This window comes from Oncorhynchus tshawytscha, linkage group LG30 (genome assembly GCF_018296145.1).
Source record: "Oncorhynchus tshawytscha isolate Ot180627B linkage group LG30, Otsh_v2.0, whole genome shotgun sequence".
Classification (NCBI taxonomy): Eukaryota; Metazoa; Chordata; class Actinopteri; order Salmoniformes; family Salmonidae; genus Oncorhynchus; species Oncorhynchus tshawytscha.
In genome coordinates, this window is record NC_056458.1 from 918484 (window position 1) to 1062662 (window position 144179).

Sequence of the window (144179 nt, forward strand, 5' to 3'; positions counted from 1 at the left end):
TACACCATTATCTTCAGATTATATAAAAGTTAACAATCATGTACTGTTTCAATAAAAATAAATACACATAAGAAAGTCTGTTTTAACCTTTATAGCTAAATAAAAAATAAACCAAATCAGCCATCTCAATACTCAGCAAGCCTACGGTAGCACTAAGCTAATAGCAACCCTATAGAATTGACAGGCTAGTGTTAGCGCAGTTAGCTTAGCGTTAGTGTATACCGCTTTAAAAAATAATAATAATACAACTCTAATATATAACACTTGAAATCTGGAGATGTCAGGGCATAGAAAATATAAACGGAGTAGAAAAGAAACCACAATGTTACCTCAGAGAAGGTATGAATCAATAAATTCAAACCAGAATATTAGCTGGCACCTTTTCTTCATGTTATTCTATGGGCTAGGCTAGCTTGGTCGCAAACCATCTCATCTCTATGTCAAGATCACTTAAAAGTTTTCACTCGATCAATTGACACATTTAAACATTACAAGTTCAACATAAAAGGTAAATATCACTCAAAACACCATTTAGTCTCCAACATTTTCTATAAATAAATTGCTTGTGTACAGTAGCGGTGCGTGGGTAAAATCACTGGGGAAGCTAAACCAGAAAAAAAAGCCATATTACAATCTAGTGTATGTGTTGTGATAATTGTGTTGTTTGCTCGGTAACCTGTTAGTTCATATGCCTTGACACCGTGAAAAATAGGCTTAAGGCCGAGACGATAAGAAGACAGTGGCAGAATAAATTCAACCACACCTTTGTTTCATCACAAAACTGAAATCAGAAGAGCAACCTATATCCGGTGAAGTCCACAAAGCACATTGCATGTAACAGGGAAGGGAGACTCTCATACCGCACCCCCAGCTGTTGGCAATATGCATAAACGATTCCCAATGGAAATTCTGGGAGGACTCAGTCCAAAATAATAGGTCATTAGTATAATAATAATAAAATAATTAGTAATTAGTTAGAACCATAATATCTAAACCATGTTTTATAAATCCAATGTGATGCCATAACCTTATGGGCAGCCACAACTAGTGTATGACAAACAGGTTTCTGTGCATTTTCAAAACTTACATAAATTATAAACCTACAATAGTTGTCTACCCCATCTCAATCTATTCTCAAAATGATGGCAAGTATCATCTACAGTAGCTACAAGAAACAAAGTAGTAATAATGTTGCCTAACACCAAATGCAATGACTAAATAATTAATCCCTACATGTGAGATTTATGTATAGTTTTTAAATATGCGATGTAAAAAAAACTTTGAAGGAAAACATTTCAGAGAAATAAATCCATTGAACAAAAAAATAATCCATGTACATTTTGCATGAGGAAAATAATATAATATATTTTAAATTGTCTGTCACGTTCTTTGATATTTATGGCATACATTACTTTTCCCTATCCTGTTCCGCTCAAATTAAGCACTGGATTTACTGTTATATGACAGCTAAGAAGACAATTTACAGTCACTCACCACGTTTCCATCCAGTTATGAAAGTAAAGTTATCGTATTTTGAAAAAAATCACGACAGCTGTGATAGAAACAGGTAGTTTCAGTACAATTTTTATAAATGCCGACAGATAATTTGTTTGACATGGGATCTTTTTGCGTCGGGAAAATGAATTGACAGAAATTGTGGTGGAAACGCCCTTATGCGCAAATATTATATAATAACCATCAGATCGAAGTAAACTTGGAGTCAACGCGATGATATGGTGTGTGGTCCTCCCAATACGACTCAGGACAGACACCATGCAGTTTATTAGGCTACAGATGAAGTTATGAACTTCACAGGGTGGTGTAAGTGCACGATTATCTTGATGCTCCTTTCCCAAATATATCGAGGGTCTCATTCTGGTGACATGATTGATGCTTGCCTGCCGTTTGACAAATAAAACTATTCTCGCTCTTATCCATAAACAAGCCTACCCGGACTGTATCTGCGTGCCGTTGGCTAGAGTTAAAATGCCAGGGCCAGAGTATCTGTATTTGCTATTTAATGCATAACTCGGTAAAATTTAAAATGCGACGGAAACACATTGAACTTTTATTATTCGGTACATGAACATTTAAGGGAAAAAAAAAAATACATTTCTGCACTGTCATCACGCACCGATTTTTATCCGCAACAAATCCGTTTGGAGCGAAAATGCGGATATTTTCTTGGTGATTTTTTAGAATATTCGCATGAAAATCTGTCGCCAGTTGGATGAAACCTCGTTTATGTGCCACATTGGCTTACACAGTTTTCAGGTTGGGTCCCTGTCCTGCTTTTATCACATTACATATTCCAAGAGATCGTCATCAACTACATGTCAAATAAAAATGCATGAAAAAAGTTTAAAAGACAGTGGTTTCTTTATTTGTAAATTAAAAATCACAAAAATATTAGCTACAAACAATAAAAAACATTAACAACAATTGGTTGATTGTACAGTCCAGATGATTATCATTTCCTTATAGTTAATGATCACTACTCAATGTCCAACATTATCATACAGAGTGAAATTCACTGGGACTCCTGCTGAGTGAGTGGGGTAAAGAAGGAACTGCCCAGACATGGGAACTCGCTCGGCCCATCTCCTGACCGTAGTTTCTAGGCTCAAACAACACAACACCCTCCCTGATACTCTGAACCAGAACACTTGTACTTTATATTGCATTGTAAAACAGCTCAAAAGCAAAAGGAAATTACAAAACAAAGGATTTGTGACTATATTACAGTTCCTTGAACAAATTGAAATGAGAGCAGCATTTGTGCATGCGTGGTGTGTCACCACACAAGGTGCATGATTTGGTACTTTAAATACAATTAATCTAGAATGGACCCATAAGACCACACTTCTTTACAAGGGCCCAAGTAATACAAAATGCTAAATGGACCCTCGTATTCTGGAGCACTGCAAAATCCCTCACACAAACAAGGACGGTTCTCTTTAACAGGAAAGTTGTCCCAAAACCTTCTTCTTACACCTTGTTGAGAAATAAATACTGTGCTTCTAGGAGAGCATGGATTCAGAGTAGATCATGTATTTGTACATACCGGATTGTAATACAACAAAGAAACATTAACCTCCCAGATTATGTTCATATTATTCGCATATGCATCCATAGCAACTGACAGGAGACAAAATGAAGTGAGTTTACATTCCTATAACCTTGACTAATAAACTGAGAAAAGAAAAGGCTCTCAATGTCTCCTGTATAGAACACCCCAGCTCCTCCAGAGGGTGGGTTTAACAGTCTTGAATTTGCAGCTTCAAATCCAATTTCACCTCTTAATTTTCCCAAAGTCTTTGCAGAACACACCTGATTGGACACTATGAAAGTGGGCTAGGACTATACGCTGCGTTGATGAACAACGTCCGAGGATGACGTGGGACAGTGTGAACCTTTAAGAGCCATCCAACAAGGATAAGGACCACTTCTTACAGGCCGCCATTTACACGACCAACTGATCCAGTGGGCTTGGGTTCAAAGGGCATACTACATCAACCGCTGCAGAGCTAGAGATATGTTGCTGTGACCTACGCTCCCCGGGTGTGTTGGTTTGACCACAACATGTGGCAAAGCCATTCCAAGTGGAGGGGAAGACCGTGTTGTCTGCATCTGGAAACTAGGAGACAAGGGCTAGGGGTACCAGTATCCTTCCCCCATTGGAGCCGATCAAAAGATATCCTTCTATTCTGCACTCACCTATTGTACAGGCACAAAAGGAGTAACAAATCAAATGACAGAATGAATAGGGAAGTGATTGAGCTCGAGTCAGTTGAGTTGGGAAAGACCATGGAATCAACATCCTGCTCTATTAGCGGAAAATCAAAAGACGTGCTTGGTACAGTAACAAGTTGGATGGCGACGAGGATAACCGTCTCCTTGGAGTGAAATTGCAAAATCCACTTTAAGGCCTTTAAAACATGCAGCTACATTTTTCATGTCACATTTACGTTCAGTTTGTAGTGTACTCTACAGACATGGTAGGGTCCAGCTGTATTTAGGAATGGGTTTTCAATATTTAATTATTAAGGCAGTTCCGACCAAGGACAACGTTCCACTGACCAAAACAAAGCAAGCTGGTCTCATTTGGAAATATTACAGTTTTCACTTTTTTAATCCCACTGTACTGTGGATTCATTCAATTGAAGGTCTTAGAGACCCAGAGGTGATTTGACTTGATAAAGGTCAAGTATCAGTGTGGTCTGTGGGAGCAATTCGTGGACTCCAGTTATGTTTTCAGATGAACACAGATTAAAAACATGGGACAGTTGAAAGGAACATACAATGCTCGAAAGATGCATTGTGCAACCATAACAGCTCGGAAAGAAATACAGACATCCAGCAGTATATGAGTGTTAATGATTCAAATAGAAATTCAGAAATACTTTCAAATTAACAATCCACTCCGGCACTTGAAGATCCATTATTGGCTAGTGTATTTTTACTTTACTGGCACAGAGAAACAAAGTCTTTCTCCGCCCTCTGCAGAGCACACAGAGAGTGAGTGTGTCTGCCTGTCTGTGTGAGACCGAATAATAACATTGGTTCTCCTTGAGGAAATGATACATCTCTTTGATCCCTCCCTCCTCTCGCTTTGCCCCAGCGTTGCTGTGTGCATGTGCCCATGGTCAAGACGGGCACTTTGTCATTCTTTCGGAGAAAGAAATAGAGCAATCCTAAACACAGTTCATGTCTCTCCTTCACCCCTGCCTCTTTCCCTTCTGGAGGCCCACACCCCAAACTGGGGTCGTTGGGGGCCACTGGGTTGAGTGGGCATGGAGGGCCTGCTGTGTCTCTCCCGCTTCCTCAGCTCCTGGTCACCCTGCGTGGCGCTGGCTGGCTGGAGCGGAGGGGAGAGTGCACCCCCTATGTGTGAGCAGGCTGGGGTGGCGTCTCTGTCCTTGTGTCCCTGGCCATGCTGAGGCTACCTGGTGTGGATCAGCTCCTCCCTGAGCCAGCTGGGCAGAGGCTGGCCCATCTTATAGAGCAGCTTGGACAGCTCTATGTTGTGGTCCCTGTAATGCTCCCTAAGGAAGGCGCGAGACTGCCACAGGACGAGAGAGAGAGTCAGTCAAATATAGGGTCATATAGTTACAAGAAAAAATTTGAATAGACCAATACATCATTTATAGTTCCCACCCTGGATACAGTAATTGCCCATTTAGGTGGTGTTCAAATTATATAAAAATATTAAAATGTTATCATGAAAATCTAACTTTTATGCACAGGGAACAATACCACATTACATTGTCTATGATCTGTAGTTAACTTAGTGTGCAGAGATTTTTTGCCCAGATACTGAGCAACTCAGGCAGCGGGCACTGCAGCTCTGTGAGTCTCATGAGCCCTGCCATTCTGACTGCAGCAGAGAGAGAAAAATCACCCGCCATTACCCAGCTAATTACCTCCGAGGTGTCTGTGCCAAAACAGTCAAGGTAACTTCAAGGACCTGAGCTGTGCCCACTGCCCACCCTGCCCCCCCTCACAACTCCACTCTATGTCTGCTCATTAGACACTCTGCCCGATCTGGTGGCTTTCCAAACCCAGCCTGAAAGGAGTCTGTCACAGACATGCAATGATAAAGCAGCACTGACTGTAGGAAATACATCTTTTTTTCTTCTATAACATCTAAAAATACTTGCTTTTCAAGGTGACAAAAGTGAAATAAGTGTGGAATAATTTAATCCACTTATCTTGAGGGAAAGGTTCATAACTTACATCTGTGTCCATCTCGGGGTATCGCCGTCCTTTACTCTTGCCCAAGCATTTGGTCTTCCCCCCATCTAACAACTGGCACCAGAACCCTTTTTTGGGATCAAACCTAGAACAGAGGAACACAGAACCATAAAACAGAGGAGGGCCAGTCAAAAATGATGAAAATAAATTCCCAACCTAATCAAAAAGGGAACAATCCTGAACAGATGGTTTGCGGCTCTTCGTGTTTAGAGAAGAGATGCGGGACAAAGCATATCCATTGTCTACAGAGGATGTGGCTGACAGATGTGGCTGTTTACAAGGATGGCTGAGTGATTATGTGGTCAAGCATCAGAGGCAGAAACAGAGATGGGGGGGGGCTGGAGACCAGGGGGAGGCAGAAGAAAGGGAATAGGTTGGCAGAGACATGTCAAAGCGATGGTAATCCCTCCAGAAGGGAACATTCTGAAAAATCACATCAAAGCTGTTTACAAAGCAAGCACCTCTGCTCTAAACAGGAAAGATAGGCTCCTGCACAACCACACGGGTGTTGGCCAGCTCAATGCATTAATAAGCATAATGTTATATTCCACAACGGTTAGGGAAACAAAAGCCTTCATTTGCCATGTGTTGGCTCCAGCAAGTGGGTCTACAGTGGTTTCGAAGCCCAAATAAGACACTCACGCTAGGATCTTGTGGTAGTTCAGTGTGTTCGTCAGCCCAAGGAACTTCTGGATCTTGTCCATCAAAGCAAAAGGCTCCGTTCTCAGCACCTGACCGTCCAGAACCAGAATCTGAAGAACCAGTCACAACAGCACAGTAGGTCAGATAGACTAGGTGAGCGGTCAACACCGACAACAGCCTATACACACACGCACAAACGCACGCACACTGTACTAACCATGTTCACGTAGTATATACAGACTGAATAAACGTTGGTTTCCATTTAAGCACATGCTTATGCACAATCACTGTAAAACACACATGAGTATAAGCATGCACACCTGGGACCCAGATGACCAAACATACCTGGCTGAGGTGGTAGTGGTTGAGCCAGCGGCCCAGATGGGTGGCGTACCAGCCCGGTACCAGACAGCGGTTCTGGAGCACCCGCAGCTTGATGGGGGCATTGCGGCCAGCAGTGATGACGTCATGGAAAGTATACTTCAGGGCGACTGAGTCACCATGGGCACGTTGGTGCTGGGACAGAACAGACAGATATGACGTCACAGTCAGCCCACCTTGCCAGATTCCTCCAGAGTGCTGTGTCCTTGCAGAGGGCATTCCAACTCATTTCACACTCCTACAAACCGGTACATCACCTATTTCTATACCAGGATATTAGATACTTTATTTGCAAGCTCAAGGGAAATCAGCAATGCGGCTGACCTGGAAAAGGAGTAAAGCTACCCTCAAGCCACCCACAGCATTTCACCCAATTGCTATCCCTATAATAGAGTTTGGTGTTGGAAATGGAACGATGGGAAGTGTTTTTTTCTCTGGGAGGGAGGCTCACCTGGTACCATGAGTAGGCCCTGTCTGCAGGGTTGATGAGGATGGTGATGATTTTGGCCTTGGGCAGGAGGGCGGCAGCCCGGCGTGCAGCCACCTCTGAGTCAAAGTAGTTGGCGCTCTTCTCAAAGTAGTAGTCTGAGCTGGTGTTGGAGGGTAGGGGAAAGTACTCCATGTACCTGTTCCAGCGAGGACAAACAGACAGAGCAGTTTGAACCGGATTAGATGAATCTGTCACCAAAAGACAATTCATTATCACCATTTAAAGTACAACAACAACAATTGCTTGACAAAAAGGATCAGAATGATTAAAGATAAACAACGTCATTCTTGTCCATATAACAAATAGCAACATCCTAGTTTTATTTGTCATCAATAACTATGAAAATTATTAAATGTTCTGGATAAAACATATGACTGAACCGGCAAAAACCAGTCGTAGAAAGAGACCAATTTTCCACAACCGAGCCCACCACACATTAATACAATGGTCTGCTTTCTGTTAATCAATGATTGAGCTCAGAGGGGGATGAACCAAAGCCTCTCCCTTCGAAGGATGAAACATTCCTCTAAAGCCAAAAATACTAACTGGAACATGTCTCAAAACAGTTGGTTTAATACAGTATGAAAAGCATGGCGGGTTAACATTAGCCATTTCTCTTTCCATTCTAACATGCTGCCCCCAAAACACAACCAGGAATGTTGGAAATGTCTTGGAGAAGAGGAATTAGTGGCGTAGTGGCGGCAATGAAAATGATGAAGTAGAACAAGGGAAGTCACGTACCAGTCGATGCCTCTGTGGTAGTTGTGGCCGTTGAAGAATTGGATTTCCTCAAAGGTCTCCTTGCTGGGGTAGTTACTGGTCAAATCAGGATGCATCCCTAGGAACAGATACAGGGCTGTGGTGCCTGCACAAAGACCAGCAGTTTTCATGAGTATTGCTGATACAAATATCCAATATAGATACTATTAGGCAATGTAAATATATGTTAGATATTAGACATAGTGCCTTCAGAAAGTATTCGCACCACTTCAGTTTTTCCAAATGTTGTTGTGTTACAATGTGGGATAAAATATATTTAATTATCATTTTTTGGTCAGCGATCTACACAAAATACTCTATAATGTCAAAGTGGAAGAACAATTCTTACATGTATTAAGCATGAAAAATAGAACACTAATATACAGTGCCTTGCGAAAGTATTCGGCCCCCTTGAACTTTGCGACCTTTTGCCACATTTCAGGCTTCAAACATAAAGATATAAAACTGTATTTTTTGTGAAGAATCAACAACAAGTGGGACACAATCATGAAGTGGAACGACATTTATTGGATATTTCAAACTTTTTTAACAAATCAAAAACTGAAAAATTGGGCGTGCAAAATTATTCAGCCCCCTTAAGTTAATACTTTGTAGCGCGACCTTTTGCTTTTGTTGGAATATTTTATTCTGTACAGGCTTCCCTCTTTTTACTCTTGTCAGTTAACTTAGTATTGTGGAGTAATTACAATGTTGTTGATCCATCCTCCGTTTTCTCCCATCACAGCCATTAAACTCTGTAATTGACTGGAAACCCTGAGTGGTTTCCTTCCTCTTTGGCAATAGACTTAGTAGTAGTGACTGGGTGTATTGATACACCATCCAAAGCCTAATTAATAACCATGCTCAAAGGGATATTGTCTATTTTTTTTTACCCATCTACCAATTGGTGCATTTCTTTACGAGGCATTAAAAAACCTCCTTTGTCTTTGTGGTTGAAATTCACTACTCAATTGAGGGACCTTACAGATAATTGTATATGTGGGGTAGAGATTAGCTAGTCATTTAAAAAGCAGGTTAACCACAATTATTGAACACAGGGTCAATACAACTTGTGATTTGTTGAGCACATTTTTACTCCTGAACTTATGAAGGGGTTGAATACTTACCGACTCAAGAGATTTTAGATGATTTCTTTTTGATTGATTTCCAAAAAGTTCTACAAACATTATTCCACTTTGACATTATGGGGTATTGTGATGACATTATGGGGTATTGTGATGACATTATGGGGTATTGTGATGACATTATGGGGTATTGTGATGTCATTATGGGGTATTGTGATGTCATTATGGGGTATTGTGATGTCATTATGGGGTATTGTGCCTAGATCAGTGACACAACATCTCCATTTAATACATGTTCAATTTAGGCTGTAACTCAAGAAAATGTGGGGGAAAAATCAAGGGGGTGAATATTTCTGAAGGAATTGTAAATGCCAGGGGTGTAAAGTATTTAAGTAAAACTACGTTAAAGGACTACTTAAGACATTTGAGGGTATCTGTAATTTACTTTTTATATTTGACAACTTTTACTTCACTACATTCCTAAAGACAATAATGTACTTTTTACTCCATACATTTGCCCTGACACCCAAAAGTACTCGTTACATTTTGACAGGAAAATGGTCCAATTTATGAGAACATCCCTGGTCATCCCTACTGCCTCTGATCTGACGGACTCACTAAAAACAAATGCTTAGTTTGTAAATTATGTCTGAGTGTTGGAGTGTGCCCCTGGCTGTCTGTCAATTTAATTATTTTTTAAAAATTTTATTCTGTCTGTTTTGCTTAATAAGGAATTTGAAATGGTTTATACTTTTGATACTTAAGTACATCTGAGCAATTCCATTCACTTTTGATACTTAAGTATATTTAAAACCAAATCATTTTAGTCTTACTCAAGTAATATTTTACTGGGTGACTTTCACTTTTTACTTGAGTCATTTTCTATTAAAGGTATCTTTACTTTGACTTAAGTGTGATAATTCTGCACTTTTTCCACCACTGGTAAATGCTAAAAAATTGGATATATTTCTGGTTCTTACAAGGGGCTATTTACTACCCATCTGAAATGTGCTATAGCTTTAAATAGCAACAGGTCTACCTAGAGGCTGAGAGCCCAAAACACTCAACTAAGTAAGAGATAAAGTGCCAGGTAAAGAGGAGTGGTGGATGTAAAGTTGACAGACAAGATGGCTGATGAGACTATAGTGAATGCTGGTGCAGTTTGGTAATTACAATGGTGAAATGTGTAAATTTACTCTCAGACCCAGCCCCCTAATCCGTTTTTATTGAAAAGATTAACATTGTCATTTTACAGCAGTCTCAGGAGGGCTATCGCTCCCTTAGGACATCTTTAAGAAGTTTAATTAGGCTACGCACTAAACCTGAAATTCCCATTTAGTGGGAAGCAGTCAAGGTTACAATAAAACCCAATGACTGACTGCTTGACTGCCTCTGTGGTGATCCTATAAATTAAATAAAGTGTGTGACACTCCGTAAATGACTGCCCAGATGCCAATTATCCATCCCTTCTCTCCTTGCTGTCAATAAACAGAGGTTCAAGGCTGTTCCATGCCAGGCAGAGAAGCGCTTGTCCTCCTGGTGCAGTGGATCTAGTACAGTTAGCCATACCCTAGTGGTGTGTAGAGTAGACTATCTGAGACACAGTACATTATCTATAACCCCCAGCTGCACCTGGAACGAGCTCAGGTCATGTCTCTGGATGTACAGGTAACTGCCAAAATAAAGGAAACACTTGAGTAAATGGGGGATACAAAGTATATTGAAAGCAGGTGATTCCACACAGGTGTGGTTCCTGAGTTAATTGAGAAACTAACATCCAATCATGCTTAAGGTCATGTATAAAAATGCCCAGTTGCCCATTATTTTGGCTACCATGGCTAGAATAGAAGATCTCAGTGACTTTGAAAGAGGGGTCTCAAAGGAGTATAGGGGGTTTAAATGGTGTTTGTTTCTCAGTCACCAGATCTTAACCTAATTGAACAATTATGGAAGATTCTGGAGCAGTGCCTGAGACAGTGTTTTCCCCCACCATCAACTAAACACCAAGTGATGGAATTTCTCACGGAAGAATGGTGTCGCATCCCTCCAATAGAGTTTGACACTTGTAGATTCTATGCCAAGATGCATTGAAGTTGTTCAGGCGGCTCGTGGTGGCCCAACGCCCTATTAAGACACTATGTTGGTGTTCAATTTATTTTGAAAGTTACCTGAATGTTAAAAGACTACCCCAGAGGAAATTGCTGCCACTATTTCAATGTAATTTCCTGTCATAGAACCTAAATGTGCATTTCCGCTCTACCTCTGGGGGATGACGAAGGCTTCTTATACACATATATACACACACACACACACACACACACACACACACACACACACACACACACACACAGTTGAAGTCAGAAGTTTACATACACCTTAGCCAAATACAATTAAACTCAGTTTTTCACAATTCCTGACATTTAATCCTAGTAAAAATTCCCTGACTTAGGTCAGTTAGGATCATCACTTTATTTTAAGAATGTGAAATCAGAATAATAGTAGAGGAAATGATTCATTTCAGCTTTTATTTCTTTCATCACATTCCTAGTGGGTCAGATGTTTACATACACTAAATTAGTATTTGGTAACATTGCCTTTAAATTGTTTAACTTGGGTCAAACGTTACGGGCAGCCTTCCACAAGCTTCCCACAATAAGTTGAGTGAATTTTGGCCCATTCCTCCTGACAGAGCTGGTGTAACTGAGTCAGGTATGTAAGCCTCCTTGCTCGAGCACGCTTTTTCAGTTCTGCCAACAAATTTAAGCCATTTTGCCACAACTTTGGAAGTATGATTGGGTTCATTGTACATTTGGACAATTTGGAAGAACCATTTACGACCAAGCTTTAAAACCTCTTGGTGTTAGGGGGCGCTATTTTAATTTTTGGATGAAAAATGTTCCCGTTTTAATTAAACAAGATATTTTGTCACGAAAAGATGCTCGACTATGTATATAATTGACAGCTTTGGAAAGAAAACACTGACGTTTCCAAAACTGCAAAGATATTGTCTGTGAGTGCCACAGAACTGATGTTACAGGCGAAACCCAGATAAAAATCCAACCAGGAAGTGCCGCATTTTTTGAAACCGCCTCATGCCAATGACTCCTTATATGGCTGTGAATGAGCTACGAATGAGCTTACGTTTTCCACATATTCCCCAAGGTGTCTACAGCATTGTTGACGTCTTTTTACGCATTTCCATTGAAGAATAGCCATAAGGGACCATATAAAGCAAGGGTCACATGGTGTCTCCCGCAGAAAATCTTGCGTAAATACTGGAGGTAGCCATTTTCCCAATTGCTTCTTATGAGAAACCAATTGCCTCGACGGATATATTATCGAATAGATATGTTAAAAACACCTTGAGGATGGATCCTAAACAACGTTTGCCGCGTTTCTGTCGATAATATGGAGTTAATTTTGAAGTGGTAGCATTTTCCGGTCGATTTCTCAGCCAAGCATGATGAACAAACGGGAGCTATTTCGCCTACAAAAATAATATTTTTGGAAAAAAGGAACATTTGCTATCTAACTGAGAGTCTCCTGAGTGAAAGCATCTGAAGTTCTTCAAAGGTAAATTATTTAATTTGGTTGCTTTTCTTATTTTCGTGAAAATGTTGCCTGCTGCCAGCAGAGCTAGCATAGCATTATGCCATGATAAATTACACAAATGTTTGTCTAGCATTGGCTGTAACGCATATTTTGAAAATCTGAGATGACAGTGTTGTTAACAAAAGGCTAAGCATGTGTTTCAATATATTTATTTCATTTAATTTGTGATTTTCATGAATAGGAAAAGTTTCTAGGGGTATTTATGTCCGCTGCGTTATGCTAATGCATTTGAGGCTATGATTACGATCCCGGATCCGGGATTGCTCCGTCGCAAGAGGTTAACTTCCTGACTGATGTTTTGAGATGTTGCTTCAATATATCCACGGTTGGGATGGTGTTCTTAGGTTGCAAGCCCCCCCTTTTTCCTTCCTCCAAACACAGAAGTCTTATAAAGCCATGACATAATTTTCTGGAATTTTCCGGTTTTAGCTGTTTAAAGGCATTCAACTTAGTGTATGTGAACCAGAAACTGATTTCTTTTAATTTTAACCCACTGGAATTGTGACTCAAATGACAGTGAATTATAAAGTGAAATAATCTGTCTGTAAACAATTGTTGGAATTATAAGTGAAAAATGACTTGTGTCATGCACAAAGTAGATGTCCTAACCGACTTGCCAAAACTATAGTTTGTTAACAAGAAATTTGTGGAGTTGTTGAAAAACTCGTTTTAATGACTCCAACCTAAGTGCATGTAAACTTCCACCTTCAAATCATATGTCCATGACCCGCCAGACTGTGCTTCTTAACACCCGCCAGCTTAACCTGGAAGCCAGCCGCACCAACGTGTCTGAGGAAACGCAGTTCAACTGACAATCGAAGTCAGCCTGCAGGCGCCCGGCCCGCCACAAAGAGACGCAAGAGCACGAAGAGCCAAGTAAAGCCCCCCCCCAGACAAACCATCCTATAACCTGGACGACAGTGGGTCAATTTTGCGCCACTCTATGGGACTCGCCGGTCGCGGCCGGTTGTAAACACAACCCGGGATCAAACCTGTAGTGTCCGTAGTGACGCCTCAGGCACAGCGATGCAGTGCCTCATGAGATATCATATTGTACAAAAACAATATCTGTTGTTTACTGCTCACCTGTCTTCTGTGGTCCAATGATGAGCAACTTCGGGAATCGGTCGCACGTCTTCTCTTTGGACCAAATGTCTTTGTGCCTTTTGTCCTCACAGGGGTCCTGTAGTGACAGAGTTAGTTCACCTGGAAGTTCAGTTCAGTAAACGGTAAGGTGCCTCAGGATAAATTGCCATGGATGTGACACACACACACACACACACACACACACACACACACACACACACACACACACACACACACACACTCTCTCTTCACATCATACTAGCGGCAGTCTGTTTGTAATTAAAGTCCACCACTGACCTAGCCAGGTGATTAAAGCCAACCAAGAAAGCAGTGAGGGGGTGTACAAACATGCGGCACAATGGTTACAGGCAACCGTATCCACCCTGTGGAACCAACGATGCCTATCGGAGGACATGTAGCTTTTAATTCCTCTCAAATGAACCCAACCAGTCTAGTCCAACAGAGGTTTGAGGGAGCGGACTCAAACCTTTGGTTACTGATTCACCCCTTGATCAATTACGCTTGTACAAGAAGGACTTGGGAGAGAACCCGTAGTCAGTATCAGGCAGGCTGCCTTTTCATTGGTCTTCCTGAGCGGTAAGTAGCCTTCAGTGGATCTGTGTGGAAAATAGTTCAGAGCCGCCCTGCGAGGCGAGCATCTTCATGTGCCTCGGGGTCAATCTGCATGTCAAGCGGACGCCAACTGCCTTCAATCTACCTGCCTCCTTCCCTTCAGTCCCCACTGACATCTGCCTGATGGGTAATGAGGTGACCAGGATATCACATTAATCCCAGGACACTTAACACGGTGCTGTGATGAAGAAGCCTATGGACCCAGGCAGGCACAAGTTTGCTCCAAACTTCAAAGGGAGCCGGCCGGCACACATTAACCTCTCCACTTTGTGAGAACTCAATATTGACAGTCAGTGTGAGCAACTGCCAAGATGGCACTTGGACCTCTTCGGGAAGGAAACCTGTCTTCTCTCTGCATTGATGGGAAACGGTGTCAGAGAGTGATACTGTGGAAGCAGGAGCACCACAAGACCACAGTTCAAAGAGCCAGCCTCTCCTAAGCTGTACCTACCAAAATAAGATTTGCACTGTATGACGCAATGGAGTCAGAAGGCAACATCTCTTCTATCTAGCCTTCTCTTAAATGACAGCCTGGTTTATGATAGTCCCGAGTTCCAAACACCCAGTGACCCCACAGCTCTCATGGCCTCTCACACAAACACACACACACACCTGCCAGATGGGGTCCCTCTCCTCGGGGAAGATCTGGAAGTAGCGCTGGGCCAGCTGCACAGGCGCCAGGGTCTGCAGCCGCAGGTTGGTCCATGTCTGGAGGAACTTCACCAGGTTCCTAAAGGTGTACAGACCCAGACGGTCGTTCCCGTAGTTGGACAGGTGGGTCATAAAGATGCTGATCTGTGAGGATGGAATGAAAAAAAAACAGAACGACATTCAGAGGGAAAAAAAGACCACGCAACGCACTGTCGTCTCCAACTACCCTGGCACAAAATGCATTTCAAAAAAAGGGGGGAACAAAATAAATAAAACGTTTCTCAAAACAGCACAATCCGTGATGGCGAAATGCATTCAACTCCTGATGCTAGTGGTGGAGGTGTGTCTGGTCTCACCGGGTTGAGGAGCACCGTGAGGAAGAGCTCTCCTCCACTGATGAGTTTGTCCAGCTCCTTGGGTCCTCCAGGATACTCGTTGTAGAAGATGGTGTGAGTGAACAGGCCACACGTCTGCCTGGGCAGCACCTGCAGTGCATTAACACACACAATCAATATTGCATAGCAACACATCTGCACAGTGGGGAGTGTACTAATAGAAGCAGACCCTGATACCCAGTGGATAACTAATCAAATACACAAAAGTCCAAACATGGCCACTCGGTCAGAAATGCTTGAGGACACTCTTTATTCCTCTGGGTTGTCTACACTTCCAGCTCAGGTGGTTCAATATCATTATCCCAATAAACTAGAGTGGTCACACTGTCATTGTGGAGAATGAAATATGACGTAGCTCAATTTAGTCCGTCAGCGAACCCATTTCTCGATCCTAACACAAAGTCTCTGTCCTAACATAGTTAAAACACAACAACAAGCAAATCGGTTCGCATCTGAGCACACAATCACAGGAGCAGAACGACCTGAAAAAGCATCGCACTGTCTGTTCAGCCAAGGTGCACGGTGTATCAAGTAGTGCCCTGTCATAGCTGGGGCCGTGGGTAAAAATAGCAGCGAAAACAGCAGTGAAATGCTTAGGGAGGGAAAGGAAGGGAAGGCTGGATGTGCAGACTGAGGCTCCCAGGCTTTTCTCTCTCTCGCTCTCTCTCTGATTTTTGAAAACACAGAGCGGCTAACGGCCCCGCGCTAACGGGAGCCACAGACTGCTGATTAAGGGGTAGAGGGAGTGGAAGAAAGAAGAGGGAGAGAAAAATAAATAAATCTAGGTTTACACCTCAGAGGGTCTCTGCCAACTACCCAGTGAATATTTCACGGGGACGTGTGGAGGTCGGAATTAACGTCTCCGTGACATCCTCGCACTCCTCTACCAGACAATGAATAAATAACTGAAAACTGCTGGTGCTAGAAAAGGGGCCTTTAACAGGGATCAGAATTAGAGTTAAAATCCTAAACACATTGTGTATAAAGAAAATACTAAATGTCTTTCAGCTTTAAAATGTATGAGACATTTGAGTGTAAATATCTTACCCATGCCAAGCATATGGACAGAAAATGACACTTCGTAGAGACACCGTAAATAAATTGGCATGGACAGCGATATTACATTTGTCTGAAAACGACAACTTTTCTCGTCACAAGCCAAGCAGTTGTCTTTGTTGATTTTGGCAGGGGCTGTCATCGCCGGTGAGATTTGTCATGTAGAGAGAGCTTAACATAGCAATGTCCATTATGATCATTCACATGGCTGTCTGTGTCAGCGCGCTTCATTTCCTGGGAAGGGGAGGGAGGGGTAAAACACTGATGGAGAAGGGGAGTGAATAGACCACGCCAGCCTCACGGCGTGGCAGCACGTCTACTTCGGCACGACTGAGTCTTCCCTTTCCTTCACTCTCCTCAGCGCCGTTACCACGAGATACACCAAACATGTTCAGACACACCGAAAACAAAGCTTTGTCCTCTGAAAGGCACATGCCTTTCAATATCAAGCACTTACCAGGAGCAAGAGATTTTATCGATAAACATAACTGGGCGAACTCTAACCAGAGTTAAATGAATCAAACAACCTCAATTTAATACTTCTCGTTAAATTATGGAACACAAAACCAACTCTTTGAAATATCAACACAGATCATTTCAAGAACAGCTAGTTTATACAGTGGGGCAAAAAAATATTTAGTCAGCCACCAATTGTGCAAGTACTCCCCCTTAAAAAGATGAGAGAGGCCTGTAATTTTCATCATAGGTACACTTCAGCTATGACAGAAAAAATGAGAAAAAAAATCCAGAAAATCACATTGTAGAATTTATGAATTTATTTGCAAATTATGGTGGAAAATAAGTGGTCAATATTTGGTCACCTACAAACAAGCTAGATTTCTGGCTCTCACAGACCTGTAAGTTCTTACAGTGAGAACGGTGAGCAAAAATCCCAGAACCACACGGGGGGACCTAGTGAATGACCTGCGGAGAGCTGGGACCAAAGTAACAAAGCCTAGAGAGCATTTGGATGATCCAGAAGAAGATTGGGAGAATGTCATATGGTCAGATGAAACCAAAATATAACTTTTTGGTAAAAACTCAACTCGTCGTGTTTGGAGGACAAAGAATGCTGAGTTGCATCCAAAGAACACCATACCTACTGTGAAGCATGGGGGTGGAAACATCATGCTTTGGGGCTGTTTTTCTGCAAAGGGACCAGGATGACAGATCCATGTAAAGGAAAGCATGAATGGGGCCATGTATCGTGAGATTTTGAGTGAAAACCTCCTTCCATCAGCTAGGGCATTGAAGATGAAATGTGGCTGGGTCTTTCAGCATGACAATGATCCCAAACACACCGCCCGGGCAACGAAGGAGTGGCTTCGCAAGAAGCATTTCAAGGTCCTGGAGTGGCCTAGCCAGTCTCCAGATCTCAACCCCATAGAAAATCGTTGGAGGGAGTTGAAAGTCCGTGTTGCCCAGCAACAGCCCCAAAACATCACTGCTCTAGAGGAGATCTGCATGGAGGAATGGGCCAAAATACCAGCAACAGTGTGTGAAAACCTTGTGAAGACTTACAGAAAACGTTTGACCTCTGTCATTGCCAACAAAGTGTATATAACAAAGTATTGAGATAAACTTTTGTTATTGACCAAATACTTATTTTCCACCATAATTTGCAAATAAATTCATAAAAAATCCTACAATGTGATTTTCTGGATTTTTTCCCCTAATTTTGTCTATCATAGTTGAAGTGTACCTATGATGAAAATTACAGGCCTCTCTCATCTTTTTAAGTGGGAGAACTTGCACAATTGGTGGCTGACGAAATACTTTTTTGCCCCATTGTACATAGAACCTAGTGTGAGTGAGTGAGTGAGTGAAAGAGCGAGAGAGGGAGAGAGGGAGAGAGAGCGAGAGAATTAGGATAGGTGGTGATTGGGCCGAGTCCTTACACTGATGCCACTGTGGTAGAAGCCTCGTCTGAAGCGGGCAGGTTTGAGGTGGGGGTACTCCTCCGTGCTGGTTACCTTGATGCCCCACACCTTCTTCCAAGCGTCGTACAACTGGACGTGGACGGGGTACACCCCAGAGTGGTGGGGAGCCACAGCGTAGCCCATGTTGGTGGGGATGCCATGCTCCTGGGCGGAGAGAACCGGTTGATTCAACACATTATCATTTAATTCACCCATGCTATTTTTCTACTTTTAAAAAAATCAACCGTAACAGTAACATGCATTTTTTAACAGCCACCCATCTCCCAGTATCAATATAACAAAACCCTCGGTGTGTAGAATATATAGAGTGTGTGTAAAGACTGCAGAGGCCACCCCAACCTACCTGCGCAAACCTCCTGTTGAGCAGCATCTGTTCGGCCAGCACGGATTGGTTGTGGAAAAGGTGGGGCTGCATGTGGCTCCACATGTGGGGGAACCACCAGAACTCTTTCCCATAGTAGAGGAGCAGGTCATCACCCAGGTCCTCCTCATCCGTACCTGGAGCATAGGGACAGAGGGAGACTGGGAGTTTAGTCTAGTCTACACATACGCAGGCATAGGTGTGTGGTGGTGATGAAAACCTAGCTATTAGCGCCATGAAATGTGGAAGTTGATTCATTAATAAGCATAAAAATGTGCATTTTCTCCCCGTTGTTGACATTCGATCTATACATTTTCTTGGTGATGTACCTCATGATCAATGGTATGCTCTGGAACATGTGAGGCTTGGATTGTCTGTCGTGAGACATTCTATTATAAGCTCTGCCCTGGGTTTACAGTCACAGTGGGTAACCAACTGCCTGTCCACTCACCAGTATGGAAGAACTTCCCAGAGAAGCCCAGGTTGAAGGTGAAGTTGGGGACGACGGTTCGGAGGTAATTCTGGGTCTCCAGTAGGGCCTGGACAGAAGGGGACATGGATAACTGTTAGGAGTCATTCACATGCATTACATAAATTATACACACTGCCGTTCAAAAGTTTGGGGTCAATTGGAAATGTCCTTGTTTTTGAAAGAAAAGCACATATTTTGTCCATTACATTTTTTTTATTTCCCCTTTATTTAACCAGGTAGGCAAGTTGAGAACAAGTTCTCATTTACAATTGCGACCTGGCCAAGATAAAGCAAAGCAGTTCGACACATACAACAATACAGAGTTACACATGGAGTAAAACAAACATACAGTCCATAATACAGTAGAAAAATAAGTCTATATACAATGTGAGCAAATGAGGTGAGATAAGGGAGGTAAAGGCAAAAAAAAGGCCATGGTGGCGAAGTAAATAGAATATAGCAAGTAAAACACTGGAATGGTGGATTTGCAATGGAAGAATGTGCAAAGTAGAAATAAAAATAATGGGGTAAAATAAATGGAGGAGGAGCAAAATAAATAAATAAATAAATACAGTAGGGAAAGAGGTAGTTGTTTGGGCTAAATTATAGATGGGTTATGTACAGGTGCAGTAATCTGCTCTGACAGCTGGTGCTTAAAGCTAGTGAGGGAGATAAGTGTTTCCAATTTCAGAGATTTTTGCAGTTCGTTCCAGTCATTGGCAGCAGAGAACTGGAAGGAGAGGCGGCCAAAGGAAGAATTGGTTTTGGGGGTGACCAGAGAGATATACCTGCTGGAGCGCGTGCTACAGGTGGGTGAAAAAAGTATAACATCAAATTGATCAGAAATTACAGTGTCGACATTGTTAATGTTGTAATTGAGTATTGTAGCTGGAAACGGCTGATGTTTTGTGGAATATCTACATAGGCGTACAGAGGCCACTATCAGCAACCATCACTCCTGTGTTCCAATGGCATGTTGTGTTAACAGGCTCATCCTGACATGACCCTCCAGCATGACAATGCCACCAGCCATACTGCTCATTCTGTGGGTGATTTCCTGCAGGACAGGAAGGTCAGTGTTCTTCCATGGCCAGCGAAGAGCCCGGATCTCAATCCCATTGAGCACGTCTGGGACCTGTTGGATCGGAGGGTGAGGGCAAGGGCCATTCCCCCGAGAAATGTCCGGGAACTTGCAGGTGCCTTGGTGGAAGAGTGGGGTAACATCTCACAGCAAGAACTGGCAAATCTGGTGCAGTCCATGAGGAGGAGATGCACTGTAGTACATAATGCAGCTGGTGGCCACACCAGATACTGACTGTTACTTTTGAGTTTGACCCCCCTTTGTTCAGGGACACATGATTCCATTTCTTTTAGTCACATGTCTGTGGAACTTGTTCAGTTTATGTCTCAGTTATTTCATCTTGTTATGCTCCTACAAATATTTACATGTTAAGTTTGCTGAAAATAAACGCAGATGACAGTGAGAGGAGTTTACACATACACACACATGCACCAAATCAGTATTCAGAACCCTTGACCTTATCCACATTTTGTTACAGCCTTATTCCAAAATGGTTCAAATATGTTTTTCCCTCAATCTACACCCAATACCCCATCATGACAAAAACAGGTTTTTCTAAATGTTTGCAGGGAGGTGACCAAGAACCCAATGGTCACTGACAGGGCTCCAGAGTTCCTCTGTGGAGATGGGAGAACATTCCAGAAGGACAACCATCTCTGCAGCACTCCATCAATCAGGCCTTGATGGTAGAGTGGCTAGACGGAAGCCACTCCTCAGTAAAAAGCACATGACAGCCCACTTGGAGTTTGCCAAATGGCACCTAAAGGACTCAGACCATGAGAAACAATATTGTCTGGTTTGATGAAACCAAGATTGAACTCCTTAGCCTGATTGCCAAGCGTCACATCTGGAGGAAACATGGCACCATTCCTACGGTGAAGCATGCTGGTGGCAGAATCACACTGTGGGGATCTTTCTCAGAGGCAGGGACTGGGAGATGAGTCAGGATCGAGGGAAATATGAACGGAGCAAAGTACAGAGAGATCCTTGATGAAAACCTGCTTCAGAGCACTCAGGACCTCAGACTGGGGCGATGGTTCACCTTCCAACAGGACAACAATCCTAAGCACACAGCCAAGACAACGCAGGAGTGGCTTCTGGACAAGCCTCTGAATGTCCTTGAGTGGCCCAGCCAGAGCCCGGACTTGAACCTGATCGAACATCTCTGGAGAGACCTGAAAATAGCTGTGCAGCGACGCTCCCCATCCAACCTGACAGAGCTTGAGAGGATCTGCAGAGAAGAATGGGAGAAACTCCTCAAATACAGGTGCGCCAAGTTGCGTCATACTGTACAAAAGAAGACGAGGCCGTAATCACTGCCAAAGGTGCTTCAACAAAGTACTGAGTAAAGGGTCTGAATACTTATGTAAATGTGTCATTTCAGTTTTTGCTTTGTCATTTTGGGGTATTGTGTGTAAATTGATGAGGGAAAAGACTATTTAATCCATTTTAGAATAAGGCTGTAACATTAAAAAAAACTAAAAACTAAATACTCTCCGAATGCACTGTACATGAACTATTTTGGATGTTTACTGGACAGAGAGATATAGGGGTGAAAAGTAGGAGAGAGATCTGAAAGAGCCTTTTGCCTTTTGTCACAGCTTCCATGTGACTTAGATCACTAGACCACCCCAGGCCACCACATATGCATTCTTTATCGGTCACTCCAAGAAGCACTGTAGTTAGCAGTAGTATTTCAGTCCACACATTTTCCCACCGGCACAGACAGACAAATGCACTCTCCCTCCCTCTCTGACAAACACACACTGATGTGAGTTGTTTATTGTGCCTCCAGCATCTGTCTCATCATCCCTCTATACTTCATTACCCTGTCCACATTCACTTTGCATTAGGTTTAGCCGCTCTCTGTCACAGCTCAAAGCCTGATTCACATTTAACACTGGTGGCAGACAAGACAACACTGCTTTGATTGTGTTTGTGTTTCATTCCCTCATTCCCCCCTTCACAGAAAAACAGTCCATTGCACCGGAATGGGCCTCAGACGAAGAATACGAGAGGAGAGATAAACAACACAAAAGACGCAAAGCTGCGTCTGTATCAAATATTCATGCTGTAGGGCCAGTCTGCGGACGCCCCTTGAACAGTGACTCATCAAAGTAAAGCCGAAGATAGTGGTTGAGCTGAGCTTCACACCCTGCTGCTGCTGCTGTGGCAGGGAGGGGGTGTTAAAAAGCCTGGACGGCTAAGAAAGGCTGGATGGAGAAAGGATGTCCTCTGGGTTGGAGGGAGAGGGAGAGAAAAAGATGTGGACAAACACTGGAGGGCAGTTCCTGACCTTCAGTTTGAAATAAGTGTTTGACTGGGGAGGAGGCTGTATGGGATGGATTCCAGTCTCACAGTCTTATTCTACTTTCACTTTCAAAAGAGACATTGGATGGCAAAACAATAAAATGCATTCTGTTCCACTCACTTGCATTCTGATCCTTCTCTGGCTGTGAAGGGGACATACAGTGACAGCGTGAGGGAGGGACAACCATGGCAGTCAGGTCAGCTGTGTCCCCCTGTCCTGTGTCCTCAAGACAGGCCCCCCCCTGGGGACAGACATGTTGGTGCCCCTCGGTCACTGCCACATTTGCACAACTCTATGTGTGAGTGAGCCCATGCCAAAGTCACCTGGTTGTCTCACTGTCTGTGTCCCTCCTTTCAAGGTCAGCTCTGCCTCTGTCACCAACACCTGAATGACTCACTGCTTATTATAGTTAAGTGTTTATTTTTTTACATGAATTTTTATGAGGAATTCAGTTTAGCTTCAGTTGGTTTTCAGAACCGATTTGCTCATTTTCATTTAGTTTCAGTTTTATAAAAAACATTTCTGTTTTCATATTATTTAGTTTCCGTTTCAGTGTTCGGGACAGAAAGGATGCGTGGGAGGCTCGGAGCCATTTGGCTTGTATAGTGTGTGTTTTTGGAGACGTCACGTCTTGCCACTATGGGGCGGTAAGACATAAGGTGATGGGTCAGGTAATAGGTTAGGTTTAAATGATAAAGTCAATATCAACGTGACTTGAATTTAAAAGAGATAGCGCATAGACTGGTGCAAGGGATATGGTAGAACGGAACTCTTGCCAATGTTTACACCAATCCCATGCTTCAACTTTAGTGGGACATGTCAGAAGAATCAAGAACGGTTACCTTTATCTGACAAAGTTCTCAGAGTAATCCTCTACGGGGCTTTGCTGTTATCGACTGACCATTGGAGGTTCACGGTTTGCTATTGCTTAAACTCGGAGTTCGCCCTTTGGCTAGGTCATCTACCTAGCGTATTTCTTCCCTTTTAGCTAGCTTGTGAGCAAGCAAGGTCCATTTCAAACCTCACCATTTCCTGACAGCATTTACCAGACAGATTCAGTGGCTTGAAACACCTCAAAGCATGAAAGCCCCATGAAGGTTTTGCACACAGTTTAGGAGAAAAAACTAACTAAAACTAACATAATTCACAATGGTTTTTATTTTAGTTTTGGAGTCAAAGATAGTTAATTATTTTATTTCAGTTTACTAAATCGTTTTATGACTAGTTTTAGTCTTAGTTTACTATAATAACCATGGCACTATCACACAGTAAAGCTTTCTGGGAATATGTATGCCAGCAATAGAAAAGGGCAGATTGATAGACAACAGATTAGTGATTGGCAGAGGTGTGGACTCGAAGACACAAATTTGATTACTTGAAACTCGAGTTGATAGGAGAAAAAAAAATCTTCAGACTGATGAATTGAAGTTATCTGACCAGGTTTAATAACCTTTTGTAACTCATTTTGTGGCACAGATTAGGGTAATGTGGGGTAACAAGCTCCCCCCACGTGAGAACAATGTCCAATTGCTGGCACAGTTTGGTATGTGGATGATGATCAGGCTTAGGCCAACAAACTACGAAGGGAAACAAGTGACTACAGTTCACACTTATTTAATTAAAGTATTGTTTTTAGAAAATGGGCATTTTCCCCAAGTACCGGGTAACTGCATCTTGAATGTTGACCAATGACCAGTCATTAGCATTAGTGGCGGGCACACAGTGTTCAGAAAGCACTCGTTTCACTTTCTACATTTTTCCCTGGCACAAAACGGTAGCCTACCTATATTAATATTATCTATATAAAGTACCATTTGGCAATCTGCCACAGACGCATCTTTGCCACAACAATAGGCGACAAATGGTGATTTCATTGATCATTTTCATATTTCAGATCGGCCTAGTTTGGGTGGGTTTTAATTCTATACCTCAGGTGGTGGTACTGGCTATGTCTAAAGATGGCTGTAACGTCGCACTACCTTCAATACATATGGGATGAAGAAGTAACTAGGGCTGTTACGGTGACTGTATTACCGCCACATTGTCAGTCACTCGTCATGACGACCGCAGTTAAATTCCACGTGACCGTTTAGTCACGGTAGCTAGGCTTCTCCAACCTCTGATGCTGCTGATGGTCAACATCCCGCAGATGGTCTATATTGCTCAACTTTCCTAATATTAAGCGCATTGCTTATGTTTACAGCAGGATTGTAGCCTACCTGGCTGGCATCAAAATGAACCATGAGAAAAACATCCTCCATTCCCATTAGATGACATGTATTTTCCCCGTGCCCATGTTCTGAGACAGGTGCCTGATACTGGTCCATTTTAAATCAAAACTCATTTCTAAAATATATTACGTAGTATATGTAAAGAGGAGATTCAATTAAGAATAGTCTGATGGGTGACAATACTAGCCTTTCACTCGTGAATGATGCCCAGGTTGTGCGCCGTAAGGCAAGAAACAGTGCAGGCCCTTTGCAACTTTTTCAAATTGTAGTCACACACCTCATGTAGCCAAGCCCATAGGCCTATATGTTTTGATAAGATTTGTATCGCAACTAAAGTGGCCAAATAACTTCTTAAAATTAAGCACATGAATCCACTTTACAACCAATGTAGAGCTTAACTGGCATACATAGGCGGCAGCGGATGAGTTTCAAGTTTGAGGTCACGTTTGAAAACGGTGTTTTCCCACTACTGGATTGCATTCTGGAACATTCACGCGTATAGCCTAGTGCCGCGTGCGCATTGCTGCGCTTATTACGTGAAGAAATAGCCTAATCGTTTATCAACATTTTAAGCTTAATGTTCTGATGTGTTGCATCAGCCCCATTGCTTTTAAAAAAATGTGACGTGAGTGGTTGTATTCATTTGGGATCGATCGCATCCCACAACTGTCCGAGACGATGTTTGGAATTTATCTTTCTCGCAATAGAATTAGGTCAACTTTTGGACTACGGGGGATAGTAGATTGACAAAGGCTAGTGCTTTTGCTGTTCGTTAGGCCTACTCATCTTGTTGGCTGACGAAAAGTAAACGTGGACAGTTCTAACATCTTCAATTAATTCAATAAGGATGAGCGCAGTTGCCCTCCCGATGTGTCGGTCTTCACTTGTAGTCTACTTCGGAGCTGAGATGCCTGTGAGAAGGACCCGATCACGTGACTTGCATTGGCTAATAATAATTGCGATATCTGAGAGAGCGTGAGTGAAAGGTTTTTCGGGGCAAGGCGATTGGCAGCCGGGAGAATGGAATTTTAATTATTATATTCGGACCAAGAGCACAATGGCCGCAAAAGGCATGGATGTTTTTAGGGGGCATTACGGCTACACAAGGGGGATGCCACAGGGAAATTTGAGGCATAATCAAGTGCTTGTCAAATTGTGAATGAGAGACTGATGAAGTGTGTGCAGCCTGTACAAGAAAAGCAGAGCTCATGCCTTTTAGGGAAGGTTTTTTCAAATTATCATTGTAGACGCATCACGCAGCCTTAGAATGAATCGAAACATATAGCCCAACGTTTGTATGACAACTAAAGTTGCATAAATAACTCAATATAAAGCATATAAGAGGACCCGTTTCTTTGTTAACCGCTGAAGACAATAGCCACATGCTCCCACTTCCTCAGATATCGTTCAGAGAACATATCCTTTCCATTTTATTCCGCTATGTTCAATTGTATTCTTCAAACTACAAAACAATATAAAATAATGCCACGGAATTCTAAGCAAATCTTGTCTGTGAAATTAGCTAGTGTAGCCAACAGCCATGGCTCAGATCAGGGCCTACCACAAGGACACTCATAGTAAGGTATTATGTTCTTCTGAAATAACTACATTTTCTTCATATCGTGTTTCTTTGGACCGATCTAAAATAAATAATGGATTTACTGTGATGGCGTAGACTACATTAATTGGATTTACTAGACTTTTTCAAAATGTAGATGTTCCAAAAGTCTTCATCGGTGGCTTGAAGGCTATGTATGCATGGAAGAAAGGAGATGCTACAGCTGTTTATGTTAATTAACGGTCAATTACCGTGAGACCGGCAGCTATTTGCTTGACAATCACCGGTCGATTCAATTTCCTGACAGCCACAGCCCCAGATAACATAAATCGGTCTAATTAATAAGGATATTTGTACAGAAGAAAAAGGTCTACAAGACAGATCATGCTCTCCATCTGATCCCATAACCTCCACTGCATACAGGGAGGCCCGTATTATCCTGCTTGCTCTGGAGTCCAGATAAGTGAGAAGGTGACATGATATCCCTAGTTGATATTGACTGCTAACATGAATGACTTTCAACAACAACAAAATATGCAGGTGTAAAAGCAATTTATTTCTGTATCTTCCATTTTGAAAATGCATGACCATTTATGGCTACAATGACAGGTTACAGTGCATTTGGAAAGTATTCAGACCACTTGATGTTTACAGCCTTATTCCAAAATCGATTCAATCTTTCTGTCCCCCTCATCAATCTACACACAATACCCCATAATGACAAAGTGAAAACAGGTTTGGACATTTTTACAAATATATATAAAAAAAAATATTTAAAAAAAAATGGAAATATGACATTTACATAAGTATTCAGACCCTTTACTCAGTACTTTGTTGAAGCACCGTTGGAAGCAATTACAGTCTTGAGTCTTCTGTATGATGCTTCAAGCTTGGCACACCTGTTTTTGGGAGGTTTCTCCCAATTCATCTCTGCAGATCCTCTCAAGCTCTGTCAGGTTGGATGGGGAGCATTGCTGCACAGCTACTTTTCAGGTCTCTCCAGAGATGTTCGATCGAGTTCAAGTCCGGGCTCTGGCTGGTCCACTCAAGGACATTCAGAGACTTGACCCGAAGCCACTCCGTGTGGTCTTGGCTGTGTTCTTAAGAGTCGTTGTCCTGTTGGAAGGTGAACCTTTTACCCAGTCTGAGGTCCTGAGCGCTCTGGAGCAGGTTTTCTTCAAGGATCACTCCGTTCATCTTTGCCTCAATCCTGAGTCTCCCAGTCCCTGCCGCTGAAAAACATCTCCACCGCATGATGCTGCCACCACTATGCTTCACCGTAGGGATGGTGCCAGGTTTCCTCCAGACGTGACGCGTCGCATTCTGAGAGTCCTTTAGGTGCCTTTTGACAAACTCCAAGCGAGCTGTAATGTGCCTTTTACAGAGGAGTGGCTTCCGTCTGGCCACTCTACTATAAAGGCCTGATTGGTGGAGTGGCGCAGAGATTGTTGTCCTTCTGGAAGGTTCTACCATTTCCACAGAGGAACTCTAGAACTCTTTCAGAGTGACCATCAGGTTCTTGGTCACTTCCCTGACCTTCTCTCCCGATCGCTCAGTTTGGCCAGGCAGCCAGCTCTAGGAAGAGTCTTGGTGGTTCCAAACTTCTTCCATTTAATAATGGAGGCCACAGTGTTCTTGGGGACCTTCCCCAGTTCTGTGCCTCGATACAATCCTGTCTCGGAGCTCTACAGACAATTAATTTGACCTCATGGCTTGGTTTTTGCTCTGACATGCACTGTCAACTGTGGGACCTTATATAGACAGGTGTGTGCCTTTCCAAATCATGTCCAATCAACTGAATTTACCACATGTGGACTCCAATCAAGTTGTAGAAACATCTCAAGGATGATCAATGGAAACAGGGTGCACCTAAGCTCAATTCCGAGTCTTATAGCAAAGGGTCTGAATACTGGTGTAAATGAGGTATTTCTGATTTATTTATTTTGAAATCATTTTAGAATAAGGCTGTAACGTAACAAAATGTGGAGGTCTGAAGGGGTCTGAATACTTTCCGAAGGCACTGTACATTTGCGCAGCGATTGTGCGTGCGTGTTCGCCCTGTGCCCGATTGCATGTGCACGCGCATGGGTCGCAAACTTTGAACTACTCCTTTTTGGGGGTCGAGGGTCAAAAAGTTTGAAAACCACTGAGCTAGCGAAGAAGTTGCCGATTTGCTTTACAGGTATAGGATCTGGTGCGGCGCAAAATACAAATTGTAGGGCGAGAGGATTGCCATAAATGAATAGCTCCAAAACCTTTTGGGTGATCAAGAATATGAATCATTTACTTACCAGCAATGGGGCTTCAAGCAACAATTACTAGCATAGACTTACTGGTCTTTGTATGTCAAAATGTATTGAAATGTATAATTTACATATGAAGCTTGCATTTGGAATTGATATGTATTATTACATAATCAAAATGTGTTGCAGACAAAATAATGAAAAGGGCCACCTGGTAGCCTCAAACAGAAAGATTTGTAATTTCCTGTACAGTTTTTAATAAAAAACAATTTTTTAAACTTGACTTATGACTCGACATGCTCTTAGAATGCACGACTTGGACTCAACCCATTGCACTTGGGACTCGGACCTTGTGACTTGAGACTTGAACAATAGTGACTTGGTCACACCTCTGGTGATTAGCCGACTTAATGAACTAAATGTAAATAGATACACAGTCATATCACGCACAGAAACACACTGACACGAGTAAACACACTTCACAAACAAAACCCTGTTCAAAGACCAGTAAGTAAATACACTGCGGATGCTTACCTTGACGTCTGAAACCTTCATGCGGGTGCCCTCCTTGCCCACGAAGATGTCGTCGATGTCCACCAGCAGGTAGCGATCTAGAGCCAGAGACAGCCTCTTGCCCGTCAGGAAGGCCACAGCATCCACAAACACCAGCTTGTGCAGCCAGAAGTTGAGGTTGTTGCCGAAGAGCACCCGCTGGATGCCGTCGTGGAGCCCCAGGTCCTGGACCACAGAAGCATGGAGGGGGGCGCCCGCCCCCGCCCCGGACGGGCCCAGGTCAGGCACCCGGGTCCTGGCTAGGAGAACAGGCTCGTAGGTGGAGTGGTTGGACTGGAAGACGGTCCAGTCGTCCCCAGGTAGGGGGCCTCGCTCCACCTCCCGGGCCTTAGTGATGAGGAGCAGGGGGGACTTGGGGTTGACGCTGCAGTCCCTCAGGCCCAGGTTGGAATGGAGGAAGAGAGGGAAGCCCTTTAACTGGGCACTGAGCAGGCTGTTCTCATTGGCCTGGGAGAGAAGAGAGGGGAGAGATGGAGCCAGGTCACAGCGGGCATTTCAGTTTACAGTTTCCTCCACAACTCGGTGGCCTCAAAAATGCTCTTCCAATGCTGAAAACATTGACCAAAAGTGTTACTGGCTTTGGCCATGTGTGGGTTGCGCAAATCTCTGTTTGTGTGAATTTGTGCAGGAGCGAAAGAAAAATGCAGGTGAAACCTCTGCCCCTTATTTGTTCATTTATATTCTGAGCAGGAGCCCCATAAAGCTTGTATCGATTGGTGATAAAGAGCATTTGGTAATTCGACACAATCACAGTCAACAGCCATAGACGGTCCGAGTCTACCAGACTCACATCCAAACCAAACTAGCAAATCATCATTCAGTGGCTTAGCAGATGCTGCTCTATTCTCAAGAGCCACTGGCAATATCTGACTTTGGAAAATATGATAGGAATTCAACACCATGCAATATATGCCTGTAGCTAGTAGCCACCCTTTACACAAGAGCCCCTCAGTCAGATGCAGAGACTTGGGTTGTTATCACCTATTAGGCCGAGCTTTCAATGCATCTTGGCCAGTGCTGGAAAAAGTACCCAAATTGTCAAACTTCAGTAAAGTAGTAAAGTACAGACACCTCATAAAAAAACAACTTAAGTAAAAAAAAAAATACTTTGAAGTAATACTTAAGTACTTTACAACACTGGTCATGGCAACATGGCTACTAGCCCAGAGACACTACGGGGTTGATTGGCCAAACGCCCACAGCAAGAAAAGGGGGCAGTTCTTAATATAGCCTAGCTCTGGGTGAATTATGAGGAGACCGACTCTAGTGCTAGTTCAGGAGGGGAGGATTTATTCCAATTACACAGCAACAACATGGATATAGGATTAAGCTCAAGGACTAATGGGAGGACGAGAGGGGCTTAAAGCAGCCTCTATCCCTGCCTGGGTGTAATTAAAAGTGAGGGTGCTGGTTAGCAAATGGCCCGAGCTGGCCTTTCAGGTTGTGAAAACCCTGCTCTAGTGCTTGGACTTCCCCTGTCTGTCAGCTCTGGGACAAGGCGGGGCGAGGCCACTTAGTACCACAACACTGGGGCTAACAGGAGGGGGTTTACTTCAGACCCAACCAAGGGGAATTAGGCAGGCCAATTTACTGTAGCAGCCAAGCAGCTGAGTGAGTCCCACTCCCACCCCTGGTGAGTTTGCTGAGCCATGTTCCAGCAGGGCCATTATCAGCTAAGCTTCGGGCCTATGGTCGATGAGCCATGACAGGACCACTGCACTAGAGGAACGGCAGGGTAGCAACCAACCACAGGCAGAGGCTCTGTTGATAGACCTGTGTGTGTGTACTGTATTATACTGTACGCGCTGAACACAGAGGTAGACTTCCAGGTTAGACGACACCCTCAAGGCGGAACCTGCCCGCCTTTTACACAGTCGGGAGTCATTTCAAATTAACGAGCGCACATTTCATTCAGACACTTTTATTGCAAACCACTAAATTCCCCCTCGGCTTCAGGGCGGACCGGAGAATTCTGCTGTCTCGCAGCTCACGGTCCACTTTTCTACTCATCCGACTATGTACTCACACAAACCAGTCTAGGTGTCCACTTTCTCTGACCTGACCTCCAGCAATGCCTGCCTATCCCAGACTATGAGAGGATGCTTAGTGGTTAGGAGGACCTCTTCTAGTCTATATGGTGATTGTAGCCTGAAGCAGAAAGAGGGCCAGTGGTCAAGTCAGGGTGAGGAGATTTTGAGTGGAGGCATGATGATAAATCTGATTCCTTTTTTCAGCATGATGAACCAGGGATCAGATTGAACACAGAAAAGGTCTGACACAATCAGCACAAGTGCTCCTACCTGGCGAATCAGTATCATTTCTATAGCACTTCTTAGGACGCATTGCTTCTTTATACAGCTGGTTAAAGATACTTTAGATAGGTATACATTGCTTAACAATCTTACCAGGCTGCAATCAGTGACTGGCTCTCACTTTAAACAACCCTATGATCCCCACTCCGTAGTCCACACAGTACTAACCTTAAACACTAGGCCAATGGCGCCGCCTTTGAACATCAACATTCTGCCAGTCAAATTAATAGATAAGTCGATATGCGATCGCAAAAATATTAATTTTGGTTGTGTTTATGAAGGTCTTCGGTATCAGGAGAAAAAAAATAAAATTCAAAAAGAACATAAATTGCATTTATTTGTTTATGTTACCGTAAAAACAAAAAAAACACTAAAACCACAGCAGTTCAAGAGTTAAATCCATCACAAAAAACCTATTACAATTTACTTAAGAAACATTATAGAAATAAGAAAAAGTACTTCAAAATAACATATATTTTAATTGTGTTGAGCGATGAACTAACACTTTGGTTATTTTAAAACTACTAATTGAATTCCATTTATTTATTCATTTTCCTGCGAGTTTCTCTAGAGATAAATCAGAGTAAGCCCAAACTGTTTTATGTAGTTGGGAGTTGTAGTTTCCAACAGATCAATATTTTATATAGTTTATTGCAGAAAACATAGTAATTAACTACAATGACCACGCCTACTTGTCCGGTCTGAGAAAAGACACAGAAAAACGTGTGATCGAGAGGTATAGAGAGCAGTTTCTTCGTGAAGTACAGTGCCTTCAGAAAGTATTCACACCCCCTGACTTTTTCCACATTGTTGTGTTACAAAGTGGGATTAACATTTATTTAATGGTAATTTGTTGTCAATGATCTACACAAAATAATCTTTAAATGTCAAAGTGTAAGAAAAAAAATCTGTAAGACATATATGAAAAAAAAAATACTAACATATCTTGATTACATAAGTATTCAACCCCCTGAGTCAATACATGTAAGAATCACTTTTGGCAGCAATTACAGCTGAGTCTTTCTGGGTAAATCTCTAAGAGCTTTGCACGCCTGGATTGTACAATATTTGCACATTATTACTAAAATTCTTCAAAGCTCTGCCAAGTCTGTATAGCAATGACCAGCAACTGTCATTTGCAAGACTTGCCATATATATAAGCCTATTTAAGTTAGAACTGTAACAAGGCCACACTGGAATATTCAAGGTCTTGCTGGTAAGCAACTCCCGTATATATTTGGTCTTGTGTTTCAGGTTATTGTACTGCTGAAAGGTGAATATGTCTCCCAGTGTCTGTTGGAAAGCAGACAACTGTTGGAAGGCAGTTTTCCTCTAGGATTTTGCCTGTGCTAAACTCTATTCCGTTTCTTTTTATCATAGAAAAAACTCCCTAGTTCTTGCCGATGATAGGCATACCCATAACATGATGCAGCCTCTATCATGCTTGAAAATATGAAGTTTGGTACCCAGTGATCTGTTGTGTTGGAATTGCGCCTAACATAACGCTTTGTATTCAGGATATAAAGTTCATTTCTTTGCCACCTTTATTGCAGTTTTATATTAGTTCCTTATTGAAAACAGGATACATGTTTATGAATATTTGGAGTATTCTGTACAGGCTTCCCACATTTCACTCTGTCATTTAGGTTAGTATTGTGGAGTAACTACAATGTTGTTGATCCATCCTCAGTTTTCTATCACAGCCATTAAAATTAAATCTAGAATCGGCTTCCTATTTCGCAATAAAGTCTCCTTCACTCATGCTGCAAAACATACCCTCGTAAAACTGACTATCCTACCGATCCTTGACTTCAGCGATGTCATTTACAAAATAGCCTCCAACACTCTACTCAGCAAATTATAGTGCCATCCGTTTTGTCACCAAAGCCCCATATACTACCCACCACTGCGACCTGTATGCTCTCGTTGGCTGGCCCTTACTACATATTCATCGCCAAACCCACTGACTCCAGGTCATCTATAAGTCGATGCTAGGTAAAGCCCCGCCTTATCTCAGCTCACTGGTCACCATAGCAGCACCCACCCGTAGCATGCGCTTCAGCAGGTATATTTCACTGGTCATTCCCAAAGCCAACACTTACTTTGGTCACCTTTCCTTCCAGTTCTCTGCTGCCAATGACTGGAACGAATTGCAAATATCACTGAAGCTGGAGTCCTTTATCTCCCTCTCTAACTTTAAGCATCAGCTGTCAGAGCAGCTCACCGATCACTGTACTTGTACACAGGCAATATGTACACAGCCAATATATGCACACCCAACTACCTCATCCCCATATTGTTGCTTATCCTCCTGCTCTTTTGCACCCCAGTATCTCTACTTGCACATCATGATCTGCACATCTATCACTCCAGTGTTAAAGCTAAATTGTAATTATTTCACCTCCATAGTCTATTTATTGCCTTACCTCCCGAATATTCTACATTTGCACACACTGTACATCAATTTTTCTATTGCGTTATTGACTGTACGTTTGTTTGTGTGTAACTCTGTGTTGTTGTTTATTCGCACTGCTTTGCTTAATCTTGGCCTGGTCGCAGTTGTAAAACGAGAACTTGTTCTCAACTGGCCTAACTGGCTAAATAAAGGTGAAATACGAAAAATAAGGGGGGAAATAAAATGACATGTCCAAATTAACGATTAAGAGAAATTATGTTTGTGATATTAAGATTCTAACAACGACAGTCTGTTAAATGCACTTATTTAGGAAACGTAAAGGGGGGAGGGGCATTCCTTAAAATGGCAGAGTATTTCAAAAAGTCCATTTGTTTTGAGTCACTATGACGCTCATTACCACCCACACAGTACTGACCTTAAAGAAGCCTATGATGCCTACTCCGTACTCCACGCAGTACTTGTCCAGCAGATCTCTGTTCCAGGCGTCCAGGTTGACGTACTTCAGGACGTTCTCGTAGATGACCAGCGTGAAACGGCCTCGGTCTTTGTCTGTCAGGGTGGGCATGTCCCCCTTCCCCGGGGCGATCTCGGTCCGGTAGCGGAAACGGCCGGACTCTAGGATTGCCACAATGTCCTGGCCCAACTGGGAGTACAGACTCTCCACAAACACCAGCACCACAGGGTCGGTGCGTGACGCGTCTGAGGGCCTGGCCGTGCGTGGAGGGAGAGCTCGGGAGGAGGTGGAGGGCGTGGTGGCCCGAGGGTCGTCCCAGTCGGCAGTGCCCTCCTCTGGCCCTCCTACGCCCCCCGCAGCCGGCTCCAGCTCCCGCTTGACTCCGTAGAGGAAGTAGGCGGAGACCAGAACGCTGACCATGCAGAAGAGGAAGAGGAGCAGCAGGCTGGTCTGGAGAGTGAGGGAGTGAGATTGACGGAAGAGCCGCCGGAGGCGACCGCATGACGGCAGCAACATCACCCTGCGCAGAATCAGTCACAGAGTTGATGGTGAAAGCAATCGGAATGCAGCAGTTGCTTCAGAGGTGGCAGAGAATCTTCTTCCAAAATACAATAGGCCCCTTCACGTCACATACTCTCATGTCACCATTGCAGAGGGGTGGTGGGAGCGACATGGGCAGGGGACACCATCAGGGTGGGTGGGTGGCTCGCTGGCAGAAGGGATGTGTGCCTTTCCTCCATCCACCAGCCCAGGTCCCCTGCCCTCCCCACCCCCCCACCCCCCCCACCCCGAGCTCCAACTGCTCACACTAAGTCTTTAGGCTTTCCGCAGCACTGACAGAGGGGCGAAGGTGGCGACGGGGTAAAGATGGTTCTCTGGGGTCACACGGGTTGTCCAGCAAGGTGCTGCTCTTCCAGCAGTTCATCCCCAAAACATTCTCCTGGAGACCTGGAAGGCAAAGACAAACATACACACAGTTGAGAATATGACTGTTCAGTGTTCCAGTTCTCTCCACCTTTTACTGAGCTCACCCTCCATCCCACTTTGCATTTCTTGATTGCATCTTTAATTCATTATTTTTTAAATGTTTAATGATATCCATTTTGAATAAACTAAAAGTCTCTCCTAAGCTTAGGCCACAGTGATCAAAATGTGTTGGAATTGTGCCCGTGTCTACCTGATTGCTCAAGGAAAGTGTTCAACATGCTCCCAGGGACATCAACAAGCTAACATCAGATCCCCTAGAGCGGTGGTTCCCAAACTTTTTATAGTCCCGTACCCCTTCAAACATTCAACCTCCAGCTGTACCCCCTCTAGCACCAGGGTTAGCACACTCTCAAATGTTGTTTTTTGCCATCATTGTAAGCCTGCCACACACACACCCACCATACGATACATTTATTAAACATAAGAATGAGTTTGTCTCAACACGGCTGGTGGGAAGTGAGAGAGCGCTCTTATAGGACAAGGGCACAAATAATAAAATCAATAGTTTGATTTATTCAGCACTTTTCATACAAAACTTTACTTGTTCATCAAAAATTGTGAATAACTAACCACAGGCTAATGAGAAGGGTGTGCTTGAAAGGATGCACATAATTGGGTTGGGTTGCAATGTTGGGTTGTATTGGAGTCTTAAAATCATTTTCCACACAGAGTCTGTGCCTGTATTTAGATTTCATGGTAGTGAGGGCCAAGAATCCACTCTCACATAGGTACGTGGTTGCAAAGGGCATCAGTGTCATAACAGTGCGATTTGCCAAGGCAGGATAGTCTGAGCGCAGCTCAATCCAGAAATCTGGCAGTGGCATCTGATTAAATTCAGTTTCAGAACCATTTGTTGCAATTTCGATGAGTCTCTCTTGTTCAGATATCGGTAAGTGGACTGGAGGCAGGGAATGAAAGGGATAATGAATCCAGTTGTTTGTGTCGTCCGTTTTGGGAAAGTACCCGAGTAATTGCGCACCCATCTCACTCAGGTGCTTCGCTACATCACATTTGACATTGTTCGTAAGCAGAAGAGGACTGGCCACCCCACATAGCCTGGTTCCTCTCTAGGTTTCTTCCTAGGTTTTGGCCTTTCTAGGGAGTTTCCTAGCCACCATGCTTCTACACCTGCATTGCTTGCTGTTTGGGGTTTTAGGCTGGGTTTCTGTACAGCGCTTTGAGATATCAGCTGATGTACAAAGGGCTATATAAATACATTTGATTTGATTTTGATTTGATAGTTTCACCTCTTCGATGGTCCAATGTCCCTCTCTGTTGTCCTGTGCTTTCCAGGGCAAAGGGGCAGTAGCTCTTCGGCTGCATCAAATTCACAACTGTCCGTATCCATGCTAGCTGGGCTAACAACATATGTAGAATTACTGATGCTAGCATTGGATGTGCTCGTGGAAGCAGAACAACTTGTGTCGTCGACAGGTGCAGGTTTAGTACGGCTGGTAGTAGTAGTACTGGTATGTGTCTATGCATGTGGGCCTTACTTTTTTAAAACCATTTATCAATTTTCGAGCAAACAGAATGAGCAGCAGCTACGTTTGGTTGCATTCGGACCATTCGTGGAATTCCCGTGAGAGAGTAACGGTTAATGTGATTGGATGTTCATATTTTGACTAGGCTACCTGTATTTGACATTGTGTTATTTCGCTGAACACTAGATAGTTTCATTTTATTTGGCAGTGAAACAAGGCTACTCAGGCGAGAAAAAAACCTCACCCAAATGTGTATCCCCGTTGGAAAATACAAATGGACCGTTTGAAAATGAACAGAACTTTTTTGTTTTTTGAATGTGAATCACATTTTTATTTGGCGTACCCCAGACGGCATTGTGCGTACCCCAGTTTGGGGATACCTGCCCTAGAAAGAGGCACATTCCAACACGTACAGTAAGGTGCTGATTCTGACGGGTGCTGCCCCATCATTTTTTCATACCGTTTGACAAAGAGAAATGTATAATGGGTTTTTAAAAAGGAGAGCAGAAGACCCAGTCAGTGAATTAATGTGCTGATGTCACGAGATCCCGGCATTCAGGCATTCCTCTCAGAGAATACCAAGAGGATCCGGGACAGGCCAATTCTGGATTACAGGGTAATGACAGCCGCTTGAATTGATTAGCAGGGGCTTTCACAAAATGATCCTTGCGCTCTTCAATTCACTTCAAAAGGAACTTTTTTTCCCATCCGTAAAGTCAAAAACTAAAAACTTTAAGAAGCGAGTGTGGTACAAGTAAAGAGAGGGGGTGGAGCAGAATATGAATGACCTCTAGTCTCTAGAAGCCTACATCATTGCCAGGATGGACAGCCCCGTCCGCAATGTCTCCATCATGACTCCGGAAACCAAGCACCCACCCAGGGTCACGTCATTGTATCATAGAAGTTGCTTGCATACTGTTAATGTATTGTCATTTGGGTCATTTCAGCTGGAAATGTTTCAACGAGCCTAATCTGTTACGACATTCCGATTTGAAATTAACCCCAAAAAAGGTCGAGCGAGTCTGTCGTGAAGCTAACAAACACAGATCTGAAAACAGAACTTCTATTTACCCACCCCCAAAAATTCAAACACACAAAAACTGGTACATTTAACCTGCCTGGGCATATTCTATAGGGTTGCTTGTTTAGAATGGCCGCACCTCGTTTTTTCTTTGTCTTCCTCTACAAAGCACCAATTTTCAGAGGACAAATACACAAGCTTAAAACGAGAGCTTGTTCAAACTTGGGAAAGGGCTGAGGTGACAGGGGAGACAACAAGATCCAGCGTGCCTGAGGTGGGATCCAGCCAGTCACCACAGATCCATTAATATACGGAAGGTGGGAGGGCGCATGGGAAAAGAGCATGGAACAAAGAATCAAAGCCTGACAGGGGTTACGGGGATAAAAATGCATGAATACCAAAGCAAAGCAAGAGCACAAAAAGTACATTTATAAAGATGAAAACACAGGCAAGGCCATGGAGAGGATAGGAGAGGAGGGCCAGGGAGAAAGCCATTTCATCACTTCAAAAGGGTGCTGGGAGCAGAGCATGTGAAAGACGCCCGAGTCGCCCTCCCTTCGGTGCGAGACGCAGCTGTTCGTGTTCGAGTCCGTTAGCGGGATCCAATATCCCCATCAGAAAGTTTAGGGGCTAGTTTCAGGAAGCAACAAAGCAAGAGTAAATTCCAGAAGGGGTTCTAAGGATGACGTGCAGACATTTGAGCCCTTATTTTTACCCCACTCCCTGCCCCCTTCCCAGCCCCCACACCCAGTCTAAGCTCCAACCACAATACCTGTCACTTGGCTCCCATTGTGGCCCGAGAGAGTGACGTGAAGGCCTGTCACCATGTCATCTGGACCAGGATTAAAAAAAGGGACAGGGGCTCTGCTATTCATACACAAGTTATTTAATATGCACCAGACAGCCGCCGCGACGGGAGTAGCCCACCCTTTTAAAATGTGTAAAGGATTATGAAAACCCCAGTATGATTCAGATGACACAATGCATTTGTCAAGTGAAACAAAATGGGATACACCCCCAAAAAACAAAACAAAACAAAACAAGCATGGGAGTGCAAAAGCTGCTCCGTCATAGACAGTAGGTTCTACTGTAGGACGGGGCTGGGCTACACAAGGTAGCTATAGCTAAAGCCCCTATAAAAAATTTAAAAAGTATAAACGTAGAGCTGGGCGATATGGGCAAAAATCCATATGGTGATAAATTGCCTGAATTCACGCGATAAATAAAAATGAGTTTATAACAATCACCCGTATTAGCGAACTTATTTCATTTCAAAACGTCACATTTCACTAGCGCAGGCGACTTATCGTAAAGAACGATACCAGCAAAATCCTGCAATGAAATATGTTTTTTTTGTTTTTGTCACATGCGCCGAATACAATAGGAGTTGAAACGCTTATTTACAAGCCCTTAACCAACAATGCAGGTAAGAAAAATAAGTGTTAAGTAAAAAAAAAAAAATAGACGGGTAAAAAATGACAAATAAAAGTAAGAAATAATTCAAGAGCAGCAGTGTAAAAAAAAATGGGGGCGCAATGCTAATAGTCTGGGTAGCCATTTGATTAGCTGTTCAGGAGTCTTATGGCTTGGGGGGGGGATAGAAGCTGTTAAGAAGCCTTTTGGACCTAGACTTGGCGCTCCGTTACCGCTTGCTGTGCGGTAGCAGAGAGAACAGTCTATGACTAGGGGGGCTGGAGACTGACAACTTTTCGGGCCTTCCTTTAACACCGTATAGAGGCCTTGGATGGCAGGAAGCTTGGCCCCAGTGATGTACTGGGCCGTACGCACTACCCTCTGTAGTGCCTTGCGGTCGGAGGCCAAGCAGTTGCCATACAACCAGGATGCTTTCGATGGTGCAGCTCTAGAGAACTTTTTGAAGATCTGAGGAACCATGACAAATCTTTTCAGTCTCCTGAGGGGGGAATAGGCTTTGTCGTGCCATCTTCACGACTGTCTTGGTGTGTTTGGACCATGATAGTTTGTTGGCGATGTGGACACCAAGGAACTTGAAGCTCTCAATCTGATCCACTACAGCCCTGTTGATGAGAATGGGGGCGTGCTTGGTCCTCCTTTTCCTGTAGTCAACAATGATCACGTTGAGGGAGAGGTTGTTGTCCTGGCAACACACGGCCAATAAGTGATTGGTATGGTCGGTTTATTGTCCCAGCTCTAGGATAAGGCTTGAATATCTGTGTGGTCTTGTTCTCTGGCAGTAGAGATACATTGCTTTCACAAAGTATTTCACACCCCTTGACTTATTCCACATTTTGTTGTGATAAAGCCTGAATTAAATGGATTGAATAGATTTTCTCACCCATCTACAGTACACACAATACCACATAATGACAAAGTGAAAACATGTTCTTAGAAATGTTTTGAAAATGACAGTTATTTCTCATTTACATAAGTATTCACACCCCATGTGTCAATACTTTGTAAAAGCAAATTTTTGAATATTTTTATTCTGTACAAGCTTCCTTCTTTTCACTCTGTCAATTAGGTTAGTATTGCAGAGTAACTACAATGTTGTTGATTCATCCTCAGTTCTCCTATCACAGCCATTAAAACGCTATATATATATTTTTTAAGCCACCATTGGCCTCATGGTTTCCTCTCTGGAAACGGAGTTAGGAAGGACAACTGGATCTTTGTAGTGACTGGGTGTATTGATACAGTATCCAAAGTGTAATTAAAAACTTCACCATGCTCAAAGTGATATTCAATGTCTGCTTTTTATTTTTTTCTTTACCAATAGGTGCCCTTCTTTGGGAGGAATTGGAAAACCTCTGGTCTTTGTGGTTGAATCTGTGTTTGAAAATCACTGCTCAACTGAGGGACCTTGCAGATAATTGTATGTGTTGGGTACAGAGATGAGGCAGTCATTCAGAAATCATGTTCAAAACACTATTATTGGACACAGTGAGTCCATGCAACTTATTGTTACTTGTTAAGCACAGTTTTACTACTGAACTTATTTTGGCTTTCCATACAAAAGGGCTTGAAGAGAGTCAATAAGCTTTTATTTTTGAATTCATAGGTAAAAATTAGAGGTCGACCGATTATGATTTTTCAACGCAGATACCGATTATTGGAGGACCCAAAAAAGCTGATTAAATCGGCCGATTAAAAAAAAAAATTTGCATTTGTAATAATGACAATTACAACAATACTGAATGAACACTTATTTTAACTTAATATAATACATCAATAAAATCTATTTAGCCTCAAATAATGAAACATGTTCAATTTGGTTTAAATAATGCAAAAACAAAGTGTTGGAGAAGAAAGTAAAGAAATGTAAGAAAGCTAACATGTTCTGAGCAAGGAACTGAAACGAGAACATATGAAAGTTGGTGGTTCCTTTTAACATGAGTCTTCAATATTCCCAGGTAAGAAGTTTTAGGTTGTAGTTATTATAGTAATTATAGGACTATTTCCCTCTATACCATTTGTATTTCATTAACCTTTGACTATTGGATGTTCTTATAGGCACTTTAGTATTGCCAGTGTAACAGTATAGCTTCCGTCCCTCTCCTCGCTCCTCCCTGGGCTCGAACCAGCAACACAACAACAATTAGCGCATGCTAACTAGCTAGCCATTTCACTTCGGTTACACGAGCCTCATCTCGGGAGTTGATAGGTTTGAAGTCATAAACAGCGCAATGCTTGACGCACAATGAAGAGCTGCTGGCAAAACGCACTAAAGTGCTGTTTGAATGAATGTTTACGCGCCTGCTTCTGCCTACCACCGCTCAGTCAGATACTTAGATACTTGTATGTTTGTATGCTCAGTCAGATTATATGCAACGCAGGACACGCTAGATAATATGTAGTAATATCATCAACCATTTGTAGTTAACTAGTGATTATGATTGATTGTTTTTTATAAGATAAGTTTAATGCTAGCTAGCAACTTACCTCAGCTTACTGCATTTGCGTAACAGGCAGTCTCCTTGTGGAGTGCAACGAGAGCGAGGCAGGTCATTATTGCGTTGGACTAGCTAACTAAGGTTGCAAGATTGGTTCCCCTGAGCTGACAAGGTGAAAATCTGTCGTTCTGCCCCTGAGCAAAGCAGTTAACCCACTGTTCCTAGGCAGTGATTGAAAATAAGAATTTGTTCTTAACTGACTTGCCTAGTCAAATAAAGGTCTAAAAAAATACATTTAAAAATTACAAAAAATTGTTTTTTTAAACGGCAAATCGGTGACCAAAAATACCGATTTCCGATTGTTATGAAAACGGCCCTATTTAAATCGGCCATTCCGATTAATCGGTTGACCTCTAGTAAAAATGTCTAAAAACATTCGTCCGCATCGACATTATGGGGTATTGTGTGTAGGCCAGTCACAAAAAAAGCTACATTTAATCCATTTTAAATTCAGGCTGTAACACAACAACATTTTGAAACAGTCAATGGGGGTGAATACCTTCTTAAGGCACTGTAAGTGACATGAGTCACAGTGCCTGAGGCAAATAGCAGACAAAATAACAGAATTTTCACATCTCCTCCAGATCAATACACCTCGCTTTTCCTTCACATCAATTGTCTCTTCTGAGAAACTGAATACCAGGCTGAAATGACGGCAGATAGTCTTACAAGGCGAGTGACAACGGCTTTCAGGAGTGTTCCTTTTGTTCCATGTACCTGACAAAAAACAGGGAGAATGGAAGGGAAAGAGTGGTGTTCCTGGCATTTGAGTCTTATGTGTATCTATAGCGCAGAGAGTCGATCCTAACTTTGAGCAATGATACCTTTAGTAATAATAGCATGAGCAACATTAAATGAGCACGAGTAGAGACTGGCTGTCTGCGTCACCAACACACCGCTCACTCCACCAACGCTCACAAATTGCTTTTGTGCCACAAGTTTCCAAAGCCTCTACAATGACATACCAAAAATGCTGAGATGGTGGGGGGAAACAGGACTGTTAGAAATGTGGGAAAATGAGGACCTTGACATTTACCAATAAGTCAAAAACTCCCAAGTTCCCAGAGTCCATTTTTTTCTTGCAGTCAGAGAGTTCTGACAGATGTGAAAAGGAGCTGGGGGCCTCCGGGAAAAACACACACACACACGCACTAGGAGCATGATCAGTGCTAGCATAGCACACACCCTACCCTCAGGGCATCACATACATCATGCATCATGTGTTCCTAGAGAGGGACAGCAATACGCTCTTAGCTCTCCCCCTGACCCACATACAGTACAAAGGCCCTTACGACACATTAAGGAACAGATGTGGAGGGAACCATTAAGCATGGACTCATGTTCCACCAACTCCAGGAATATCATCTTTAATGTGGCTAATCAAAACGAGGACAAGAATTTGTATTTTAAAACGTAGGCCGCCTATTTTAATTGGTTGAATGTAATGTCAGGATAACCTCAGGTATGTGAGGAATCTGTATCAACTACCCTTATTAAAGTAGTTCAAATTGGAACGCCGCTGCACCTAATCAATCGCGTTGTTAGAATGTAAGACGGTCAGAGATCTTAATGTGCTGGAATTACTGGTCATCCGATTCAACCAATCAATGGGATTTTATTGGAGAATAGAGACTAGAAGAGAGAAGAGGTTAGAATATCAACACATTTAGGAGACTGAGTTCTCCTTGCATACGAGGGGCTGTATGACACAGTGGAATAATTTAAGACAGAAAAAAAGTTCAAAGATCGAGTCTTCAAAGCCTCTCTGCCTTTTGCTTCATCTTAGTCAAGGCTTCTTCTCAATCCTTTCTTTTTTATTTTCAAAGCAAATTTGGACAGTGGAGACGGGCTACCGAAATGAAAAAGATAACGTGAAAAAACAAAAGGCGTCGCGCCTCAACACTCGGGAATATTAGCGAGCCACTGATTGGAGCGTAGAGCCAGTAACACCGGAACACTTCCTGTAATGAGCACCGTGGGTAACTGCGCCAGAGGCTTGGGCTACAAGACAATCCCTGGCCGCTGGCCCTGGGTGGCTAGCCTTGCAGGACTGCGTTCTCCTAGTCTCAGGCAGCCCCAACTTCAGATTCACAGCGTGTACCCTGGCCTACTCCCCCTGGGCCCAGTGCCATTTCACAATGACATACATTGTTTGAAGCACATGACGACGGACTGAGAATCCGGTCCTTGCTCAAGCATGAGGGGGTTAGCAGACTGAGACTAATGCAGGTTTTAATGGGCTTCCCTTCCTGCCTCAACTTTCGTCTCCACTGTACCCCTAAAAAAAAAAAGAAGTCAGGGTGGATCTAGTCGACACAGGGCAGAGGGAGTGGTTCGGCGGTAGGACGATGGAGGAGCAGCATGTTGTGAGAGACACATTAGAAAATACCTCTTCAAAAGCAGGATGTGGACACGGATGTTGCTTCCTGTTCCAGAGGTTATGTTGTGTTATTGCAGCTCTCGCAATCAATACGTCGCTAAAAGGAAATGAAATAGTGGAGAGCTGGTGTAGAGTGAGGAATGTGCTCATGATGTTAATGCTTGTACTAAAATGCAACTGCCAGCCACTGATTATGTGCAATTAGCCAGGCTCTGTATTCTAAGGCACTGGGATAGTTGCTGCTAATTAGTCTTCGGACTAACTACTATCATCACGTAGGTCTGATTCATTTCCCTGTAAGTTGTGAATGTTTCTGCTTCGGACAAACTACTATCATCACCGAGGTCTGACTCACTTCACTAGAAACTGTGAACGTTTCTGAATCATCACAGCGTTGGACTGTCTGGGTAATAAGACCGTGGCTTAGGTTTACAGATGGACCAGCTTAACTACGATGGGTTAGGAACCAAACGGGTTGCTACGGCTAAAAACACGACCCAGGTGAATAGCCATTGCAGAGGGACCCATGCTAACTGGATAATATAGGCTGTTACACACAGACCGAATGCATGTTGAGGCCAACGTACACCACAGAGGGAGGGATATGACTTACGAGAGAGTCTGGAATCCTCCACATGGACCAGAGTTGAGATATTCGGCATACCATAGAAGTCTCACAGGAGTGAGGAATTATTCTGCCAACACACACATGAAGAACATAAATATTGCTGACTGTGGGGCAGTATCTGTACATATACGGGTTGAAAATGTCAGATTTGGGCACAGATAAACGCCTACATTGGACGTAACATGATATGCATGACGTCAGAGCTCCGGCTGTAAGGGTTTTTGACTTGACAGCCATTCTAAAATTCAGCACCTCGCTCATTTTATTTCCCCATTATCCTCAAACTGTTCCCTTTCAATTGCTACCATGGTCATTTATGCATATGCATTTCTTCCATAACAAATATGACAATTTAGCACGAAACATATAGGTCAATTCCCACAAGTGTAAAGGGTTAAGTAAATAGGGGGAGGACATAAACGATGTGAAAATGAGGCTTAAAAAAAAAATATTAAAAAAGCTTTTGGTTGGATCAACTGTTCCAGCTACCACTTCTAAGGAAAAGCACAACCACGTCATCCTTCAGAATGCAGAAGTCAAACTGTGTCCTATATCAGACATCACCAAAGTCTGCGGTCTCCATATGAATTTGAATTATTTTGTGGAGAGCTGGCAACTGCCACCCGTGAAAACAGACACTGCAAAACTTCAGAGGCGATTGTGCAGAGAAATGCGATCAGCCGCTGTAACAAACAGAAGTTAAAAAATAAAAAAAATGGTACTAAGAGTGCCAATGCCTTCTGATAGCATCTAAATCTGTTTGACTGAGGAGCCTGAAATCCCAGCGCTGAACTTTTATCTATCGCACAAAGGAATTTCTTAGTTTTCTGTGCCTTTTAATATGATATGCCATGAATGTAGAGCACCATCATAACTACTAGAGTGTGTCGTCTTTACTATGGTATGACTGAAAAACTAAATGAAATCCCTAGGTTCTTACACCGTTGTCCTCACTTGCTTATTAATTGGCAATAAAAGTCAGCCACAAACACAACGCTGTTTAACTGCCTTCATGCAGCCATTCGTTTAGCGCAGTCACTATTCTTGCTTGCTAAATACTGCAATTTCTTATTTTTATGCACAGATTGAGGCTGTTCTAAAAAGGTGTACCATGAAATGGCCCATGGAGAAGCAATTTTCAAAAAGGACAAGAAAAGCCACTGAATATTAAGCCAATATCCATTCAAATGCTGTGAGACAGAATCATTTTCATCAGCCACCCAATTGGATATCAATCAATGTGGCATTGGGTTGGTAGTTACCTCTGGGTCTGAGGCAGGGTTAAAACAAAGCATTAGCAAATCTGAAAAGGCCTAGACCAGCACAATACGGAGAGGGTCAGGGAAGTGTAATCCTAAATATCTAATCCTGTTTATCTAGACGAGAGCAAATGCGCAAACAAGTGGCAGATGAAGACCGACAGAGCCGAGTCAGTGGCCACAACCTGGTGTCCAACATGGGACACCTGCATAGATGGGATCCAAAACATTTCCAGTAAACATAATTAATCCATTTGAACTCTAAAGGATTCAATGGGAACCAGTGAATAACATTTGTTCATTATAAGCCTACAGAGAGAACATACAGTGCCTTCGGAAAGTACTCACAACCCTCGACTTAGTTCCACATGTTGTTGGTGTTGCAGCTTGAATTCAAAATGCATGAAACCATTTTTCCTCACCCATTCTATTCACACACAATACCCCATATTGACATCACAATACCCCATAATGACAAAGTGAAAAACATGTTTTTAGACATTTTGGCAAAAGGTTTTGAAAATGAAAATACAACAAAATATCTAATTTACATAAATATTCACGCCACCGAGTCAATACGTGTTAGAATCACCTTAGGTAGCGATGACAGCTGTGAGTCTTTCTGGGTAAGTCTCTAAGAGCTTTGCACACCTGGATTGGGCAATATTTGCACATTATAATTTCAAACAATTCTTCAAGATCTGACAAGTTGGTTGTTGATCATTGCTAGACGACCATTTTCAAGGCTTGGCCATAGGCTTCCAAACCGATTTAAGTCAAAACTGTAACTAGGCCACTCAGGAACATTGTGTGTCCTCTTGATAAGCAACTCCAGTGTATATTTGGCCTTGTGTTTTAAGTTATTGTCCTGCTGAAAGGTGAATTTGTCTCCCGGTGTCCATTGGAAAGCAGACTGAACCATGTTTTCCTCTATGATTTTGCCATCTATCACTGTTGATGGGTATCCTATCACATGCTTAAAAATATGAAGAGAGGTACCCAGTAATGTGTTGTCTTGGATTTGCTCCAAAAATAACTGTTTTCAGGACATAGAGTTCATTTCTTTGCCACATTTCGTGCAATTTTACTTTTGTGCCTTATTGAAAACAGAATGCATGTTTTGGAATATTCTGTACAGGCTTCATTCATTTCACTCTATCATTTAGGTTAGTATTGTGGAGTAACTACCATGTTGTTGATCCATCCTCAGTTCTCCTATCATGGCCATTAAACTCTGTAATTGCTTTAAAGTCACCATTGGGCTCATGGTGAAATCCCTGAGTGGTTTCCTTCTTCTCCGGCAACTGAGTTAGGAAGGACACCTGTAGCTTTGTCTTGACTGGGTGCACTGATACACCATCCAAAATGAAATTAACAACTTCACCATGCGCAAAGGGATATTCAATGTCCCCTTTACGTTTAATTTGATTTATTAACCCATCTACCAATAGGTGCCCTTTTTTGCCAGGCATTGGATAACCTCCCTGGTCTTTGCAGTTGAAATTCACTGCTGGACTGAGGGACCTTACAGAGAATTGTATGTGTGGGGTACAGAGATGAGGTAGTCATTCAAAAAGCATGTTAAACACCATTATTGCACACAGAGTGAGTCCATGTTAAACATCATTATTTGCACACAGAGTGAGTCCATGCTACTCATTATGTGACGTGTTAAGCAAATCTTTTGTCCTGAACTTATTTAGGCTTGTCATAACAAAAGGTGTTGAATACCTGACTCAAGACAATACAGCTTAACCTTTAACTTATAAACATTTCTAAAAACACAATTCCACTTGGACATTGTAGGTTATTGTGTGTAGGCCAGTGACACAAAATCTCAATTTAATCCATTTTCATTTCAGGCTGTGACACAACAAAATGTGTAAAAAGTCAAGGCTTGCGAGTACTTTCTGAAGGAACTGTAAGTACCTCGCCTCCATAAGACCAATCAATCCATTTTCTCCTCAATGGAGCTACTCTGCAGGAAAGCATCAGCCACAGTACCTTGTGAAGCGCGTCTGGAGAGCTCTATCCTCCCATGTCCACCTCTGCACCTTCGAGGGCCCTCCAGCAGCCTGTGTGTGCCCCTGCCAGGCCAGTCTCTGTTCGTGCTCCACTCTCCAAGCTAATGCTGCTGCCTACCTCCACATGCGCTCTGCTCTACTCTCTGAGCTTTAGCACCACTTCACCACCAGCCTCACTAAGCTGGGCTCTGAGCTCACACACACGCGCTGCTTACATCTGGTGACAAACACACACAGTCCGCCAGCCCAGCACACACTGTACCACCAATAGTGGTGCATGGGTCAGCGGTTTGTTCACCCGCCTGCAATTGCTAATAACCCACCCATAACCGCGCGACGATTTGTGATAGTGAAAATCTTGAGACCCGGACCCTAACTGCGAATAGAGAAAAGGGACTGTATTCTACAGTCAGATGGCGGAACGATTTTGACAGAGGATGCAGGATTTCTTCTTGCCTGATTTAGATATGTATCCGTTTATCATTTTAAACATTTTGGTAGGCTATTTGTTAGTCAACTTGCCTAGAATTAGGAACATGCCCTTTCTCTTCTGTCATTACAAGTTGCCCTAGAATACTAAAACCCTTTGCTCACCAGAATGATGTCATAAATCGATAAATTAATGCTTCAATCTAGTTGACATCGGTAAAGTTCTGTCCTCTTTTGCGGAGCAAAGACGTTTAGGGACTGGGGAGAAAATGCAATAAAAAAAAATATATATATAATAAAAGATTTGCTGCCCAAAATGATATCCGTTTGACCAGTTGTAAAGGAAATAGAAAGCTTTGAAAACAACCCAACATGTTTCTAATAAGACTTCAGTTTGGCTTGGATACATATTTTATGTGGTTTAAACACACAAAACAGCTCTTATGATGCGGATAAAACAGCACCTCTACAGGTGGTATCTAACTGTGCATTCCCTTTCTCTCGAGATGCTGAAAGAAAGAAATATAATTTTTGCCTACATTTGGTGTATAATTGTACTACAAGGAATGCTTAATTCTGTTGGAGTGAATATTAAGGTTATGTGAGAGGTTATAGACCTACAGTCAGTGTCCAGATGTACCCATCTAAACAGTAGGCTACAGTTCCCTTGATGTGCCAAAAGGGCTATTTGAAGTCCCCATCTTGTGACAAGTCAAACTTTGTATTGCGCCTCACAAATCGTAACACATATCCCTGATATCAACCTTTTTTGTACCACTTCACCAAATCTAGCCCAAACATGACTTACCCTTCTTTATTTTCAACTCTCCGTTTCGCAGCTTTCCTGTTATTGAATTCAACTCCGACGTTGGTCCGCGGAGGCCAAAAAGGACAAATGTTAACTTTCTCTTCCCATTCCCAAAAGCGTTTGGCGTTAGGCTGTAGGCTACTTGGCACACGTACATTAAGGCCCTAAAGCTTTTTAAAAATGTTTTTTAAAAAGGTATCATTTTCTCTTTATTCTATCTGCCCGCCACCCATCCACACAAATATGGCACGACCCTAAACCCGGCCCCGTGGATATACAGTAACCGCGGGGACTGAGGGTTATGAGTCAACCCACGCGCCAATAAGCACCACGACTGCTCTGCCGGTCCTTCTGCCAACCCTTAGAGAGGACTTGCTTGGACAGAGGAGCGGGTTCACCCCCCCTCCCCCCCCCATGCACAGCATGGCCAGTGTTTGGCGTGAGCGGAGAGCCCACCCCGCTGCTTATCTAATGTGTGTTAATCTCCTGTCATTGGGACGGTGCTAACCCGGTGAGCTGTACCCCTGACATAACACCCCTATGGACTGACTCCGGCGTGAGGGTAAGGGGATTACTGCCCGTTTGGAGGTGTCCTGTTTGTCTCCTGAAATGAAAAAGAAAGTAGGACAGGGGACAACGTCTGTGCTTTCATAGATAAAGACTGGGGGCGGTTGGGTCTAAATCCAATATGATACACCACTGCACGCTTGTGCAATGTAGTTCACTCTGAATGCTCTACTGAAACAGCACAAATATGAAACATGAAAAAGAGACCGTAAACTGAAAACAGCCTTTCCATAACTGCTAAGCACTCGTCAGAATTCCAGTGGCATTCAACAACCACTTGGCCGTCATAAAATGCATAATTGAATTGGGCCGCACTCAATCCATCTGTGACCATGATGAAATATCGCGCCCACAGATGGCCTGACAAGCAGACAGACAGACAGATCCCAACTACTGCTGCGGCTAGAGACGGATGTAGCAAATGTGGTTCCAGCATGCAGTCACACTCCGATAAAGCACTACGGCGAAACAAAAAGGTAGGAGGCTAAATCAGTTCCAGTGGGTACAACCGATCCACCTGCTGCTGTGGCGCTCAGGGAGCGTTGACGCGACGTCCACTCGCGGCACTCCTAAACGCAACAACAGGTTGAGAGCAACAAACAAAAAGGTAGGAGGCTAAATCAGTTCCAGTGGGTACAACCGATCCACCTGCTGCCGTGGCGCTCAGGGAGCGTTGACGCGACGTCCACTCGCGGCACTCCTAAACGCAACAACAGGTTGAGAGCAACAAACAAAAAAACAAAGGGCCAACTCTTGTTCTTTCAAATTACATTTTCATTTGAAAAGAAAGAATATTGCGTTCCACTGGAATTTCGCTGTGGGATAGTAGTGTTGTTGAGTTAGAACATATCCCATCCTGCAGTGCGCAACGAAGAGGCGGTGCTGTCGCCACTTCAAATGCCTTAACACCATCTAAACATGTTTCATTTTATTATGACCGGTTCACAATATACAGTACCAGGCAAACGTTTGGACACACCTAATCATCCAAGGGTTTTTCTTTATCTTTACTATTTTCTACATTGTAGAATAATAGTTTAGACATCAAAATGATGAACACATATGGAATCATGTAGTAAACAAAACAGTGTTCAATAAAAATCTATTTTATATTTCAGATTCTTCAAAGTAGCCACCCTTTGCCTTTGTGACAGCTTTGCACACTCTTGGCATTCTCTCAACCAGCAACCTGGAATGTATTTCAATAACAGGTGTGCCTTGTTAAATGTTCATTTGTGGAATTTCTTTCCTTAATGCGTTTGAGCCAATCAATCAGTTATGTTGTAACAAGGTAGGGGTGGTATACAGAAGATGAGTCCAAATTTCAGATGTTTGGTTCCAACCGCCGTGTCTTTGTGAGACGCAGTGGAGGTGAATGGATGATCTTCGCATGAGTGGTTCCCATCGTGAAGCATGGAGAAAGTGTGATGGTGCTTTGCTGGTGACACTGTCTGTGATGTATTTAGAATTAAAGGCACACTTAACCTGCATGGCTACCACAGCACTCAGCAGCGATACGCCATCCCATCTGGTTTGCGCTTAGTGGACAATGACCCAACACTTCCAGGCTGTGTAAGGGCTATTTGACCAAGAAGGAGAGCTGCATCAGATGATCTGGCCTCCACAATTACCCAAACCCAACCCAATTGAGATGGTTTGGGATGAGTTGGAAGGCAGAGTGAAGGAAAAGCAGGCAACAAGTGCTCAGCATTTGTGGGAACTACTTCAAGACTGTTGGAAAAGCATTCCAGGTGAAGCTGGTTGAGAGAGTGCGTCATACCCAAGAAGACTCAAGGCTGTAATTGCTACCAAAGGCGCTTCAAAAAAGTACTGAGTAAAGGGTCTGAATACTTATGTAAATGTGATCCGTTTTTTTTTTATACATTTGAAAAAATTCTAAAACACAAATTTTGCTTTGCATTATGGGTCATTGTGTGTAGATTGATGAGAACCCCCCAACCCCATCCAATTTAATCAATTTTAGAATAAGGATGCAACGTAACAAAATATGGAAAAAGTCAAGGGGTCTACTTTCCAAATGCACTGTATATGCTACCTCTTCCAAATCAAATGAGCTAAAAAAATAAATAAAAAAAGTTCATATTGTTTTGTGTGACTACTGCGGCAGTGATGAAACAAAAATAGAGACATGTTCTAATTAAGTGAGGCGTCGTGAGACTTCGATTGGGTCATTATAATTCAAAACAATGCATTCTAAAAATAAATCACACATGCCTCGCATGCTCGCGTTTGGGGAGTTTAGGCCATAATTCGGCCAGTCCCAACCTCAATTAAAAGTCATAGCAGAGTAAGCAGAAGTGCTCCCTTTTCTCACCTTCTTCCTGTCCAACCCTTAGAAGACCATGCGCATAAAGCAAAGCTAAACGGGTTTACATGCATCTTTTTCTGCTGTCAAAGTCACAGTGGTTCGAGCTCAAGGGTGGGCAATAATTTTGGTCGAGGGTTAACATCAAGACATTGTTGAGTTGCAGAGGGCCACTGTTTATTTTTTGGAGACTGATTTGTCCGTCAAACATCTGTTTGCGGGCCATCATTTCCCTTATCTGTATGTAAAACATGTTGACCCTCATCTCCATCCACTGTCTCTGTCAAAATTATTCCCCTAGGAGCGAAGACCGAGGCAATTACTTAGGGAACAGCAATAGGAACCATTTAGCCATTCTATGTCCAATTTTTAACTGGCTAAATTGATTCTGGAAACACAACGCCAGAGCTATTACCATAAATCAAGCGAGGACTGGAACATGACTGTCTCAGACAGACACAAATCTACATTCTTCACTGGTTTACTAAAAGTGGGATGTATATTTCTTCCCCAGCCTTCAGAAAGATATTGGGAGGCGATTTATTTGAATTTGTTATTTTGTTAAGTGCATTTTTTTTGTATTCTTTTAAAAACGTTTATTTTTTATTTTTATCAGGGATTGTTCCTTTAAAGTTGTATTAACTTCAGACCGTGATTCCTGTGGGAGTACACCCTTGGATGTTGGAGGATCACACAAGACATACCACGTTACTGGGGATAATTGGAAGCGGTGAGCAAATACTAGTGTGTATGAACGGGGTAGCCATTCCGCGCCAAGCCCAGAAGCTTGGGAGCACCTTCGTCCCCCTTCTTCTTAATTAGGCTGCACAACACGGCAAAAGGCCACTATTTATAGCTGCTTTAACAACTGACAGATTCCACCCAGAGACAGAGGCAGGCTGGGGAAACACACAAATCTTACCTTTATTAGAGGACACTGCCACTTTTTTTTGCTATGGCCTCTGAATTTGAGAGAGATTCAGGCTACGGTCATTGGAGTTGTGGCAAGTCACACCTAAAATCTCATTTTCAGAGAGGTTGGGAGGATACAAAGTCTACCTGCCTTTGTTAACTAATGACAAGACTGCACTATCCAGCATGCAGTGGCACTTCTACACACCCGGACCAGAATGAGATAAAAGGTCTTTAAATGGTTCATTCATAATCCCTATAATGACACCCTAGACATTGCTGTGCCCTTGACCCGCCTGGATTACAACGCACAACAACTCATTAAAACAGCTTCTATCTGGCTGAGACCAGCCAGCCAGCCGTCTGAGTGATGCCAGGTAGGGCCCCCCAGAGGACGATGTATACATACACACAAAACTAAACTTATCCTGATCCCATAGCTTCACATCCTGCTCTATTGATTGGAACCAACTGCACAAACAGCACACACATACATGCCTTTTCTTTACCCATGTTGGGGGTTTTGTTTAAATAAGCCTAAGGGAGCCATCTGTTCCATTACCGGCGATTAGACCAGGGCTAACATGATTGTTTAAGTCGTCAGCATGCTTTCAGTTGGGCTGCCGGCTAGCTGAAGTCAGCTAGGCGAACCAAACGAGTGTGCTCGCATACTCCCTTAAGACCTTTCCCTTAAAAAAAAAGAACGAGAAAAAGCAGCAATAGTACCGTTTGCCCATTTTGAGACGCCGTAGCCAGTATGCACTTCCTCAAAATAGTCAAGAATTCATCTAATATGCACGAACTCTATCGAACTCACTCGGTGGGGAAGCATGTGGAGAGTGTGTAATTTTGCACCGCCCAATTTTTCAGTTTTTGATTTGTTAAAAAAGTTTGAAATATCCAATAAATGTCGTTCCACTTCATGATTGTGTCCCACTTGTTGTTGATTCTTCACAAAAAAATACAGTTTTATATCTTTATGTTTGAAGCCTGAAATGTGGCAAAAGGTCGCAAAGTTCAAGGGGGCCGAATACTTTCGCAAGGCACTGTATGTCCGTTATGCGAGACACAACCGGATGTCTAAACTAAAACCCTTTTAAGAAACTCAAAACCTCCCCTGGTTCATTTGCCCACTACCTCAGTTAATCAGGTTGCTTCCTGAAAGAAGAGGATCTGAGACAATAGCACTGTATTAAATCATGGCAGAGGCTGCAGATCTGTAGGTAGCCGCCACGTCCCGCCACCCTGGATCCCTTTTCCCCAAATCTGAAGAGCCGAATCACAATCGGCGTTTTGTGTTTCAAAACCTCTTTACGCACCAATTGTTGTGGTCACCCTCCCTTCCCATTTCTGTACATTTATTATGATTAAGTTTTACCAGTGAAACACCCATGTAGCATCTACATACCAACCATTTGATCTCAATCGGTTTCATGGGGATATGCATTTAGGTCTGGAATTAGAGTTGTTTTGAATTATGTACAGTGAGCAAATATTTTTAGCAAATGGTGTTAAACTATAGCATAGCCTACCTGTGTTTAGTTGCAATCAATGCACCTAATTTGTCTAGTGGAGCAATCCTGAGCCACTCCGTGAAATTAATAGGCTTAACTTTCTCCTCTGAACCGTTTGTATTGTTTTCATTTCCAGTTAACCTCTAGAAGCTAGGGGGCACTATTTTTATGTTTGGAAAAATAACGTTCCCAAAGTAAACAGCCTATTTCTCAGGACCAGATGCTAGAATATGCATATAATTGACAGCTTAGGATAGAAAACTCTAAAGTTTCCAAAACTGTAAAAATATTGTCTGTGAGTATAACAGAACTGATATTGCAGGCGAAACCCTGAGGAAAATCCAATCAGGAAGTGCCTCTTATTTTGAAACCCTTCTGTTCCTATTCATGCCTATCCTCCATTTAAAGGGATATCAACCATATTCCTTTTTCTCTGGCTTCCCTAAGGTGTCAGTCTTTAGACATAGTTTCAGGCATTTATTTTGAAAAATGAGCGTGAAAGATCACATTGTGTAAGTGGATAGGTGGGGGCTCTCAGAGTGAGTTTTTGCGCTACAGAGTAAAGACGCCATTGTTCCTCCCGCTGTTATTGAAAAACCTACACACTTGGTTGATATATTATCGAATATATATTTTAAAAACTACCTGAGGAATGATTATAAAAAATGTTCGACATGTTTCTGTGGACATTATGAAGACTACTTGGAATTTCAGTCTGCGTTGTCGTGACCGCTCTTTCCTGTGGATTTCTGAACATAACGCGACAAATGGAGGTATTTTGGCTATTAAAAAAATCATCTTTATGGAACAAAAGGAACATTTGTTGTGTAACTGGGAGTCTCGTGAGTGAAAACATCCAAAGATCAAAGGTAAACGGTTAATTTGATTGCTTTTCTGATTTTCGTGACCAAGCTTCCTGATGCTAAGTGTACATAATGCTATGCTTTCGATAAACTTACAAACGCTTGGATTGCTTTCGCTGTAAAGCATAATTTCAAAATCTGAGACGACAGGTGGATTAACAAAAGGCTAAGCTGTGTTATGCAAAATTGCACTTATTATTTCATGAATATGAATATTTTTTAGTAATATTATTTGACTGTTGCGCTATGCTATTCAGCGGTTGCTGACGAAAATTATCCCGCGACAGGGATGGGTAGCGTCAAGAAGTTACTCAGCTCCCCTCTACCTCAGAGGCAGCCATCATCAGCTGTAGTTTGATGTGGAACTATGCTTTGGTTTTCCACAAGCTTTTCAGTGGGAGAAGCAAACATACAACCGAGGCCTCTGTGGGAGTTCAGCGATAAGGAACTGATTTCTGTGGAAAAGGGCTAGGAAGGAATGCAGTCCGGAGAACTCATCCATACTAGCTTGGATGTGTGTCCGTTGTAAGGCTAGAAGGTGAGAATTATAGAACGCATGTTGCTCATCCCACTGTCCCCCCCCCTCTAAACTTCAGCAGAGAGCCAATTTACAAAATCTATTTTGGTCCCAGCTGGCACCCGCACTTCCTCATTAATCTTAATTTCGGAGAGGTGGAAGAACAGACATCACCAGATACTGGTAACCTTGTTAAACCGCCATGAAAAACAGCAGACAAATACAAAAATATGTTCAAAGATGACACTCAATTCATTCTAGAAGAACGTGTGCATTATTTAACCCGGGCAGGATATTAATATACATTTTAATATCCATTATAAAATGAAAAGAGGGTGTGTGCGCACCTCTATTGAGGGTCCTGCTACAGGAAAACATCCACAGCACTAGTGTTTGTCAGCTTCCATATCCCCATTAGCTGTAGACAATGAACAGGCAGTGAACAGACGAGAGAGCGTGAAGAGGAAGTATACTATACTAGGACCAGAAGACAGAGGTTGGTAAAGGTTTGAGAGAAAGGGAAATAAGCTAAGGATCGGCTCGTCGTGATCCAACGTATAGGAGGCAGAGTTATACTAGGACCAGAAGACAGAGGTTGGTAAAGGTTTGAGAAAGGGAAATAAGCTAAGGATCGGCTCGTCGTGATCCAACATATAGGAGGCAGAGTTTACTCAAATGGATTGTAAAGGAAAGCAATAGGATTTGCCTTCCCAGAGATGTATCACGAGCACTACCAATTAAAACGTCAGGAGCTCTCACAGACATTGATCTTTCACAGGAGAAATCTTTTGTTACACCTTCATTGATGCATACAGTGAATTCGGGAAGTGTTCAGACCCATTGACTTTTTCCACATTTTGTTATGCTACAGCCTTATTCTACAATTGATTAAATAAAAAAATATATCCCATAATGAGGAATGTATTACAAACAAAAAAACAAATACCTTAATTACATAAGTATTCAGACCCTTTGCTATGAGACTCGAAATTGAGCTCAGGTGCATCCTGTTTCCATTGAACATCCTTGAGATGTTTCTACAACTTGATTGGAGTCCACCTGTGGTAAATGCAATTGATTGAACATGATTTGGAAAGGCACACACCTGTCTATATAAGGTCCCACAGTTGACAGTATATGGTCAGAGCAAAAACCAAGCCGTGAGGTCAAACGAATTGTCTGTAGAGCTCCGAGACAGGATTGTGTCGAGGCACAGATCTAGGGAAGGGTATCAAAACATGCCTGCATCATTGAAGGTCCCCAAGAACACAGTGGCCTCCATCATTCTTAAATGGAAGAAGTTTGGAAACACCAAGACTCTTCCTAGAGCTGGCAACCCAGCCAAACTGAGCAATCGGAGGAGAAGGGCCTTGGTCAGGGAGGTGACCAAGAACCCGATTGTCACTCTGAAAGAGCTCTAGAGGTCCTCTGTGGAGATGGGAGAACCTTCCAGAAGGACAACCATCTCTGCAGCGCTCCACCAATCAAGCCTTTATGGTAGAGTGACTAGATGGAAGCCATTCCCCAGTAAAAAGGCACATGACAGCCTGCTTGGAGTTTGCCAAAAGGTACCTAAAGGACTCTGACCATGAGAAACAAGATTCTCTGGTCTGATGAAACAAAGATTGAACTCTTTGGCCTGAATGTCAGGCATCACGTCTGGAGGAAACCCGGCACCATCGGTGAAGCATGGTGGTGGTAGCATCATGCCGTGGGGATGTTATTCAGCGGCAGGGATTGGGAGACTAGTCAGGATCGAGGGGAAACATGAATAGAGCAAAGTACAGAGAGATCAGAGGAAAACGTGCTCCAGAGCACTCAGGACCTCTGTTGTTGTCCTTCCAACAGGACAACGACCCTAAGCACACAGTCAAGACAATGCAGGAGTGGCTTCGGGACAAGTCTCTGAATGTTCTTGAGCGGCCCAGCCAGAGCCCAGAATTGAAGCAGATCTAACATCTCTGAAGTGACCTGAAAATAGCTGTGCAGTGATGTTCCCCGCCCAACCTGACAGTGCTCGAGAGGATCTGCAGAGAAGAATGGGAGAAACTGCAAATACATACGTGCTAAGCTTGTAGCGCCATGCCCAAGAAGACCCGAGGTTGTAATCCCTGCCAAAGTCGCTTTAACAAAGTATTTAGTAAAGGGTCTGAATTCTTATGTAAATATGATGTTTATTTTTTTTTATAAATGAGCTAAAAATGTAATCCATTTTAGAATAAGGCTGTAACATAAAAAATACATAAAAAAAAAAGGACAAGTGAAGGGGTCTGAATACTTTTCAAATGCACTGTATGTTTACAGAGTACTGCAGCTGGGGGAAACAAACAACTGCAGACAACTCTTAGTCTACCGTTGTATAGACACACATATATGGCAGTTTGGCCTGCTTGAAACCTCGGCTCAGTTCTCTGAAAATGCCGTCACACTCGCACACACCACCACCCCCTAAAAAAAAGTGGCACATTGAGCGCCAAGTCCTCACACTGCGCCTGTAGATTTGCAACAGTGGAAGACCAATTTGTGCTGACAAGCACAGCAACACAGACGAATTAAGACGAGTTGAGAGGTTATTAGAATCGGCCCATCTGTGGCATCGGTTCAACAAACACAGACTTAAGAAGCAATTAAATAAATCACCAGCTAACAGATGGTAGGCCAAGTGCTGGCATACCTACCTGCTTTCTTCTCCGTATTGCTCTAGGTGGTTTGTACACAGTCTGCCCTGACGACACTTACTGACACTCAGAGAGACAAGGCACCATAGTACGCACTGCTCACACAGCCCTGATCATAACCACTTGCCAAAACATGAGCTTCCTCTGTAGTCTATACCAGCAGTATTCAACTCTGACCCGACATGGTCTGGAGCCTGCTGGTTTTCTGTCCTACCTGATAATTAATTGCACCCACCTGGTGTTCTGTGACTAAAGCAGTCCCCGATGAGAGGGGAATCTTTTTTTTTACAAATGTTTAAATACAGCGGAACTGGCTTTGGAGGTCCAGAGTTGAGTTTGAGGGATCTATACAGCTGCATTTGTTATCTTAAATGGCTGAAAAATAAGTGGTGCGCATCTCAATTTACAGTGGACAATAAAGACGGAAAAGGGGCGAGTTGGGCATTATCAACATCCCCAAACAGCTCCCTTGGGGCCCATTGTTTAAGTCTATGGTCGAAGCATGCGGCCTTGCTCATCCTCACTGGCACTTGTAGTCACAGTGTCCAGTTTGAAACTCATGACCGTGCATTTAGAAATGGAGCAAATGGAACCACAGGCATGGGCTTCACCACTAACCATTTATCATATCCATTAGCAGGGTTCCCTGTGGAGACGACATACCGGTACTTTATTACATACCAGATGCCGTACATTCTTAAGGCTGTGGTTGAGGGGGTTGTTTCTCCCATAACTCGGTTCTCACCACCAACCCTCTCTGGCAAAGCCTCATGGGGTGGAAGGGCAAATTGAGTGTTTCCTTAACTATCCATTAGGCCAATCTTTACACTACTGGCTTTGACTTTTGGCTCAGTCAAACCGCAACAAGTCTAGACTGTTTTGTAACAAACTGAGGCTAAAATAAATATGCTCTCACTATAAATGGAGCACAGTCAATAAGAACAAATTAGGAAAAATAGGGCTGCAAGAGTCGATTGAAGGTGCACAGCGGAAACGTGTCGATTGCATGCCAGCCTTTTCTCCGAACTCTGAGCGGGAGATGGACAGCAGTGAGATTTGTGATTGCACGTCTTCTTGAATCAGCGATGCCGTTCTGAAACACTAGGGATGGCTCGGGCTGCAGCACGAATCTTAAAAACATCCGGATCAATGACACTCACTCGCTGGCTCCTCAAATCAGAAACGCAGGGAGACTGCCGCACCTTCTCTCTTCCCCTCTATATCCTCTCTTACCATGAGCAAACACACCACAACCAAGATCTTCCACTTTGCCGGGTCCCTTATCTTAAATTACTGAGATTGGCTTACAAATTAGACAGATCAGATCAAAAACTCAACAGCTACTACATATTTCGGCCCTGAATAAATAATTATGAGTCATTCAGAATGTGCAAACCTTGCCTAGCCAGTAGACGCAGAGCGAATGGACATTTTAGGGCCACTTGTAGTCACCAGTCCATTTCCCTTAACGGAGAACAGCAATGTGCTGTTATTGCCTTGATGACAGCTTTGCACACTCTTGGCATTCTCTCAACCAGCTTCATGAGGTAGTCATCTGGAATGCATTTCAATTAACAAGTGTGCCTTGTTAAAAGTTCATGTGGAATGTCTTTCCTTCTTAATGCGTTTGAGCCAATCAGTTGTGTTGTGACAAGGTATAGGTGGTATATAGAAGATACAGTAGCCCTATTTGGTAAAAGACCAAGTCCATATTATGACAAGAACAGCTCAAATAAGCAAAGAGAAATGACAGTCCATCATTACTTTAAGACATGAAGGTCAGTCAAAAAAGGAACATTTCAAGAACTTTGAAAGTTTCTTCAAGTGCAGTCGCAAAACCATCAAGCGCTATGATGAAACTGGCTCTCATGAGTACTACAACAGAAAAGGGAGACCCAGAGTACTTCTGCTGCAGAGGACAAGTCCATAAGAGTTACCAGCCTCAGCAATAGCAGCCCAAATAAATGCATCAGCGTTCAAGTAACAGACACATCAACTGTTCAGAAGAGACTGTATGAATCAGGTCTTAATGGTCAAATTGTTGCAAAGAAACCACTACTAAAAGGACACCAATAAGAAGAGACTTGCTTGGGCCAAGAAAAACAAGCAATGGACATTAGGCTGGTGAAAATCTGTCCTTTGGTCTGATGAATCAAAATTTTAGAGTTTTGGTTTGAACCGATGTGTCTTTGTGAGAGGCAGAGGTGAATGGATGATCTCAGCATGTGTGGTTCCCATCGTGAAACATGGAGGTGGTGGTGTGATGGTGCTTTGCTGGTGACACTGTCTGTGATTTATTTAGAACAAGGCACATTTAACCAGTATGGCTACCACAGTATTTTGCAGCGATGCGCCATCCCATCTGGTTTGCACTTAGTGGGACGATCATTTGTTTTCCAACAGGACAATGACCCAAAACACACCTCCATGCTGTGTAAGGGCTATTTAACCAAGAAGGAGAGTGATGGAGTGCTGCATAAGAGGACCTGGCCTCCACAATTCCCCGACCTCAACCCAATTGAGATGGCTTGGGATGAGTTGGATAGCAGAGTGAAGAAAAAGTGCTCAGCAAGTGCTCAGCATAGGTTTGAACTCCTTCAAGACTGATTGAAAAACATTCCTCATGAAACGGATTAGCTCAAACACATTAACGAAAGAAATTCCACAAATTAACTTTTAACAAGGCACACCTGTTAATTGAAATGCATCCCAGGTGACTACATCATGAAGCTGGTTGAGAGAATGTGAAGAGTGTGCAAAGCTGTCATCAAAGCAAAGGGTGACCACTTTGAAGAATCTTAAATCTAAAATATATGTTCATTTGTTTATTTTCCCCTAACCCTACCATTCCTCATCTAATTGGAGAAAACTAATGAACAACAACACTTAGGCTTCTAATTCCAGATTATACATGCATTTTACAGACAGACACAGTACATTTCACAATGGAGGTTTTATTTTGGTTCATTTTTAGTCCCACTATGTATTTTGACTACATTCTATTGAATGTATCCAGCTCCCAGAGCAATCCAAAGGAAACAAAGGGAGAGGGCATTCCGTGCATTATATCTGTGGTGTTAAATACTCACAGCGATTACAGGCCTTGACTGTACCATGTGACCTCACTATCAAGTTACACAGGGGATACAAAGTTACACCACTGTTAAGGTTAAGATGACAAGGCGCTGCGACTGGAGAAACGGAGCGTCAATGCACTTGGGAGCAATTGGCATCATGGCAACAGCATCTCACTAAAATGGGGTCATTTCAGCCTTAAGTTCATCCACTTTAAGGCCATTACATTCCCCCTGCTCCAATGGTGTCCCAGTCGGGGAGAAGAGGAGACGAAGGGTGGGGTGAAGGACTCAAAACGCACAGGGACTCCAGTCTGGTGGGGAGGGGGGCCTGCAATAACACTCCGGGGATAAGGCATGTTCAGAGGTAGCTGACTGGAGCACACCACAGGGAGAAGACTAAGTGGAAGAGGGCATTTTCCTCAGAACCTAAAAATATTACTTTTTCCACTACACGATCCCCTTTCACCAGTGGTGTTAAAAAACACATTGAAGTAGTAATTTAACATTTTTTTAAAAAGGAAAACGCAGTCTGTATCCCTTGATACATATTTTATTTATTTAAGCAAGTCAGTTAAAAACATATTCTTATTTACTATGACAACCCACTGTTCCCCGGTAGGGCAACTGCCTTGTTCAGGGGCAGAACGACAGATTTTTACCTTGTCAGCACGAGGATTCGATCCAACAACCTTTCGGTTACTAGTCCAACGCTCTAACCACTAGGCTACCCTGCCCCCCAATGAACATTGATATTTTTCCAAGTCGGGAGATTTGAATTTTTATTAACATGAAAAATACTCTCGTGACAACACAATCTGTTGGCATTACAGGAACAGCAGAAACAGACAAATAACATGACTGCTCTTTTCATCCTGAAAGAACAGGTACATATATACAGTGGGGGGGGAAAGTATTTAGTCAGCCACCAATTGTGCAAGTTCTCCCATTTAAAAAGATGAGAGAGGCCTGTAATTTTCATCATAGGTACACTTCAACTATGACAGACAAAATGAGAAAAAAATCCAGAAAATCACATTGTAGGAATTTTAATGAATTTATTTGCAAATTATGGTGGAAAATAAGTATTTGGTCAATAACAAAAAAGTTTCTCAATACTTTGTTATATACCCTTTGTTGGCAATGACAGAGGTCAAATGTTTTCTGTAAGTCTTCACAAGGTTTTCACACACTGTTGCTGGTATTTTGGCCCACTTTCAACTCCCTCCAAAGATTTTCTATGGGGTTGAGATCTGGAGACTGGCTAGGCCATTCAGGACCTTGAAATGCTTCTTACGAAGCCACTCCTTCGTTGCCCGGGCGGTGTGTTTGGGATCATTGTCATGCTGAAAGACCCGGCCACGTTTCATCTTCAATGCCCTTGCTGATGGAAGGAGGTTTTCACTCAAAATCTCACGATACATGGCCCCATTCATTCTTTCCTTTACAAGGATCAGTCGTCCTGGTCCCTTTGCAGAAACACAGCCCCAAAGCATGTTTCCACCCCCATGCTTCACAGTAGGTATGGTGTTCTTTGGATGCAACTCAGCATTCTTTGTCCTCCAAACACGACAAGTTGAGTTTTTACCAAAAAGTTATATTTTGGTTTCATCTGACCATATGACATTCTCCCAATCTTCTTCTGGATCATCCAAATGCTCTCTAGCAAACTTCAGACAGGCCTGACATGTACTGGCACAGGGGGACATGTCTGGCACTGCAGGATTTGAGTCCCTGGTGGCGTAGTGTGTTACTGATGGTAGGCTTTGTTACTTTGGTCCCAGCTCTCTGCAGGTCATTCACTAGGTCCCCCCGTGTGGTTCTAGGATTTTTGCTCACTGTTCTTGTGATCATTTTTACCCCACGGGGTGAGATCTTGCGTAGAACCCCAGATCGAGGGAGATTATCAGTGGTCTTGTATGTCTTCCATTTCCTAATAATTGCTCCCACAGTTGATTTTTTTTCAAACCAAGCTGCTTACCTATTGCAGATTCAGTCTTCCCAGCCTGGTGCAGGTCTACAATTGTGTTTCTGGTGTCCTTTGACAGCTCTTTGGTCTTGGCCATAGTAGAGTTTGGAGTGTGACTGTTTGAGGTTGTGGACAGGTGTCTTTTATACTGATAACAAGTTCAAACAGGTGCCATTAATACAGGTAATGAGTGGAGGACAGAGGAGCCTCTTAAAGAAGAAGTTACAGGTCTGTGAGAGCCAGAAATCTTGCTTGTTTGTAGGTGACCAAATACTTATTTTCCACCATAATTTGCAAATAAATTCATAAAAAAATCCTACAATGTGATTTTCTGGATTTTTTTTTCTCATTTTGTCTGTCATAGTTGAAGTGTACCTATGATGAACATTACAGGCCTTTCTCATCTTTTTAAGTGGGAGAACTTGCACAATTGGTGGCTGACTAAATACTTTTTTGCCCCACTGTATATATAAAAAAATATATACAAAACGATTAAGAGAAAACAAGCAATTGTTCAGACATGACAGCTTGAGCCACCAACTTGAGCATATGTGACTAAAGCAGGATTACCACACAAAATATCTTACATAAACTACCATATGCACATCGTTCTGTAAAAATAATACCAGACATATAAAATACAACCAAAACTAAATAAAAAGGAGAATAGAAGCCTGACTCTGAGCAAGAGTATAGAGGGAGCTTGAGAGGGGAAGGGAGAGCAAGAGAAAGGAGGTGAGAGTGAAAGAGTCACCTTTACTATTTCATTTGGCTTGGTGCAGAGGAAGGCAGGTGAGGGAGGGGGCAGTTTAATGTGGCCCCCTCCTCCCCCGCCATTGTAATTGCCAGCTTGCAGAGAATTCCTAAACACAACATGCCATTATTAAAAGGGTACAGGCTAGTACTCAGCCATTCAGATAATTGAGTTGAACAGCAGCTGAAGAGAATGGCGATGGGGTCTTGTTCGAGCAGTGCCGTGGGGGTGGAGGAGGGAGGGGAGGCGATGGAAACATTTCCGCTCTCTCTTTCACAGCATAACCGAAGACGTTCATGGACTTGTGTTCCTGCTTTTTCTTCTCCGAGTGAGTTACGGATATGGAACTAATCTCTTACGTGTCAGTATTTGGCTCTGAGCGTACAATAAAATATTAAATGATGTGAAGACTACCTTAATGCTCGGGGAGCAGAGATGGAACCCAAAGAGCTGGTGATAAAAAGCAGGGCAAAAGTAGAATTGTCTGTCTCTCTCCGTCGGAGTGTGTGTGTGTGTGTGTGTGTAATCTAAAAGAAAAGCACACTGAAACAACGTGGAAGACTACCTTTCAGGGTGAAGCAAGCAGGTACTCGGCCAAAAATCAGCAGCATCATCATCTCACTCTCTAAAAGGGGCCCTCCTTTCATTCTCCCTTTCCTGCATTTAGTGCTGAGCGATTGAACATTTTATTTTTCATTTTATAAACAAGTAATTGGCCGTCATTGGTTCAATTATATGAATTCCATTTCGTTCAGGGTTTTTCTCTGAGCTCAATGCGCAGTCTTTCCAGACATGGCTCTACAGTGCGACCATTTTACTCATATTTGTTGCTAAATATTTTGCTGTGCGACCTGGAATCTTTATTTAGGAGTACCTAAATTACTGGGACTAGAAAAAAATGATTTTGTATGTGTGCCATTCAGAGGGTGAGTAGGCAAGACAAAGGATTTAAGAGCCTTTGAATGGGGTACAGTAGTAGGTGCCAGACGTACCGGTTTGTGTCAAGAACTGCAACGATTCTGAGTTTGAAGTTTCCCGTGTGAATTAAGAATGGTTCACCACCCAAAGGCCATCCTGTCAACTTGACAACTGTGGGGAGCATTGGAGTCAACATGGGCCAGCGTCCCTGTGGAACGCTTGATACCTTGTAGAGTCCATGCCATGACAAATTGAGCCTATTCTGAGGGCAGAGGGACACACTCAATGTTAGGAAGTTGTTCTTAATGTTTTGTAGACTCGGTGATCATGTGATCGAGAGAGAGAGAGCGGTTGCTTGACTGCTTCGCAATATATCTCTGCCTGAAAATACATGATCTAAGTGATTGCCAGTATTGAAGAAGTACTAAAATAGTGATTTTGTCAGATAGCATAGGCAGCAGCTCTACAGAGATGAGATGACCTGGAATGAAAGAATAAAGTCATCAAATAAAACTAATGTAATATATACAACTGTAACATTTTATTAAAGTAATGTGAATAAACTATGGTTAAGTGATAAGCAGTAATGCAGTCATTACCATCATAGGAGTTCTATTAATTGTTTTAATAAACCGAAGTCTGATTATTTTGTAATAATTGAACTGAAACAGACCTCAAAAAGCACTAAATCACTCAGCAATACCTGCATCTCTTCCCAATGGGTAGCCAACCCTTTCTCCAACAAGCTTCAACCACTGTCCGTCCACTGGGGAGCTCTGCTGTGCTCTCATTAACAACAGCTAAACCAGTTCTGATGTTTGGGCAGCAAAGCAACCTCTCGTGGAACACATTCAGGTCAAATTTAAGGACGGCTGGTGGGGACAACATGCGGTCATATTATAACAGGTGCTGCAGCACATACCCTACCTGCAGAAGAACCAGGCCATTCAGAACACAATTGATCAATCAGGGCAAACAAGGGAGAACAGGGATGACATCAAAGGCTGGTCGTCTGGGGTGAGGTAGAGGGCACAGCAGAGCAACACACACACACACGCCCAGCATCGAGACCATCTGCCAGCTCGCGGTCTATCAAGGGGGCATGGATCTAAAGAACGTCACACCAGACTGCTGGCGATGCTCAGAATAACCTGCTTAAAGGTTTTTTTGTCATTTGCCTCCCTGCTGATCTCAAAAAACCCTAACCAAGTGTCATTGCATGCAGTGTCAAAGACGCTAATATTTTGTAGGAGACCCGATCGACTGTCTTCTCTTTAATTATGTGCCAAAGTTGCATGGCTGTGATTTAGCTCCAGCCTACTACTTAAACGGACACAGCTCCATCCGAGAGTGAGCCTGGCGGTGCTAAGTCAGAGCCGAATAGATGCCTATTCCAAATCAAATTGTATTTGGCACATGCTCCGGATACAGCCCTTAACCAACAATGCAGTTCACCAGGATGCTCTCGATGGTGCAGCTGTAAAACTTTGAGGATCTGAGGACCCATGCCAAATCTTTTCAATCTCCTGAGGGGGAATAGGTGGTTTTGTCGTGCCCTCTTCAGGACTGTCTTGGTGTGCTTAGACCATGTTAGTTTGTTGGTGATGTGGACGTCAAGGAACTTGAAGCTCTCATCCTGCTCCCCTCCAGCCCTGTCAATGAGAATGGGGGCATGCTCAGCCCACCTTTTACTGTCGTCCACAATCGTGTCCTTTTTCTTGATCACGTTGAGCGAGAGGTTGTTGTCCTGGCATCACACGGCCAAGTCTCATCGTTGTCGGTGATCAGGCACCATTGTGTCAAACTTAATGGTGTTGGAGCTTGCACTTGCTAGCTAATTTGTCCTGGGATATAAACATTGAGTTGTTATTTTACCTGAAATGTACAAGGTCCTCTACTCCACCAATTAATCCACACATAAATTGGTCAAACGAATCGTTTCTCGTCATCTCTCATCCTTCCAGGCTTTTTCTTCTCTTGACTTTATATTGCGATTGACAACTTTCATAAATTAGGTGCATTACCACCACTGACCTTGCATGTCTTTCAGTCACCCACATGGGTATAACCAATGAGGAGATGGCACACGAGTACCTGCTTCTATAAACCAATGAGGAGATGGGAGAGGAAGGACTTGCAGCGCGATCTGCATCAGAAATAGAACTGCCTTCTATTTTAGCCCTTGGCAACGCAGACGCTCGTTGGCACGCGCGAGCAGTGTGGGTGAAATAATTGAATAATCTCTAAATTTATTTTGCAATGCTCGCGTGAGGGGCCCGCCGTGTTGAGGATCAGAGTGGCGGATGTGTTGTTACCTACCCTTACCACCTGGGGGCAGCCCGTCAGGAAGTCCAGGATCCAGTTGCAGAGGGAGGTGTTTAGTCCAAGGGTCCTTAGCTTAGTAATTTAGTATTTCCCCAACACATTCTGATACACAACAAATAGCCATAGTGTAAGACAGTTCAATGATTCATGGACATTTAGGATAGTTATTGGAAAAACACTAGAAAAACGTATGGTTATCACGATGTGCTCCCACTCTTCTCTCAAAGCGTCTATGTATTCTGTGTGAGTATAGGCCCATTTTAAGGGGTAAAGCCAGAGGCAAGTAAAACTCACACTAGAGTGCTGCTGCTGACCTCGTCTCCTCGGGTCTATCAAGCCTTTCTGCACGTAAATGCCAACCTTCTGACTGGCTTGTCAGTATGAACTATCACACTGCCCTCTGCAGTTTAGTGCCACCTGGGTCCCATCAGTTTAGTGGATGTCCTCAGCATCTTTTCTCCTGTGTGAGCATTTGTGTTTTAAAGTACCCCCCTGGGGGTCAGAAAGCTCTGGGCTGGTGCTTTGGAACGAGGCCCGAGAGCCACAGGTAACGAGTCAGGGAAAGGGACCGAGGCTAGGCGCCCAGGCAACGGCCAGACAGACAGCAGCCGTCAGTTCCCCTGCTCTGGGCCAAGTCCAAAGAATCGCCATTAAAATGTTCATGGATTGTAGTCTGGGTGAAAGAATGAGTGAAAACAAAGAGTGTAGACGGTGCACCATGTCTGTTTGGATATGCATTTAGCCCATGTATCGGTAGTGTGCTTGCATATGGTTTTTTCTGAGAGACTGCTCATTCATTATTCATGTGTGATAGTGACGGCCTCAGAAGATGTTATGACTGGAAAACAAGTCTCCACACTCGAGTCCACTAAGCACATCTCCGTCTGCAGCTATTCTGTGGTGGAGTAGGTGAGTTTTGCCTGTGCCGACTACGGAGTTACTGGTCCAATTACGATCAAAAGGACCTCAAGAGGTCTTGAATATGCATCATCTGACAAAGTTATGTCTGTCCAGACTGGCTAATCTCCAGCCTGAAGAAGCCTTGCAGGATCCGGCAGCGTTGCGAGTTAATCCCAGCACAGCAACCGGCTCCAGGAGATGCCTTTCTCACATTAATTATTCAAACCTGCCAATTGCTTTCAATTATTCATGAAAGTTCATCATTCATCCTCCTCCATCACTTCCCTATAGAAGGTGAAGAACATTTCAAGTTGTTGAGATAGACATTTTATCTATGAGCCAAAATGCAATTTCTTTCATTAATGCAGTACACATGAATAGTCATAGAACTTACCTGTGGTGTCGTACAACAAAAACTTTGTATTTGTTAACACCAGACATTTAGAAATTGTGTTCCTAGAGGATATAAATAGACTGGGTAATAACGTCAACCCAACAACAGGCTACTATTAAATAACAGCAACTTCTCTATGAGAACTAATAAACTCAAAGCAGCTAGATCAGGGATGGACAACAAGTGATGGGGGTGGAGGCCACAACAACAACAAAAAACATGGGCAGGGGGGGGCAATTGCTCGCGGGTCTGCATATCCACATCCATACCCACACATGCAGTCAGAGCCAGCCCTAGCCTTTTTGGGGGCCCCAAGGAAAATATGAATTTTTAGAGTGAATTTCCTGCAATTCTATACATTTACATTTTGCAGTTTAATTTAATTTCATGCAATTTGATGCATTTTGCCATGGGGCCGAGAGAAAAATGTGCAGTTTTACAGCATATTTTCTGAAATTCTACACATTTTGCTAAAGGGTGGAGAGAAATGCTTGCCGTTTTTAATATGATATGACTGATAGTGACAAAAAAAATCAAATGAGGGCACCCCTGATTGGTAAGTTGACCATGATAACTAAAAGTTTAGATAGCTGGTCGTAGTGCTTAATTTGATCTGGATCCTGCCGGAACAGAATCCAGCACCTCTCAATTTTTAACTGTTTTGTTCCGGAACCCATTTGCCAGGATCCAGTACCTCTCTTAGCATGAAAACTCTTTTTCACTTGTTTGCAATGTAAAAATTCTAATGAAATCAGAGTTAAATCCTCCGTAATTCTCCTGCCTCATAAAAAATACAATGTGAAAACCTGATATTCTTAGAATTGTTTTGCGTTAGACTGGCCCGAGTTTATGGTTGGCACAACATTGTGGTTTTGAGACAGAGAGACAGACAGACAGAGAGACAGACAGAGACAGACAGAGACAGACAGAGACAGACAGAGACAGACAGAGAGAGACAGAGAGAGACAGAGAGAGACAGAGAGAGACAGAGACAGAGAGAGACAGAGAGAGAGAGAGAGACAGAGACAGACAGAGAGAGACAGAGACAGACAGAGAGAGACAGAGACAGACAGAGAGAGACAGAGAGACAGACAGACAGAGAGACAGACAGACAGACAGAGAGAGACAGACAGAGAGACAGACAGAGAGAGAGACAGACAGAGAGAGAGACAGAGACAGAGAGACACAGAGAGAGAGACACAGAGAGAGAGACACAGAGAGAGACACAGAGAGAGACACAGAGAGAGACACAGAGAGAGACACAGAGAGAGACACAGAGAGAGACACAGAGACACAGAGAGAGACACAGAGAGACACAGAGAGAGACACAGAGAGAGACACAGAGAGAGACACAGAGAGAGACACAGAGAGAGACACAGAGAGAGACACAGAGAGAGACACAGAGAGAGACACAGAGAGAGACACAGAGAGAGAGACACAGAGAGAGACACAGAGAGAGACACAGAGAGAGACACAGAGAGAGACACAGAGAGAGACACAGAGAGAGACACAGAGAGACACAGAGAGAGAGACAGAGAGAGACACAGAGAGAGACACAGAGAGAGACACAGAGAGAGAGACAGAGAGACAGAGAAGCATGCTTGTATCTAACAGAACTAGAATGAGATTCACTTTCTATGATCTCGCTCCCCCACTGTCTGGTCTGACAGACATGAGCCTGAAACTGTCATCTCACCAGCGTTGCACTTCTTCATTTATTTCCTTATAGAATCATAACCGTGGGAAGCGTGCCGGAGATGCTGCAGCACCCCGGATAAATTTAAATACATTTGCCAAAGTTATAGAATTACTGTGGTCTGTTCAGAATACTACACTAGGAGTAGGACTATAATTTAGCCACAGTATATAAATAACTTATTTTTCAAAAAATGGCCTAAAAAATTGATTGTGTGTAGCTCAATCACAAGGTATGGCTACAGATGGGAATGTGCATCAAATCTGTCAGTGAACTCAAAACAGGCATTTCACAATATTTCAAATACAATCGCAGGGGAAACAGGTTGGAAAGCAAATGGATTCTGCTGAAAAGAGGCCTTGAATATAACATGCCTTGAATTTCCCAGCGGCATCGACGGCCATGTCCATCAATGTCCCCTCGCGTGGCCGTAATAGCCCCTAAAAAGAGAAATCTATGCCTTGTCCCAAATAATAATTATTATATGCAAATGTAAATTCGAGTCAAACGCTTCATGAGAGCCCATGAGCTCATGTTGCGCAACATTTCTAAAGGCTATGCAATTGTGGGAGAAAACAGAGCGATGGCCTCTATTAAATAGGGGAGGATGTGATCAGCTTTCTATAGGCTAGGCCTACTACAATTTATTTTTTTAAGTTTCCTAATATTAAGCACATTTCTTATATTTACAACAGGAGTATAGCATACCTGGTTGGCATGAAAATAGACCACGGGGAAAAGCGTCCTCCATTTGCTATTTAAGTGCATAGATGACATGTATTTTTTCCCGCTGCCCCTGTTGTTTCGATACAGGTGCATGATAACGGTCCATTAAAAATCATAACAAATGTCACACATATGCTAAATAATATATGTAAAGATTAAATCAAGAATAGTCTGATGGGTGACAATATTAGTATATCATTCACAATTGATAGGCCATCACTTGATAGTATATAATGAATGATGCCCAGCATAAGAAACAATGCCTTTTTTTTGCGACTTGTACAAATCATACTCGCATACCTCATGTAGCCTAGCCCATAGGCATATATGTTTTGATTAGGTTAGTATCACAACTAAAGTGGTCAAATTGCTTAATTTTAAGAAGTTCTTTATCCACGTGACGCTTTTCACCATAAAATGCACCTTTATAATAAAAGCATTACATGTATAATTGCATTTGCGGTTACTTTTGATAATGGTGTTTTCCCCTAATGGAACATTTGCTCTTATAAGTCGCAAAAAAAAGGCATTGTTTCTTATGCTGGGCATCATTCATTATATACTATCAAGTGATAGTATATTGGTCTCACCTAATGATTGTGCTTGATTGAGCATGGATCATTCCCCAAAACTTTAATTCACTAACTTTTAGTCATCGTTCTCCTAGATTTGCGCGCTTCTACATTTCTACTTAGGGACACATCATGTACTCATTGTACAAAAATCCCTTAGTCCATTAGTTTCTCCATGATGACACCCTCATTCCCATTGAACTGATCTCAGGATGAAACTAAGCCTTGTCTGAGACCAGAGTGGCCCATAGGGCAGGACCCTCTCTCCTGTTAATGTAGAGTGAGGGAGCTTGATGTAGCCTACCACCCCCTGGACAGGACGCTAGTCAGGATGAAAGTTCTTACCCTTTTCCAAACAGTGGAGTGAATGTAGGGGTATCTTCCCCTAGAAGTCCCCAGTCACGGTGCAGTGGTACTCAGTCTTCTGGAAGAGCATCAGATATAAAAACACGCTTCAAGTCAAGTCAGGGGACCCTGGTGATGTGGACTAATGTTCCTCTGGGACACACCACAGTCAGGCACTAAGAGGAAAAACACAAGGAGAAGACATTCATTAAATGAGATGTAATATACAAACAATAATAATATAAGCCATTTACAGTGCCTTGCGAAAGTATTCAGCCCCCCTGAACTTTGCGACCTTTTGCCACATTTCAGGCTTCAAACATAAAGATATAAAACTGTATTTTTTTGTGAAGAATCAACAACAAGTGGGACACAATCATGAAGTGGAACGACATTTATTGGATATTTCAAACTTTTTTAACAAATCAAAAACTGAAAAATTGGGCGTGCAAAATTATTCAGCCCCTTTACTTTCAGTGCAGCAAACTCTCTCCAGAAGTTCAGTGAGGATCTCTGAATGATCCAATGTTGACCTAAATGACTAATGATGATAAATACAATCCACCTGTGTGTAATCAAGTCTCCATATAAATGCACCTGCACTGTGATAGTCTCAGGAGGTCCATTAAAAGCAAAGAGAGCATCATGAAGAACAAGGAACACACCAGGCAGGTCCGAGATACTGTTGTGAAGAAGTTTAAAGCCGGATTTGGATACAAAAAGATTTCCCAAGCTTTAAACATCCCAAGGAGCACTGTGCAAGCGATAATATTGAAATGGAAGGAGTATCAGACCACTGCAAATCTACCAAGACCTGGCCGTCCCTCTAAACTTTCAGCTCATACAAGGAGAAGACTGATCAGAGATGCAGCCAAGAGGCCCATGATCACTGCAGATGAACTGCAGAGATCTACAGCTGAGGTGGGAGACTCTGTCCATAGGACAACAATCAGTCGTATATTGCACAAATCTGGCCTTTATGGAAGAGTGGCAAGAAGAAAGCAATTTCTTAAAGATATCCATAAAAAGTGTTGTTTAAAGTTTGCCACAAGCCACCTGGGAGACACACCAAACATGTGGAAGAAGGTGCTCTGGTCAGATGAAACCAAAATTGAACTTTTTGGCAACAATGCAAAATGTTATGTTTGGCGTAAAAGCAACACAGCTCATCACCCTGAACACAACATCCCCACTGTCAAACATGGTGGTGGCAGCATCATGGTTTGGGCCTGCTTTTCTTCAGCAGGGACAGGGAAGATGGTTAAAATTGATGGGAAGATGGATGGAGCCAAATACAGGACCATTCTGGAAGAAAACCTGATGGAGTCTGCAAAAGACCTGAGACTGGGACGGAGATTTGTCTTCCAACAAGACAATGATCCAAAACATAAAGCAAAATCTACAATGGAATGGTTCAAAAATAAACATATCCAGGTGTTAGACTTGGCCATTCTAAGTCCAGACCTGAATCCAATCGAGAATCTGTGGAAAGAACTGAAAACTGCTGTTCACAAATGCTCTCCATCCAACCTCACTGAGCTCGAGCTGTTTTGCAAGGAGGAATGGGAAAACATTTCAGTCTCTCGATGTGCAAAACTGATAGAGACATACCCCAAGCGACTTACAGCTGTAATCGCAGCAAAAGGTGGCGCTACAAAGTATTAACTTAAGGGGGCTGAATAATTTTGCACGCCCAATTTTTCAGTTTTTGATTTGTTAAAAAAGTTTGAAATATCCAATAAATGTCGTTCCACTTCACGATTGTGTCCCACTTGTTGATTCTTCACAAAAAAATACAGTTTTATATCTTTATGTTTGAAGCCTGAAATGTGGCAAAAGGTCGCAAGGTTCAAGGGGGCCGAATACTTTCGCAAGGCACTGTAGCAGACACTTTCATCAAAAGCGACTTAAAGTGATGCATGGTTCTTCAGTTTTGTCCCGGGAATCAACACCACTATCCTGGCATTGCAAGCGCCCTGCTCTACCGAACTGAGCTACAGAGGACCGCCATTGCAAAGCATGTAGCCTACGCATGAGAAGAGGCTGTATGGAGGACACAACATTAGTTTAAGAGTAGGGGGGAAAAAGCTCCATTGCAGATAATTATGACATAGGAGGGGTTACACATCAACAGTTATGTGGGTTGGGACGACATGGCATAGCTTATATCAGATGTAACTATATTGTTGTCGCTTTCATGAAAATATTTATCAAGCGGACGTACATTCAAAACAATTGAATAACACATTTGATTGCACTGGTATATACCAAAGTGATTATCATTGTCAATATTAACACTGTACAGCTTCCTGCAAATCAACCCTGCTGATATAGTGTTCTCTACGGTTTAATTACCTAAACCCCCTGGCTTAAGATAGAGGAAAGAGTACCATTATAAACAGCAGTTGCAGCAGCCGTCGGATTACAATTGGGTCTACTCAAATCGCTCCGTCTTCTGTGCATACCAGTGCAATAACAAGAATGAAAGCGGAATCGGGAATAAAGCAGTGTTAATTTTGGCGCATAATTTTTTTTTTTATAGATTGTCAAAATGACTAAGATTAGACAAAAAAAAGTGTCTTAGTCACATTTTTGTTAGTTGAATAATGATTTAGTCTAGTTAGTGTCAAAACAATGAAAGAAAGTTGGCCATTTTAGTAAACTAAATGCCATTTAATGAGTCACATTTTTATTGCCTCAGGAACCTATAGTAAACATAAATCACGGAGTTCCATGTGCACAAACATACATAGCCTAATCCTCCCCACAAAACCTATTGACAGGCTCCAGACTAACATTTTCCCCTCGTGTCACAAACTTTCAGTTGGTGGCACCAGCCCACGATTTGGTCACACCAACTTTTTTTCCACGGCGTCACACAATCGAAAACATTTGTGATCGTTCACCTTACAATCTAAAGCACTGTGAATTACTTTAAGACTGAGACCGTAGGCTATTCATGAAATAAGCCATTTCATCCAACATGCATGACTCAACATATTTTGATGTGCAACCGAATCCAGTGGTTGCCATGAATTGTGGGTTGACAATAGGGCATTGTTATTATATTTGACTGTTGAAATAGGGCTCCAGAATTTTCTAGATTTTGTTGTTCAATAGTGATGAATTTGCATACATCTTTATGTGCAGTAATATCATAGGCAAAGTTATTTTGGCCAATTCACCACGAGGGAGTGAAAACTCGAAATACATTAGCTAGATCGCTAACACTAAATATAAACACCCACTGCTAGTAGTCATGTCTTAATTGAATTTAACAGTACATTTAAATGGCCAACGTGCAATCGCAATGGCCGATGTGCAATTGCGCATTTCGTATCTTAAAGCCGTGTCAAATATCTTGGTTTTAAAAAGTTGCTATTGAGGCGAACAATATTAAGAAATGACAAATAGAAAAGTATATACCCATAGAAAACTGAGAACAGTGTCTTCCAAAAGACGTGCATTTCCTGCAATTGGATTTTGAAATGTTATAGAATCAGAAGCTTTTTTTCCCCCTCTCTCCAGAGTGCACATCAAGCAGATTGCTCCCTCACAGCAGCAGGCCCCAACAAAACAGGCCCAGGGGCAGGGCAGACACATTCATTAAAGGAATCATGGGGATAATGCACTTTACTGCCAGACCAAATCATGGTTTCAGGCTCGCCCCAAAAACCAAGACGTTTCAAAAGTTTTCAGTGGACTCCCACAGCCATGTCAAAAGGGTCATAGTCAAAGTTCTGTCATAAGGAGTGGTCTGATAGTGCTAGCTAGTAGTTTGCTGGAACCAATCAAATCTGATATTACCTCAACATATACACCAAGTGTATGAAACATTAATAACATGGAGTTGCATCTCCCCCCTTTCGAGCTTAAAATAACCTAAATTTGTCTGGGCATGGACTCTTCAAGGTGTCGGAAGCATTCCACAGGGATAATGGCCCATGTTGACTCCAATGACTACCACAGTTGTGTCAAGTTCGCTGGTTGTCCTTTGGGTAGAGGACATCGTTTTGGACTGGTATGTTTTTCTCATGCCAATGCAGTTGTTTGAAATTAATAACATAAAATATTATTTGTGAAATGAAATAGCCTATTTGAGGCTGTTGAGGGGAGGGCACGCCCACAACAATGGCCAAAGTGAAATGGAGACAGTAGATACAGCTGGTCTGTTGTAATATAATAAAGACAGTAGATCCAGCTGAAATGTCATAATATGAAATAGACAGATCTAGCTGGTCTGTCATAATATAAATGAGACTGTAGACCTAGCAGGTCTATAATAATATATTCAACCTTATGTTCCTGTTACGGTTTTCTTCCGTCGAAGGAGAGTCGGACCAAAATGCAGCGTGGTCATTCATATACATGTTTAATAAACGAAAAAACGCGATAATACCAAAACAAGAAACGGACCGTGAAAACCTATACAGCCTATCTGGTGACAATAAACAGAGACAGGAACAATCACCCACAAAACACTCAAAGAATATGGCTGCCTAAATATGGTTCCCAATCAGAGACAACGAGAATCACCTGCCTCTGATTGAGAACCGCCTCAGGCAACCATAGACTATGCTAGAAAACCCCACCAAGCCAAAATCCCAAAACCTACGAAAAAAAACCCATACAAAACACAACACAAAATAAACCCATGTCACACCCTGGCCTGACCAAATAAATAAAGAAAACACAAAATACTAAGACCAGGGCATGACAGTTCCCTGTGCTCTATATATATATATTTATTATACCTGTTGATACAGGGCTCATGTGAAACTATTCTAACTGAACATTTTCTTTCACAGTGACACTGACTCCGAATGGGAGCCCCCAGTGCCAAGGTGTCCATCCCCCACTGAAGCTGGTTCATCCAGCTCCTGCCACAAGTGGTGTTCATCTGCCCAAATTTATTTCTGCAGGCATGGATGTGCCTCAGGGCCAAAAGAGCACAGTATGGAGGCGTCGCTGTGTTAATTGCAAAATGAAGTCCCCCATCACCTGCACCACATGCTTGGTGACCCTCTGCTTTACAGCAGAAAGAGACTGCTATGGCACCTGGCATCAGCAGCACAATATTGTGTAGAGGACTGGAGGGTCTTCCAAATATTGAAAGTGTTATTTTGTAAATGTATATACAGTGGGGCAAAAAAGCATTTAGTCAGCCACCAATTGTGCAAGTTCTCCCACTTAAAAAGATGAGAAGCCTGTAATGTTCATCATAGGTACACTTCAACTATGAAAAAAATTCCAGAATATCACATTGTATGATTTTATATGAATTTATTCGCAAATTATGGTGGAAAATAAGTATTTGGTCACCTACAAACAAGCAAGATTTCTGGCTCTCACAGACCTGTAACTTCTTCTTTAAGAGGCTCCTCTGTCCTCCACTCGTTACCTGTATTAATGGCACCTGTTTGAACTTGTTATCAGTATAAAAAGACACCTTTCCACAACCTCAAACAGTCACACTCCAAACTCTACTATGGCCAAGACCAAAGAGCTGTCAAAGGACACCAGAAACACAATTGTAGACCTGCACCAGGCTGGGAAGACTGAATCTGCAATAGGTAAGCAGCTTGGTTTGAAAAAAATCAACTGTGGGAGCAATTATTAGGAAATGGAAGACATACAAGACCACTGATAATCTCCCTCGATCTGGGGCTCCACGCAAGATCTCACCCCGTGGGGTAAAAATGATCACAAGAACAGTGAGCAAAAATCCTAGAACCACACGGGGGGCCTAGTGAATGACCTGCAGAGAGCTGGGACCAAAGTAACAAAGCCTACCATCAGTAACACACTACGCCGCCAGGGACTCAAATCCTGCAGTGCCAGACGTGTCCCCCTGCTTAAGCCAGTACATGTCCAGGCGCGTCTGAAGTTTGCTAGAGAGCATTTGGATGATCCAGAAGAAGATTGGGAGAATGTCATATGGTCAGATGAAACCAAAGTATAACTTTTTGGTAAAAACTCAACTCGTCGTGTTTGGAGGACAAAGAATGCTGAGTTGCATCCAAAGAACACCATACCTACTGTGAAGCATGGGAGTGGAAACATCATTCTTTGGGGCTGTTTTTCTGCAAAGGGACCAGGACGACTGATCCGTGTAAAGGAAAGAATGAATGGGGCCATGTATCGTGAGATTTTGAGTGAAAACCTTCCATCAGCAAGGGCATTGAATATGAAACGTGGCTGGGTCTTTCCACATGACAATGATCCCAATCACACCGCCCGGGCAACGAAGGAGTGGCTTCGTAAGAAGCATTTCAAGGTCCTGAGTTGAAAGTCCATGTTGCCCAGCAACAGCCCCAAAACATCACTGTTCTAGAGAAGATCTGCATGGAGGAATGGGCCAAAATACCAGCAACAGTGTGTGAAAACCTTGTGAAGACTTACAGAAAACGTTTGACCTCTGTCATTGCCAACAAAGGGTATATAACAAGTATTGAGAAACTGTTGTTATTGACCAAATACTTATTTTCCACCATAATTTGCAAATAAATTCATTAAAAATCATACAATGTGATTTTCTGGATTTTTTTCTGTGATGTGATTTTCTAGATTCATAGTTGAAGTGTACCTATGATGAAAATTACAGGCCTCTCATCTTTTTAAGTGGGAGAACTTGCACAATTGGTGGCTGACTAAATACTTTTTTTGCCCCACTGTATTTTTTATTCATGTTTTTCGCCATTTTTTTGGGGGGGGGGTTAGAATATCATTTTGGTATTTTGTATATAGTTATTCCATTCAAAATGTATAACATCACCAATTTGGCCACTTGGGTACATTTGGGCTACTTGTGTGGGACACCTGGGTGACACCTGGGTGACTTCATGATAAATGTCATGTAGCACACTCATTTTTGAAGTTATCATTCTGAAACTTTGCACAAGTACTGTTGCCCTCTTAGGGGGGCGGCTCTAAGAGGTTAACTTCTTGGATATAGGGGGCGCTATTTTAATTTTTTGATGAAAAATGTTCGTTTTAAACAAGATATTTTGTTACGAAAAGATGCTCGACTATGCATATAATTGACAGCTTTGGAAAGAAAACACTCTGATGTTTCCAAAACTGCAAAGATATTGTCTGTGAGTGCCACAGAACTGATGTTACAGGCGAAACCCAGAAAAAAATCCAATCAGGAAGTGCCGCATTTTTTGAAACTGCCTCATGCCAATGACTCCTTATATAGCTGTGGAGCTAGGAGTCAGCTTACGTTTTCCCCAAGGTGTCTGCAGCATTGTGACGTCTTTTTAGGCATTTCCATTGGAGAATGGCTGTAAGAAACCATATAGGGCGAGTGGACGCATGGTGTCTCCCAGAGAAAACCTTGCGTAAAATACTGAGGTAGCCATTTTTCCAATCGTTTCTTATGAGAAACCAACTGCCTCCAAGGATATATTATCGAATACATATGTTAAAAACACCTTGAGGATGGATCCTAAACAACGTTTGCCGTGTTTATTGATATCATGGAGCAAATTTTGAAAAAAGTTTGGCGTTATAATTGAAGTATTTTCGGTCGATTTCTCAGCCAAGCAGGATGAACAAACGTGACGTTTTTCGCCTACAAAAATATTATTTTTGGAAAAAAGGAACATTTGCTATCTAACTGGGAGTCTCCTGAGTGAAAGCATCTGAAGTTCTTCAAAAAGGTAAATGATTTAATTTGGTTGCTTTTCTTATTTTTGTGAAAATGTTGCCTGCTGCCAGCACAGCATTATGCCATGCTAAACTTACACAAATGCTTGTGTAGCTTTGGTTAAAGCATATTTTGAAAATCTGAGATGACAGTGTTGTTAACAAAAGGCTAAGCTTGTGTTTGAATATATTTATTTAATTTCATTTGCGATTTTCATGAATAGGAAACGTTGCGTTATGGTAATGCACTTGAGGCTGATTACACTCCCGGATACGGGATTGCTCATCGCTAGAGGTTAACCAACAATGCTTTAAGAAGTTAAGGGGCCTCCCGAGTGGCACAGTGGTCTGAGACACTGCATCGCAGTTGGTAGCTAGAGATCCTGGTTTGAGTCCAGGCTCTGTCGCAGCCGGCCGCGACACCTACGGGGCAGCGCATAATTGTCCCAGCAGCATCCGGGTTAGGGGAGGGTTTGGCCGGCAGGGATGTCCTTGTCCCATCACGCTCTAGCATCTCCTGTGACCCTTTGGACCTAGACTTGGCGCTCCGAAACCACTTGCCGTGCGGTAGCAGAGAGAACAGTCTATAACTAACAGTTTTTAGGGCCTTGTATAGAGGTCCTGGATGGCGGGAAGCTTGGCCCCAGTGATGTACTGGGCCGTACGCACTACCCTCTGTAGTGCCTTGCGGTCGGAGGCCGAGCAGTTGCCATACCAGGCAGTGATGCAACCAGATTCACTCAATGGTGCAGCTGTAGAACCTTTTGAGGATCTGATGACCCATGTCAAATCTTTTCAGCCTCCTGAGAGAGAATAGGTTGTCGCGCCCTCTTCACGACTATCTTGGTGTGCTTGGACCATGATATTTTGTTGGTGATGTGGGAACCAAGGAACTTGAAGCTTTTACCCTCCGCAACTGCAGCCCCGTCGATGAGAATGGGGGCATGCTCGGTCCTCCTTTTACTGTAGTCCACAACCATGTCTTGATCACGTTGAGGGAAAGGTTGTTGTCCTGGTACCACACAGCCAGGTCTCTGACCTCCTCCCTACAGGCCGTCTCATCATTGTTGGTGATCAGGCCTACCAGTGTTGTGTCATCAAACTTAATGATGGTGTTGTAGTCGTGCAGTTATGAGTGAACAGGGAGTAGTGGAGGGGACTGAGCACACACACACCCCGTGTTGAGGATCAGTGTGGCGGATGTGTTTTTACCTACTTTTACCACCTAGGGGGCGGCCCATCAGGAAGTCCAGGATTCAGTTGCAGAGGGAGGTGTTTAGTCCCAGGATCCTTAGCTTAGTGATGAGCTTTGAGGGCACTATGGTGTTCAAGGCTTAAAAATCCTTCTTTAACCTCTCCTACCCTTCATCTACACTGATTTGAAGTAAATTTAACAATTGACATCAATAAGGGATCATAGCTTTCACCTGGATTCACCTCGTCAGTCTCATGGAAAGAGAGAGCAGTGGGTTAACTACCTACCTTCAGGGACAGAACGACAGATTTTTACCTTGCCAGCTTGGGGATTCGATGGAGCATCCTTTCGGTTACTAGCCCAACGCTCTAACCACAAGGCTACCTGCCGCCCTTTCTCCTGTGGAAATGTGGCATTTGGTCTTGTTTGAATCTGTGGCTCCAAATATTGCCCATTTTTATACAAGGAGATTGTACCACCGGGAGAGCAGCCAGAGCGTATGCCTTATCAATGATTTGTGCTTTGGCAAAGTGGGTCCTGTTTGGCCCTGTCCGGGGGTGTCATCGGATAGGGCCACAGTGTCTCCTGACCCCTCCTGTCTCAGCCTCCAGTATTTCCACCTGGCTGTGCTGCTGCTCCAGTTTCAACTGTTCTGCCTTATTATTATTTGACCATGCTGGTCATTTATGAACATTTGAACATCTTGGCCATGTTCTGTTATAATCTCCACCCGGCACAGCCAGAAGAGGACTGGCCACCCCACATAGCCTGGTTCCTCTCTAGGTTTCTTCCTGGGTTTTGGCCTTTCTAGGGAGTTTTTCCTAGCCACCTTGCTTCTACACCTGCATTGCTTGCTGTTTGGGGTTTTAGGCTGGGTTTCTGTGCAGCGCTTTGAGATATCAGCTGATGTACGAAGGGCTATATAAATACATTTGATTTGATGCCACCAGATTGGAGAACAGTTGCGGGTGAGTGAATGACCTGGGCATGGTAAACTATAGACAAAAGTATGTGGACACCCCTTCAAATTAGTGTATTTGGCTATTTCAGCCACACCCATTGCTGACAGATGTATAAAAATCAAGCACACAGCCATGCAATGTCCAAAGACAAACCTTGGCAGTAGAATGGCTCATGCTGAAGAGCTCAGGGACTTTCAAAGTGGCACCGTCCAACAAGTCATTACGTCAAATTTCTAGGAGCAACAACGGCCCAACCATGAAGTGTTAAGACACAGAACAGGACCGCCGAGTGCTGAAGCACGTAGCTCGTAAACATGATCTGTCCTCGGTTGCAACATTCACTACCGAGTTCCAAACTGCCTCTGGAGCAACGGCAACACAAGAGCTGTTCGTCAGGAGCATCATGAAATGGGTTTCCATGCTCGAGCAGCCGCACATTCCTAAGATCACCATGCGCAAAGCCAAGCGTCGGCTGGAGTGATGTAAAGCTCACCGCCATTGGACTTTGGAGCAGTGGAAACGCGTTCACTGGAGTGATGGATCATGCTTCACTCTCTGGCAGTCCAACGGACGAATCTGGGTTTGGCGGGTGCCAGGAGAGAGCTACCTGCCCAAATATATAGTGCCTGCTGTAAAGTTTGGTGGAGGAGGAATAATGGTCTGGGGCTGTTTTTCATGGTTTGGGCTTGGCCCCTTGGTCCAGTGAAGGGAAATCTTAACACTACAGCATTCAATGACATTCAAGGCGATTCTGTGCTTATAACTTTGAGGTAAGTTTGTGAAAGGCCCATTTCTGTTTCAGCATGTTATAACAGAAAAGGGGGGACCAACTTCATATTAATGCTTATGATTTTGGAATGACAAGCAGGTGTCCACATATTTTTGGTCATGTGGTGTATTTATTTTCTACTAACAGCATTGCAACACTGCAATTCTGCCTTAAAATTCTGTTAAATAGGCTTGGGCGGTATCCATATTTTCATATTGTTCATGACCTCTCATCCCGGGATTTACGGTATTACCTACATAGCACACAAGGGGGCGCTAAAAATGCAAGTCCATTGGGTCCCTTATCAGAATGCTAACTAAATTAGCACAAACTAATGGCAAAATCACAGACGCTGCTGGCTAATCTCGCCCTCTCGCTCTAGAACAATACTGCTCACTTACATAACACTATCAACACACACACTCGTGTTGGACATGTGGTTAATGGTTACTGGGCAGATCACAATACAGGGTTTGAAAGAGCTAACTGGGTAACCAAAAACCCCAATCTGTAAACCAGGTTTTGAAGTAAAACGTGCCATTTTCCTGTTATGATAGAAACCCATATGGGATGGGTTCTATTTAAAATGATAACATCCATCACTTCAAAACTCCAGTCTTGGAACAAACAGTCTTTGCCAATGACCACGCTTGTCCCAGTGAAAAGGTTATGGGATGGTCCACGTCCCTGGCAATTTACTGGGACCACAAGGTCTGATCTGCCTGACCTGCTGACAGCCAGCGTGCCTCCCCATAGTGACAACTTTCCATCGAACATGCCAAATGACAGTGAGTGTGAGCAGATTAAAAACATACTTATATTCCATGGGGAGAGAGGGGGGTACGGGTAGCATGCCGAAGGGTATTTCAGCTGTTCAGGTCTAGGACCCCTTTATTTTGGGTTGGCATCTGTCATTTTTAGAGTAACGTAACACTTCGGAGGTGAGAAGGGGAACAGACACACACAGCCAACAATAACAAAACCACTCTGGACAGCAGTCAGAACTCACAGCTGACGCCATCTGTCTCCAGCTCTGATGGTAATGTCTGATTGCTTTGTCCTTGGTTTCAGGAGATGAGGCATTTATCTATGAAACAAATAAGAAACTCTGCAGCACCATTCTGTGAGCTTGTGTGGCCTACCACTTCGCGGGTAAGTCGCTGTTGCTCCTAGACGTTTCAACTTCACAATAACAGCACTTACAGATGACTGGGGCAGCTCTAGCAGGGCAAAAATGAGACAAACTGACTTGTTGGAAAGGTGGCATCCTATGACAGTGCCACGTTGAAAGTCACTGAGCTCTTTAGGCAGTTGAATGGCCTGTACAGTGTTTGTCTATGGAGATTGCATGGCTGTGTCCTCAATTGTATACACCTGTCAGCAAAGGGTGTGGCTGAAATAGCCAAATCCACTAATTTGAAAGGGTGTCCACATACTTGTGTGTGTAATATATATATATATATATAGTGTACTTCTAAGTTGGTTATTTATAGTCAAAGTTATACAGGATTTCCGGTAACCTAAATCCTTCAGCACATATGGAAAGACGTACTGTATGGGCTCACTATTCACAGCAAGGAAGCATGTTGTTTAGGAAAGGTGTGGCGTGAGTGAGTGAGCGAGTGAGTGAGTGAGTGAGCGAGCGAGTGAGAAAGGCATATGGAAAGACGTACTGTATGGGCTCACTATTCACAGCAAGGAAGCATGTTGTTTAGGAAAGGTGTGGCGTGAGTGAGTGAGCGAGTGAGAAAGGCATATGGAAAGACGTACTGTATGGGCTCACTATTCACAGCAAGGAAGCATGTTGTTTAGGAAAGGTGTGGCCGTGAGTGAGTGAGAAAGGCATATGGAAAAGAAAACTGCAAGAGAATCCGACCTGCATGACAATAAACCCAAATCACCTTCGTGGAAGGAATGGAGGTGGAAGGAATCATAATTCAATAGGCTACTAATTTAAAAATGTCTTCCCTAATTTTGTCTCTTTCACAGGCACGCACACACAAAGCCAGAACAGATAAATGCACTTAAGGCAAGAAGTAGAAAAAAATATTTCACTGCTCTGTTTAACTACCAAGAAGAGGAATATCGTTGAGTGAAACCATGCATTATAATGTGGCCGATTCCAGCGTCTCACAGAATGGACAAACAAAATATACATTTGACTTTTGATGTGTGTTTATAGTATCTCTGGGGGAATGTATACTCAAGAAAGCAGATTTCTAAATATTGGCATGTTGGAGAAATAAAGCATGAAGCACATAAGGAAAACCATTTGGGCTCAATTGATGCCGGTTCGATACTCACATTTTTTGCATGAACACATTCATTTTCCATTAATATCTGCTGGGAGTTCAGGAGCTGGATCTGGCTGAGATGAATTCTCTAAGCTGAGTGGCCCTCTCTCTGTGTGTGTGTGTGGCCACCTGAGCTGAGCAATAGGGCAGACTGAGCATCTTTATCAGTTTAGGGTTGGGGACAATTTTTCCCCCCACTTATTTGAAATCACCCACTGATTAACTTGGCATTTTTGTAGATTAAAATTGTTTTTCAACTATTAATGTGTCAATATTAATCTAGAATTAGCATGGAATTTTGCCAATTAATATATCGCGGCTTTGGATTTTACCCATATCAAAAGTGAATGGTTTAGACCGTTTCACGGAGAGGTTTTCCCGCTCCGACCAATGAATGAATGCGACCATGCGCAGCTGGCAAAAATGATTTGCTGTCCTTTGACATTACCATGTTCATGAAAAAATGACCAAGTACACTGACTGTTTAAAGCAAACCACCAAAACTACTTCTTATGGTGAACAATTAAAATAAAATCTGAATGATTGAAAACCCCAACCAGCAGTTGGAAGTGAGTTGCGTCTACTCCGATAAAACACAATTTTTCAACAGCGCATTTGGTAAAAATGACCCAGCAAATTACATTTGCTTGTCACTAAACTAATAAAGCTGTGCTATCTAATATAACCATACGTTAACTAAGACAGTGTTACCCAAACTCGGTCCTCGGGACGCACGTTTTGGTGTTTGCCTTAACACTACACAGCAAAAACCAAAACGTGCACCCTTTGGGAAACCCTGATAAGATGTGCCAAATAAATCTCCAGCTCAGGGCTCCAGCTAATGCAATTGGTTTAACTTGCTAGCTAAGTGGCTAGCTTGCAAGATGAAGCTTCTTGGTTATAGCAGAGACAATCAATCCCCTCCCGTATCAAATGCTGCTTATTGAACAATCTTGACTTTAATATGACAGCACGTTAACGTCATTTAAACACCGACATAACCTTTTTACGTAGCGATTACGCCATCACTCGTATTTCATATGTCACAGTGATTCACTGGTACATATGGTATGATGCTTGTAAAGTTGTCTCGCACACCTGCCGCTGCTTCACGAGGCAGACACACTTCCCCATGCTCTGGGGGTGGTAGTCAGGAAAAAAATCCTGCAATTTTATGGTTGCAACAACAAAAAAATCTCCCCCCAAAAGCTGTAAAAACAGAGCAAAATGACAATCTATACGGAAGAAAAATATAAAATGCAACAACTTTAACGATTTTACTGAGTTACCGGAAATCAAACAATAGGAAAAAAATGTATTAGCCCCTGATCTGTGGATTTCAAATAAGTAGGCAGGGGCGCAGCAATGGGTGGGCCTGGGAGGGCATAGGCCCACCCACTGAGGAGCCAGGCCCAGGCAATCAGAATGTTTTCCCACAAAAGGGCTTTATTACAGACAGAAATACTCCAGTTTCATCAGCTGTCTGGGTGGCTGGTCTCAGACGATCCCCGCAGGTGAAGAAGCCGGATGTGGAGGTCCTGGGCTTACGTGGTTACATGTGGTCTGCGGTTGTGAGGCCGGCAGGATATACTGCCAAATTCTCTAAAACAAGGTTGGAGGCAGCTTATGGTAGAGAATGAGGGATGCACGATATATCGGAAAAGGCCGATATTAGCTAAAAAAAAAAAAATGCCAAAACCAATGTCAAACGTGAAGTGCATACCTATATAAAACGTAGGTACATGACGTAATGACGCCACGTAAAATTTTGCGCTACACGTGCCACACAGCATTCCTAACCTAGCCCACAATGTCTGCTGCATGGATCGAGCAGTCAACAAGTCGAGCAGTCATTTGAAAGAGAAAGAACATTTCAGCGAGACAACTCAAAGGCGAAATCCATTGATGCCAAGATAATGGAATTCATTGCCCTTGACAATCAACCGTTCTCTGTCGTGGGTGATGTTGGCTTTCGCCGACTGGTCGAGCACCGGTACACACAACCAAGTGCGCTATTTTTCAGATGTTTCCCATACACAGTAAAAGCGTCACTGCTATTAGCTTCACGACTGACATTTGGACCAGCGAAATCAGCCCCATGAGCATGCTGAGTCTGACAGCACAGCGGGTCGTTGAGGATTTCGTACTGAGGAAAGTCGTATTTCATACTCATGAATGTGCTGGTTGTCATATCGCTGCTGCCATTTCAATGTCATTTGAGAACATGTTTGAAACATGAACACACTAGCTAGCTCCATTCTAACAACTGACTGGAGAAATAAGCTCATCGACTGCGCCTGCAGCAGACGTGATACCCTCTGTCATGGCATTGAAAAGCCTGCTCAACAAAACTACCGACACAGGCTGTGAACAAGCAATTCGGTGGCACTCTCTCTTTACTGTGTCGCCACCAAGCTCGATGATAGGTACGAGGACCTCTACTTCGATGCAGACAAGAAACAGGGTTTATGTGAAATATTACATACACAGCTGGACAAGATGGAAACAGACAGCGTGCGCACTGAGGAAGAGAGGCCACGGACAGACAGAGCTGAAAATTCACTGCTTGACATGTATGATGAAATCCTAGTTGAGAATGAAACGACTAAACAGCACAGCAATTACGTGAAAGAAATAGGTTTTGATTAAGTTTTTCTGGTAACGGGGACATACGTAAATGCCAACAAAATAACTTTACAATGATGGCCTACCCCGGCCAAACCCTCGCTGGGTCAGAATGCTTAAAATGCTGTACTAGAATGCTTAAAAAGGCTGCTAGAATTTTAAATATTGGTATAGTTTTTTTTGGCAAGGTAGATTAACATTCAATTCTATGGCAACAGCTTTGGTGTACATTCCTCCAGTCAGCATGGCAAATGCACGCTCCCTCAAAAAACTTTGTGAGACAAAACTGCACATTTTAGAGTTCCTTTTTTTGTACCTCAGCACAAAGTTCCTGTTTAATGATCATTAATGATCATGATTATTATTATTATTATTTTTAAATCAGCCGCTTGATATGCCACACCTGTCAGATGAATGGATGACCTTGGCCAAGGTCCAAGGCTCACTAATAGGGATGTAAACTATTTCTTTCACAACACGCGAGAAGTAAACTTTTTGTGCATATGGAACATTTCTGGGATCTTTTATTTCTGCTCATGAAACATGGGACCAACACTTTACATGTTTATATTTTTTGTTCAGTATAGTTAGTTATCTAGCTAGTTACGTTTCATCATCTGAATGCCCACATTTAGAAGACTGTATTTATTTGTTTGGTAGATGGTTGGACCAGGTCCGCTAAATGCAAACGCTAAGATTTAACACAACAATATCCATCATATCCACAACAGGTATGGCTGCTACAGATATCATAATGCTGGGAAAAAAAAGGACACTCGCAATGAAGAGAGAGAAACCAATTAGACAAAATAAGCTTTACAGAGAAAGTTATGATACGAAGTACGCTGCATGTAAAAAATAAATAAAAAAAATCTATTTTCATAAGATTCATATTTATTTGTGGATGTTACATTGCCTGTCTCAGTCACCCCCATATCTTTACAATATTGTAGAACACGCAAACAAAACTCAAGATATTTAAATATGGCTCATGGTTCTCACACCCTTCCATAGACTTACACAGTAATTATGAAGACTTCCGGAGGCCGTGCTCCAACCTATCAGAGCTCTTGCAGCATGAACTGACATGGTGTCCACCCAATCAAAGGGTCAGAGAATTAATCTAGTACTGAAAGAATAACCAACAGCTAGCTAGCACTGCGCTGCATAGAATGTGGTGAGTAGTTGACTCAAAAGAAAAACACAATAATTGAACAGTTTAAAAAAAAATTTGAGAAGCAGCAGAGAGATTTAATTGGATTTTTGTTCACTTTCAGAGTAAGCTAATGCAGCTAGCTAATTTAGACTACACAAACACCCGGGCTAAAATAGACAGGAATGCTATTTATGTCAGCTAACTGGCTAAGGTTATCCAACACTGGCACTCTTCCAAGTCAAGGTAAGCTTTCGGTTTTGTTAAATTTATTGCAACTGGGGCCCGCTAAACTGCTTGTTGACTGTAGCGGGTTACATAGCTACTAGAACTATGATGTTAGCCAATATGGTGACCACAATGTAGGCTATGTAGCGGTTAGCAGTTAAGGTATGCAGATTTGGCTTGGAAATGTCACAGACAGCAGGTGTGTTTGTGCACTGAAGTCCACAAGCGAAAAGGTGGGAGGAGAGCGTGTAGATGCGAGACGGAATTATAGAACAAACAAGGTGAGCATGTTGTTTGCATGTGGCTGCTATGAAAGTGAACTGTGTGTGTGGGTGATCAGGGTGTATTCATTCCTCCGATTCTGTTGAAAAGCATTTCTTAAAACGGAAGCAAACGAAGCAGGGATAAACCTAACTGAATTTGTCCATATGAAAACTCTAATTTGCAACTGTTTGGACTAATGATTGCACCCCAAATCAGCAAGATGAAGGCAAATGCGTGCAAGACGGTATTGAATGTGTCACGGTCTGTCCGTCACCTTGATTACTTCAATTTGTTTCTCAAATGTGTGCACCTACGTTATAAACTTTCATTTGTAGGCAACCTCATAATGGGTATAAGGAAAATTCAAGTATCATGTAGTAGCCTAAACCTATTGATGTTACATTGAACTGGGTGAATGGAATATGAATGACAGTCATCCAATATGGTGTAATAGAAATAAGACCACGCTGATCTTTTTTTTTTTTTAAGTTAGTTTTTTTTACTTGGCCTCCCTAATCTTACACAGCACTGACTGCCCTATGCTAAACCCTAACTTTAACCCCTACCCTATCAATAACCCTTACCGTAGTCATTTTACATTTCTACTTCAATTGGGTAGGGACGTCCCAAGGATGCCGGATAGCAAAGACCATTCACTGAGGCAACGCTTTGGGCAAGAGGCAAATTTTGTGATTGGTTCTCACTTGAAAGGAAAAACATCAATGTTCCCTCTAAGCTGCACCCGCACATAGCTCCCCCGGGACTGCCGGGCAGAAGAAATATCAACCTGCACAGAGAAGCATATTCAAAGCTCAGAGGGAGAATTTCCCCCCTTAGTTAACACTATCAACGTTTCCCTTTACTATTGGAATTGTGATGGAATCAACGCAATATTATCTACTTTCAATGCAACACACAAACAAAACTTCTGTTGGCAGAATGCATTGGAGTAGGATTCTATTGCATTGACATGCACAACAGCCATACTCTGATTGGTTATGCCGCACAGACCGGTGCGGCATAACCAATCAGAGCTGCAATAGGCCTATATGCAAATAGACCATTGCCATTCATGGATCTGTGCCATTGACTTTGAACTGGGCTGTGTTTACAGCATGAGCAGTAGATGTGCTTGTTTTGAAATCAAAGCGAGAGCTGCATGTCGCCACGTGTGCACATTTGTTCCTATCCTTTGCTAGTTAGTGAGTCATTTTAGGCCAGTTAGACAATTTGTAGTCAGAAATGGGGGAAGTCATTGCTTCCTCTGGTAAAGGCAGTGTTGTATTTTGAGACAGGCTTGGCGAAGCTAAGTAGCCAATAGGCAGAGGATTACATAATTTGTCTCGGAATAATACATTTGATATTGGAAAGATGTTTCTTGAGTCAAACAACATTTTCATTCACCTGGTCTGAAGGACAAGTGGATAAACAGGTTAATGTCAAGCCATGTCAATGTCTATTTCAAAAGACATGGAATGTAAGGCCTACGGTGAACACATTGGCTGCTACTGTAGGCTCAACGATAGCTGTTCTATTTCCATGTTAAAATGTGATGAGATGCATTTTATCCATTGTTTTTTTATGTAGGCCACTCTGGTAGGCCTACATTATGACCAAATAGCCACAGTAGCTTACTTGACCACTGTCTGAATCTGTAACGTAAAGCAGGTACAGATTGTACAAGCGATGAAAACATAACTAAATACCAATACATTGAAAATGTGTCCCATGTCGTTGTTTTCCCAGATGGCTAGCATGAGAAAGCTCAGTTTTCAGAGTTCAGACAAATGTTTTGCTGGAATTTAGTGCAGCTTAGAGTAACACACAGTCCCCCCCCCCAAAAAAATTGAATATTTCTGGGACTCCGAAATTTGATGTGGTGCTTACATTAATTCTCTTTCCTCAAACTTAAGAAACCAGTTTATATACACTGCCATTCAAAAGTTTGGGGTCACATAGGAATGTCCCTGTTTTTGAAAGAAAAGCATTTTTTTTTGTCCATTAAAATAACATCAAATTGATCAGAAATACAGTGTTGACATTGTTAATGTTGTAAATGACTATTGTAGCTGGAAACAGCAGATTTTTTATGGAATATCTACAAAGGTGTACTGAGGCCCATTATCAGCAACCATCACTCTTGTGTTCCAATGGCACGTTGTGTTAGCTAATCCAAGTATATCATTTTAAAAAGGCTAAATGATCATTAGAAACCCCTTTTGCAATTATGTTAGCACAGCTGAAAACAGTTGTCCTGATTAAAGAAGCAATAAAACTTGCCTTCTTTAGACTAGTTGAGTATCTGGAGCATCAGCATTTGTGGGTTTGATTACAGGCTCAAAATGGCCAGAAACAAAACTTTCTTCTGACACTCATCAGTCTATTCTTGTTCTGAGAAATGAAGGCTATTCCATGCGAGAAATTGCGAAGAAACTGAAGATCTCGTACAATGCTGTTTACTACTCCCTTCACAGAACAGTGCAAACTGGCTCTTACCAGAATAGAAAGAGGAGTGGGAGGCCCCGGTGCACAACTGAGCAAGAGGACAAGTACATTAATGTCTAGTTTGAGAAACAGATGCCTCACAAGTTCTCAACTGGAAGCTTCATTAAATAGTACCCACAAAACACCAGTCTCAAAAGTGAAGAGGCGACTCCGGGATGCTGGCCTTCTAGGCAAGAGTTGCAAAGAAAAAGCCATATCCCAGACTGGCCAAGTTAAAGAAAAGACTAGGATAGGCTAAAGCACACAGACACTGGACAGAGGAAGATTGTCCATAACACTTTTTTCCCAAACAAATCTAAGTTTGAGGTGTTCGGCTCACAAAGAAGAACATTTGTGAGACGCAGAAAAAAAATGTAAAGATGCTGGGAGGAGTGCTTGGCACCATCTGTCAAGCATGGGGGAGGCAATGTGATGGTCTGGGGGTGCTTTAGTGGTGGTAAAGTGGGAGATTTGTACATGGTAAAAGGGATCTTGAAGAAGGAAGACTATCACTCCATTTTGCAACGCCATGCCATACCCTTTGGAAGCCGCTTAATTGGAGCCAATTTCCTCCTACCACAGGACAATGGCCCAAAGCACAGCTCCAAACTATGCAAGTACTATTTAGGGAAGAAGCAGTCTGCTGGTATTCAGTCTATAATGGAGTGGCCAGCACAGTCACCGGATCTCAACTCTATTGAGCTGTTGTGGGAGCAGCTTGACCGTATGGTATGTAAGAAGTGCCCATCAAGCCAATCCAACTTGTGGAAGGTGCTTCAGGAAGCATGGGGTGAAATCTCTTCAGATACCTCAACAAATTGACTATTAGAATGCCAAAGGTCTGCAAGGCTGTATGTTGCAAATGGAGGATTCTTTGGTGAAAGCAAAGTTTGAAGGACAATTATTATTTATAACCTTGTCAACATCTTGACTATATTTCTTATTCATTTTGCAACTCGTTTTATGTATGTTTTCATGGAAAACAAGGACATTTCTAAGTGACCCCAAACTTTTGAATGGTGGTGTATATCGGTTATGTGTGAATATTTCCACTCTAAAAATCGGATCTAGAAAATCCCATAACGGTTGGGCTCTAGAGTCACCCACGTACTCAGCTAGAGCAACGCCAAGGTTTGGTCGCAGGCTCAGGTAACGCACACAAGTTTTCCATAGAACTCAACAACCGACAGGCCAATCATTTCATGACATTTTGTAACCATGACAATGGCCCACGAAGAACACAAAAAACGCTGAGGTGAGTACAAATTGTAATTGGGCTTCAGTCCTTTCTTTTCTTTGCCTTTTGGATCATCGTGTGCTTTCTTTGTTGAGTCTCTAATTTCCCACCAAACACTAGCATGTTGTTATTATGATAATAGCCATTAATTTGCTTCAGCCACAGCAAGGCATTAGCCTAATTTTACTCTGCTATAACAAAATGTATTTATGAAAAAAGGTCATTCATTAAATACAATTATATATTTTTTTTTACCAAAAGCTTAATACGAGCACAGTTCTGAGCCACCTCTAGGCCTATCCTTTAGCAGCTGTTAGTGCTGATACAACTGGGAACATGTGGCATTGTCCTCCGTAGCACAGTTAGTAGAGCATGTCACTTGCATTGCCAGGATAGAGGATTCGACTCCCGGGACCACCCATACGTAAAATGTATGCACGCATGACCAAGTCACTTGAACAACAGCGTCTGCTTAAATGGCATATATTAATATGTAGGATGAGCCAGGCGGGCAGTTTTCGGCATTTCAGCTCCATAGTGCCTCTATCTCACAGTTCAATGAAGCTCACCTTCCACAGGTGGCCTGGGGTATAAAATGTAATCAAATCAAGATACAAAAAAAAAATTGTAATTGGTTTATAGGCCTAATCAAGTGTTAATTAGTAAGTAAATGTTTAAGTAAAGGGCAGGTAAGTAAGCATAGCAGGTGTATATGACAGCTCAATTCCTACACCCACCAAAAGAAACTAAACCCACATCAGTTTCTCTGGAAAACAAAACAAAGAGAACCTCTCCTGGCAACCTCACCAAAAACAGTAGAAAACAGATTTTGCACCCGTGAGTAAATGTAGCTGAAAACAGCTTCAAACTGAGCTTAGGGCTCCTTTAAAACAACATTCCTGTGCTGCATGAATGAGGGCTTAGACTTAATGAGAAAAACAATGGTTTGTGTGAAAATTTAGCAGTACCCCCACAGTGCTAGTTTATCCTGAATAGGTCAAGACTGAGGCAGCAGCTGACGCAAAAGCAACCTAGAACTAAACTCACGCATGGACGAGGAGCTTCATCAAAAGCAGATTCCGCTGGCATCCCGGGTGGCACAGTGGTTAAGGGTGGTGTACTGCAGAGCCAGCTGTGCCACCAGAGACTCTGGGTTCGTGCCCAGGCTCTGTCGTAACCGGCCGCAACCGGGAGGTCCGTGGGGCGACGCACAATTGGCCTAGCGTCGTCCGGGTTAGGGAGGGTTTGGCCGGTAGGGATATCCTTGTCTCATCGCGCACCAGCGACTCCTGTGGCGGGCCAGGCGCAGTGCACGGTAACCAAGGTTGCCAGGTGCACAGGGTTGCCTCCGACACATTGGTGCAGCTGGCTTCCGGGTTGGATGCGCGCTGTGTTAAGAAGCAGTGCGGCTTGGTTGGGTTGTGTATTGGAGGACGCATGACTTTCGACCTTAGTCTCTCCCGAGCCCGTACCGGAGTTGTAGCGACGAGACAAGATAGTAGCTACTAACAATTGGATACCAGAAAATTGGGGAGAAAAAGGGGTCAAATTCAACAACAACAAAACACAAACCGGAAGGAGGTCATATGCATGTGTGACGAGTTTACTGACAACTGGCCTAGATGCTCAAGATTAAGAGAGTCAAAAATGTACAGGAGTGGAGCTCATCATTTACATGTACGGCCCCAAAAACAAACAAGCTCTAACCCATATCTGTGTGCGGTCCCCTGAGCCAAAGAGCCATGTTCCAATCGAATCTCAAAAAATGTAGAAGAGCTTCACCAGCTCAGAGCGGCTAAAAACAGTGTCCTATAATGAGGCATGTCAACATCCATTGATTGTGGCTCACATTTAGTGCACCATGCTATGTCAGCTAAACATAATGTAAGCTTGGCCACAAAGCCTATTACACAACTCCCACAGAACCTTGATCGCCCTGTTCTCACAAGAGAGCTAGTCTGCTTTTTTTTTTTAAATGGTTTTCACATTTGAATTTATATAACACATTCTAAGTAGTAAGTCATGAAATATTAACACAAATTACATTCCAAAGTAAACCATTTTTTTTTTTTAAAGACTATCAAAAGGAAGCAGCCTCATGTTTGTAACTGATAAGTGGAGCTCGTCTCCCACCTGAAGGCCCAGAGGCAAATTAGGAAAATACAGTATCTTCCAGATGGCACATTCAATCTCTTCCCCATGTAGTGCCAGACAACAGAGGGAAGCAGGAGAAATTACACACACACCACACACACCCAGCACCAGTGTCGCTCCATATCGGATGTGCCCATGGGTGCAAGAGAGTGGAAACTAGAGCAACAAAAGGCAGACAACTTAAATTCAGATGAGGGAAAGACAACCGTCCTTGAGTCAGCAGTTCTGCTGCACAGAACATGCTAACAATCAGGGCTGAGATCCTGGGCTTATTTATATATATATATACACACACACACACACACACACACACACACACACACGACTGAGGGAAGCATGTGGGTCTGCAGAAAGGCACAGGGCACCTGCTTAGGCATATACGGTACACAAGCACATGCTGATCAAGTTTTGCTTTTGGGAATAAAACAGAACATCAACTTTTCGATTGCAAGACCATTGAGTCTCCAGAGATGTAAAGGGAAATAATTATTAAGCCATGTTAAATGAACTAGAAAAAGGAGGCTGGCACAGAATCCCCTCCATCTAGACTCTCCCTTCTGACAGTACTTCTGAGAGAGAAGGGAGGAGGCACACAAAAAATGTCCTGGAATAGAAAGCTCAAATCTGTCTTTCCCAGAAGACGGAAGATTGGATAGGACATTCCAGCACAATATAATAAGAAAATGGATCAGATGTCCATGTGGGATGGGTGTGTCGCAGGGCGGAGGGGCTCTGGTACAACCAAAGGTCTTAGGCTCCGCGCCAGCCATAGCAGTGGAATTACATCATGTGGGGAATCGTCTCTGGCGTTCGAGGGGCTGAGAGGCTACCACAGTCTAGTCTCTCCTCTGTTTCATCAGCCTTTCCTCCCCATGACAACGCCACCTTTGTCAGCTCTCCAGGTGAAATAACACAGACAAGGAAGCAAAAACAAGTCAGTCATTTTGTCACCGCTCGACATTTGAACCCAATTTCTTCCATCCAGCAGCAATGTAATTCAAACAGCTTGCTTGCCTGGCTGGAAGAGACAAGTGTATCACACGTGGGCTGACAAAGGGGGGGGGAAAGCAAGCGACAGAAATAGCCATCTGCGCGTCGTGTGTAAGCATTGGGATGAGCAATATCAGTTATCCAAGCACACGTTGTGTGTCTGAGCAAGTTAGAGCAACTCGTTTTGAAAAACTATTTTACTGCGACAAAGTGCCAATTCTGGCCTTGACCCCTGTCTGGAATGAATATTTCTTCCAGGCATACGCTGTGTGATGCAGTGACCTTTCTCTGCTTGCTCCCATTGTTTTCTCTGTCTGCACTCTTCCCTCAGCCCTGTGCAAACACTGACACAATCTCACAGGGCACCAACTGGAATGGAACAAGTACACAGGCTGAATAATCAAATTCCACTAAGAGGAGCAATTGCTATGTAATACCTAACTCACGATATGTTGCCTCTAAAAACAATTGGGCAATATTGTCATGAACCCCTTTTCAAAACAGCCCCATTGTTACCTTTCTTGTTGGCATTGACCTTCTATAGAGCCATTGCTTTGCCGGCATCTGAGCAAGAGATATTCGAGTTTGACCCTGTTGTTACAATCGTTATCATGGTAACCTGACATGACAGTAAGCAGTATCAAGTGCTCAATTCCCCAGAGCGCACTGCTTTCATTTCTTCACAACGTGTGAGAAGCTGGCCATACTTGTAAATAATTCCCTTGTATAATGTGTAAACTTTCCTGTTATGGTAAATAAGAAGTTGGCTCCAGTTACACTAAAAACATTTTCTGATATGTTCTGGTAATTATATGCGCTGGCTAGCCAGACAGTTGATAGCTAGCTAAAACATTGACTGGAAAGTTCCTTGTATTAGTTGCTGTTTGAGGAAACGTTTGATGTCAGACAACAACAAAATAATGTTCTTGACCTGATGCGTGCCAAAGCTGTTTCTACAGTTGCACCATTGAGAGCATCTTGAAAGCTGCATCACTACTTGGTGTGGCAACTGCAAGGCACTACAGAGGGTGCTGTGCATTTCCTTTTTTATGCCCCCCCCCCCATTTAAAAAAAAACTTTTTATAACTCTGCATTGTTGAGAAGGACTCGTTAGTAAGGATTTCACAGTAAAAAGTTTACACCTGTTGTATTCGGCTCATGTGACAAATGAAAATTGGACTAGTCGATTGCCAGAAATATACACGGAGTGTAAAGAAAAAAACATTCGGTGACACTGGTTAAAGATGGATTCTTAAGCCTCCAGACAATTGAGACATGGATTGTGTGTGCCATTCGGAGGGTGAATGGAATGGACAAGACAACACTTTTAAAGTTCCTTTGAACGAGGTATTCTCGTTGGAGTCAACATGGGCCAGCATCCCTGTGGAACGCTCTCGACACCTTGTAGAGTCAACATGGGCCAGCATCCCTGTGGAACGCTCTCGACACCTTGTAGAGTCAACATGGGCCAGCATCCCTGTGGAACGCTCTCGACACCTTGTAGAGTCAACATGGGCCAGCATCCCTGTGGAACGCTCTCGACACCTTGTAGAGTCAACATGGGCCAGCATCCCTGTGGAACGCTCTCGACACCTTGTAGAGTCAACATGGGCCAGCATCCCTGTGGAACGCTCTCGACACCTTGTAGAGTCAACATGGGCCAGCATCCCTGTGGAACGCTCTCGACACCTTGTAGAGTCAACATGGGCCAGCATCCCTGTGGAACGCTCTCGACACCTTGTAGAGTCAACATGGGCCAGCATCCCTGTGGAACGCTCTCGACACCTTGTAGAGTCAACATGGGCCAGCATCCCTGTGGAACGCTCTCGACACCTTGTAGAGTCAACATGGGCCAGCATCCCTGTGGAACGCTCTCGACACCTTGTAGAGTCAACATGGGCCAGCATCCCTGTGGAACGCTCTCGACACCTTGTAGAGTCAACATGGGCCAGCATCCCTGTGGAACGCTCTCGACACCTTGTAGAGTCAACATGGGCCAGCATCCCTGTGGAACGGACACCTTGTAGAGTCAACATGGGCCAGCATCCCTGTGGAACGCTCTCGACACCTTGTAGAGTCAACATGGGCCAGCATCCCTGTGGAACGCTCTCGACACCTTGTAGAGTCAACATGGGCCAGCATCCCTGTGGAACGCTCTCGACACCTTGTAGAGTCAACATGGGCCAGCATCCCTGTGGAACGCTCTCGACACCTTGTAGAGTCAACATGGGCCAGCATCCCTGTGGAACGCTCTCGACACCTTGTAGAGTCAACATGGGCCAGCATCCCTGTGGAACGCTCTCGACACCTTTGTGGGCCAGCAGAGTCAACATGGGCCAGCATCCCTGTGGAACGCTCTCGACACCTTGTAGAGTCAACATGGGCCAGCATCCCTGTGGAACGCTCTCGACACCTTGTAGAGTCAACATGGGCCAGCATCCCTGTGGAACGCTCTCGACACCTTGTAGAGTCCACATGGGCCAGCATCCCTGTGGAACGCTCTCGACACCTTGTAGAGTCCACATGGGCCAGCATCCCTGTGGAACGCTCTCGACACCTTGTAGAGTCCACATGGACCAGCATCCCTGTGGAACGCTCTCGACACCTTGTAGAGTCCACGCCCCGACAAATTGAGGCTGTTCTGAGGGCAAAGCGGGGGTGAAACTTAATGTTAGTAAGGTGTAAGTACAGGCTTTGTTTGCGGGCAATTACTTTCAGATATAAAGAAAGCAAAAAGCGTCATGCTAAAGTTGCCAGCTTTTCGTCTTGGTTCGAAAGGGGTATAAATTGAAAAACTGAATGACAAATCGCTTCAGTTTTTTATTTATTTAAGTGGACCACTGTGGAATGCAGAACAACATGCTCAGCCACATCTGCTTTCTGCAGCTAATACCCATAAAGTCACTGGTGCACTGGCTCATCATTAGGGATGAGTTGAGCTGCTTGTTAAGACATAAAGCTACTTACTGCACAATCGACGTAAGGCAACTTTCAATTTCCATTTCAATGGAGAATCCATTTACTGGCGCGGACAGGGCTGCATACCAATAGAGTGACTGACTGCACCTAAGACACAAGGGGACAGGAGGCAGCTCTACATCCATGTGGGAATACAGTCTATTCCTGCTGGGAGAGACCGGTCCTACAGTCTGACTGAACACTTCATCTACCTGAATGCTTTTCAATTATTCACAGTTTCAGAAAAAGCCATTACATAATTTCCCTGACTGCTAAAATAAATCTAAAACTAGCTTGAAGTGGTCACTCATTGTGACAGTTCCATAGTCTGGTACAAGAGAGAGGTGGAAGCCTTGCCTGGGAGACTGATGTAACAACGGGAAACTAAAGAGTAAGGCTGGTTGATATGGACCAAAATCCCCAAAACTTCATATCAATAGAATATGGAACTGCAGAGACAATGTGTTTAGAATAGATAGCATGGTGTAAATGTGTGTGTGACGGTAATATCATAGAACACTGAAATCACACAAACCTAATACATTTTCTATTTCGCCTTGATTTAACCAGGTAGGCCAGTTACAACAGCAACCTGGCCAAGATAAAGCGACAAACAACAGAGTTACACATGGGATAAACAAACGTACAGTCAATAACACAATAGAAAAATCTATATACAGTGTGTGCAAATGGAGTAAGATTAGGGAGTTAAGGCAATAAATAGGCCATAGTGGTGAAACAATTACATTTTAGCAATAACACTGGAGTGATAGATGTGCAAGTAGAGATACTGGGGTGCAAAGAAACAAAAAATAAATAACGATATGGGGATGAGGTAGTTGGGTGGACGATTTACAGATGGGCTGTGTACAGGTACAATGATCGGTAAGCTGCTCTGACAGCTGATGTAAAAAGTTAGTGAGGGAGATTTAAGTCTCCAACTTCAGTGATTTTTATTTGTTGCAATTCATTCCAGTCATTGGCAGCAGAGAACTGGAAGGAAAGGCAGCCAAAGGAGGAGACCAGTGAAATATACCTGCAGGAGCGCCTGCTACGGATGGGTGCTGCTAAGGTGACCAGTGAGCTGAGATAAGGCAGGGCTTTACCTAGCATAGACTTATAGATGACCTGGAGCCAGTGGATTTGGCGATGAATATGAAGCGAGGGCCAGCCAACGAGAGTATACAGGTCGCAGTGGTGGTGACAAAACGGATGGCACTGTGATAGGAAATTGGATGCAGTCTGAGTAGAGTGTTGGAGGCTATTTTGTAAATGACATCGCCAAAGTCAAGGATCGGTAGGATAGTCAGTTTTACGAGGGTGTTTGGCAGCATGAGTGAAGGATGATTTGTGGCAAAATAGGAAGCCGATTCTAGATTTTATTTTGGATTGGAGATGCTTAATGTGAGTCTGGAAGGAGAGTTTACAGTCTAACCAGACACCTAGGTATTTGTAGATGTCCACATATTCTAAGTCAGAACCATTCAGAGTAGTGACGTTAGACGGGCGAGCAGGTGCGGGAAGCGATCGGTTGAAGAGCATGCATTTAGTTTTACTTGCATTTAAGAACAGTTAAGAACACTGAAGGAGAGTTGTATGGCATTGAAGCTCGTCTGGAGATTAGTTAACTGTGTCCAAAGAAGGGCAAGAAGTATACAGAATGGTGTCGTCTGCATAGAGGTGGATCAGAGAATCACCGGCAGCAAGAGCAACATCATTGATGTATATAGAGAAAAGAGTCGCACGAGAATTGAACCCTGTGGCACCCCCATAGAGACTGCCAGAGATCCGGACAACAGGCCCTCCAATTTGACACACTGAACTCTATCAGAGAAGTAGTTGATGAACCAGGCGAGGCAGTCATTTGAGAAACCAAGGCTGCTGAGTCTGCCGAAAAGAGTGCGGTGATTGACAGAGTCGAAAGCCTTGGCCGGGTCGATGAAGACGGCTGCACAGTATTGTCTTTTATCGATGGCTGTTATGATATCGTTTAGGACCTTGAGCGTGGCTGAGGTGCACCCATAACCAGCTCGGACACCAGATTGCATAGTGAAGGTACATACGGTGGGATTCGAAATGGTCGGTGAGCCGTTTGTTAACTTGGCTTTCAAAGACTTTAGAAGGGCAGGGCAGGATGGATATAAGTCTAACAGTTTGGGTCTAGAGTGTCTCCCCCTTTGAAGAGGGGAATGACCGCGGCAGCTTTCCAATCTTTAGGGATCTCAGACGATACGAAAGAGGTTGAACAGGCTAGTAATAGGGGTTGCAACAATTGTGGTGGATAATTTTAGAAAGAGAGGGTCCAGATTGTCTAGCCCAGCTGATTTGTAGGGGTCCAGATTTTGCAGCGCTTTCAGAACATCAGCCATCTGGATTTGGGTGAAGAAGAAGTGGGGAGGCTTCGGCAAGTTGCTGTGGGGGGGGGGGTGCAGAGCTGTAGAATGGGGTAGCCGTAGAGAAATGCTTATTGAAATTCTCAATTTATCGTGGATTTATCGGTGGTGACCGTGTTTCCTAGCCTCAGTGCAGTGGGCAGATGTGAGGAGGTTCTCCTTGGACTTTAGTGTCCCAGAACTTGTTGGAGTTTGTGCTACAGGATGCAAATTTCTGTTTGAAAAAGCTAGACTTTGTTTTCCTACCAGCCTGTGTATATTGGCTCCTAACTTCCCTGAAAAGTTGCATATCGCGGAGGCTATTCGATGCTAATGCAGTACGCCACAATATGTTTTCGTGATGATCAAGGGCAGTCAAGTCTGGAGTGAACCAAGGGCTATATCTGTTCTTCGTTCAATTGTTTTTAAATGGGGCATGCTTATTTAAGATGGTGAGGAATGCACTTTTAAAGAATAACCAGACATCCTCTACTGATGGGATGAGGTCAATATCCTTCCAGGATACCCGGGCCAGGTCGATTAGAAAGGCCTGCTTGCTGAAGTGTTTTAGGGAGCGTTTGACAGTGACGAGGGGTGGTCGTTTGACCACGGACCCATAAGCACAGGCAATGAGGCAGTGATCGCTGAGATCCTGGTTGAAGACAGCAGAGGTGTATTTAGAGGGCAGATTGGTCAGGATGATATCGATGAGGGTGCCCGTGTTTACGGATTTAGGGTTGTACCTGGTAGGTTCCTTGATAATTTGTGTGAGATTGAGGGCATCTAACTTAGATTGTAGGACGGCCTGGGTGTTAGCATATCCCAGTTTAGGTCACCTAACAGTATGAACTCTGAAGATAAATGGGGGGAGGGGGGGTTAATTCACATATGGTGTCCAAGGCACAGCTGGGGGCTGAGGGGGGTCTCGTGTTAACCTCTACATCACCAGAGGAACAGAGTATGAGTAGGATAAGGGTACGGCTAAAGGCTTTGAGAACTGGTCGTCTACTGCTTTGGGAGCAGAGAATAAAAGGAGCAGATTTCTGGGCGTGGTAGAAGAGGTCTCGTCTCTGGAGGCACCAGTTAATCCAGGTGAGGTCTCCGCATGCGTGTGGGACAAAAGAGCTATCTAAGGCATGTTGAGCGGGACTGAGGGCTCTAAAGTGAAATAAAACACTGAGAACTTGCCAAGACAGCAGTAGACAAGACGTAGACAGAAAGAGGCATAAAGCAAATCACAGGTGTTGATCAGGAGAGCTAAGACAACAACGGGTAAATGGCGATGAATGGGCAGAGCGGGTCAGTTAGGTACATACAGGACCTGAGTTCGAGGATGGGGCCAACAGGTAAACAAAATAAGGAACCGTGTTATTGAAACAGTCCAGGGGGTACCAGCTGTGTAGCCGAGTGATCATAGGGTCAAAAGAGCAGCAATAGGTGAGTCATGGTGCCGTTCGGTAGTGACTACTATGCTAGACGAGCAGGGTACACAGCGTTTAGAAAAGTTAGCGGGCCGGGGCTAGTAGAAGGTTCTTCGGCAACATCGTGACAGAATAGCCTGTTGAGACCACATCGGGCGATCACGTCGGCAGTCCAGTTGTGATGGATCGGCGGGGCTCCGTGTCAACAATAAAGGGTCCAGGCCAATTGGCAAAGGAAGTATTTGAGCCCTAGAATTAGCTGGTATATGGGCCTAGCTCGAGGCTAGCTCAAGGCTAGCTGGTGTTAGCTAACGCCTCTGTCCCGAAGCAAACAGTAGCCACTCGTTTGCAGCTAGCTAGCTGCGATGATCCGGTGTAATGATCCAGAGCGGCAGGAATCCGGTGATGTGGTAGAGAGAAGCAGCCCGATACGCCCTGGGTTGATATCTCGCTGTGCAGACTGGCAGGTGTTTTCCGAGCTAAGGCTGGCTGATGACTGAGAAAAAAGGTGAAGACCGCTAGCCGTGGCTAACAATGTAGCTAGTTAGCTTACTAGCTCCTGGTGGAAGTTCCACCAGGAATAAAAAAAAGCAGATCCATACTACATTGGGTGAGGCGGGTAGCAGAAATGTATATTTAGTTCGTAGATAGAAAGTGCAAATTAGATATCCTGTATGAATAGCCGGTCTTTTTCGTGTTTAAAACAAACACACACGTCCGACTGCTACACCACCCTGGATCAGAAAATACATCGCTAAGGTCTACTGCAGACTGGTACCATCATGCCAATCTCACTTCGGGGTAAATTAACAAGCAGTAGATTTCCTACTGTATCACGGCTGACTGAAAAGGAAAGGAATGGCAGTCTGATACCCAGGGGATTGTATGCCACTGTGTGTGTGTGTGTGTGTGTGTGTTGCGACATTTACAGAGTCAAGGACATGTAATTCATGCTTGTTGCGTGGAGATGTGTTTATCTGGATCCATGTGATTACAGATGCAGGGCTAATACAACCACCTGCAGTGGTCGAGCTGCAAGGCTCATGCCCACGGGATTATCGGATCATACTCAGATTAACATCATACTCAGCATTATTCCTGTGACATTTTCACTGCTGGCCTGGGCAGTGACCATGACGCTAACGTGTGCATTTTAGACCTCACTGGTTTGTCAGATCAGTGGATTTGACATGCAGGAAAATACCGGTTGTTGCTATTGACATGCCAGTATGTGTTGTTGCTATTGCCATTTAATTATCCTTACAGTGTGAAAATGTACATTGTTATTGAGAGAGCAGGCATTGAACATAGTGTGTTTATAAGAGCATTGTTGTTGCAACTGTGAGTGCAAGCTGGCAACGGCCAATTGAGTAAACAGCAGCCCATCTAGCCTAGCTGTGCTAATTTGGCACACACCGAAACATGGTGGCTCATGTGTCAGAGGTTCTTTACTTAGTCAACAACACTGTTCACATCAGCTGTGACAACAACAATGGCAATGTGGATATGAGAGGGGGGTGATTGGATGTTTTCCCAAATGCTGCCCATCTGTCAGGAAATGTAGAGACATTTTTTCAGCCAGATCTAACTCCGCGCACAGATATGCTGGTGAGAATCTTCTCTGATCTATTCTCATGAAATCAATCTGGACCTGCATGCCTGACGCTCTGCCGGGTCAAACAGGACTAAATCAGAAGACAGACAGGCACAAACACTGTTGAATAAAAGAGCAGAACCATACTGTCAACAAACTTCATTAACTATAATCTCCACAGACGAATAAGTGACTCACGAGTATGAAACAGTAGCACATTCTTAGAGCATTTAGTGTCACTCTTTGTCATACTACCATGAACTGCATTCCAAACATGCAAGCAGACAGCGAGTCCCCATTGTGCTATCACGCTACTCTTAATCAATTCTAATTCCAGTTTAACTAGTCAAAAGAATCCAGTAGTGTAAACCTAAGGAACTGATCTCTGTCAAACAAATTACATTAGTGTGGTTTACAATAGTAGCAAGGACCCCTGGATAATCATTAGTCTAAGATGATGGATCAACAGAGTAATCCCAGTCATTACAGAGAATCAGCTAGTTGGCTCGTGTACACGCGCAGACACACACAGAACCAGGACTTTGAATACAGTATGTCTGACTTGGAAGGTTTAACAACAGATGGGGGCTAGGCCTTTTATCTAACTAAAAGCAAACTGTGGCAAACTAGGCCTATCATTTGCCCTGTGCCTTACTTCAGAGCAGTTAGACATCATATCGTTATCCTTCACTGTCTGAACTTTGACCCCACACACTTCCAGAACAACACATGCACCTTATTAATGAAGTCAAGCGGCTCGCTGTGCCAAGAGATAAGAGGCCAGCTGCTGATGTATTCTGCCGCGAATGAGAAGGAGTTGATACTTGGGTGAGTTGAACACAAATATCCCTGTGTTGACAGAGAGGCAAAGTGACAGCTTGCTCAGTGTCGGTTCCAGCAGGGAGGGTGGAGGGAGATACTGGGCCAGGCAGAACTTGGCAGTGCCCCTGCGAAGAAGACAAATTGTTATGCAGTCCCTAGATTTGGCACGCTCCTCCTGGAGATTAATTACTCTTTCCTCCGTGTCGAACAGAATGAGAGCTGGAGGAGAGAGAGGCGCTGGCTGGCAGCATGGGGACTGGGGAGAGGACCAGTGACAGGCACACAGGGCCATAGGCATTATGTGGTCCGGTTCCTTTACTCCTGATTACCAAAAGCCACAGACGGGGACAACCAACCCTCCTCCTGACCACGACAAGTGGCAGTTATGTGGTTAAGTTCATAGCCATTTAATTGTTATGGTAAATTGTTTTGCTTTGGAAGGAAGCGTACTGCCAGAATGTATGGAATCGAGTTAAGCGGCAATGAGTATTGCATGTGTACAAATATAGTTTGGCCTACAGACCCAATAGTGGAATATCATGACTAGAGTACATCATCTTATCAGTACTACTTTTGTTCATTCATGGACCATGTAGAACACACCCTGATGCAAATAGCCTACTGTTCTACAGAGCCAATCTGAATGGGAGAGGAGGTACTTAACTTGTATTCATCATACGTTCCAATAATTTGTAATATTACTGCACAATCAAACAATAGATGGCTTGATGAGCAACCAAGGTCATGCTTCACAGCCCCAGGGGTTCTTCAAAGCTACAAAATGTAACAGAGAAGTGTGTGTTATAGATGTCACTCATTGGAAGCAAGTCTAAGAAGTGGCAGATCTGTTCTATGTGCTCTATTTCTATGCTTCCCATTCTAAAGTTATGTATTTCGCATCTTTTACTTTTGGTTTTGTATATCAACTTCATACTGCTGAATTAAAAAATATATTTGAAAGCAGTTTAAATGGTACAATGATGCTCTACACTACACATTGCTTCTTTTGTCATAAACTGAAAATAGGTGAACTATTAGAATTTTTGCAACCATGAAATGGCGGCGCAATTTCTGCATATTGCACCTTTAAGTAGATTGTTTCACCATCAATTAGGGATACATTAGAACTCAGTTGACCAATATTGCAACCGGACACTGACAAGTCATGGGAGCAGGGACTAGATGCCATTAATTTGAGGGGCATAATCAATCTGCAGTACACTATTACATAACCATCTATGGTAACAGTTTAATGGAATATACTAATGGATACTGCAGTGGAGGATGATCTTGATCATACCTACAAAAAGTAGGCTTTTTAAGAGCATTTCAAAGCAGAGGTATAATTCAAGTACACTAAATATCTATAGTCCGGGCCATAAAACATATTAAAAGATTATAGTGTAAAGACATCTGGTCTTCATTTTGCTAAAAGTCCATTACACAGATTATACAACCACAAGATAGGCCAAAACATAATTGCTTATGACCAAAAAGTCACTAATGGTGGCTTAAAGGAGAGTCTTGGATATTATTTACTATCCATTACAATCCATCAGGTAGGTGAAGCGTTTCCATGGTTACAGTCAATAGGTGAAATAGATGAGTGATATTTTCAATCTCCATTCGCCCTGGATAAAAATGGAAAAACTAGTGTAGCCAATGAGTCCTGGTAAACCATGACGAAAAGGTATGAACACATCATGAGTGGGGGCGCTCTAACTGCTGTACAATGACTGTGGCCAGTCAACTTCAGGCCTGTAACATCCAGCAGCACATGTGTTCACCAACCTAACATCACAGTGAAGTCTAGAGGCAGAAAGTTGGCAGAGCGAAGGGACTCTCTCCATACAATGATGTGTTTCATCACAGACGAGCAATTAATTAATGTCAGTGCGTCATGCCAGGCAAACAAAGTGCCTTGTGAGAGGGGAGCATATATCATGGACTTGGGAGGGCAGAGGGTGGGGTTTGGGTTTTAGGAGATTCAGAGCATAGGCTACTGCAAAAACTGGAAACCAACATCTGTTGAATGCAGTAAAATACCAATTCCACATAGTGGTTTACAATAACATAATATGTGTACATGAACGGTACCATTGTCTAATGTTATGGCATGAGATATGAGTGATGGCAGATTTTGGACAAATAAAATAGATGAAATGAGATCCATTTGAAAAATGTACCTTTAGATAAATCTGTCAAATAAAATAAAAGTCTCAAACGGAATAAATACCATTATGTAAGACACTAATCAGGTCAGGTGCACCCTAAAATAAACATGATTTTAATAAATGTAATGTCAACACCCTTTTGAATAGACTTACGTAACATCAGAACCAAATGTATGCATTTAAATTTTATTTATGTAGCCCAAGTCATCATCACTCTACAAATAAGCCATCTCCCGGGGAGGGGGGGGGAATAGGGCTATGAGCAGATTCTGATTAATTTGCCTAAGTGCTGGTGGTGGACTGTGACCCACTATAGTAGAGAGGGAAGCACCCTGTGGAGTAGCACAGCAAGTACTCTGTGAGGGAGGTTTAGACTAGAGGTCCAAGGATTGGAAGGTTGACTGGGTCCAATCCCGTGATAAAGGAAAGCTTAACCTGACATGGCGAGGGAACATTTTCTGTGTTGCATGTGCAGTGTAACTTATGATAAGCCCTCGCTGATGGAGCTATCGAATAATAGCTCAAACGGTTGGTAAGTTGTCAAGGATGGTGGTCACGTGTGTCTGCGAGCAGAGGATCACTGGTTTGAGCCTGGTATGGGGACAGGGACAGCGGAGGAAGCTAAACTGTTAACAGCACACTGACGTCTCTCACACAACATGAAGAAAAACACATTGTATGCGTAAGTGTGCAAAGGGAACCTGTATAAGTGTGCAAAGGGAACCTGTATAAGTATGCAAAGGGAACCTGTATAAGTATGCAAAGGGAACCTGTATAAGTATGCAAAGGGAACCTGTATAAGTATGCAAAGGGAACCTGTATAAGTATGCAAAGGGAACCTGTATAAGTATGCAAAGGGAACCTGTATAAGTATGCAAAGGGAACCTGTATAAGTATGCAAAGGGAACCTGTATAAGTATGCAAAGGGAACCTCTTGATGTTTCTATGTAAAAAATTAAAAATATTTTTTTTTAAACATAGAAACACTTTATTTGGAAATAAAATAAACCTAAGGTTTAAAACATTCCTGAATACAGCCATATGAAGTGATCACTCCTGAAAGTGTACAGCAAAAAGCAATCTGACCCAGTGCACTGACAAACAGGAACAGAAAGAAGTAGGCAAAGCATATCGCTATAGGAAATGGCATATGCCTGAATCTAGACACGTAATCTACTTTCACAGGAAAGGAATACAATATGGTCAGAACTGCTCTGCTAAAACAATTTCAAGAGGGAGGGTGACCAAGGCAAAAACATCTTGCAGATCCTCTGAGAATATGAGTGCAAAGAAAATGGAGCTCCCGAGTGGCGCAGCGGTCTAAGACACTGCATCTCAGTGCTAGAAGCGACCCTGGTTCGATTCCAGGCTGTATCACAATCGGCCGTGATTGGGAGTCCCATAGGGCGGCGCACAATTGGCCAAGCGTCGTCCGGGTTAGGCTGGGGTATGCCGTCATTGTAAATAAGAATTTGTTCTTAACGGACTTGCCTAGTTAAATAAAAGGTTAAATAAAAAATATATACATTTTAAATAAAAGAGCCAAAAATGTATTTGTAGTTGGCTACACATCTATTATAACACTCAAACTGTGTGCACAATTTGGAAACATTGTCAGCTAGTAACGTTAGCTAGCTAGGGTCAAGTATAGACAAAACAGGACATGTTGCTGTTTACGTGTGCATTGCATTGCAGTAGTAGGCTCCATCACTGGGGTTCTTAAATGGTTACATTTATTAAGCACTGGCATAATAAGATGCATTCAACATTAATATCCATGTTACTATGTTGTATTATATTAATCACCGCAAAGTGAGTCTTCTGGAGATAAAACATTCACTCGGCAACTGTGCACGGACACAAAAGCTGTAACGTTCAATGCTATCCTCCCTAGCTAGTTAGTTAGCTTGATCGATTCTGTACACCGAAAATAGCTGGCTGTTTTCAACTCATAGTTTGGCTGGCTAACAGAACTAACGTTAGTTAGTTAGCAGGCTAGCTGATTCAATGTGAAGCTAACGTTCCCAGATAAGCTAGCTATCATCATGCATTAGCATTGCAGTTTACCAGGTTAATAAATCACTGTGTAGTCTTTGTTTTATTGTTATAAATGTAGGTCGCGATCAACCGTATTTATGATTTTAGACAACCATTTAAAAAGGTTCACATATCTAACTAACGATGTCCTCGTTGATCTGTCGTTGTAGCTACAGTAGCTGGCTCCCCGCTTCTCCAAATTCGAGATCTCGAATTTGGAGAAGCGGAGACTTTCAGAGGCTAACCTTAAGTACAGTAGCGTTCTCCGGGAACGCGTGTGCTCCCTGCAGCACGCTTACTACACAAACCCATTTAACTTACCCACTTGATTGTTTCATCGACACGACCAAAGCTTGGTGTATAAAAGCTGGATTTGATGTTCGGCTTTAGGCAGTAGCTTTAACAGAAATGGGGCGTCCCGGTTTAGATTTAGACTACTCCTAGGGTGAGAGAGAAACACGAGTGGACTCGCCTCACTCCTTCTACTTGGGAGTATTCATTAAGCCGATTCTGTTGCAAAAACCTTTTGTCTGTTGTTAAACGTTTTGCAACAGACCCCGTTTCCTCCAAACTGGAAATGCTTTGCAACGAAAACGAGAGTTTATATTGAACAAATGCAGGTAGGCTCCGCAACGTTTTGTTACATTTGCTCTGTTTGGTTCTTAAAATGTGAACGGTTTCCGTTTCAATACGCAATGAATACACCCCTGGTCACCTTCTTGGAAAGTTGCGAATGGTCGCTGGATGACGTAACAATACCTCGATTGATTCCCCCCCTAAAAACAAAACGTCAACAAGCTGCTGAGGCTCATTGCAACATTAGTTTGGGATTTTATATATATCTATATATATCTATATATCTATATATATATCAGGTTAATATATATATATTGTTGTTTTATTGAATACAGGCTGTTATTAAAAATGACACATTCCACTGAACATTCATGATGGGATAAGAATCACAATCATCTCTATCTCTTCTCTCACTCGCTCCATCTCGGCCTCTCCTCTCTCTCTGAAGGCATGGGTTTCATACTATATAGTATTGTGATTATGACACGAATGGGGCAGGGATCCGAAGTCTTCTGAGAGACAGAAACATACCTCTTTACACCTGTGCCTGCTATAATGCATTTATGAAATCACTAAAATGCATAAATGTGTTAATCCCTAATCCTGGTTATTCTTATGGCTTTACAGATAAATAGTAGTATCTTTGACCTCTGCTCAGGACATGCCGTTAATCATCACGGTCATGGCCCAGTTTTTCAAAACTTTTTATCTGGATCAGAATTATCCGTATTTGTAATCGTCTTTTTTGCTATTCAGGATCAGATCGGTCTAGCTGTTTTTTAGCCTTTTTTTCCCAGAAAATAATCAGATAGGATCCTTCTGATCTAGATACCACAATATCAAGATCACAGAATCTGGATTTTCAGTGCTTTGAACAGGCCTACACTTTGCCATCTACTGGACAGGTTGCGATAGGCTACTTAGTCTACACTTTCATAGGAAAACAGAAATGACTAAACTACATGAATAAATGTATGGTTCGTGCTATCCGGGGTCCTTGGGACATCCCTGCCCTAAACCCTTAGCCTAGCCATAACCCTAACATTTACTTAAGAATTTAAAATGTCAACTTCAATGGGGTACGGATGTCCCAAGGATAAAATAATTATAGAACGCACATACTTGCATTTACTAGACACTTCTCAAAATAACTGACCACATAGCCTACTTATACCGCAGTTCATTTAACATAATTATCCTTTGGTTTTCAGATGTAAGAACTTCTTAAAACTCCTCACCTTAGTTACATTAATATTTATTGGTTTTAGGGCCTTTCACCTTCCTAAATCCACCCTGAATCCACCCTTCCAGTGGGATCAAAATAATCAACATTTTCGCAACAACATTTTCCTAATCACTTTCTTTGAGTTTTGAAAAACGCAACAACAACATATAATCCTGTTTAAAGGTCAGAATGGGTTACCAAATCCTTATAATATTTTTTTTTTTTTAAGTTTTAAAAACCCAATTCTAACATTTAATCCTATCTGATTACCGAAATCCGATCAAATAATTTAACAACAACAAAAAAAAACACATGAGAGACTGGGGTGGGGGTAAATTACTTACCCCTTTCCTCAATGAGCAACCGCTATATACGCACAACCGTGCTGGTAGAAGTATTCACGTTACACATTAAAATGATCCACACATTAAAATTATCCAAATAATTGTTGTAGATGTTGTTTCGACTGTGAAATAATAGTTATACACTTTTATTAAAAGCTTGTGTGTGAACGCGTGTGCGTGTTTTTGGTCTGATCACGTGAGATGCTTTTTTGCTCCATTGCATGCTGGGAAGCAAACTTTTTGAAAATGGCGACATCTTTAGGAGCTAATATTTACAACAGACAAAATTGGGAAGACGCGGTATGTTTGAAATGACATTTTCAGTTAATCAGAATTATTTGAAAGGAACATGTCATTGTAATTCCGTGACATTGACTGTGTCAATAAGCGGTGGTAGCATTGTACTAGGCAAGTGTTGTCATTTGAGCTCGCTTAGCTAGCTAATGTTAGCTAATAGGTAACTGGCATGGAATCGCCCAATAATAACAATGCAAATCAGATATGGTTTCTAGCTAGTTTACCAAGTCGTTGCGCTAGCAAAATAAAACATTCACAGCTACGTAGCTAAACATGTGAACATAAATTGGTTCCAGCTAACCTTAGTAAGTTTGCTAGCTGACATTAATTGTTTTGTTTGTTGCTGTAATGCACTAATCTTCCCTTGCACAGGATTTTCCTATTCTCTGCCAGACATGTCTTGGAGAGAATCCTTATATTCGAATGGTACGTTTAATCAATTGTCTTTTGGCTATTGTTCTGTAGGAGTTAACTGTTAACAATTTTATGCTAAATTTCATATGAAACCATCTCTCTATGTCTGAAACCTGTTATTTTGTTTTACATGTTCTTCTAGTTATGTTTTTTTTTTTTTTTTTTTAACTCGCCCTGTATCACACTGTTTATGTTTGATAGACCAAGGAGAAATATGGCAAGGAGTGCAAGGTAAGAAATTAAGTTAATTAATTCTTAGTTGAATAATCAGTCACTGTTTACTCCTATAGCAGAGTTCTCTAACTTAGGTTCTGAGGAGATACTGGGTGTGCAATCTATGACTAGCTGATGTATTTGTATGAGCTACTGCCAGGCTGGAAAGAGAGCCTGCACATACATCAGCTCTCCAACACTGGAGTTAAAGAACCACACTAAAGTACAGAGTATGAAACTGTGCAATCTAAACAGACTGACACACTGCTACCGCTGTGTCCTGCTTAGATATGTGCCAGGCCCTTCACAGTGTTCCGATGGTGTCCTGGGACCCGCATGCGATTCAAAAAGACAGAGGTGTGCCAGACGTGCAGTAAGATGAAGAATGTCTGTCAGACGTGCCTGCTGGATCTAGAGTATGGTGAGTCAACAAAGGCAGTTTTTGGAAGACTCATCCTCTGGCCAGGTTATGCCTGTTACCATCCAGAGAATGAACATACACATAGTTGTACGGGTATAAAAAAGAGATATTGCACTCCAGACATGTTCAGGGTGGCTGTTGTCTAAATCGGCATTACTCCTTCATCTAGGCTTGCCAATACAGGTCCGAGACACTGGGCTGTCAATCAAGGACGACGTGCCAAAATCCGATGTGAACAAGGAATACTACACTCAGAACATGGAAAGAGAGGTGATGTATTTTCCCTTATTTAAGATAAAAGGTCAGTCCTAACATTAAGATCTGAGTCCCGTGAGTAAACTTCTAATTGTGTCGTTAATGTTATCAGACAGATCTACGTTTACATTCTGTCATATAACTTGGCTTGCTTTGTAAAAGGGTATGTTCATGCCAAGAAGGTTCAGATAGCACCCTTTGACCCTTCTCATTTCCCATTGGAAAGATTCCGGACAATGTTTACTCACTGATTTGAGTTCCACCCCAAAATATCTGCTCTTTGGACCTCTGGTCTGAGTTGTGTACCTTCATGTCCAGGTCATTCATCATTATTTCATTCTTCATGAGGTTTCCTGTCAAATCGAACACCCTGGTTTTAATTAGAGGCAGACGAATATATAGTTTAACCAATATTATCAGCCCGATACTGATAGGAAATATCATGCTTATCTGAGTACTTGTTGAATAGGTATCTACTTTAGCAGTGAGCACTGCCAATTATTCATTTATGGGTTTGAATTGTAAGTCGAGGGCAGAGGTGATCTCCTCACAAACAATCTCTTGTATAGTAGCGGACAGCTCTTTCTGTTGTCTGGTGCTTCCCACAGTTTAATTGTGGATGGACAGATTCTAGCTGCTGGAGCGAAATAGACCTGCTAGTTATTTCTTGTCACACAATAAATGTCCCACACTTTAATATTTGTTTTAGTATTGCCAAGTTTTAAGAAATTAATGAATTAATTCATAGTAATTTGCAAAAGAAAGCCATGAAAATGCCATGCGTTTCCATGGGTCCCACCGGAACCGGAAACCGATCTGAACACTTGTGACCATTCATGATGTGTCATTACTGTCACAATGTAATAATTCAACATTTGAAACCTTTGTCTTCTACAATTGCTCTTTTGGTTGACAATTTATGAGAACTTGCTGTGTAAAAATCTTGCCTTTTCATTTCCTCGGAAGATGTTGTCTAAGTTGTCTCCCCAAAAATCAGAATTGGTATCAGACCCAAAATACCAATATCGGTGGGGCTTTAGTTTTAATGGAACCAAAATGCACCCTCTTGACAGTAGCTCTTTCCTGACCACAGATAGGGAACTCTGATGGTACACGGCCAGTGGGTCTCCTGGGTAAGGCCCCCAGCTCTAGTGACATGCTGCTGAAGCTAGCCCGCACCACGCCTTACTACAAGAGGAACAGACCACACATCTGCTCCTTCTGGGTGAAGGGAGAATGTAAGAGAGGAGAAGAGTGTCCCTACAGGTGAGCAACTGTCAACATCATGAAAACAAAGGTGCAAAGAGAGACTTGACACACATGTTAAACATCATGCAGTTGTTGACTTATGAGCCAATGGGAAAAGTAAACTTAAGGTCTGATTATGTACTTTGTACAAGATAAGATTGTTTCCAAGGATGTTGACATATGTTTTGCTTTAACTTTCATTAACTGTGAATCACTGAACTCAAGGCATGAGAAGCCAACTGATCCTGACGATCCCCTGGCAGACCAGAACATTAAGGACCGTTACTATGGTATCAATGACCCTGTGGCTGACAAGCTGCTGAAGAGGGCCTCCACCATGCCTAGACTGGATACGCCAGAGGACAAGTCCATCACTACGCTGTATGTGGGGGGGCTCGGAGACTCCATCACTGACTCAGAGCTCAGGTGAGTGTCTGCTCGGGAATTAATGTAGTACATTTTACTCCAAATGAAGCATATGAAATTTTGTCACGTGTGCTTTGCTGAATGTTTACAATGGTTGGGTGCGGCAGTCATGCTGTAACCGCGTGCCTCCAAACAGGAACCATTTCTACCAGTTTGGGGAGATCCGGACCACCACCATCGTTCAGAGGCAGCAGTGTGCCTTCATCCAGTTTGCCACCCGTCAGGCTGCAGAGTTGGCTGCTGAGAAATCCTTCAACAAGCTCATTATCAAAGGTCGCAGACTCAACGTCAAGTGGGGCAGGTAAAGTCCCTCCCTCTGATATGACAATCTCATACACTTACACCTGTGGTTTGTAATACTGGTGACAGATGGCTGTGCCAGCAGGTGCCCATTCGTCTGTTGACTGATTGCTCTGTTATCATAGATATTACAAGCTGTGCGTTTTCAACCCAGTATAAATGCCCACAGTGTGACATTAATTGATTGATATGTGTTCTGTCCCAGGTCCCAGGGAGCGCGGGGGAAGGAGGGAAGGGAGAGGGAAGGGGTGACTGAGATGGGGATGAAGCTGGAGCCGGTACCTGGACTGCCTGGAGGTGAGGGCAATTAATCACATTTATTTTATAAAGACTTTTTAACGTTAGTAGTTGTCACAAAGTGCTATACAGATACCAGGGGGAAAAAGCCTAAAACCCCAAAAAGCAAGCAATGCAGATGTAGAAGCACGACACGATAGCTATACTTTTATCTTTTAGTAGTCAAACTCTCACATTTTTACCATACACTTCAATAATGTGGTTGTCAATACTGACACTCTGTCCTGCAGCGCTACCTCCGCCACCTGTGGATGAAGACGCCCCTACCAACTATTTCAACCTGGGCCCTAACTCAGCCCCTCCTGTCATGAACATCAGTCTACCCCCACCCCCCGGCGTGGCTATGCCCCCTCCAGGTAAACAAGAGTCCCATGAATTCTTCTCCCACCCTTTCCCATACTTTCCCCCCTGTAGAGGACCACATTTGAAATAAGTGTGTTGTTATCCTGAGTCCTAATGTACTCCCGTCTATCTGTATAAGACTCTTTGTTTAACCTCGAAAGCAGATCAGCAGCACTTATAACTTGTGGTGCTTCCATCCCGACAGGCTTTGGCCCACCTATGTTCCACTCGATGGACCCCATGGCGATACCCCATCCCATTGGGATGAGGCCTCCTGGCCATGTCCACTACCCCTCCCAGGATCCACAGCGCATGGGTGCTCACGCCAGTCGTCACGGAGGCTCCTAGGCCCTACTGGTTATAGTGATTGCTGTTTTTAATGACATTTTGATTTAGTCTTCTACCAATTCCTTACCAAATGACCAATTCCACCCTATAAACAAACCAGGCACAGTGACTGTAGACATGTTTCACCAATGTGAGATCCGTATTCAAATCAAATCAAATCAAATTTTATTTGTCACATACACATGGTTAGCAGATGTTAATGCGAGTGTAGCGAAATGCTTGTGCTTCTAGTTCCGACAATGCAGTAATAACGAGCAAGTAATCTAACTAACAATTCCAAAAAAAAAACTACTGTCAGTATTCTAAGCGTTATAGAGGATGACCTCTGTTTGTGCACCCAGCAAGGTCTCGCTGGTTAGGAAAAGTGAGTTCTGAACAGTGTAATTTTTAATAGTTCCTTAAACCTTCCCCCATTTGAACCTATGTTCTAACTAAGGGTTAGAACCGGTTCAGGGAGCAGAACCGAAAATAAATTATTTGAGGAAAAGAACCCCAAACTTGAAAACGTGATCTATAGTGGTCCGGAACAGTCCACAAACATTGCAACGAAGCACCTATGCAAAGCCCTCTCTGTCACTCAAACTTATTCCAGCATCTGCCTTCCAGGTGGAAATTTTTGCCAGTGGGTGTGTGTGTTGGCTACTTGCCCCTCCCCTCTGAAGCATAGGTTACTGTAGTCTACTGACGACGTTACACGCATCATTCAGAAATTAGGGAGAGATGTTTATTTAAAGAATTAATTTACTTTTTCAATGATAGTTAAGGATACTATTGTTTTCACACCTCACATTGGATTTATTAACTACAAAAAGGTAAGATGTGTTTTTCATTCTTGTTCTGCAGAAACATTAGCTTGTTAGCTAATGTTTGATATGGTCCAACATTAAACCAACTCGGAAGTTCAATGACATTCAAAGTTTCTCCATAGAAGCCGTTCCTCCGTAGGTATAATTCTGTTGGCCTAATTCAGATAATGCATGTCATAACAAGATGCCCAGGGCTTCAAGGCAAACTTCCTCCATCCTCTCTCTCTCCTCACCCTCAAATTTTCTGTTGCATTTCACGCCATGCACACAGTGTGTGTGTTTGTCTTTCATTATGATTAAACCATGCTGTTACGGCAAAACACTATTTGCGCTTAACAACTTTCCTATACAGATTAAGTCGCTTACTCGCTCCACAGCAAGCTGCTCTATCCGCACTGATTGGTGAAGAAATTAAATGTTGAGCTAAATGTAAACAAAAATGTATATTTCAGAGGTTTAAATAGGAATATGAAGGAGCTATATGTTGGAACCGGTTCAGCACTTTATTTTGCTGGTCAGAACAGGGAAACGGGATGAAAAAAATAATGGTTCTGTTCAAAAATGAAACGATTGTAAAAATTATTTATATTCCAACCCTTGGTTCTAACTCTGATGGCTTGTAGATTTGAAAAGAGGGAGGTTTATGTTTGCAAAATGTGCATATTGTACAAAACATTTCTTATACAAGAAAATGTCAAACTATTTCCCTCTGTACAAAATTATTCTGTATATCATGCATTTCGTGCAGAATTGTCAGACGTTAAAGATGGAGTCCTCATTAGGACAAAAAGCTCCTTTATTTATTTTGTTGTTGTTGATGAAATGGAGGTGAGCACCGCGGCAATCATTTTTATGCCATACATATTCTGCTCTATCGTATGTGCAACAGTGTCAAAGGGGGGGTTCATTGTTTGCTGTATTTTTTTTTGTTGTAATATCCCAAACGGACATGGCAATTTCATCAAGTATTACAGCTTTAACGGTCTTATGAAATTCCAATTGTTAATTAAGACCATTTACTTCCAAGTGGTGGCACTATTATCTAAAGATTGCTGAAGTTGTCCATGTCTGTAGAATTGTAAATGTCTATGTTTTAATAGAACTGTGAAGTGTATGGTTGTCACATTTTAGCTTCATGAATATTATCATTTCATTTGAAAAGTTATGTACATAGTTTACCAAGTTCTGTCCTTGATAAAGAATTACCTGGTTTAAGGCATTCTTGATCTCATTAGTTGTGGCAGAAAAACACGGGAGCAAACAACATTTTCTCAAGAAACACAGTAACTATCCACTGCGCTGGTCTCACATGCTCTCCCAGGTCAGACTAGGCTCAGCACTGGCCTACAGAAGCTCAAACCCAGGCAGGGGGAACATCCACACACTACCTGCTGTCACTCCAAATGGCATTGGGGCCCTTACAGAAATAAATGGGTGTCAGGATTTGAATTAATAAGTATAACCATATATTACATTTGCCCTCTTTTTTCTTCTTCTCAAAAGCCCTCTAGTGAGTGGGTCATGGTAGCATGGTGTGAAGCCACTGCCCAAGCTGGAGTGTGTTTTTTTTCTCCGACACGTAGGCCTACAGCCAACGTTCAATGTTCCGTATGTCTTCTGTGTTCCATAGAATATGACTTACTGGCTCTAACAGCGCATGACTGAATTGCAGACACTAATCATGTAGCTAGCCTCTCACTGTTTGTAACAGTGTCTGAGACTGGCACATCATACTTTTTTTCAGATCATCAACGAGGATGATTACTTCAAGAATGTGTTTGATTACTACAATCAAGTCAAAAGACATTTCTATGCCCCAGTAGATATGGAATATATTAACTTTTTGTAATCAAATAGGATTGAATCCAAAGATGATCGAATTCTCTAATGAAGTGCAATGTGGGTTTCTTTTTCAGTAGCCCGTCATGATTCCCTCAGTGGACTGTGGTGGTTGCCACACCTTCTTGTGTCCATGCGCAGTTCCTGGACCAGCTGTTTCCTCTGCTTGGCCATGTCACAGTGTTGTGCCTGCATCATCCCTGTCAGTAGGATTACACCCTGCGGTCAGAGAGTATGGCAGGTAGAAACAGTCGCAGTAAGCGTGTGTGCTTATGTTATAGTTTTGTTACTGCATAACAATACAGCAAGTACAAATCCAGAGATGTTACGAGTAAATTGGTCACAGCAAAACCAGGAGGTCACTATATAGAACAGGAGTTGTTCAGTGATATCATAAGACGAACCAACAGAACACATACTCGTCTCAATGTCTTAGAATTCCAGAACGATATCCAGATATCCAACTCACTTCTTAATGTTGGTGTAAGAAACTTTTCCAAAGACGGTGCAGTTTTCCAATCCTTTATCTGATTGCTTTTTTCTAATAAATTTGTATCTGTCGCATACACACATTGAGCAGATGTTATTGCGGGTGTAGCGAAGTGCTTGTGTTCCTATATATATATATATACACACACACAAAGGAATAAAAAGAAGTGTCCCTTTTTCAGGACCTTGTCTTTCAAAGATAATTAGTAAAAATCTAAATAACTTCACAGATCTTCATTGTAAAGGGTTTAAACACTGTTTCCCATGCTGAACCAAAAACAATTAATGAACATGCACCTGCAGAACGGTCAATAAGAAACTAACAGCTTACAGACGGTAGGCAATTAAGGTCAGTTATGAAAATGTAGGACACTAAAGAGGCCTTTCTACTGACTCTGAAAAACACCAAAATAAAGATGCCCAGGGTCCCTGCTCATCTGCGTGAATGTGCCTTAGGTGTGCTGCAAGGAGACATGAGGACTACAGATGTGGCCAAAGGCAATAAATTGCAATGTCCGTACTGTGAGATGCCTAAGACAGCTGATCATCCTTGCAGTGGCAGACCACGTGTAAAAACACCTGCACAGGATTGGTACATCCGAACATCACACCTGCGGGACAGGTACAGGATTGCACCAACAACTGCCCAAGTTCCACCAAGAAATGTAGGACACTAAAGAGGCCTTTCTACTGACTCTGAAAAACACAAAAATAAAGATGCCCAGGGTCCCTGCTCATCTGCGTGAATGTGCCTTAGGTGTGCTGCAAGGAGGCATGAGGACTGCAGATGTGGCCAAAGGCAATAAATTGCAATGTCCGTACTGTGAGATGCCTAAGACAGTGCGCCTAAGACAGCTGATCATCCTCGCAGTGGCAGACCACGTGTAACAACACCTGCACAGGATTGGTACATCTGAACATCACACCTGCGGGACAGGTACAGGATGGCACCAACAACTGCCCAAGTTCCACCAAGAACGCACAATCCCTCCATCAGTGCTCAGGCTGTCCGCAATAGGCTGAGAGAGGCTGGACTGAGGGCTTGTAGGCCTGTTATAAAGCAGGTCCTCACCAGACATCACCGGAAACCACGTCGCCTATGGGCACAAACCCACCATCGCTGGACCAGACAGGACTGGCAAAAAATGCTCTTCACTGACGAGTCGCGGTTTTGTCTCACCAAGGGTGATGGTCGGATTTGCGTTTATCATTGAAGGAATGAGCGTTACACTGTACTCTGGAGTGGGATCGATTTGGAGGTGGAGGGTCTGTCAGGATCTGGGGCGGTGTGCCACAGCATCATCGGACTGAGCTTGTTGTCATTGTAGGCAATCTCAATGCTGTGCGTTACAGGGAAGACATCTTCCTCCCTCATGTGATACCCTTCCTGCAGGCTCATCCTGACATGACCCTTCAGCATGACAATGCCACCAGCCAAGACAGGAAAGTCCGTGTTCTGCCATGGCCAGCGAAGAGCCCGGATCTCAATCCCATTGAGCACGTCTGAGACCTGTTGGATCAATGGGTGAGGGCTAAGGCCATTCCCCCCAGAAATGTCCAGGAACTTGAAGGTACCTTGTTGGAAGAGTGGGGTAACATCTCACAGCAACAACTGGCAAATCTGGTGCCGTCCATGAGGAGGAGATGCACTGCAGTACTTAATGCAGCTGGTGGCCACACCAGATACTGACTGTTACTTTTGATTTTGACCACCCCCCTTTGTTCAGGGACACATTATTCCATTTCTGTTAGTCACATGTCTTTGGAACCTGTTCAGTTTATGTCTCAGTTGTTGAATCTTGTGTTCATACAAATATTTACACATGTTAAGTTTGCTGAAAATAAACGCAGTTGACAGTGAGAGGATGTTTCTTTTTTTGCTGATTTTAAATACGCACACACACACACATACATACAGTGCCTTCGGAAAGTATTCAGACCCCTTTTTCCACATTGTGTTACGTTACAGCCTACTAAAATGTATTATAATTTCCCCCCCTCATCAATCTACACACAATACCACATAACAATGAAGCAAAGACAGGTTTTTAGACATAAAATATCACATTTACATGAGTATACAGACCCTTTACTCAGTACTTTGTTGAAGCACCTTCGGCAGCTGTTACAGCATTGAGTCTTCTTGGGTATTACGCTACAAGCTTGGCACACCTGTATTTGGGGAGTTTCTCCCATTCTCTGCAGATACTCTCAAGCTCTGTCAGGTTGGATTGGGAGTGTCCCGGCGCAGCTATTCGGGTCTTTCCAGATATGTTCGATCGGTTAGGGCTCTGGCTCCAGTCTGAGGTCCTGAGAGCTCTGGTGGAGCAGATTTTCATCAAGGCTCTCTCTTCTACTTTGCGACATTCATCTTTGTCCTCAATCCTGACTAGTCTCCCAGTCCCTGCCACTGAAAAACTTCCCCACAGCATTATGCTGCCACCGCAATCTTTCACCGTAGGGATGGTGCCAGGTTTCCTCCAGATGTGACGCTTAGCATTCAGGCCTACAAATTCACTCTTGGTTTCATCGGACCAGAGAATCTTGTTTCTCATTGTCTGAGAGTCCTTTTAGATGCCTTTTGGCAAACTCCAAGTGGGCTGTCATGTGCCTTTTACTGAGGAGTGGCTTCCGTCTGGCCACTCTACCATTAACGCCTAATTGGTGGAGTGCTGCAGAGCTGGTTGTCCTTCTGGAAGGTTCTCCCATCTCTATAGAGGATCTCTGGATCTCTGTCAGAGTGACTATCGGGTTCTTGGTCACCTTCCTGACCAAGGCCCTTCTCCTCCGATTGCTCAGTTTGGCCGGGTGGCCAGCTCTAGTAAGAGTCTTGGTGTTTGCAAACTTCCATTTAAGAATGATGGAGGCCACTGTGTTCTTGGGGACCTTCAATGCTGCAGACATTTTTTGGTACCCTTCCCCAGACCTGTGCCTCGACACAATCCTGTCTCGGAGCTCTACAGACAATTCCTTTGACCTCATGGCTTAGTTTTTGCTCTGACATGCACTGTCAACTGTGGGATCTTATTTAGACAGGTGTGTGCCTTTCCAAATCATGTCCAATCTATTGAATTTACCACAAGTTGACATTCAAGTTTTAGAAACATCTCAAGGATGATCAATGGAAACAGGGTGCACCTGAGCTCAATTCCGAGTGTCCTAGCAAAGGGTCTTGAGTATGTCTCTTTATTCAAGGCAGAGCTTCCTTTGCTGGTGAAAGACAGGGTTCTAACAGTCGGACCACCCACTTTAGAACACAGGCTTATCTTAGTGAGTGGTCGTCAGAGTGTGCTGTACTCCTCACGGGGACTAATGAGACATGATTTAGCTGTCATCCATCCATAACCCTGATAATAAAAACATGATCCAGCTGCTGACATCGACTCTGAATTGACACCATAGTCCAGGGATATTCAAGTCTTACTCTACAAGGTCTAGACTACTGCTGGTTTTCTGTTCTACCTGATCATTAGTTGCACCCACCTGTTATCCCAGGTCTAAATCAGTCCCTGATAAGAGGAGAAGAATGGGGGGGATGAAAGCAGTGGAACCGGCTTCGGTCCAGATTTGAATTGAATTAGCATAGTCTATAGCTATACAGATACTTCTCTTTCAGTTGTTTGCTGAGCCCTCATCGTGTGTGTGACAGGAATGTACATTTACTTGCAGTGTATTTGACACAGCCCATGGATTGTTTTTTGTGAGTTTGCCATTCCTGGCACAGGTGTAAGGATGACAGTCCCCCACTGTGGGGCAGCACTGACTTACTGTCTGACAGCAGTGACAAACAGGAAGGGGATGGAAGAGTGCTTGCCTATTGCTGGAATTGATGGCGCAAACAAAGTATGCATACGTGAGCAGATTTTGTCAATTCAATATTTATTTTGCATCACAGTCCCAATTCAACTCGATAAACAAATAATGTATAAACAATGGAACCACACAAACTACAAAATGTATGACTTTTTCCTAAAATGTGCTCAAAAGTAAAGAGATGTTCTGCTAAACATTTTAGTGGGACTATTTGCCCATGAAATGCTCTGTCCCTTGGAGTACTTGTGCTCTTCCAGAATATTTTTTTCTTCCATAGACTTATATCAAAGAAAGTATCATTACAGAACATTAACCCTTCAAGTGTTTTTTTTCTCTTGTTGATGGTTTCTGTTGTGACCCCCTCCTTCAATCCATTTTTCTGTGGCTGGATTTGAGAAGCCAGAAAGATCTCAAATGTTTTGGGGTATCTTCAGAGAGATGGCTTCATCTATAAAACCTGTCACCATTGCATTGGGTGTCAACATTTGTACAGAGTTTTCATGAAACACACAAAAGTATGTGTCCACAAAGCAGCATGTTGGATATTCAGGGTTTAGTCAGCTTTCTTCCTATTCACAATGGTGTCTGGAATCCAGTTCAGGCCGTCCTGTGAGAACAAAAAGATTACACATGACATTTTAAAAATTACAAAGCAATTACAGCATATACCGGTCGTAGATGTACAGTATATTGCAGCTACAGTGTTACGCATTTCATTGGACATATAGTCAGGTGTTATGTTGGGGTCTGACCTCCTGACCGGATCCTCTAGGACAGTACTCGGGCGATGCTAATCTGGAGCTTTACACTGCGTTGGTGTTGTGTTACCACGATGAGGCAAAGCATTTGTCTTGCCCTCCAATAGTTTGTTTAAGCTCTTCCTTTTCCCCCCTACTGAGATGTTGCCCTGACAACCCTGCTGTAAACTGTAATGACATAATCTGCTTCACACTATGTGGAACCCAGTTATAGATTCTGAAAATATCCTACTAATGATATGGTGGCTAACAGAGAATAACTTATTCTCCTGTGGGCTCCATTTATTTTACTACATGAATAGTGAGAAGAGGACGTGTTCTGGAGTACGCACAGCACTCCCCTTTTACTACATGAGGAGGAACAGAACATGAACACCCACTGAGTCCACTGAATTGGCACTTGATGTTGCCTTTAATATGTCTTGTAAGTCCCGGAGGATTGTACAGTACAGTTATTTTATATTGTGATATGGTGTCCCTTTCACTTCATTGAATGGTAGCTGGGACATGATCTGTCCTATTTTCAGAGATGTTGTGGCCTACCTATACTTCCTCTCCAGAGAAAGCGGAGTAGGCCTGGACCTGCCACTCCCGGTCGCGGTACGTGTGCAGGCTCAGGCCCTCTGCCATTTCCGCTGGCAGGCGAGGCCGTGGCCAGGTCCTGCTTGTTGGCAAAGATGAGCACTGGAACCCCCTTCAGGTTTTCGTCAACGATCAGCTCTGACAGCTCCTGAGGGGTCAGCAGTGTTATTTCAGAGAGGAGCATAGTGTGTGGACTACATCTCTGTGTTGTCTGCAATTACTGGTTTGCTTTCCACTGTTATAATAAAAGGCTTACTGTTAACATTAAAGTTTTACATGACAACGTTTGGAATAGAGAATGACTGCTATTTCAGTTGGACTCACCAGTCCAGTTTCTTCAAACAGCTTCTTGTCTGCACTATCTATGACATATATCTGGAGGAAAGAGGAAATAGGGGGGTAATTTATCATCTTGTAACACATGATTAATTCTCTATTTGGTATCTCACTTTTATTAAGATTGAAGTAAACTAATGCCCAAGCAATGAAACAGACTGTAGTCTAAACCTAACTGTAGTAAGTGGCTTCTATTTTACTCTCTGAAGCATATTACAGATACAGTGCCTTCGCAAAGTATTCATACCCCTTGACTTATTACACATTTTGTTGTTACAGCCTGAATTCAAATTGGTTTAAAAAAAATTATAATTAAATCTCATCTTTCTACACACAATACCCCTTAATGACAAAGTGAAAACATGTTTTTAGACATTTTTTGCAAATGAATTGAAAATGAAATACAGAAATATTACACCTCTGAGTCAATACATCTTAGACTCATTTTTGCCAGTGATTACAGCTGAAGTCTCTAAGAGCTTTGGACACCGGGATTGTACAATATTTGCCCATATTTTTTTTAATTCCTCAAGCTCTATCAAATTGGTTGTTGATCATTGCCATTTTCAAGTCTTGCCGTAGATTGTCATTCCTATTTAAGTCAAATCTGTAACTAGGCCACTCAGAAACATTGTATGTCCTCTTGGTAAGCAACTTGTGTTTTAGGTTATTGTCCGAAAGGTGATTGTCTCCCAGTGTCTGTTGGAAAGCAGACTGAACCTGGGTTTCCTTTAGTATTGTGCCAGTACTTAATCTTTTTATCCAAAGAAACTCCCTAGTTCTTGCCGATGACCAGCATACCCAAAACATGGTGCAGCCACCACAGTGCTTGAAAATATGAAGAGTGGTACACAGTGATGTGTTGTGTTGGATTTGCACCAGACATAACGCTTTGTATTCAGGACATAAAGTTAATTCCTTTGACACATTTTTTGAAGATTTACTTTAGTATGTTATTGCAAACAGGATGCATGTTTTTGAATATTTTTATTCTGTACAGGCTTCCTTCTTTTCATTCTGTCATCTAGGTTAATAGTGTGGAGTAACTAAAATGGTGTGGATTCATCCTCAGTTTTCTCATACCACAACCATTAAACTCTTTAGCTGTTTTAAAATCGCCATTGGCCTCATGTTAAAATCCCTGAGTAGTTTCCTTTCTCTCTGGCAACTGAGTTAGGAAGGACGCCTGTATCCTTGTAGTTACGGTGTATTTTTTTCTTCTTCTTATTTTAACCAATAGGTGTTCTTCTTTGCAAAGCATTGGAAAACCTCCCTTGTCTTTGTGGTTGAATCTGTGTTTGAAATTCACTGCTCTTGTCTTGTGACTTGTCAAGCACATTTTTACTCCTGATTTTTTGTTTAGGCTTGCCATAGCAAAGGGGTTGAATACTTATTGACTCTAAAAGACATGAATTTGTAAAAATGTCTAAAAACATAAATCCACCTTGACATTATGGTGTATTGTGTGTAGACCAGTGACACAAAATCTAAATTTAATCCATTTTAAAATCAGGCTGTAACACAACAAAATGTGGACAAATTCAAAGGGTGTGAATACTTTCTGGAGCCGCTGTATAATAGGACAAAGTGAGAAATCTGCTAACAGAATTTACACACCAACAAATCTGTGTCTTCCAGAAGGACCGAATCTTCCTCTGTCCTCCAATGTCCCACACGTTCAGTGTCATTCCGTGAGATGTGAGACTCTTAATGTTGAAGTCCTTTGGGATCAATGGAGGTGCAGAATTTGGAGGTAACACAGTTCAGCAGAACACAGCCTTAATCTTGTAGGCTACATGTGTCCGTAAATGAGAAGCTGTTTATTACATTCTGACATTACAAGATAGACAGGACTACCTGGTATGAGGACTCCTTACTGTCCCCAACTGTTCTGCCTGCGGTTATGGAACCCTGACCTGTTCACCGGACGTGCTCCCTGTCCCAGACCTGCTGTTTTCAACTCTCTAGAGACAGCAGGAGCGGTAGAGATACTCTTAATGATCGGCTATGAAAAGCCAACTGACATTTACTCCTGAGGTGCTGACTTGCTGCACCCTCGACAACTACTGTGATTATTATTATTTGACCATGCTGGTCATTTATGAACATTTGAACATCTTGGACATGTTCTGTTATAATCTTCACCCCGGCACAGCCAGAAGAGGACTGGCCACCCCACAGCCTGGTTCCTCTCTAGGTTTCTTCCTAGGTTTTGGCCTTTCTTGGGAGTTTTTCATAGCCACTGTGCTTCTACACTTGCATTGCTTGCTGTTTGGGGTTTTAGGCTGGGTTTATGTACAGCACATTGAGATATCAGCTGATGTACGAAGGGCTATATAAATACATTTGATTTGATGTACATTGATAATAAACCTAGACCCTATGTTTTTAGCTAGGCCTTACAAAATGTGTGTCACACCCTCCCTTAATGGTTAAGTAATCTTCAACCCCTGGATTAAAGTCACAGCCTGGTCTCAATTCTTAGTCTAGCTAAATGTACTATTGTTAATGTGCTATTTTGTGCAAAGTCTGCATAAACCGACTGCTTTAAACAAGCACGGTCTGTGATTGCCTTTGAAAAACCAAACCATACAACACTACTATGATGAACTTGAATAGACAATTGGGTTAATATGCCATTGTTTTCTCAAATGTCACCCATTTAGAGATCCCAGAATGACTATAGCTTGGTAGAAGGCATTGATATGATCAAAGATCCGTTTTTGAATCAGCAGGTTCAAAAAAGATCTGACATCCGGCTTCCATTGAGTAAGTGTCGTTCCGTGTAAGCCTTCGGGCAACAACCCGAGGAGGGAAGTGTAACATCCTGCCATGGTGGCGGGTCACAGAGTTGTCATTACAAAACTACAGTGGGCCTGCTTATGTAAGTTCAGAGCATGTCAGGATTGCATCTGACCTGTGTAGGAGTAATGGTGTTGACATCCTCGGATGAAAGCTGTTGTAGCAGAGTTGTTTTGCCAGCGTTGTCTAAGACCCAGAAGGACGATCCGAAGTTCCTCTTCTGTAGTTCCTTTTAATTTCTGTAGGACTGAGAAAAAAACCTGATAAAAACAAGATATAAGAGCATATGGCAAACAGACACAGAATAAAAGCAATTAGGACGCTTGTAAGAGACGACTAGGCATTTTGTTAGCTAAGATTGTGTCAAATCGTCAGTTAGTTTGTTATTGAAAATGGAAAACAATTTGTCCCTGAATAACCCTTTAGGACTTATCAAGATGTGCATTTCCATTCAACTCAAAGATCGGCAGCAGAAGGATGACCTTTTGAACTTCTCCCGTGTTGAATGATGTGCTTCAGACGGTGGGGGAAAAGACAGGTAAGAGGGTAAATCCTCATTCTATGGTGAATCTTCAGAGGTGAGCACAGCGCTGTCCAGGTACCCAGTAAATAGGCCTAAAGGTATCTCCTCGGTACCCCTTACATCTGTTTGAAGCGTCCAGAGCCAGGGTGGGGCCGTCTCCTGCTTGGCCTCCCTCAGCAGCTCTCCCTCAAGAGGAGGAGTAGGTAGGGGCCAGGGAAGGATTACCAGGCTACAATTAGCCCTCCCTGTTTTGCACACCTTTCCCCTGACCCCATTGGCCCCCACCCCTCCCTTGTCCTTTCTGTGCCTACCTCCATGCATTAGGGAGTTCACCTGGATCATCCTCCCCACCACCTGCCACACGGGAAGCCCAGAGCTCTTCATCTGCTGCCTTTCTCTGGTCTCTGCCCACTATCCTCCCACCCCCCCATCCTTCTCCCTCCTCTGTGTTCCTCCAAAAATATTGTTTCGTGTTTTCCTTACAAATCAAATCACATTTCTTCCCAACAATGAAGAGAGAAAAATAGACAAGTAATAGAAAGATAACACAAGGAATAAATACACAACGAGTAATAATAACTTTGCTATATACACGGGTTACCAGTACTGAGTCAATGTCCAGCAGTAAGACATATTGAGGTATATACTGTATGTACATATAGGTAGGGATAAAGTGACTAGGCAACATGATAAATAATAAGCAGTAGCAGCAGCATATGTGATGAATCAAAATAGTGCAAAGGGGAGGTCAATGCAGATAGTCCGGTTAGCTGTTTGGTAAATGTAGCAGTTTTATGGCTTGGGAGTAGAATCTGTTCAGGGTCCTGTTGGTTCCAGACTTGGTGTATCGGTACCGCTTGCTGTGTGGTAGCAGAGAGAACAGTCCATGACTTGGGTGGCTAGAGTCTTTGACAATTTTTAGGGCCTTCCTCTGACACCACCCGGTATAGAGGTCCAGGATGGCAGGGAGCTCGGCAGCAGTGATGTACTGGATCGTACGCACTACCCTCTGTAGCGCCTTGCAGTCACATGCCAAGCAGTTGCCATACCAAGCAGTGACGCAGCCAGTCAAGATGCTCTCAATGGTGCAGCTATAGAACGTTTTGAGGATCTGAGGGCCGATGCCAAATATTTTCAGCCTCCTGAAGGGGAAGAGGTGTTGTTATGATTTCTTCATGACTGTGTTGGTGTGTGTGGACCATGTTAATTCCCAAGTGATTTGGACACCGAGAAACTTAAAGCTCTCGACCCGCTCCACTACAGCCCTGTCTATGTGGATGGTGGCATGCTCGACCCTCCATTTCCTAGTCCACAATCCGCTCCTTTGTCTTGCTGGCGTTGGGGTAAATGTTGTTGTCCTGGCACAATACTGCCAGGTCACTGACCTCCTCCCTATTGGCTGTCTCATTGTCGTCAGTGATCAGGCCTACCACAGTAATGTCATCAGCAAGCTTAATGATGGTTTTGGAGTCATGCACGGCCACACAGTCGTGGGTGAACAGGGAGTACAGGAGGGGATGGACGGCGGCTTATCAGGAAGTCCAGGATCCAGTTGCAGAGGGAGATGTTCAGTCCCAGGGTCCCGAGCTTAGTGATGAGCTTGGAGGGCACTATGGTGTTGAATGCTGAGCTGTAGTCAATGAACAATATTGCAACATAGGTGTTCCTCTTATCCAGATGGGAGAGGGCAGTGTGGAGTGCAATAGAGATTGCATCATCTATAGATCTGTTGGGGTGGTATGTAAATTGGAGTGGGTCCAGTGTATCTGGGCTGATGGTGTATGTGAGCCATTCCTAGCCTTTCAAAGCATTTCATGGCTACAGATGTGAGTGCTACGGGGCGATTGTCATTTAGACAGGTTACCTTGGCGTTCTTGGGCACAGGGCCTATAGTGGTCTGCTTTAAACATGTAGGCATTACAGACAGGGTCAGGGAGAGGTTGGAAATGTCAGTGAAGTTACTTGCCAGCTGATCAGTGCATGCTCTGAGTACGCATCATGGTCATCCATCTGGCCCCGCTGCCTTTTGAATGTTAACCTGTTTAAAGGTCATACGAGATAACACAGTCGTCCAGAACAGCTGGTGCTCTCATGAATAGTTCAGTGTTGCTTGCCTTGAAGCTTGCATTTAACTTGTCTGGTAGGCTCGCGTCACCGAGCAGCTCGTGGCTGATAGTGATAGTTTGCAAGCCCTGCAACATCTAATGAGCGTCGGAGCCTGTGTAGTAGGAATCTATCTTAGTCCTGTATTGAAGCTTTGCCTGTTTGATGGCTTGTCGGAGGTCATAGCGACATTTCTTATAAGTCTCCGGATTAGTGTCCCATTCCTTGAAAGTTGCAGCTCAGTGTGGATGTTTCCTGTAATTCAGGGCTTCTGGTTGGGATATGTACATACGGTCACCGTGGGGATGACATCGTCGACGCACTTATTAATGAAGTCGATGACTGATGTGGTAAACTACTCAATGTTATCGGATTAATCCCAGAACATATTCCAGTCTGTGCTATCGAAACAGTTCTGTAATTTAGCATCCATTTCATTGGACCACTTCCGTATTGAGCGAGTCACTGTTACTTCCTACTTGAGTTTTTGGTTGTAAGCAGGAATCCGGAGGATAGCGTTATGGTCAGATTTGCTAAAGGGAGGGCGAGGGAGAGCCTCGTTTGCGTTACTGTGTGTGGTGTAAAGGTGATCAAGAGTTGTGTCGCCTCTAGTTGTGCAGGTGACATGCTGGTAAGAATTAGGTCAAACGGATTTCAGTTTAGCTGCATTAAAATCACTGGCAACGAATGCCGCCTCTGGATGTGCATTTTCAAGTTTGCTATACAGCTCGTTGAGTGTGGTCTTAGTGCCAGCATCTGTTTGTGGTGGTAAATAGACAGCTAAATATAGATTATCATGAGGTATTCTAACTCAGGTGAACAAAACCTAAGTATCTCGCATCAGCTGCTGTTAACAAAGAGACACACTTCACATCTTAGTTTTCCCGAGGAGAAACCCACAAGATAAAACGTAAAACAGCTGCTATCCACTGCAGCACCATCTTAAAAGATAAGACATACATAAGTCTTTAAGACAATTTTTTGAAATGATGAATGCCATAACATGTGACAATTCATTCATTGGTGGCCTCTGACCTAAATCTTTGATTCCCCTGGGTCATGCTCAAGCAGCTGGAGAAGTTTAGTTTGTTGAGTTTGTAAATGACTATTTGTAAATGACTATTAGTGCAATGTTGCTCCTATACAGTAGGGGGAGTCAGCATACACTGAGTACATGGAGATGACTATTAGCAGGACAGAAATTTGACCAACTGACTTGTTGGAAAGGTGGCATCCAATCCTATATGCAATCTGGTTTCCGCTCAGGTTATGGATGTGTCACTGCAACCTTAAAGGTCCTCAATGGTGTCACCATTGCCCTTGATTCTAAGAAATGTTGTGATGATATTTTTATTGACTTGGCCAAAGCTTTTGATATGGTAGACCATTCCATTCTTGTGGGCCGGCTAAGGAGTATTGATGTCTCTGAGGTGTCTTTGGTCTGGTTTGCTAACTACCTCTCTCAAAGAGGGCAGTGTATAAAGTCAGAACATCTGCTATCTCAGCCACTGCCTGTCACCAAGGGAGTACCCCAAGGCTCGATCCTAGGCCCCACGCTCTTTCAATTTACATCAACAACATAGCTCAGGCAATAGGAAGCTCTCTCATCCATTTATATGCAGATGATAGTCTTATACTCAGCTGGCTCCTCCCTGGAGTTTGTGTTAAAGGCTCTACAAAAAAATATTTATTTGTGTCCAGCTAGCTTTCTCTGCCCTTGTTCTGAACACTTCCAAAACAAAGGTCATGTGGTTTGGCAAGAAGAATGCCCCTCTCCCCATCGGTGTGATTACTACCTCTGAGGGTTTAGAACTTGCGAACTTCATGTACTTAGGTGTATGGCTAGACGGTACACTGTCCTTCTCTCAGCACATATCAAAACTACAGGCTAAGGTTAAATCTAGACTTGGTTTACTCTATCATAATCACTCCTCTTTAACCCCAGCTGCCAAACTAACCCTGATTCAGATGACCATTCTACCCATGCTAGATTACATATAATTAATTTATAGATCGATAGGTAAGGGTGCTCTTCGAGCGGCTAGATGTTCTTTACCATTCGGCCATCAGATTTGCCCCAATGCTCCTTATAGGACACATCACTGCACTCTATACACCTCTGTAAACTGGTCATCTCAGTATACCGGTCGCAAGACCCACTGGTTGATGCTTATTTATAAAACCCTTTTAGGCCTCACTGCCCCCTATCTGAGATACCTACTGCAGCCCTCATCCTCCACATACAACACCCGTTCTGCCAGTCACATTCTGTTAAAGGTCCCCAAAGCGAACACATCCCTGGGTCACTCCTCTTTTCAGGTCGCTGCAGCTAGCGACTGGAACGAGCTGCTACAAACACTCCACCTGGACAGTTTTATTCATTCAAAGATTCAATCATGGACACTCTTACTGACAGTTGTGACTGCTTCGTGTGATGTATTGTTGTCTCTACTTTATTTCCCATTGTGCTGTTGTTTGTGCCCAATAATGTTTCTACCATGTTTTGTGCTGCTGCCATGTTGTGTTGCTACCATGTTGTTGTCATGTTGTGTTGCTACAATGCTGTGTTGTCATGTGTTGCTGCCGTGCTATGTTGTTGTCTTAGGTCTCTATGTGGTGTTGTGGTGTATCTCGTGTTATGATGTGTGTTTTGTCCTATTATTTTATTACATTTTTTTTTTTATCCCAGCCCCCCTCCCCACAGGAGGCTTTTTGCCTTTTGGCAGGCTGTCATTGTAAATAAGAATTTGTTCTTAGTTAAATAAAGGTTAAATAAAATGTTTAAATAAAGATTAAATAAAAGGACGGTGCTACGTTGAAAGTCACAGAGCACTTCAGTAAGGCCATTTTACTGCCAGTGTTTGTCTATGGAGATTGCATGGCTGTGTGGTCGATTGTATACACCTGTCAGCAAAGGGCGTGGCTGAAATAGCTGTATCCACTATTTTGAATGGTTGTCCACATACTTTTTATATATAGTGTATATATAGTATATGATGTGCTGTAATATTTAAAAAAACACTAGCAGCCAACCTGCTTGCACCAATCCCATACAGTTAAATACAAACCTGCCTTCCCTCAATAAATTGAATTAATAAATTCAACCATTAATTCATTCATTTCAATTACCGTAAAAAGAAAAACACAGTAAGAGTATTGGTACCGGAAAACAGATTACAGTAACATGCTGTACTGTACATTTACAGCATTATATTGGCATCAGAATTGCCAGCAAATTACTTCATTATATAATATCCTATAGCTGTGTTGCTGTAATGATTACCATTGGCTCGCTTACAGTATTATGCAGTATTGTATAATACAGCACTGTTTTTCTTACTGCAAACATGTTACAGCATCCCTGCTGTAAATCAAAATTACAGTATTTAACTGGCAACTGCCAGTATAATGGTGTAAATCCACAGGGAAAGTTTGTTTTACAGTTTACAATAGGACCATCTGGAGGCTGTAAGAGGCATAGCCCATGTATACATTTAGACTGAGTGGTGGAGTGCCCAGGGGGATCAACCGTTGTCACTCAGACACATTCATTTCCCTAATTTGTGTAATGCACTCCAGGATATGTCTGAATCAATGAAATACTCAGGGATTGTTAGTGAATAACATCAAGGGAAACACAGTCAGAGTCAAGCTGGGGTTCATTAATCATCATCAGAGGATCATGTTTGACACCACGCGTGTTTGTGTGAGGAGAATACAACATAGAGTTTCTCAATTGGGATTTGTGTTTGGAGCAAAAATAGCTTTCTGAAAGAGTTTCACATTTCAAATCACGACTCCGTTTAACCCTCTCAGAGGACCATTTACTCAAGGATTAGTAGCATGAGTGTCCTCTCCCTCTCCCAGTACAAAAGCCTGCATTCCTCTGGTCTGGGTCTATTATCAACCAAGGGGGTAATCTTCGTTATTAACGGTCCTGTAAAATGGGACAGAGGCTTAATCAGTCTGTCAGAGTGACAAAACTAAGATGTATTGCTACAGTTTACACATTGCAGTCCGGCACAAACGTCTCCATATGATAGACACTCAAAAGAAGATTGCACATTATCTTGGAATCCTGTCAATCTTAAAGATAAAGCAATCCTGAGTAAGACAGAATGACAACTATAAACAACCCTACCAACTGCACTAGTTATTATACCTTTTTGGCCTCATTGCTTATTTGCTGCAATACAAATACCTGGGCTGCTAAGAGGAGAGGGTGTTGTCAAGGTAATCCTAGCGGTCACACTACCTCTCAGTCTCGTGGCCTGATGCTCCTAGAGTGAGAGCAAAGATCCCTAATAGTGCATGTTATTCCAGTTTGAAGATCCAGTCTGCTCCAGCTGTGGTCAGTTCAAAGCTGTATTGCTGCTGAGCGAGAGGATAATGCAGATATAGGATATTCATTTGATCACCACGTTACGGAAGAACATTCCTGCAATTGCAGGAAATGCGCAACTTGTGGTATATTTTAAATGTAAAAAGTGTTCTGAAGTTTCTCATTTCCACTTTGAAATTTCAGACTTGATTTTCACTTGTGAAAAAAAAAATGTATCAACCACTACAACAATGTCCATTAACTGTAATCCACATAATAATTCACATTTCCTGTTGCAACAGGATTATGTTCCCACTGGAGCAAACTGATTCACATGAAGATCCTACATCTACACCATACAAGGAGAAAAGGGGGCTTATTCTCATGATACCATACAATAGAAACTGCGTAGACATTTGTGTTTCATTGCACCTGTAATCTCTTGGTTTTTCTCTTGCCAATAAACTCTATTCTATCGTAACAAGCAATGTTCTCTTGAGTCACAAATTCAAATCAAATCTTGGTTTCAGTATTTGCTCTTCTTCCACTCATGCATCATCTCGCCACGAGTCAGATTTGTCTGACACCCATTCGCACTCTTATCCATCAGTTACCTACTCTATTATCATTCTCTATGCACCATGCCCTGCAAGCCGAAGCGCTCATCTTTTCTCCTCAGTTCCTCGCTCAGTATGATTGAGCCACAGGCAGATTGAACGTTTAGGTTAGCATTTCCATTGTCGTTGCACTTGGATTCAGTAGCAACTATGAGTCACATTAATATGATGAATAGCACTGAGGTCAAATGGCAGAATCAAGGACACGGGTGGTTCCTAATGTTGTGAGATTCTCGCTAGTGTTCACAGAAAAACTGGTTCTGAGAGATTAGGATCAGGACATGCAATTGTAACAGCAACTGCTACAAAATGGAAGACTGCAGTGTAGCCTTTATCAGGAGTACAGGTAGCATGAATTGCTAAGGCATAAGAATATGAAAGTGTGTATTCTTATTTAAAATGTATGTGATTCTCTCCTTCAGCTGTCATTGTCTATTAGTATTATGTAGTATTTTATGTTTTGTGGTGGACCCCAGGAAGAGTAGCTGCATCTTTGGCTATAGCTAATTGAGATCCTAATCAAATACCACTAACATACTACTAGGTTACTGCAAAGAATGACATGTTACAGTGAATGGTGTTATATACAGTTTATTACACAAGGATGAAGGTCAATCTTATTTTCTTGAATTGTGAAATAAAAACACGGTATGCACAGGTCTATATTGTGTATGTAGAAATGGCCATATGGGCATGCAGGCTGGTTTATGTTCAAATGGGTAATGAGTGGGTTACATGCGGGCTGGTTCACACAGTTTTAGGAACAGACAGTCACTGTGAAAATGGAATGGAGGAGGAGACAACCTGAGACTTCCCCTTGAGTGGTTGCTGTGTTTATCTATCTGTGTCCCACCCATTGATTTTTATATCCATGTGAGCTGTGGTTTATGGCTGGGATGTTGTTTGTTTAGTGATAAGCCATCATCACTGTGGGCCCCAGACCAGTCCCCTGGCATCAGCCGCCCAGAGCTGTTAAACTCTCCTCTCCTTTTCTTTCCTTTCCTTTCTCTCTCTGTCTATTCCAAGTAGGCTCCACCACTGCCATGGAGACCTCTGCATCCTGCCACTGTCCTTTGAGGAAAACAACTGGAGAATCCAGAGAGAAGGTACAATCCTTTTACATTCATTTAATCATGTGCAGTAGATATTCTGTATCGTGAGGATTGTGGCTTTTGGGGGAATTTCCTGTGGTGCCTTTTGTAGCATTTGGGGATAGCTAGGAACAGATTTACCCGCTTCCCTTGGGTTGTCATGGAAGTTCAGGATTTTTAGAGTGTATGAAACATGCTCAAACAAGTCATATTATAGTTGAGCCAAGTGTGACGTAATTTATCTGATCACTGTTGGATTGTTTTGAATTTGTCCTACAGAAAACAATGATGTTCAAAGAGTTCACCAAAGGATTCTCTCAACTTGCCCTGAGATCCTCTTTCCGAAGGAGACTTGGACGATACAACAATGAAACCAGCATTAGACCACTGAATCTCACAAGGGTAAACCTATACTAAAATTATATACAATACGTGAGCTGTGGTTTATGGTGGTGATGGCGTGTGTTTAGTCACTTACAGCTGGTGGCAATTTATCATGGTTAAGCATAGAGATCCTCCTAATTCTATATGGTTAAGATCCAGTTTTATGCTAATTAAAACACATGACCAATATTTGTCTAGAGAAACTCAAACACCACAAACTGTTTTCAAACTGTAATCAACAGTGTATTCATTTCATGTTCTGGTGTGTTCTATTGTCTGCATGAATGAGAATGATATTGCTTTCGACAAGGGGGTAAAGAAAGACGAGGGTTTGTGTAGAGTGCACACACATCCTCTTGTGGTCATGTTGCTATGGCAAGACTTCCTGTGCAGTCAGGAAGTGGCAGTCACTGCAAAGCAAGTAGGTTCAGAGATGAACATTACCGGAACCCTTCTTCAGTGATCTATCAATGTCTCTCTTGGAAACTTTCAATTAACCGAAGCGATACGGCAATGTTCCTAACACATAAAAACCTTGGAATACCGAATGGACGTGCAGTAAGTGGGCCTAGATTGTCTGTCTGTCTTTCTGTCTCACAGTCTCACTGTCTAAGCTCTAAAGTCTTCTAAAGATTAGAGGTTTTACGCCAACTAAAAACATGTTACTTTACATATAAAATCATTGTGTATCTGATTGTTGTTACCCTAATCCAAAGCAGATTTATTCACTAGTCTATGTTTGTGGTTACAGAGTCTGGCAGTGTCGGACGGAGGTGAGTTGAAACATGGACACATTCAGTTTTTTTTTCACTGAACGTGTTGGACCAGACAATAGATGGTCTGCTTTCTCCCAGTTATACATATGGATTCACTCGCTCACTCACTCTTCTGCTGAGTGCTTTGAGGAGCTGTAAATCAGAGCTGTATGTGAATAAGTGAATGGCCCTGTAGCAGTGTCCTCCTCTCTCAACATGTTTCACTCATATACAGTTAGCTCCAAAAGTATTGCAGTGAAACAATGAAATGATACAATGACTGTCAGCTTTACGATAAAAGTGACTCCAGAAGGACAACACATTATTTACCATTCATTTCTATTGGGCACAAAATAATCTGAAACAACCAAAACTAACAGCAAATGCATCCAACAAGTTTGTAGAGTCACAAGCTTGATGTAGTCAATGCATGCTATGAATATGGGACCAAATACTAAACTTTTGACTACATTAATATACGTAAGTGAATTAGTCCCAATACTTTTGGTTCACTAAAATGGGGGGGACTATGTACAAAAAGTGGTGTAATTCCAAACGGTTCACCCGATATAGATGAAAATACCCTCAAATTAAAGCTGACATTCTGCACTTCAACCTCATAGTCAATGTATCATTTAAAATTCAAAGTGCTGGAGTACAGAGCCAAAGCAACCACAAAAATATCACTCTCCCAGTACTTGTAAGTAGTGTTTACTGTTTGTAAACGTTAAAGAATGCACTGTCTGTTGGGTTCACCTGCCAGTCTGGCTCTGAAGTTCCGGTGTTACCACAATGACTTCCTCCTCAATAGCTGACAGCCGTATGTGAGAGAAAGTCACGTGAAGGAGTTGCTCACGACTTGTTTCCTTGTACAATCATCTTTTAATTTCCTGTACATTTTCACAACTCAGTGACTAGACTAAAGTGTTCGGTATTCAAAATCACTTTACTATGTTCAAGTGCAGGAGAAGACACAAATAATATTTCAAAGTGAATAATGATGAGTGAGCACAAATATCACCCCCCCTCCCCCCTCCCCCAACGACAAAAAAATGTGTTAAGCTCCCCTGTTACCGTAATGGAGAAGTTAGCATGTCTTGGGGGTATGATATTTGTGTGTCTGTAACTTTCGCACTCATCATTATTCACGATTCATTCAGGACTAGCCGTAATCGTGGTAGCATCCACATGAATTTAGAAGTGTTTAGAAACATATAATATTCTTATTTACATTAAAAAGTGACTCCAAAATGACAATCCATTAATTAACATTCATTTCTATTGGGCACAAAATAATCTGAAACGCAACCAAAAAAACCAGCAAATGCATCCAACAAGTTTGTAGAGTCACAACAAGCTTGATGTAATCATTTTATGCTAGGAATATGGGACCAAATACTAAACGTTTGACTACGATAATACACACAATTGAATTTGTCCCAATACTTTTGATTCCCTAAAATGGGGGGACTATGAACAAAAAGTGATGTCATTTCTAAATGGTTCAACCGATATGGATAGAAAATACACTCAAATTAAAGCTGAGGGTCTGCACTTCAACCTCAGTCATTGTATCATTATGCTGGAGTACAGAGCCAAAACAACAACAAAACATGTCACTGTCCCAATACTTTTGTAGCTCACTGTAAGTAGTGTTTACTGTTTGTAAACGCTAAAGAATGCACTGTCTGTTGGGTTCACCTGCCAGTCTGGCTCTGAAGTTCCGGTGTTACCACAATGACTTCCTCCTCAATAGCTGACAGCCGTATGTGAGAGAAAGTCACGTGAAGGAGTTGCTCACGACTTGTTTCCTTGTACAATCATCTTTTAATTTCCTGTACATTTTCACAACTCAGTGATTAGACTAAAGTGTTCCGTATTCAAAATCACTTTACTATGTTCAAGTGCAGGAGAAGACACGTAATCATATTTCAAAGTGAAGCATACATGGTGGTTTCTGTATTACATCCAGTACAGCCCTGTTGTTAATGTCTCCAGAGCTGAATGTGGTACCAGAGGAACGTGGAGCCAGTGTGGGCCTGTGTTCCAGCAGTAACTCCAGTCTCCCCACCGTGCCCAGTGATGGAGCCAGTGGTGTGGGGAAGGTGGCCAGCTGGGCTGTGAGCTTTGAGAGGCTACTACAGGACCCAACTGGTGTCCTCTACTTCACGGTAGGACCTAAACCCGACTGTACGCAATCTTTCAGGTTTATTCATGATGAGCTTTAGTATGCACTTTGTGTTTATGGGTCTTGTGTGTTTGTTTCAAGTCCATTGTTTTGAAGAGATAAAAGAAGTCATTTTGAACACTGACATTGTCATGTAAAGGAAAGACTATGATTTTGTGTTGATTATTTTGCCATTATTTAACCGCGGTCTCAGGATGTCATCGCCATCTTAGACATGGCAGCACTGATTCTAGCTGCTAAACAACTTTGCAGTATTTTGCTTTTTTGTGCCATTTTTTACACTATTAGCCCAGAATGTTTTTGTGTTATTACATAAGCCGGAAATAACTTTTAGATATCAGAGTGGCGGTAACTCACCAGCATATTACGACCAGGAATTTCCCGAATTGGATCCTTTATTCTTACCCATCAGGGCAATTTAACTTATCCCAGAGGCTGCTCCAAGATGCTGCTCAACTGAGAAGAGGTATTCGGAGTGGACTTCTAGTCCGACTCAGGAGGCGGGCACACCATCCACTGCTTCTGAGTATATTTCTCGCTAATGTTCAGTCTCTGGACAATAAAGTAAACAAGCTCAGGGTGAGGATCTCCTTCTAGAGAGACATTAGGGACTGTAACATACTCTGTTTCATGGAATCATGTCTCTCTCTGGATATACTGTCTCCGTCCATACAGCCAGCTGGGTTCTCAATACATCGCACAGACAGGAATGAAGAACTCTCCGGGAAGAAGAAGGGCGTGGTGTATGCTTCATGATTAACCACTCATGGTGTGCTTGTGATAACGTACAGAAACTCAAGTCCTTTTGTTCACCCGACGTAGAATACCTCACAATCAAACGCCGACCGTATTACCTTCCAAGATAATTCTCTTTTGTTATAGTCACAGCTGTGTATATTCCCCCTCAAGCCGATACCCCAACATTCCTCAAAGAACTACACTGGACTTTATGTAACTGGAAACAACATACCCTGAGGCCCATTTATTGTAGCTGGGGATTTTAACAAAGCAAATTTGAGGAAAACGCTACCGAAATTCTACCAACACATTGACTGTAGTACTCGTGCTGGGAAAACACTCGACCCCTGCTATTCTCTCTTCCGGGATGCCCACAAGGCCCTCCCCCACCCTCCCTTCGGCAAATCAGATCACGACTCCATTTCTTTCCTCCCTTCCTATAGGCAGAAACTCAAACAGGATGTCCGTGCTAAGGTCTATTCATCGCTGGTCTGACCAATCGGAATCCATGCTTTAAGATTGTTTTGATCATGGGGACTAGGATATGTTCCGGGTAGCCTCGGATAATAACATTGATGTATACACAGACACAGTGACTGAGTTCATCAGGAAGTGTATAGGGGATGTTGTTCCTACTGTCCCTGTTAAAACCTACCCAAACCAGAAACCATGGACAGATGGCAGCATTCGCGCAAAACTGAAAGCGCTAACCACCGCATTTAACCATGGCAAAATGACTGGGAAGATGGTCGAAATACAAACAGTGTAATTATTCCCTCCGTAAGGCAATCAAACAGGCAAAACGTCAGTACAAAATCAAGTGGAGTCGCAATTCAACGGCTCAGACAAGACATATGTGGCAGGATCTACAGACAATCACAGATTACAAAGGGAGAAACCAGCCATGTCGCGGACACTGACATCCTGCTCCCAGACAAGCTAAACACCTTCTTCGTCTGCTTTGAGCATAACACAGTGCCATCGATGCGTCCCGCTCCCGCTCCCACGGACTGTGGGCTCTCATTCTCCATGGCCGATGTGAGTAAGACATTTAAGCGTGTTAACCCTTGCATGGCTGCCAGCCCAGACAATATCCCTAGCCACGTCATCAGAGCATGCGTAGACCAGCTGGCTGGAGTGTTTACGGACATATTCAAGAGGAATACCTATGTAAGAATGCTGTTCATTGACTACAGCTAAGCCTTCAACACCGTAGTAACCTCCAAGCTTATCATCAAGCTTGGGGCCCTGGGTCTGAACCCGGTCCTGTGCAACTGGGTTCTGGACTTCCTGACAGGCCGCCTCCTTGGTGGTAAAGGTAGGAAACAACACCTCCACTTCACTGATCCTCAACACAAGGAACCCCACAATAGTGCATACTCAGCCCCCTCCTGTACTCCTTGTTCATCCATGACTGCATGGCCACACATGCCTCCAACTCAGTCATCAAGTTCGCAGATGACACAACCATAGATTACCAACAATGACGAGACAACCTACAGGGAGGAGGAGAGGCCCTGACGGAGTGGTGCCAGGAAAATAACCTCTCCTTTAACGTCAACAAAACAAAGGAGATGATAGGGGACTTCAGGAAAAAGCAGGTTGGAGCACGCTCCAACCACATTGAAGGGACCACAGTGGAGAAGATGGAAAGCTTCAAGTTCCTCGGCATACACATCTCTGACGATCTGAAAAGGTCCACCCACACAGACAGCGTGGTGAAGAAGGCGCAACAGCGCCTCTTCAACCTCAGGAGGCTGAAGAAATTTGGCTTGGCCCCTAAGACCCTCACAATCTTTTACAGATGCACATTAGAGAACATCCTGTCAGGCTGTATCACCGCCTGGTACGACAACTGCAACGCCCACAACCACAGGGCTCTCCAGAGAGTGGTGCGGTCTGCCCAATGCGTCACCAGGGGCACACTGCCTGCCCTCCAGGACACCTACAGCACCCGATGTCACAGGAAGGCCAAAAAGATCATCAAGGACACCAACCACCTGAGCCATGGACTGTTCACTCCGCTATAATCCAGAAGGCGAGGTCAGTACAGGTGCATCAAAGCTGGGACCGAGAAACTGAAAAACAGCTTCTACCTCAAGGCCATCAGACTGTTAAATAGCCATCACTAGCTGGTTACCACAGGTTACTCAACCCTGTACCTTAGAGGCTGCTGCCCCATATACATAGACATGGAATCACTAGTCACTTTAATAATGTTTACATACCGCTTTGCTAATTTCATATGTATATACTGTATTCTATTCTACTGTAGTTTAGTCAATGCCACTGACATTGCTCGTCCAAATACTTATACATTTCTTAATTCCATTATTTTACTTTTAGATATTTGTGTATTGTTGTGAATTGTTAGATATTACTGCACTGTTAGAGCTAGGAACACAAGCATTTCTCTACACCCACAATAACTTCTGCTAAATATGTGTATGTGACCAATAAAATTGTATTGGATTTGATTTGATATAAGCTCTGCATGAACACATCAAAAAACAACAATTACACTATATCTACACTACCTCCACAATCACTCGACCTCAACCCAATTGAGATGGTTTGGGATGAGTTGAACCGCAGAGTGAAGGAAAAGCAGCCAACAAGTGCTCAGCATATGTGGGAACTCCTTCAAGACTGTTGGAAAAGCATTCCAGGTGATTGAGAGTAGGTTGAGAGTAGGTCAAAAGTGTGCAAAGCTGTAATCAAGGCAAAGGGTGGCTGCTTCGATGAATCTCAAATATAAAATATATTTAGATTTGTTTAACACTTTTTTGGTTACTACATGATTCCATGTGTTATTTCATATTTCTGATGTCTTCACTATTATTCTACAATAGTCAAAATGAAGAAAAGCCCTTGAAAGAGTAGGTGTGTCCAAACTTTTGACTGGTACTGTATATACACATCAATTACACAATACATGAAAAGCAAACACAATACATTATTTGAATGAAAGCATTTTACTGACTGGGAGACAATACAAAACCCTGCCACAAAGATTGTTTGTCAAAATGCCCAATAAATTAAAGTGAGAATAAAGTGAGAAAGAGGCCCACGCAAGAGTCCCTTAAATAGTCAGAACCACATGGGCGTCTGATTTTCTCCTGAGGGCTGGAGGATTTATGGGAAAAGAGACGAGATTCACCAGTTTGGACTACGAGGCCTGTGGAGAGCAGAGGAATGTGTGTGAGTGAGACAGAAATATCAGAGTAAACAATACCCAGCAAACCGGGAACATTCCCAGGACATTAGCTAACATTCCCATTAAGTTCTAGTTAGGGTTTTATCTAACATTAGGATGATAACGTCCCAAAAACATTCAAGTAATGCTCTTGATAAGAAAATGTTTTAAACAAAATATCCATTGAACGTTCTCCTAACATTCACTAAAATGTTGTGCATGACATCTGTAACAACCAAAACAGAACATTGCCC

General features: G+C 42.9%; 3 protein-coding genes and 1 pseudogene across 7 annotated transcripts in view; 2 read left to right on the forward strand and 2 right to left on the reverse strand.

Moving 5' to 3' along the window:
* Positions 1-2360: 2360 nt before the first annotated feature.
* LOC112229031 (bifunctional heparan sulfate N-deacetylase/N-sulfotransferase 1) lies at positions 2361-112195 on the reverse strand. Of its 3 annotated transcripts, none has more exons than XM_024394912.2 (16): positions 112024-112195; positions 72496-72671; positions 34458-35444; positions 29276-29761; positions 19297-19384; positions 18828-18982; positions 18443-18628; positions 15450-15578; positions 15055-15237; positions 13810-13906; positions 8009-8132; positions 7229-7403; positions 6742-6912; positions 6397-6506; positions 5737-5839; positions 2361-5062 (listed from the first exon to the last, which is right to left on the reverse strand). In XM_024394912.2, exons 3-16 carry the CDS (start codon positions 35010-35012, stop codon positions 4943-4945), a joined length of 2682 nt encoding a protein of 893 aa, XP_024250680.1. In that variant the 5' UTR covers positions 35013-35444; positions 72496-72671; positions 112024-112195; the 3' UTR covers positions 2361-4942. The 3 variants fall into 3 exon arrangements, with proteins under 3 accessions (XP_024250680.1, XP_024250679.1, XP_024250681.1); XM_024394911.2 differs by lacking the exon at positions 112024-112195 and adding an exon at positions 110200-110396; XM_024394913.2 differs by lacking the exons at positions 72496-72671; positions 112024-112195 and adding an exon at positions 44911-44935.
* On the forward strand, positions 112196-118609 carry LOC112229033 (pre-mRNA-splicing factor RBM22). Its single transcript, XM_024394914.2, has 11 exons — positions 112196-112323; positions 112693-112746; positions 112936-112965; positions 113236-113368; positions 113538-113638; positions 114717-114889; positions 115097-115297; positions 115434-115598; positions 115803-115894; positions 116125-116250; positions 116442-118609. The coding sequence occupies exons 1-11, from the start codon at positions 112225-112227 to the stop codon at positions 116582-116584; spliced, it is 1317 nt and encodes a 438-aa protein (XP_024250682.1). The 5' UTR covers positions 112196-112224; the 3' UTR covers positions 116585-118609.
* A 5008-nt stretch (positions 118610-123617) lies between these two features.
* On the reverse strand, positions 123618-128916 carry LOC112228192 (annotated as a pseudogene).
* A 7533-nt stretch (positions 128917-136449) lies between these two features.
* The window catches only part of rgs14b (regulator of G protein signaling 14b), a 24528-nt gene continuing 16798 nt past the window's right edge, over positions 136450-144179 (forward strand). Inside the window, exons 1-4 of one of the 3 annotated variants that reach the window (XM_024394909.2) lie at positions 136450-136679; positions 136944-137066; positions 137800-137821; positions 139802-139974. In XM_024394909.2, the coding sequence (XP_024250677.1) occupies positions 136617-136679; positions 136944-137066; positions 137800-137821; positions 139802-139974 (381 nt within the window). In that variant the 5' untranslated portion in view covers positions 136450-136616. Of the gene's footprint in view, positions 136680-136943; positions 137067-137109; positions 137607-137799; positions 137822-139801; positions 139975-144179 lie in introns of those variants that run through there. The other 2 variants (XM_024394910.2, XM_024394908.2) reach the window with 2 other exon arrangements.

What these genes read in the sequence shown, in the direction of transcription:
- LOC112229033 (XM_024394914.2), top strand. Translation starts at nt 112,225, where the DNA reads ATGCTTTTTTGCTCCATTGCATGCTGGGAAGCAAACTTTTTGAAAATG. An exon ending in GGAGAAGAGTGTCCCTACAG is followed by an intron (nt 114,890 to 115,096) that starts GTGAGCAACTGT and finishes ACTGAACTCAAG; the next exon opens with GCATGAGAAGCCAACTGATC. An exon ending in ATCACTGACTCAGAGCTCAG is followed by an intron (nt 115,298 to 115,433) that starts GTGAGTGTCTGC and finishes GCCTCCAAACAG; the next exon opens with GAACCATTTCTACCAGTTTG.
- LOC112229031 (XM_024394912.2), bottom strand. Translation starts at nt 35,012, where the DNA reads ATGTTGCTGCCGTCATGCGGTCGCCTCCGGCGGCTCTTCCGTCAATCT. An exon ending in TCACGGTGCTCCTCAACCCG is followed by an intron (nt 15,238 to 15,449) that starts GTGAGACCAGAC and finishes CCATCCTCACAG; the next exon opens with ATCAGCATCTTTATGACCCA. An exon ending in CATTGGACCACAGAAGACAG is followed by an intron (nt 8,133 to 13,809) that starts GTGAGCAGTAAA and finishes GTCTTTGTGCAG; the next exon opens with GCACCACAGCCCTGTATCTG.